At 38.0% G+C, this 144,179-nt stretch overlaps 4 protein-coding genes across 10 annotated transcripts in view; 1 reads left to right on the top strand and 3 right to left on the bottom strand.

Moving 5' to 3' along the window:
* Nucleotides 1-21,420, bottom strand: part of sltm (SAFB-like, transcription modulator) — a 21,916-nt gene extending 496 nt beyond the window's left edge. Inside the window, exons 1-20 of the mRNA XM_067442289.1 lie at nt 21,264-21,420; nt 20,455-20,542; nt 20,318-20,373; nt 12,227-12,254; nt 10,568-11,147; nt 9,904-9,947; nt 8,590-8,696; nt 8,320-8,469; nt 8,075-8,190; nt 7,805-7,962; nt 6,030-6,130; nt 5,880-5,936; nt 3,644-3,786; nt 3,382-3,562; nt 3,165-3,289; nt 2,897-3,070; nt 2,384-2,710; nt 435-570; nt 193-353; nt 1-40 (exon numbers count right to left, since the gene is read on the bottom strand). The exon at nt 1-40 is cut by the window's left edge and continues 496 nt beyond it. Coding sequence (XP_067298390.1) covers nt 1-40; nt 193-353; nt 435-570; nt 2,384-2,710; nt 2,897-3,070; nt 3,165-3,289; nt 3,382-3,562; nt 3,644-3,786; nt 5,880-5,936; nt 6,030-6,130; nt 7,805-7,962; nt 8,075-8,190; nt 8,320-8,469; nt 8,590-8,696; nt 9,904-9,947; nt 10,568-11,147; nt 12,227-12,254; nt 20,318-20,373; nt 20,455-20,542; nt 21,264-21,398 — 2,907 coding nt within the window. The 5' untranslated portion in view covers nt 21,399-21,420. The remainder of the gene's footprint in view (nt 41-192; nt 354-434; nt 571-2,383; nt 2,711-2,896; nt 3,071-3,164; nt 3,290-3,381; nt 3,563-3,643; nt 3,787-5,879; nt 5,937-6,029; nt 6,131-7,804; nt 7,963-8,074; nt 8,191-8,319; nt 8,470-8,589; nt 8,697-9,903; nt 9,948-10,567; nt 11,148-12,226; nt 12,255-20,317; nt 20,374-20,454; nt 20,543-21,263) is intronic.
* A 6,747-nt stretch (nt 21,421-28,167) lies between these two features.
* On the bottom strand, nt 28,168-93,027 carry rnf111 (ring finger protein 111). Of its 4 annotated transcripts, none has more exons than XM_067441781.1 (15): nt 92,554-93,027; nt 72,568-73,553; nt 65,507-65,633; nt 43,188-43,345; nt 40,368-40,580; nt 39,930-40,276; nt 37,673-37,925; nt 36,217-36,583; nt 35,436-35,561; nt 34,259-34,376; nt 33,763-33,843; nt 32,635-32,730; nt 32,206-32,292; nt 31,539-31,642; nt 28,168-29,858 (listed from the first exon to the last, which is right to left on the bottom strand). In XM_067441781.1, the coding sequence occupies exons 2-15, from the start codon at nt 73,469-73,471 to the stop codon at nt 29,741-29,743; spliced, it is 3,099 nt and encodes a 1,032-aa protein (XP_067297882.1). In that variant the 5' UTR covers nt 73,472-73,553; nt 92,554-93,027; the 3' UTR covers nt 28,168-29,740. The 4 variants fall into 4 exon arrangements, with proteins under 4 accessions (XP_067297882.1, XP_067297892.1, XP_067297901.1 ...); XM_067441791.1 differs by having other exon boundaries at nt 37,673-37,922; nt 92,554-93,025; XM_067441800.1 differs by lacking the exon at nt 32,206-32,292 and having other exon boundaries at nt 92,554-93,026.
* Nucleotides 93,028-95,091: 2,064 nt separating this feature from the next.
* On the top strand, nt 95,092-97,447 carry ccnb2 (cyclin B2). 2 transcript variants are annotated; one of them, XM_067441769.1, is made up of 8 exons: nt 95,092-95,251; nt 95,388-95,504; nt 95,585-95,839; nt 95,923-96,081; nt 96,266-96,502; nt 96,618-96,758; nt 96,846-96,956; nt 97,069-97,447. In XM_067441769.1, exons 1-8 carry the CDS (start codon nt 95,234-95,236, stop codon nt 97,177-97,179), a joined length of 1,149 nt encoding a protein of 382 aa, XP_067297870.1. In that variant the 5' UTR covers nt 95,092-95,233; the 3' UTR covers nt 97,180-97,447. The 2 variants fall into 2 exon arrangements, with proteins under 2 accessions (XP_067297870.1, XP_067297862.1); XM_067441761.1 differs by having other exon boundaries at nt 95,582-95,839.
* Nucleotides 97,448-98,130: 683 nt separating this feature from the next.
* myo1ea (myosin IEa) overlaps nt 98,131-144,179 on the bottom strand; it is a 55,692-nt gene continuing 9,643 nt past the window's right edge. Inside the window, exons 2-29 of one of the 3 annotated variants that reach the window (XM_067441731.1) lie at nt 137,305-137,448; nt 135,845-135,934; nt 133,144-133,238; nt 123,841-123,928; nt 120,841-120,930; nt 119,887-120,018; nt 118,574-118,708; nt 118,282-118,414; nt 116,459-116,655; nt 116,292-116,372; nt 115,770-115,856; nt 115,496-115,582; nt 114,410-114,577; nt 113,837-113,922; nt 111,896-111,977; nt 111,654-111,760; nt 110,206-110,304; nt 109,633-109,777; nt 106,490-106,604; nt 104,963-105,132; nt 104,716-104,861; nt 102,498-102,644; nt 101,712-101,869; nt 101,517-101,606; nt 101,219-101,432; nt 101,007-101,039; nt 99,762-99,931; nt 98,131-99,459 (exon numbers count right to left, since the gene is read on the bottom strand). In XM_067441731.1, coding sequence (XP_067297832.1) covers nt 99,383-99,459; nt 99,762-99,931; nt 101,007-101,039; nt 101,219-101,432; nt 101,517-101,606; nt 101,712-101,869; nt 102,498-102,644; nt 104,716-104,861; nt 104,963-105,132; nt 106,490-106,604; nt 109,633-109,777; nt 110,206-110,304; nt 111,654-111,760; nt 111,896-111,977; nt 113,837-113,922; nt 114,410-114,577; nt 115,496-115,582; nt 115,770-115,856; nt 116,292-116,372; nt 116,459-116,655; nt 118,282-118,414; nt 118,574-118,708; nt 119,887-120,018; nt 120,841-120,930; nt 123,841-123,928; nt 133,144-133,238; nt 135,845-135,934; nt 137,305-137,448 — 3,366 coding nt within the window. In that variant the 3' untranslated portion in view covers nt 98,131-99,382. The remainder of the gene's footprint in view (nt 99,460-99,761; nt 99,932-101,006; nt 101,040-101,218; nt 101,433-101,516; nt 101,607-101,711; nt 101,870-102,497; nt 102,645-104,715; nt 104,862-104,962; nt 105,133-106,489; nt 106,605-109,632; nt 109,778-110,205; nt 110,305-111,653; nt 111,761-111,895; nt 111,978-113,836; nt 113,923-114,409; nt 114,578-115,495; nt 115,583-115,769; nt 115,857-116,291; nt 116,373-116,458; nt 116,656-118,281; nt 118,415-118,573; nt 118,709-119,886; nt 120,019-120,840; nt 120,931-123,840; nt 123,929-133,143; nt 133,239-135,844; nt 135,935-137,304; nt 137,449-144,179) is intronic. The other 2 variants (XM_067441740.1, XM_067441749.1) reach the window with 2 other exon arrangements.

Genomic DNA, 144,179 nt, shown 5'->3' with positions numbered 1-144,179 from the left:
AGTGATCTGCACAATTCTGTTTATACCAGTGGAGGAATGACTGCAGAAAGACACATAATCAGTATGTTATTATGCAAAATCAATAACGTCTTCACCTATGTTAGTTAAAAAATAAGGTAGATAGACCTGATATAAAAAATAAAAACACCACCACATAACAGATTGAAATATGGACTCTAGATTGAAACAAACCTGGAGTGTGGTGCCATCATGCCAGGCCGATTGTCTCCCATTCGACGGTTATCTGTGAATCCTCCACTTTGTGAGCCTGCTGCCCCGTGCCAGTCTTTCCTGGGGCCCTGCTCGCGCCCGTGCCGCTCCACTACCACCTGCCTGCCACTGCCAAAGTGTTGCTGTGGTAAGATGAAGATTTAGTCTTAGATTTGCAGACCTGCAGCAGAAGTCATGTGTCAGAGGCATGTTATGTACTTCACCTGCTCTCCCATAACCACAGGTCTGCCTCCGTCTCGGCTGTTGAAGCTGGTTCTGCCACGGCTGGCAGTGGACACCCCTCTCATGGCAGGTCCGGGACCTTCTCTGGTAGGACGCTCTGGACGCATTCGCACAGCTCTGTAATAGTCAGCAGCAATCACTGGTTACCAGCAGCTCAATGAAAGCAAAGCCTGAAATATCAGTCTGTTATGGTGTTCATTCTAAACCAGGGGTGTCCAAAGTCCGGCCCACCACGCATCATTTACAAATCGTGCAGTTTCACAATGTCGACACAACGTGGCAGTAATAGCTTTTAGGCTCGGGAAACATTAACATTCCAAAAGCTGAACGAAACAAGTGCTACTTGTGCGTAATGTGTTTACTTGTGGAGTTTCTCGATCACACGACCAATAAACAGCCAGTGAGAAGTGTTCGAGTTCGGCATAGAGGTCTCTGGTACCACCTGCAAACCTCTCTGAGTTCCTTTAGTTTAAAGCCAGTTGGAACAGCATTGCCTCAATTAACAACACTAATGTGCAAATCAGTAGAAACATTGAGCCAATCCAGTTAGAATACTTTTCAACCAGCAATTCACCATCATGGATTTACTGTGGTAACACTAACGGTAAACCATGGTGTTTTGTCAGAAACGTAGGACATCTAATTAGTCATACAAGTAATTAAACTATTTTGTGTCATAAATTTGCAGTTTTGTGTATTTGTATTTAAAGACTAAATAGCATAAAGCCATTCTAGATAAAAAACAATATTTTAATTTAAGAGTAGGGCTGGGTGATAAAACGATAACTATATGCATCACGATTGACACGTAATTGATATCAATAAAAAAATGTGTTCGATAAGCGTTCTATAATTTGTTTTCTTCGTCAGAAGAAATCAGAGGTTGCGAAGCACATTTGGTTGCATGAACAAAGGCACTCACTGGTATCCTAGCAACGTAGGGAATGACAAGCCAACAGCCAATCATGTAACAGTATCAGTTTGGAGATCAACCCAAAAATGAGTGGAGTAAACAGGAAAACAATTCAGCTCGCAGGATGCCAGTTTTCTGGATTTTATGTGTCATCTGCTAATTCTGCAAGACCACCAAGACTAGTAATACCACAAATTTGTTTAACCACCTTATACTTGTTTATACTTCCGTCTGGCTTTGCAGCAACCAATATGAAACACTTAAATTGTGATATAGTTTTCAGCCATCTTGCACAGCCCTATTGAAGAGCGCACGCTACGTCCTTTTTTTATTTTATTTTTTATTTTTTATGAAAAGACCTGGGGCCAAATTTATTTATGTAAAATGATCCTAAATGTTTGTACAGCAGTTTCCAAAATGTTCCTGTCAATAATTTAGAATTTACATCTATATGCAAAATTGACTTTCCTCAAATAATGTTTTTGAATGACTGGTATATGAGCACGTTTGCATGCATGCTCTTCAGCTGGCATATACAGTGAAATGCAGGATCAAATCCAATATTACATGCTTTTATAAAAAAAGGCTGGTGGCTATATATTATTTCTTTTTCCATGCCTTTGAAAGTGACAAAAAGCTCTAGGGCAAAAATGCCCCATGGTGCATTTTACATGTATTCTAGCAGAGTGAGGATTCTTTTCTGACATTCTGTGCATCATTTATACCTATTTCTGTATTTAATGACAAAGTGTTGTTAAAAGTAACAGTAATAACTGTTTTTGTCTTGAATGACAATAAATAAATAAAGTTATAACTTAAAAACTGTAAGAGGCAAATATTTCCCCTTAATTATAATACATAAAAAAGTACTGTTCTGTCTACATCGTTGGAACTAACCTGATGTTCAATGTTCAACTGCTAATGTAATCAATCGTCATGAAAAACATTTTATTTATTTTTTAACAGGTCCTGAATAAGATGGGAGCAGAGGGAGCACAAATAGAAGCCCATCTGTACCTGACATCTCCTTGTTTCGTGTTCATTCCCCCATCAGTCTTCCAGCCAGTGTGGCTGCCGTCTCTGGGGGTGCGGGAATGAGCAATGGCAGGAGGTGGAGCTCTGCCTCCAGCTGGTCGATCGGGCATGGACACCTGTCTGCGCTCATCACGGTCACGGATCTCTCTGCGATCGCTGTCTCTGAGCTCTGTTCGAGGTGGAGGTGGTGGCTCTGCTCTCCGCACAGTTTCAAAGTTGGGTTTAGGATAGCGTTCAAACCCAGATCCTTCTCGACGTGGAGCAGGGCGACTTTTCTTTGAATCAGGTTCACCTTCAAAGCGGTTGCGTCTGCAAAATAATTAAGATTCATCGGTTGCTGTTAATTTTATTACTGCATTACTTCTATTTTATTCTCCCTTGTTTTCATTTGAATGAAAGCATCTGTAGATAATTGCTTTATACAAGGCAAAAATCAGTCTCTTCTCCTTCCTGTCCTACTGTATTTTAGGAATTGCATTGTTCATGAATGCCTACCTATCAAAGTTGTTGGATTGCCCGGCTGATGTCTGTGGGTATCGGTTCCGGTCTCTGGGGTTGAAATCATTAAAACGATTCTGTTGTCGGCTGTTGTAGTCCCCACCTTGACTGATCCGCCCCTCTGGCTGTGTTTGCATCTTTTTTCCACTATTCCAGTACGGTTCTTCCCTCCTGCACATACAATGATGGAAAACCTGTTAACCATTTTGAACAATAAAGATCACTAGACCCCAAGAATTAATATCTAACAGTATTGTTTGCACACCTCTGGTCAACATCACGTCCCCTCTTCAAGTTGTTTCGTTTCTCCTGCTCGTAACGCAACTGCTCTTGCTGCCGTCTCAGTTCCTCACGTTCACGAGCCAAACGCTCTGCTTCCTTGCGCCGCTCCTGCACACATACATTTTTGGCACATCCACATAAAGACATAAAACAAAAATCCCTGCTTTAAATTTCAATGGGCAGATATATCATGGTTGTACCTGCTCTATACGGATCCGCTCCCGTTCCAGTCTCTCTCTCTCCATGCGCTCGCGTTCGAGTTTCTGCCTTTCCACCTCCAATCTTTGGCGCTCTCTCATTAAGTTCTCCCTCTCTTCGCGCTCACGCATAATACGGATGCGCTCCCTCTCCCGCCGTTCTCGCTCTGCTACCTCGCGCCGTCTGGATGTCACATCAAAATAGCATTATAGAGCGCAGCTCAGGCACTTTGAGCTGTGCGAATGTTAAAGAACGCACACCTACCTGCGCAGTTCCATAGCCCTGCGAACGCGTTCCATCCTGACCATGCGCTCACGCATTCGCTGTTCCTTCATCTTCTCAAATGGCAGGATGTCTTGGTTTCCACCTTTGTTAAGCATGGGGCGTCCTTTCTTCATCATTTCCATCTGCAAGTATGTTACAAATAACAGGTCAAACTAAATAGTAGAGAGAGAGTATAGTCTTACTAATTCAAATCATGCTTAAGGTTGGTTATAGGGATGCCACAATACTCAATTAAATATTTAACCGTTCGGTACAGAATTCACGGTTCAGCAAGCGCTTTTGAATTGCGTTTTTTTCAGTTTTGCATTTAAATAATTATTTCTATCTCTTCGTTTGAAATATTTATCTCCGTTTATTTCGGCTCTGTTTGAGTGTGCCTACGTGCTGATATGAGCAAATATCCAATCTTATGCACTGAAGTTAGGGGGTGTTTAGCAGCGTTTTAGGGGGGGGGTTCTTTAACTTTTTACACTGTTAAAGACTTGGATTCCCATCCTAAACATAGACAAAGTTTCAAAAACTAATGTTGGACGTTTGATGGAGTATTTCTGTGTCAAAAATACTCCTTCCGGTTTCTCACACGTTTCGGAGAGTTTTTTTCGAGTACGAGTCCGCTTGACGTCGGCAGAGCGGAAGGTCCTTGTGTGGGCCGTACTCTTCTCCCGGTAAAGCGCACGCGCGCGTGACTAGACAGAGAGAGGAAATGCACGCCCATAAACACTCCCTCAGGTGCAGATCCAGTTGTCCGTGAACACTTCTGTCACGCCGCGCGCTTCAGCACAGCATTCTGGGAAGGCAGCGCTGCATTTGAACCGATTTGAACGCAGAAATGACGGGAAGCTTCACAACATCGCTTCAGTCGCGTCGCAAAGTGGATTTCCACGGTCACTGCTGTCACAGGACTTCACCAAATCATACCGAAGTGTTTTTGACAGAGCGGTCCCAGCGATAAAGGTTCGGTCCTGCTTTGGAAGCAGCCGGTGAGTTAAACTTCTTCAAATGTCTCTGCTATTGGCTACCATCGCATGAGTAAACATCAGTAAACGACACGATTGCGTGCTTCGTCATTCAAATGCGCTAACGGTTACTCCATTGTTGTTCCATGCATAACGTTAGTCTGACGTGCAAAACCATTTTGCTTGCTACTGCTAAGGTTTAGTCGCATACAATAGTCCATAAACCAAATCATGTCCTCATAAACTGCGAGTAAACAAGCGCAAATGTTGACAGGCCACTAAATACAGTAGACGGACGTCCTGCTGTTGCTGTTTCTCCTGTTCAATTTATTTCAGCCTCCGAATTTGATTCTGGATCATTATCTGTATTAGCTGAGAATCAATAGCCATGGGCTTCTCCACGCTTGAGGACGTCACGCTTTATGCGCATTCATCATTCTTTAGCTCCGCCCACACAATACGCCGCCAGGCGTTGGTTTTTTTCCGGAAAGACTCGGTACAGCCTATATTTCTTTTATAAATATAATAAAACTAAAGACTTTTCGGAGATATGAAGGATGCAATACTACTCTATAGGTACTCAAGATTGACATGAGATTGACTGAAACTGAGTGTTTTATCACCCTTTAAAGCCTTGCCGGTTAAACATTTAATTTGCGTTTAACATGTGCTGAGCGCGCGCCTGTCAAACATGTGATTACTGGACAAAGTAGTCTTACTGCGCTAATACTGTCAAACAAAGCATATATAACCACAGTCGGTTATGTCTAAAGTCAAGGTAAAATTGCGTGTTTGTATGAGATGCGAGCAGACTAGTGATTGTGAACGCTTGTCCTTAAAGGGACAGTTCACCTCTAAAATTATAGAGGTATTAAAATAGACAACGAAAAAAAATAATCACTCACTGCTCTTGAATAAAGTAATATAGTAGCTTTCAATCAATTTATATTGTATATTGAAGACTATGTAGTTTTAATTTTAGCCTACATTTATTCATTCAATTTCATACTTAAATGCTCCTGTACATCTCTGAGCCGACACTGTAAATCTTTATATTTATTTATTTTATTTTATATTTAAAAAATTCACCTGTTTTCTTAACCTCTTTCTGTTCTTGTCGCCTAAGAATACAATAGCAAAAAAACGAACCGAACAACCGTGGTGAAAAACCGAGGTATGTATTGAACCGTGGACTAACTGTATTGTTGCATCCCTAGTTGGTTGTTTTCTTTATTCTTCAGAATAAAGAGTTAACCAACCTCCTCAGGTGGTATGAACCATCTGGGACGTCTGTTCATTATGTTGGGTGGACCAGGCTGCAAAAAAAATAAAAAATGTCAGATAACTTGTAGTTCTTCATTAAAAACCTTTCACAATAATAATCTCATTATGAATTGTATCTGAAGTACCTTCTCAAACCTTCCACCCCTTCTGAAAGGAGGTCGAGATTTATTGAAGTTTTGCTCTCCTTTAGTATGGTTGATAGCCATTGCTTTACCTGGACTCTTTCCTGTGGATAGGAAGTGATGGACACAGAAATTACTATAGAGTCGTCTTAAAGGGGTACTTCAGCACTGGAAAGATGAATCTGTATTTAAACTGGGTCATTACTGTAGTAGAAATTACATTTAACGTCATAAATGAGCTGCTGTGCTCTCGTGATGAGCGGCATTCACAGCGCGTGTTCAGTCTGGCGTGTTTTCAGTTCATGCCTTTGGAAGCTTAACTTTCATAGAAATTAATTTTGAGAAGTTAAAACACATTGCTTAGCATCCATTTAAATGAATGCCTGCAGCTGAGCTCCAAGTGTGATCTCCCATCCCCCGTGTGTGAGTTGAAAACGTGGAAATAGCTCCCTCTGCTGGCTGTAGTCTTAGCCTCTGGTAGAGGTTAGATCGGGCTCAAAAAATCAAGCCCGACCCTACCTGAGCCCGTGCACGTTGTGTCCGAGCCCGGCCTGGCCCGGCCTGACACATTAACTGTAATTATGAGCCCGAGCCCGAGCCCGATTTAAACCGGACCATTCTTCAATACATGGGCGTTTTGACGAGAACGGGCCTGTAATGAGCAAAGTGCAGCGAAGCGGACTGGTGAGGCTCATGATAAAACAAAATTTAGTTTTCTCCACAGCGACTGTACAGCCGAACAACATTTTGTTGCAATATTTTCATGTTTAACACTTTGAAGCTGCTTTGAAACAATCATCATTGTAAAAGCGCTATAGGCTATAAATAAAGTTGACTTGACTTTGCTCAATAATCCGCAGGCGCGCACTCATGATCCGCTCACCGGTAAACTGATGTTTGCTCCAATCCAGCTCAGACATTTATCTGTAGCTTACTTTGTTGTTGCCATTAAACAATGTGTTTTTTCCTTCATATTTATGTTTAAATATTAAATATTATACCTGGATTTAATAAATAAAAAGCAAATAGCAGACTATAATCGCGAGGTGAAGTCGTGGGAGTGATTGCTTTCATTTCATCTCATGAACTGGAGCGCGCGTCTCATAAATAAACCGAAACTCAGCAGGCTATACTTGCCTCACAGACATGACAAATATGCGTATAGAAAGCTTGAAATGACCACTTTTAAACGAAACGATTCGAAGATATTTAATTAAGCAAAGTGCAGTGTTCAGGCGAGCAGCTCTTGACACACAGCGTTTCTGTTTATAATGCTGCGCTCCATCACTGCTCGAGCTGTGAGTTTAACACGCATTTTTACACTAATCCTGACTTGTGCAACTTTGTAGCCTACACATTTGTTTCTTAGTTGTTGTATTAGTTCTTACTTTGCTAAATATACATATAATTTCTGATTATAGCATAGCTTTCTGCCCACCCAATTAGACTAGTAAAGTAGGCTAATGATTAAAAAAAACAAACGCTTGATCACGGGCCCGGCCCTACCCGACCCGAGGATAGTGCAGGGAAATCTCAGCCCGACCCGGCCCGCGGATCGGTTCGGGTCAGGTTCGGAGCGCACAATCATTTGATTATACTCCAGGGTTTCTACTGATAGAAAGCCATATACTAATCGCTGAAGAAACCCTTTAAGTTCTCAGCAAGTGAATGCAGTGGCGTGCACAGTTCTCCACGGGGGCAGGGTCGAAAAGGGCACTTTCACTTGAACTTTCAAAGGGGCAGGGGCTCAAGTGAGTGAATGTAACCAAATAACATACGTCCATGTTTCTTGTCATCTTTCTTTGATGCGTCGGCTCCTGAATTGGAAGGTGCATCAGATTTGTTGCTTTTGGGGTCCTGTTTTTTTGCGTCTTTGCTGTCCTTCTCAGAGGGTTTGTCTGATTTCTTCTCCTCCTTTTTAGATGAAATAGGAGTCCTATTAATAAAAGGAAGGAAGGAGAGAAAGAAAGAAAGTATAACCAGTGCAACGAAACACTCTTCCCCTTAAAAGAATGGAAAGATATTCAAATTGGATTGCAAACTCTTACTTGTTTGAGGTTTTCGCTCCAGTTGGAGTGCGTTTTTCTCCAGAAATTTTACTGGAACTTGTCTTATCTTCTCCCTCTTTCTTTGAGAAGTCCTTTTTGAAAGGGTCAGTTTTCACCTATCAGGATGATACCACAAGATCAGAGATGAAGTATTAAAGTACCATTTGTTTTCACAAAAGCAAACAATCGATAATGTTGAGTAAATAGAGTATCCCACTCTTATAGCACAGTGGTGAAGTTCTTACCCTATCCACAGATATCTGTTGTCCATGAAGTTCTGTGCGGTCCAGGTGAGAAATGCACCTGGCCACTTCTGCACTCGACGACATGGTAACTAGTCCATAACATTTGGCTCCTGGGCTACGAGCATTGGTGACCACTTTGGCACTAAAAACCTATTTAAAAAAAATAAATAAACCCATTTACAAATGTAGTCAACATTACAATCCCTCACAACATTAAAAACACGGCATTTAAAAGCTGGTGCTACTGTAAAACACACAAAGAGTGGTTACCTTTCCATATTTGCCAAAGAGGTTCTTCAGATCAGCTGCTTTGGTATTGGACGACAGGCCACTCACCCACAGATTGCGAGTAGAGCTGGTACTGCTGCTGCCACTTCCTAAAGACAGAATAAGTTTTAGAAGACACGTTGCTACTTTAATGACAACTTGAGCATTAGAGCAGATAAACTTTCCAAATAATTAAACTTCTAATAGTATCATGGAGATTTTTGCTATTCCCTAAAAACGATTTAAAGCCCTATTCGGGTGTTGTTTCTCACAGACACATTGTTAAAAAATACATCTGGAAAATTATGTCCTATTTTTATTTAATTATTTAAATCTCCTGTTTAAAAATAGGAAGCTAGACACTGTTTGAAATGGTTTTCTGTCTTATTTTTTAAATTAATTCCATTATAAAATGTATGGAAATTACTAGATATGTTAAAGCAGCCTCTCTTATTAACATGAGGTACTGCTTGGTTTATGTTTTTTAATGTACATAATTGTATAAAATACATATTTTAAAATTGTATTGCATATATTGCTGCCACAATAACAGTTTTGAACATTGTTTTTCAACATTGTCTTCGCTTCTGAGTTCTTCCAAAAAGATTCAAATGGTATGAATCGATCAATGATTCGGGTCGCCATTGTCACGTGATTTCAGCAGTTCAGATCGTGTCAAACCACCAAACTGCTGAAATCACGTGACATTGGCGACCCACAGCATTGATCGACTCACTGATTCATTAACCATTTGAATCTTTTTGGAGACACACAGAAGAGAGGACAATTCTGAATAAATTCATAGTTTTTGATATTTTTGCACCAATATGTATTTTCGATGCTTCAAGAGATTCTAATCAACCAACTGATGTCACATATGGACTACTTTGATGATGTTTTTATTCCCTTTCTGGACATGGACAGTAAAGTGGACATTGACTGCATATGCTCTGGGACTAAAATATAAAATATCTTAAACTGTGTTCCGATGATGAACAGAGGTCTTACGGGTGAGGAACAACATTAGGGTGAGTCATTAATGACAAATTTCATTTTTGTGTGAACTAACCCTTTAAGGGGGATTTTTATGTGGTTGGTGGAAGAAAAGCACTGACATTCTGAATTCGGGCGGCAATCAAATCAACCAACTACTAGCCCCTGTAAATGTTGAAAATACCTTTCGTCCCCATGAGAAACAATTACCATCCGAATAGGGCTTAATACTCATGTTTCATCATATAGACCAGCTGCTGTATAGATGCTTCTGAAATCAATTTTTTTTTTTTTAAAACAACCCATTTATGAGATAAGTCATACCTTTTTCATCTTTCGTAGTCTTTCCATCTCTGTCCTTCGAAGAGCTAAAATGTGAATATTATGACAGCGACAAGAAGAGAGAAATACTTCAATGAGTACCAGGGCATGAGAGACGACTGAGCACCGAGGTACATCTTCAAATAAACAACAAATATTATACAAATGTTTAATGCATTACAGAAAAAGGAAAAGAACAAAAAAAAAATCCCCATAGGCAAGGCTTGCACTCGGACAAAACTCCAATAAGGCTTCTTTCTCTTGCTTTTCCACAGGAGCAAGGTGGGTCAGGTTTTCTGCCAATTTATTCCCTTGACCAATGACATCCTCAGGAGGGTGTTCAACTTCAGAGAGAATCACTTCACTGGACTGACAAACCCCTCTGACATCACTGGAACTATTGCTCTTTTTTAACCCACAAGTAGGGACTGGAAAAGCAAGTGCTGGAAATGTGTGCGTAACAGACGGGTTTTCAGCTCCTCGTTTAATTCCAATTACCAAACTCGAAAAAATGGTAAACCAAACCAAAAGAGCAAACCAAAGGCAGGGATTAGGTACAATGAACAACTTGTTATGAAAAAAATCTTGCTGCTACCCACAATGCTGAGTTCTTATTGAGCTGGAACTTGGTAGTAGTATCTTAAAGAACTGACATAGAAAGACAAACCTCTTTGCTTGACCTGTTGCCCCAGTTGAAGAGGGGCCTTTCTTCCCAGAATCCTTTTCCTTGTCTCCCGTTTCTCCTTTCTTCAAGGCCTCCCTGCTGTCTTTCTTGGTGGTGTCAGACTTCAGCCCGTCATCTCTCTTACCATCCTTGTGGCCATCTATCGCTTCAGTCAATGAGTCTGTCTCCTGCCCCATCTCAGCAGTGGCCTCAGGCTCTTCACAGCCCTTGTCTCCCTCAGAATCTGGAAGTTTCACATGTTTACCTGTTTCCAGGAGGTCGTCGCCATCCACATCCAGTGTGATGGCATCTTCAGCCTGGATGGTGACAGATATATTGTCATCCTCAACTTCTTTTACGGGTTCAGGAGCAGGTTCGCTCTCCATGGCCTCCATCGCTGGGACTTCAGGTTCAGCTTCTCTCTCTGCCTCAATCTCCACATCAGGATCGGGCTCAGGTTCCACATCTGCCTCAGCCTCAAGATCAGGCTCCACTCCTGGCTCAGCCTCAGGCTCTGCAAGGCCGTCTTCACAGGAGAAGGTTTTAGAATTGTCACGAGTAGCATCATCAGTATCAGTTACATCTGAGGGATTTAACAAGCATAAAACATGGCAAAAAAACACATTGTTTAACATTCACATCTCTGTGCTACGTGACCTAGAAAGTACAACAAAGAGCAAGTTTAGTGTTAGTGGTCATCGAGGGTGAGGAAACCACAGGTATACATAAAAACACATTCCTTAGAGAACAACGAAGAGGTTGAACAATCTTCTCGCTACGATGAATATCAGCGCCAAATGACAATATATCTTGGTCCACATTTTGAAGGTTCCGCAACTGGGTGACATTGACACTTCTCTGCTTGACAGACATGCATTCAGTCTGAGTGAAACTGCATATCTATACCACAACGCAAGTCCTCCCTCCAGATGTCACTAGGCTTCTTGTGGTCACATCGAGGGTCTTCTTTCAAACGTTTCCGCTGACTGTCCATCTCGGTTTACTGCTGATGGAGGCGAATCAAAAACAGAGTGGCAAATCTTCTCTGATCCAGGCTTGTTCACAGCATTCTGTCCAATAACACGGCTAAAAATGGATGTCCACTGAGCTGCATCCAGTCTTGAATGAGTTCAAAGCACAAGATGTTGATGCCCACTTAAGCCATGTCCGCTGTATTGCAGTTAGAAAGAAGTGTCAAGACTTTGGTGAACGGGGATAACATATCATGTTCTGTCCAGTCAAAGGCATGCAGCCTGTTGCAGTCTCCATTTCAGGAGGTAGTCCAGACTCAACAGAAAGAAAGAGGTGGTCTGCTGAACCTTTGGTGGTGTTCTGAACAGAGGAAACTCTCTGAGATTGAGTGGGTGAAAGGCTTCCTCTTGCTGATGAAATGTGGTGGCAGGGTAATGTGCTCTTGAACAAATTAGATGGTGAAATTAGGAGTATCACTGATGTTAACACAAATGGTGAAGCGTTATCTGTCCTTTGATGCAGCACATGGTCCAGATGGAACGTTTTAATGTCTGTGAATTGTTGCAAGACCCTTGGCTAGAACGTTGAGATTGAAAAACAGCAAAAGAAAAAGCAAGCAAGAAAAGTCCGACCTTCTGAAACCTGAAAAACAAGTGTTACATCTCCACCCTAATGAGTGACCAGACATACCTTTTTCGGATTCCTCTTCCTCAGTCTCCTGAAAATAAAACAAGAAACTATATAAGCATTTGCAGAAGTTCTAATTGTGTGTGTGTGTGTGTGTGTGTTATACATCACAAATGGTATTTGCTGAAACACTTAATCGTAGGAGTGTGATGAGATCTCATGCCACAAGATCATGCATTATTAAAATGTGATATGTCTCGTTGAGGTGAAAAGCTGTCTCACAATATCAGCTTGACATAGATGAGTTTGTGGCAAAACCTTTATTGTGCTTGTCTTTTACTTTAAAGCTGTGATTTCCTGTATAATTAAATTAGGGATGGGATGAAATATCGTTTGACAAAATATCGCGATACAAAACGTGACGAAACGCATCGAGGTCGAAAAAAAATGGATCGCGAAATAAAGATAGATGGCACTGCTGCATGATTTGCGTAGTATACAAGTTAAATAATTTAGTGTATTATATGTGTGTGTGTGTGTGTGGGGCAGACATAACAAAACGCAGCACGCATTTTCTGTTTGATCTGAGGCATATAGCCCGTAACGTTAGTTGGAAAAAGTGAGAGCAGTCAGACAAAGGATGTAGCAGCAAACATTAATAGGGAAAGAAAATGGTTGACATTAGCATTAATATTCTAAACCAAAAATGCAGTTATTGCCTACATAAACTACCATATTTTCTGTTTAACTTTTATTAGACTCCAGAAAGAAAAGGGCGTTTTTTCACTGAGCACATTCTCTGCAGTCTGAGCGCGATGCACTGCAGCTCACTCGCTTATGTCTGAGGTAAATCATTAACACCATCACCCTGTTTACAGTACACGTGTTTTATTGAACTAAATACATTACAATCGGCTAAAACGAATGCACAGGTTACTTTCCTGAACAAGCGCGCTTCCGAGTCCTCCGTGTTCTCCACACTGTCCACGTGAATAGCGGCAGTTCGGCGAGCACACGCAAAAAACCGGCAGTTCAATAGGGAATGCGGATCTCTTAAAGGGGCCACACTATATTCCATTCGTGTAATATGGACCTCCTCCAGGTATGGTGTGGTTCTGGTTCGCTCACTGGTACACATTAACAATTTTTCATACAAACTGTGCCCTGCTCTGAATTAAACTGCCAGTGTAAAAACTAAGTGAGAAATCACTACTTACTCATTATTTTTAAGTTTAGGCTTAAGAGACATGAACAATTTCTTAGATAAACATATCTTTGTCCTTTGATATGTCTAGTCTTCATGCTTTTAAGACACATTTACAATTGCTAAAAAGGTGCAATTAAATTGCGATTAATCGCGAGTTAACTCATGACAATCATGCAGTTAATCGCGATTCAATATTTTAATTGATTGACATCTCTACAGTGCCCTCCACAATTATTGGCACCCCTGTTTAAGATGTGGTCGCGGACTTCTAAAAATTCTCCTTTTTTTTAAAAACAACATAGAACCAAAATGCAAAAAAAGAGAAAAATCCTACCTTTCGTTTAAGTACATTACTTGGGTGGAAAAACAAAAACAAAACAAAAACACAGATTTGGAAAGAAAAAAATATATTTTGATATCGTATCGTGACGTATCGTATCGTAACCCTGGCATATCGAGGTGCATCGTATCGTGAGTTTAAGTGTATCGTCCCATCCCTAAATTATATAATAAACTCCATCTCTGCATATGATATTGGTGCCCTGAGTTTGGATCGTTTATAATTTCTCAGAACGCTACATGCACCATTTCTCCAGATTTATAATATAATCAATGACTACGTTTACATGGACAACAATACTCCGATATTAATCTGATTAAGACAATACTCTGATTAAGAGGCTACCATGTAGACAGCGATTTCTAATTACCTTAATCTGATTAAAGTCATAATCTAACTACACATAAATCGGATTAAGACATGTGGAGTATGCCTATTTTAGTCGCATTATCGGAGACATGTACACACCTTAATCTAACTATTAATGTCGTGTCTGAGATTTCGCCGTATTCTGTGACAGGGCACATAACGTTACGCACAACAGGGGAGTGCAGAGGGGAGGCTTTGTGGGTTGGAGCCTCTGCCCTTTTTGAAAATTAATCAAAAGTGCCCCTTTCAACAATCATCGATAATATTGTGGCCAATAAAACAAAATTGGAATTATACTTAATATAACAACGTGTGCAAAACAGTAACAAATGGTGGAAAAGTCGCGTTTATCTTTTACGGATCTGTCAGTCTGAAAAGTCGTTGCCATAAACGTCGTTGCTATGGGCGGTGTGTATTTTACTTGACTGTTCATTGTGAACACTGCGTCCTCGCTCTCTATTTTTATTTTTGTTGTAATTATTATGTTCATTGTAAAAGTAAAATACAATAAGTTTGTATCTGTAATTGCAAACCAGATGGGTTTTAAACCTTTTTCATAATTAATCAAAGCTATTATTCTAAATGTAGGCTGTCAATAAGGAGGAAAGAGGAGCAGTGTCTCTTCAAAAAAAAAAAAAAAGAGGCAATACATAATATTAAAAAAATAAATCAACGTAAATGTAGATATAAAACATTATAAAAACGCATGTTTTGTTATACTTCTTAATGTAAAGTAACACTGTCCAACAGCGACACCCGCAGGTGAAGTTAGCGAGTTTACTGAGCCCATAAAATTAACACACCTGCCAAAGTCACGCTATGATTGGATGTTGGAGAACATAGCGTGGCATGGGGACGTAATGACGTGCCATAATCGATCTATGTTCTATCACATGTAAAACTGGAACATGAACGGAGTAGTCTAAAAGCAACTCATGTAAACACCTTAATCAGAATATTGTCTTATTTAGAATAAGGTCAATAATTAGATTACTGCTGTCCATGTAAACGTAGTCATTGATAAACCTCAGCCAAAACAGGAGAATACATCAATATGCTTCCAAATATGCAAATTGTTATTCATAGCGATTTTAAAATATAAATAAATAAATATATATAGTGAGGAAAAGTATTGGAACACCCTGCTATTTTGCAAGTTCTCTCACTTCGAAACCATGGAGGGGTCTGAAATTGTCATTGTAGGTGCCCAATATGAGAGTAATCTACAAAATAATTTATCAAAAAAAAAAAAAAAATTATATATATGGGGGGGGGTACAGAAGTCCGAAATTACGTTGGTAATACAGAGTACAGATTCACATTACATCAATCTGTGCCAAATTTCAATACCTGAGAACACATCCGGTGATATAAACTAGTGCCTGTGAATATCAAACTGCAAATGTAAATACGAATCTTGCATATTGTGCTTGTCTCTGTGTGAATGAATGGCGCAGATGCATGGTTTCATTTACCACATACTAAAGTACGTGCCGCTTGCACATTTTCAATCTCTGCTGTCTCACTATATTGGGGACATGAATGTATTTTTTATCAAGGACTGCCTGATGGTCTGGGGCCAGCGCGTAAGACATTCGGGCCAGTTGAAGGAACTGTCACTTGGTCAGTCCAGTGTTACATCTTCACAGAATTGCACATTTATGGCTTGCCAATTTAAATATTCAAGTGCACATTATGAGAAAGTGCCCACATCTCTCAGTTTAGTACTGCCGCGGTGCAGCAACACACATTCTAAGCGTGTCTGCAGCGTCGCAATACTCTTTCACATCTTCCTAAGCTTGCACAGATATATTCACACAAAACTGTCAAATTGCCTGTCTTGTCGAGTGTCATCGTAAACATAGTCGGTTATGTCTTAAGTGAACTTAAAAATTTATTTGCCAGTCACCACCAGCGTTCTTGGTCATTTTTAATATTTCATGACCCAAAGAATATTTTATTGTATAAATATCTGAAAATGCAGTCAAAAGAAAGAACAGACCCTCTGCTTTATTCTAGCTTAATGCATTATTTTTTATCAACACTTAAATGTGGTAAATTTCATTTAAAAAAAGCAAAATCAGGCAAAAGGCTGAATTTTTTTTTAAAAATCACGTTTATGTGAAAGACTGCGTCTGGATCAGATTCAGAAGGATGATCAAGGCAGTTTGTCACAGTGTGCTGGGATAAATCAACTGCGTGAGCAGTGTTTGTAATTATTCCTTGTATTAAAAGCAAAAACGGAACAAGCTTTTGGTGTCTGATGCTGCACGCGCATTAATTCTCTCCGAAGCAAAAGCCCAATCTAGCTCAATGCTCATAACGGTATATCAACTCTCTTAAATTATTTGCCGTTTTTACCTTGACTCAATGAACTGTATAAGAATGATGCATCTCTGTTACAAGCACTCTTGACAATAGTGAATTATCTTGCAATTCAATTTTGATGTGTGATGTAGATTGTTTTAAAATAATTAATTGAAAAACTTTTTTTCAATCATATGCACTAGGGATGGGCATGAATAATCAACGATCGATAGTTGATCGTTAAGAATTTCGATCACGGTAATTTGTTATCGATTAATCAAAAGCATTTTTAATTTATTTTTTAATGCAGGTTGTTAGTGCGACTCTTGAAGCAATTAAATGAATTTCACTGTGTGGCAGCACTTTACCACCAAGGTGCAATGTTTGTCACCATACTCGGTTATCAGTGATCTTCCGTTTTGATTTCAATATAATAACGTTACTCATGAAGAGGGGGGACCATTTTGATTTAAAAACCGAAATAGTTCACTGCAAACATTGCGATGCTGTGTATAAGAAGTACAATATGGCCACGACTCAAATGATCTACCACTGAAACAAAGTGCATCCGTCCATGGTTAATGTCGGCTGCGGTGCATCCTGCTGGAAAAGTTAGCGCGGAGGTAACCTGTGCATCCCAGCAATGACAGTCCCCTCAGAGCGGGTGTTTTCGTGGCGTGTCCGTTTTTTATTTTGGTTAACAGGTTAGAGCTTGAACACTGCCTGCATAACGCACGTCTCAGACGCAGCTCAAGTTGCGCAGAGAACGCGTGCATGCTAGAGAACTGATGCCTATTTTTCACGCGACACGCAATCATGTTGGAAGCGTTTCCAGGCAAAAGAGAATAGAAAAATACGAATGCACATTAATAAATGATATTTTGAAAGTCTCTAGGTTAACATAAATGCAGATATAGGCCTAATAGTGAAAAACATATCGATTTTTTAAATATTGCACCTGTTACAGAAAGAAAAATTCGGTAGCATATTTTGCCGTCAATGTCTTTGCTGTATCAGTAGAAGTAGGCTATAGGGCTTCCCTGTTCGTCACCCACCAGCAGCAGCGCCGCGTCAGTTTAGTCTTTTGTGTGCAAAGACATGATGGAAAATGCACGCAACAGAAACTCATATGAACGCCCACATAATATGTTCTGTTTGGCTAACTGAATGTAGATTACTGTCTACATTCAATGTTATTAAAATTTGTAGATCCTAATATTAATTAGATAATACTAGCCTGATAATAATAACAATATTAATAATAATTCAATACATTGAAGAGAGATTGAGCCAAAGGCATCAGCCAGCAGCGATATCGCTGACCAACATCTATATTATTACTGTCTAGCACAACCCTCGTTCATATACATGCAAGTATGAAAAAGACTATGAATTTACTGAACTGTGAATTAAAAGGTTCACACATGTAACAATTTGGAAGCCTGTAAAAATGATCAGCCTAATGTAGGGCTGGGCGATATGGCCAAAATTTCTTATCCCGATATAGCTCATTTGATATCCCGATAACGATATACATAACGATATAGCAATTTTTCTGTTAATTCAGATTAAGAATAGTCTATACAAAATTGCAATGTGGAAATGCAGTTTGAAATGATATACAAAACAAATAAAGGTAGTATGGACTACATTTTTATTTTATTTAGAACCTTTTTTTCCAAGCAAGACTGCTGGTAACGTTAACACCTGCCTAGGGGTGTTAACCGATGACCGTTTGACCGATGGTTGACCGTATCAACGTTAACCGATCAAAGTTGTTGGTTAAAAAAAAAAAAAGTGATCTCTAAATTAGGCTATTATAGACAGTGGACTAAACGCTAAGTACAATTAGCCATCTCATTCCAAAATCTTTTTGTGTGAACATATCCCTCGCACTCATTTTTTCATAACTCGCCTGTTTGTACTTAATAAACCAATAAAAACATTTGGCGCGAGGTCACCACGTTTGGGTTTGCGCGCTCACAAGGTTTGCCAAAAGTAAATAGGCTAAAACACTCGAGGTTAGAGTCAGGGCAGACGACAGTATGAAGCGTGCATTTAGCTTAAGATGAGCTTACATTTGGAAATATATTACATCTACATTTCAGTGGCAACACATAAGGTGTTGATCGTCTTTCTTTATTATTGTTAGCACTACCTCGAACTAAAGCAGCGTCTCTTCGGAGCTGTCATTTTCTTAAATGAGACGCGGCAACAAGCCAATATTATGGCTATATGGTGTGCCATGGGTAAAAGCCCGTTGCAAAGCCCCTGAAGTTTGTTTTGAGCGCCTATGCCACCACTCTGGCATAATTACTCTGAGAATTACCCTGGTCTGAACCGCGTCTACTAGCCTACCGTCTTCCTCCATGTTTGTTTATGTATTGCAGCGTGCATAGGCATGCCGTGGCGTGAGGTGCATCTTGACGTAAAATTCTGCCGTAAATGCCTTATCGTGGCATAAGCGATAGAGCCTTATATAAAACGGTAAGGGGTGCAATGGATCGCAGTTGATCCCTGATCCAAACGCATCACGATCCACGGTTCGGAACGCACGTGACACGCAGATTTTTTTGTTTTGTTTTGCGGATTCATCTTAATTGTTTAGCGATCGCACAGTAAAAGGCCGTTTTATTTGCCGATATTGCTTTTTAAGTAATTTTGTTTCTTTAAACTCGCCGAGTTTCAGGGAAACTACACACAGCAGTCGTTCACGTGAAGGCGATCAGTCAACAATGGCTGGCGGAGGCGCAGAAAAACTTGAAAAGCCTCCCGCATCATTCATATCGCATGTATGAGAGCATTTTGGATTCCCCGTGAAATGATGATGGAAGAAGGGTGGTGGACAAAACTGTAACAGTAGGTAACGTTACTGTGGCAGCATGAGAGAGCCGTGTGAAAGTGGGTTTACATCGAGCATGGCTATCTGAAGCACACCTGCTGATGCCCGTTTCACACACAGCTAGTCTGTTTGCGGTGCGTATTTTTTCCATACTATGTTATCAGATTACAGTTTTCACACTGCACGCAGTGTTGGTCCGTCAGTGCGAAGTGCCGCGATCGTTTCTGCACCGAGTGTGTTTTGCTGTGCTGAACGCGCTGAATTAAAGTGACAGCGCGCTGTCTGTAGCCTATTCAAACAAACACGTGTTGATGCGAAAATCTAGTAATTTCCCCACATATGCATATAATGTAAAGTGTACTCTGTTTCAAAGTCAACATATGGCTTTTTGCCTTGAGTAAAGCAAGAAAAATGGCTTTTAGCTTTAGGTAAACATGTGAAAGAATGGAGAGCACTCTTTTCTGGAGGTGAAAAAAAAAGTTCTTTATGACCTGCAGGATTTCTTTTAAAAATATTTTAAAAAATGAAAAAAAACGAGTTGCTTTTTTTTCTATTGTAAGTTCTAATTTAAAATGTTTATTTTAACATAGTCTAGCCTGTTTCTAAGGTACTAGACTATATAAATATAAAGTAATGCATTGAATAAAACATTGTTTAAATGTAGTGTGTTTAAACATATGCACCGGCCCATTTTCACATCACAGGTTGTATTTCACATGTTACACTTTAACAACTGAGTAAAATGAGATTTATTCAGCTGGTTATTTATATTTGTATAAAACCATAACCATATAGGTTATGCTAACACAAAATGTTCATACAATAAATGGAAAGCAAAAAAAAAAAGAGTCTCCTCCCCCTTTTTTTCTGATCCGAAAAATGATCCGATCCGTGACTAGTGATCCGTTACACCACTAAAAACGATATACATTTTCTATCGTCCAGACAATATATTTCGTTATATCGCCCAGCCCTAGCCTAATGCAATATTTTTTGGGAGATTTTTAAAGTTTTTATAAAACAGTACTCAAAATTCATGCGTTACTGTGCTGTGGAAAAGCATTATTAGCTTCAAAACTTGCTCTATACCTTAGATAAGGATTCCTCTTCCATGGTGGTGTCAGCATCAAGGTCTGTCTTCTTTCCTGAGGATGTGCAATAAAGCAATTTGGTCAATATGTGAGAAACAGACATTATAAATTAAATTTCAGAAAGTGAAAATGTACCTTTAGATTTGCCATATTTTCTCGTGGGTGTGTCAGCTGACACGATGAGCTCAATGTTGTCTGGATCACCACCTTCATCTTCTATCGCCTGCACACAAAAATACATGACCGTTCAATTTCACACATTAGTAAGGGGAATGCCTTTTAAACGAATCTTTATAAAATCATTATTGTGTTCCAGAGTTATATTAAAGTGTTAAGTATAACAGTACAGCTCTTAAACACACTGCATGCAGAAGGTTTGAGCAGCAAAATACATATTTTTGGTTAAATAAATTTGGACTAAACGGCACCGAAACAAAAGATCTGCACAATGAACTATAATAAAACTATGACCATAGCTGTTTGCATCTCACAAGCCTTACTGATTCATACATAGTAACATGTAACGTACATTTACCTATATTGTTACATATTGTCAAATAAAATTATTACATTTGAAACTTTAATCGTAAATTACTTCACATAAAGACTCTAAATGGAGAGGGCGAATCGGTTTAAAGTAGAAGCAACTGATCTGCGCGCATGTAACGTTACGTTAGCTGCATTCGCTAACGTTAATAAAACTGAGCCCGCTTAACAAATCCTTACCTTACAGATACGTTTCTGGAAATGCTATTAAATAGTTCACGCAAAAAGTTTTCATTTAAAACTTAGTGTCCAAACACGGTCATTACATTTGTGTTGTTAATAAATGCATTGCAAAAGTGTTTGTATGAAGACGGCTATGCTAACTGACTAGCCAACAACCAAGCTCGCGAGCGTCTGCACACAGGTCGCCGTGATTAACCCTTTTAAATTAAAATTACCTGCTTCAGTCTTGCGATGAGTGTATTTTTTACCCCAGTAATATCCAAATTCCTTCGTTTGAGTTCTGATTTAAGGTCTACCACGCGTAAATCTGTAATCTTCTTAGTCTCCGCTGAAATGGCCCCCGACGCCATTTTACCCGTGTAACTGAATCTGTGTGTGCGCGAGCTCGACAGCGACACACTCAAACTAACACTCCACTAAACGAGCGCCAGGACATCCAACCATATAGGCTATACCCCTTTTCTATTTTCTATTCATAAAATTACAAGGATACATAGATCGAAGATACATTTTTGGTTACGTTGACATCACAGTGTGCCCCTAAACCAAAGTAATCACTTTAAGTGTAAAGGTTACAATGCAAAACGTGTTAGAATGCAATGCACGATGTATTAGTATTTTCGTCTTGTCATTACAAATATATAACAATTCCTCATTCCAAATACATTTATTTGAGAAGGAAAATTACATAAGAGTCAATTTTTTAAATGGTTTTAAATACAGTAGGCCCCTATGTTCACATTAAGTCACAGTTCTGCAATAAGAGAAGATCTTTCTGAAGATAAAAATCTTGAAATGGTAGGCGTCTTGCAAAAAGCATGAAAACAACTAATTTTGTAAAACTTAATAGAGATTATTAACTAATAGATTTAAGTGATTTAGAGCACAGAACGCAACCACATTTCTGTCAAACGAATGATTGTATTTTTTTTCTTGTGCAGCATGGATGCTTGTTCTGCATGAAAAAAAAAAAACTTTTATTTCAGAAGGCAAAATTCTTCTTTTTATACCATAACAGAAAATGGTCATGTGTAATCTCCATATCTTGCAGAAGTCTTTTTGACACCCAGAGACCCTAAAGGGACCTTCCATCTCACTTCCCAGTATTCTAGCCCAAATCATCACCAGCCACCTTGCTGATGTCAGTCTTTTTGGAATGGAAGTATCCAGAAATCCACCCATCGGGACTCCCCATCCTGCAGCACAGCATTCGTCAGTGAAATAAAAGTATTTAAAAATGAGTCTTCAATTTCTAAACCCAAATTAAACGTTATTCTTTGTGATCTTTGGTTAGGGGTGGCTACAACTGGAGTTCTAGGGACTCTAGGCACACCAGCAGCTCTATATGTTTGCTGCTAAAAGATATAAGAACATATTTTGAAGAATATGGGTAGCCAACCCTCTTTTGTGTTCAGCAGAAGAAATACATTAATACAGGTTTGCAACGACATAGTCAAGTCAAGTTACCTTTATTTATATAGCGCTTTTTACAATGGCGATTGTTTCAATCAATCAATCAATCAATCAATCAATCAATCAATCAATCAATCAATCAATCAACTTTATTTATATAGGGCTTTTACAATGATGATTGTTTCAAAGCAGCTTCACAGTGTTAAACAGGACAATATTGCAACAAAATTTGATTTGGCTAGTTTGATTTGGATAGTTTATAGAATTAAATTCTGCCTTAATTAATACATTTAATTTGTATAGTTGGTTGAATAACTTAATTTTAACATAATTTTAGTGTCCCCAACTGAGCAAACCAAGCCAAAGGCGACAGTGGCAAGTAACCAAAACTCAATCAGGGCATGATGAAGAAAAATAAACTCAGTCGGGGTGCCAGTTCTCCTTTGGCCTATTATTAAACAGTGCATAATTATTATTCTGCCAACCCATAAATCATATATGGAATATTCAAAATTTTAAGGATCACGCAAGAGAGGGGTTCATTAAGTCACATTAGGTTTAAGTTTTCATTAAGTTTCAAAGCAGCTTTACAGTGTTAACAGGAAAATAATGCAACAGAATTGAGGATGCTCTGGTCAAAACGGTGATGTCATCAAGCTAATTTAAATTGTCATATAATGTCAATGCGGGCAGATTAGTAATATATTTAAAATTTTAGTGTCCCCAACTGAGCAAGTCAAAAGCCAATGGCAACAGAGGCAAGGAACCAAAACTCCTTCAGGGCCAGAATGGAGGAAAAAAAAACCTTAGGAGAAACCAGGCTCAGTCGTGGTGCCAGTTCTCCTCTGTCCAACGAACAAATAGTGTATGATTACGATTCCGGCAACATTACAGCCTAGAATTAGCCTGACAAGCCAGACCCACATCAAGATGTTTGGTCTGGAAACTCACCATTGACAGGGCTCAATCCGAGGGGTGGGATATAAACGGTTGTCTTTCAAACTCCCTCTGCACGCGATAGGATAGCGCTACACCAACCAGAGCAACGAAGGTGAAACAGAGCTTGTTGATAGATTAAACATTCACCGTATCTGGTTGGCTAAACTCCGAACACATCTTCCGTTTTTAAGAATGACTGCTGCAGTGCCGTTCTTTGTTCTTTTCTCAGAGAAAATCTTAACTCCAAGTTTTCCAGAATCGCAGTCAAAGCTGATTCGAAAGAACGCCGCCATTCGCCAGTTTCTGTGTTTACTAGACAACAGAAGCACGCAAACGCAACTCGGCCATCGTCATTATGGCCCCGCCCGCCGACTTTATACATGACTTGATTGGCCCGTCCAGATTGTGAGGAATACAGCTCAGAAGGGTATTGAGAGTTCCTAGACGACACTTGCGGGCAGATTAAATTTGCTGCCGCTAGGGTGCGTCTAGATTTCTAGGCTAGCCTAGAATAAGTTAATGACAGAATTTTCATTTTTGTGTGAACTATCCCTTAATCTGACCGTGTTCTTCTGTGTTCTAAATCACTCACAATTTTTGTGATAGTTTTATCATCTCTTTTGAGTTTATTTGTATTTGTATTAACTGTTTCCATTTGCAAGACACTGCCCCATTTCATTCTTTTTGGCTCCATTTACACTGCAGATCTTCATGCACAATTCCGTGTTCCACACATCTTTAAAGGTCAGCAAAACATTTCTCTTCTAAGGCGGAGAAAAAGTGGAGAGCCCTTGACAGGGCTGCCAGGTTTTCACAAAACCCGTCCAATTGCAACTTAAAACTGTATCCCAATTCTGCATGAAAACCACGGACTTGGCAACACTTGGCCCTTGATCGCAGTTTGTGTTCACCTGAGTTGATGTCATTCACCTCCGTCCTTTTTTCAATGACGTACAACTCGCATTTACTGGGGAATATCCAATTTGACAACTTACATGGCAGACGCTAATGCAGCTGTTTTTCCTCTCGGGCTCTCTCTCAGTCCGAGAGCGATACCATGTATGCATACCATGACACTCCTTCAGACTTCATGCTGTAGCTCCCAAGCTGTTATGATATGGAGCAGGCAGCACTTTCTTATGCACAGCAAAAAACATGTTGGGAGATTTATCACCACGGGTGTTAAAATTATCACTTTCCGGGTGAACATACAGGTCCGTCTTTGCTAGTGTTAAAACAACACTGACGAAAGTGTTCGTTATACAAACACTGTGTTAGTGTTTCTTTTTAGTCACTCGAGGTGTTGAGAAATGTATTACTCATAAGTGTACATTTAACACTTTATGGTGATTAATCTCACACACCCAGTGTATTTAATGTAAATACTTAAATACTAAAATGGCACTGAAATTTGAAATTTAAAACAATTTATATATATTATTTTATTTTTTTCCCCCAAAAAAATCAAGTGACTACAAATTTATTTGAATATTTATTGAAATTGTAATATATCAATTCCATTACATATGTATTGGCAGACACTTTTATCCAATGCGACTTACACTGCATTCAATACCATTTTTAATTAAAAAAAAAACATTTTTGTCAGTTCTTGCTTTCGCCGGGAATCGCTACAGTAAAGCCATTGTTGTCACACATACAATTGAATAAAACAATTTCTTGTTATACTCCAATGCTATAATATCTTACCATGATAAATCTCTACTGCGTTTCAAACAAGATTAAACAAAGAAACATTCCTCAAGTAATGTTTTAATTGAAAATACAAAAATTCAACATTGTATATATTAAATCAACCTTAATGTTAAAAAACTGTCTGGTTTGTAATTCATTCTGATAAAAAATACTATTCCTTTATAAATTAATACATTTACATTTGTCAGATGATTTTATCCAAAGCGACTTACATTGCATTCAATGTACGCATTTTTACATTTTGTCAGTTCTTGCTTTCCCAATTCATCGATCCCACGATCTTGGCATTGATAGCGCTCCTCAAAATGATCCAAACACATAGTATCGTTCCTGTTAAAGAGACAAATTTGGTTAAAACAAACACATTAAAAAAAATCTTAAGATATAAAGTTTCAAACATCTTCAATCAACAAGCAGAGATACTTACATAGCCTGTCTTCCTTTCAGGATCGTTTAGGTTTGTAGAGTAAAAATGCCAAGGGCATACAGCATAGATTGTGGCCTTAAGTGGTTTCCTTCTGCAATAATAAACAATATTCCATGAAACCAAAATCCTCCAAAGCAGAAAGCAAACTAAAAGACTCAAAATAATCAGGTCACTTTGCGTTTTACTTCAGGTTATTTTTATACCAACACATAGCAAGAAAACGTTATATTCAAAACATAAGCACTACTGTTACAGATTTATAATGCTACAACTAGAAAAGGCTAGAACTAAGTTGTACAGAAAAAATCGCGCATGGAAGGGCACTAATGCATGTCTGCTCAACTAATACAAAATAAGACGAAAAATGTCAAAAAGTACAAGTGTGCAATGTCGTGGAATGTAACTTATACGCCAAAACTCATTTTGGCGTGCATATGATACGCACTTTATGGCGTATGACACGCTCTCTTGGGTAGGTTTAGGGTAGTGGGGTGGGGGGTATGTATAATACGCCATAAATTGCGTCACATATGCACGCAAAAAACAGCGTATCATTTGCACGCCAAAAGAGTTTTGGCGTAGGCCTATACATTCCACGACATTGCACACTCGTACTCGATCTTGAGTTTCTATATATTGACTGAAGCAGTTCATGAAGAAAAGCGTGTCCTACAATGTTTTCGACATTTTGGAGCGCTGTACAGAATGGTCGGCGTATGTTATCAAAGTACCACGAGAAGATTGCTAGAACACACAGAGCATTTCACTCGCAAAATGTTGCAGGCCGATCAGTATGCGCAGCGCCGACAATGATGGACCGTGCTGTCCGTGGGTGCTCGGCTAGGGATCGAGCCCCGGCGTCACACAAGAAAAAAAAATTAAGAGCAATTAATTCATTCGATTAACGTCTGCTTTCTCATTTGAATGACATTTCAAAACACCAGAAGTAACTCGTAGTTACGGGGTGAAAGATTTAATCACTCTTATAAAGGTTGGAAGTCCTAAAGAAATAACTATCCAAGTCCAGTGAGTTAAAAAATGACACAATGTTAATACTGCTACATTATTACAAAATTAGTACAACGAAATTAAGTCACTTATGTAAATCTCGTCCTCCATTAACGAATTTAGTGTGTTAGTGGGGGTTATTCAGTTATGTTAAACTGAATGGCGGATCAAAAGCGCGCTAAATTTAAACTGAGGTAAAAAAAAAAAAAAAACGCTAACAGAGTTAAGTCACCCACATCGGCTACGTTACTCATTATACAAGCTCATTAATAAATCACAAGTTGATAAGATAATAATACTATACTATACCTTGTCCTTGTAACCGTTGTGTGTGCAGGGAAATCCATAAAGATGGAGAGACCGAAGGATGAGCTGGGAAATTTAAAATGCTCTGCACATGCGCAGATGTTGATTGTTAACACCCAAAGGAAACACTGTGCTTTATCACCCAAAGGAAACACTGTGCTTTATCACTAAACAAGTGATAAAGCATATAATATTTGTAAATTAACACCAGATTTTATCACTAGATGCCCAACACCAGGTTTTTATCCCTCAGTAATTTGCTGTGTGGGTGACCCATGTCCCTGGCATACTGAACAGGGGCGCATACCTTTTGTTGAGGGGGAGCCCACTCTGTGGTGACTGGCACCTCCATCCTCAGTTTGCTGTGGGAGAGATTCGAGATTCCAGACTCCCTTTTTGACACAACTGAGAGTGCTGGGACAAATTCACACTGACACGCACAATGACAAATTTGGCATATCCAATCCACCTAACCTGCATGTCTTTGGACTGTGGGGTAAACAGGAGCAAACCCAAGCTGACACTGGTAGAACATGCAAACTCTCACCGAAAGGCTCCCATGCCACTTCAAAAAGGGCTGGTTATGCATCCTCACTTTGTGTGTGGGTTACTACTTCATGACATGCCATTCATTGCCTTTCCATTTGACTGTCTGACGGCTTTCAGGGCCCTGCTGTGAGTGTATTGGGCAATCAGGGCTGTCCACATTCCCCCCAGATCTCGAACACGAGATGATGAAATAAATAGGTTACCGTTCGCAAACATGGTTCTTTGAAACATAGAGAGATCCACCAAGTGTGTCCCGCTTGCTGCACGAGAAGCAAATATGCTCACTGTCCTGGCATTGGGCGTGCACTTCTGTCACTCACAGCCAGACTTGGTGCAAATGTAATGTATCTGCAGAGGTTGTAGCGTTCCCATAGATAGATCTCTACACTTGTTTCAGAGAATAAGGGTTACGAACACCTACTGTTAGGTTTCCTGCTCAAGGGCACATCAGTCGTGGGTACTGAGGATAGATGAGAGCGCTGTTTATTCACTATCTCGCCTACGTTTTCCTGCTGGTTTTGAGAATCAAGAAAACAAGTCTCTAACCATTAGGCCTAACTGCTGTAAATAAGAGAATCCGAAACAAATTCATACACTATACAAGACATTTGTAATGAGGTAATGACAAGAGTGCCTAATACCAACTTTACTGATTTATTTTAGTAAGAAAAACATAACCACTGTATTGATGGAAACTATAATCCCCATGGTTAAATTCTTCAAAAGGGTGTCGGGTTCAAGGAGGCACAAAAATGGACACATAAAAGAGTTACCTAACTTTATTAATTTCATTATTTTAAAACTAATATAAATCCCATGGAATATCCTCCTGGGGCCATTAAGTCTATGAATGCATGGACGCCTGCCATTAAGTACTGCATTCCAACACTCCATTCAAAATTATTACAGATTTTCCTGAAAATTCAGCAATCAGAGTGGAAATACACGGCCTCAGCACACTCTCATTCTCACAACACTCCTGTCGTCTGTCTCTCATGTGCAAGTATATGCAAGTTAGCTAGTTGAGATTAATATTAGTGTTAGGATTTCACAGCAGCAAAAAGAAAGAAAAAAGAAAAAGAAAGGAAAAACAGTTTGCTGCACAGTTGCAGAACAAATGCATGTTAATGATAATATCTGAGAAAAAAATAATCAGCTAACAAGATTCACTTTCTAGGTTGTTGAGAGAGATAAATGAAGCAGGTTAGGAGACCCTGATGAAATAATAAATAATCTGTTTCCCAGCACTTCACACTTGCGATGGCTGTTTTTTCAGGCCCGTAATCCTCATGGAACCAAGTCAACATATAGAGCTTCTCTGAGAAATGACACTTTCTCCATTGCCCAATAAGAAATCCAACTTCATTATACTATAAAAAAACAACAATCAGAATACAGAGAGGTGACATTCATTTTTTTTCTTTCTCTTCTCTTTGAAAATACATTAGGTGAAGTGCGTTACATGTGACGTCAGATTGAGGTGCTGAGAGGGGGACTGATGGAACACAACTGTGTGAATGGCGGTGAAGTGTGCAGTTGGTTCTCATCAGGGCTGGAGCTGAATTCATTTCAAATCCATCAGTTCAGGATCTAATGTATATAAATTTAAACCTAGATGTACGAGGAGCATTTGTTAAACCAACTTCCTGAATGAAGTTAGCACTGTTAATGAGCTGAAGTGAAATGGAATGGACTCCAGCCCAGGTTCCCGTGTTGAGAGTCAATTGGCATGAGGGTGAACACTGTTACAGCAGCTGATCTCTTAACCATGATCTTGTTTCCTAATTAAGGAATGTCTTGATTCACTTAAAAAAATCTATTTCAGATAGATCACATTGTCTAAAACATAAAACTAATCAATATACTGATCATAAAATTGAGTCCTGCAATGTTTTAAAATGGAGGTTGACATTCTATTCCAGTAAAGCAAGGCATCAGGTATGTAAAAATGCTTCTTTACTAGAGCAGCAATCCTCGCCTGCAAGTTCTCAGGCCTTATGAGGCCTATTTCATTATATGTGCAAAGAAATGCATTGCAAGGAACCATGCAAAAATAAAATACAATGACACTTATGAAAACAAAAGCTACATAAACCCTTTATAAATACAATACAATTCAAAACCCTTAATGAAGATGTTTTTTTCTAGCTGTACTGTAACTACATGATAGCTGGCACGCTAGGCTTGATGCTTTTTTTGTGGATTGTTGTTTTTCTTTTTTTCGCATAGTTGCGCAGGTATTTCATGCCATCTTTGGTTGAATGCATTACTGGCAAAAACGAAAAGGAAAACAACAAATAAATGTCCAACAAAAGGGTTGCAAGAAAAATAGCATCAACTCTCCGAAGATAACTGAGCTTCGATGTCCACTCTGCAGATAGGGCATTTCTTGTTAGTGAGGAGCCATTGGTCTACACACAGTTGATGGAAGAGATGCATACATGGAAGGCGCCTGCAAAGAGAAAAAGAAAAGCTGGCTAAATAACACCATCTGATGACTTTAACAGTCAACATAATATACAATGAAATCAAACTTTTAATATTAACTCAAAGATAGACCACTTTAATAAAGAACAAACACACAGTAATTCACATGTTCAAGCTCCAGAGGGCAGCAGAGAATATAAATAGAGAAAATATTCATGACAACTGCCAAATGGATCAAATTTTGGACAAATTTTAAACGGAACCTCAAGTAGTCACAAATGTAAAAAGAACAAAACTAAACAAATTAAATAAAATGTTTTGTTTATAATTTAGCACCATGACAGCAACCTGTGCTATATCCACAGGGAAAAAAGTGAAAAGGGAGAGGGGGGTAAATGCATGCATATATATATATATATATATATACACTCACTTAAAGGATTATTAGGAACACCTGTTCAATTTTTCATTAATGCAATTATCTAATCAACCAATCACATGGCAGTTGCTTCAATGCATTTAGGGGTGTGGTGCTGGTCAAGACAATCTCCTGAACTCCAAACTGAATGTCAGAATGGAAAGAAAGGTGATTTAAGCAATTTTGAGTGTGACATGGTTGTCGGTGCCAGACGGGCCGGTCTGAGTATTTCACAATCTGCTCAGTTACTGGGATTTTCACGAACAACCATTTCTAGGGTTTACAAAGAATGGTGTGAAAAGGGAAAAACATCCAGTATGCGGCAGTCCTGTGGGCGAAAATGTTGATGCTAGAGGTCAGAGCAGAATGGGCTGACTGATTCAAGCTGATAGAAGAGCAACATTGACTGAAATAACCACTCGTTACAACCGAGGTATGCAGCAAAGCATTTGTGAAACCACAACACACACAACCTAGAGGCGGATGGGCTACAACAGCAGAAGAACCCAACGGGTACCACTCATCTCCAATACAAATAGGAAAAAGAGGCTACAATTTGCACAAGCTCACCAAAATTGGACAGTTAAAGACTGGAAAAATGTTCCCTGATCTGATGAGTCTTGATTTCTGTTGAGATATTCAGATGGTAAGTGTCAGAATTTGGCGTAAACAGAATGAGAACATGGATCCATCATGCCTTGTTACCCCTGTGCAGGCTGCTGGTGGTGGTGTAAGGTTGTGGGGGATGTTTTCTTGGCAGACTTTAGGCCCCTTAGTGCCATTTGGGCATCGTTTTAAATGTCACGGCCTACCTGAGCATGGTTTCTGACCATGTCCATCACTTTATGACCACCATGTACCCAACCTCTGATGGCTACATCCAGCAGGATAATGCACCATGTCACAAAGCTCGAAGCATTTCAAATTGGTTTCTTTAACATGACAATAAGTTTACTGTACAAAAATGGCCCCCACAGTCACCAGATCTCAACCCAATAGAGCATCTTTGGGATGTGGTGGAACGGGAGCTTCATGCCCTGGATGTGCTAAATAAATCTCCACCAACTGCAAGATGCTATCCTATCAATATGGGCCAACATTTCTAAAGAATGCTTTCAGCACCTTGTTGAATCAATGCCACGTAGAATTAAATCAGTTCTGAAGACAAAAGGGGGTCAAACACAGTATTAGTAAGGTGTTCCTAATAATCCTTTAGGTGAGTGTGTGTATATAGAATCATGTGAACCATACTACAATCTCAAATTCACATGTGTTCTAAGTGTTTACCTGACATCCTCCCCTTCCTCCAATATAGACAGACAGATGGTGCATTTCTCTTCCGTGTCTTCCTCTGCCCCCTCCTCTTCCTCTTGCTTACCATGCAGCTTTCTCTGTGCATGAAAAAAAAACAAAAAACATAGCCATTATGAGTATATCACTGCACTCCAATTCTCATGAACTGGTGAGCAACACTAGCACACACATTAGCTCTTTCTTCTTTCCCCCAAAATATATACACATAGGTTATATGATTTTTTTGGATATCTTTTAATAATAAGTGCTGCAGTTGATGCTGGCGATACAAAAAAATGACAACAAAGAGCAGCCTAACATATTACATAAACATATAACAACAGTCTTTTTTTTTGTTATGAACAGTGTGCTGATCATAAACAACAGGTCAAGCAGAAACAAAACCTAAACTTCAGACAATGCACATTATTTATATATATATATATATATATATATATATATATATATATATATATATATATATATATATATATATATATATATATATATTACATATTTATTAAATAAACATAGACACACATTTGTTGTCAATGTGCTCCTCAAATAGGCCATTTTTGACTATTCCTGCCCCTGTTTACATCTACACAATATGTGAGCTAAAACATGTTTTCCCAAACTATTTGTTCACATTTTTTCTCACCGAGTTTGAGGTTGAGTGCATATTTTTCCCAACAGATGCCCATGCTTCAGGTGCTAACTGTTCCTCAGTGTCTCTCTCCACCACCTTCTGTATTAGGGCGGCAGGGTTTTAGATTACTGTTATTCAGAAATGTAATGCATTCTGTCATCTGCATGGAACCTTTTCCTACATATCAGTGACAATTCAAATGTCTACACTATGCAGCTTTTGGCAATAAAAGGACTGGGTGAGGATTTGTGATGCATCTGATGACACAAAAGTTCTGAAATTATGGCTCCTGGTTAAGTTTTTTTTTGTGTGCGTCTCTAACAGGAAGCCCCTATAATATATCCTCCAGTCTTTTTGCAGATTGTCTGTCCATTATCACCAAATGGGACGTTATTTTGACCACCTGACGTAAAACAATAATGTTTGTGGAAGCGTTCTCACCTTTTTGTATTTGTGTGGGTAGGTGCACCTCTCTATGGTTCCCTGAGAGGCCCCTCGGTTCACAGTCCCCAGTCGCTCTTCTAAATGCAGCAGATCCTGTTAAAACACACTACTGGTTACATTACTGCTTTTGAGGAATCCTTGGCCCGTCCATTCATGGTGAGGTTAAAACAACAGAACATTTACATTTATGCATTTAGCAGATGCTTTTATCCAAAGAAACTTACAAAAGCAATTCTTCAAAGATCTGACAATATTCATAATATAAAATGCTAAGTTAATCTAGGAAGCGGCTAGAAAAGAGGAGAAATGTAGAAAATAAAAGTTTGTGTTAACTGATTAAGAAACTAACAATTACCAATTCCCACTAATTCGAAAGCTTGTGAACCTTGTGTGTGGCAGCAGATGGTCTACATATCTAATTAAAGAATCCCACCTTGAGAAGCAAGTTTATTTTAAATGTTATTTATTTTAATTTTTTATCATTTTTTATCGGTGTAGATCAACGGATCTTAAAACAGATCTTAGATCTGTAAATCTGTCTAAATCTGTCAGGCTGTGAAGAGAGGTTGTTATTTAAGGATGGGGGAGTTCAAAATGATTCCAACCTCACAGCCTATGAGTGATCAGAGCCAAAAAAGCGTTCAGAGCCTTTTACATGCAAAGATGGCTTTTCTTCTACAGCAAAGCTACAGCAGTCACACACACGATTGTTTTTATGAAATGTTAGGACATTCCATATGCATAATGGTTTTTATACTGTACAAACTGTATTTTCCATCCCCATACACTGCCCCTAAACCTACCCATCACAGGAAACATTCTGCATTTTTAATTTCTCAAAAAAACCTCATCCTGCATGATTTATAAGCATTTTGAAAAATGTGGACATGGGTAATGTCATATTTCACCCTCTCCTTTTAATACCTATATCATGCACATGGCATTATACAATTTTGTGTCCTGATATTTCACAACACACACACACTTGAAGACCAGTGAGAAACTGGGAAAAAGTCATTCATAACTAAAAGATTTACTAAATATTCATCATTATAACATAAGTGTATATATAAAATGTATATGTTTAATACCACATGCATATGCGATCCATGTTTCAGATCTTACCTCATATGTGCGGCCAAAGGTCATTCTGGAGGAGATGTAACGAATATGTGGATATGTCACCTCAGGCATTGAGCCAGTGTGCTGATGGAAACAAACATGAAATTAGTGATGGCACCTAATGGGAAAACAGACAGAAAGGCTTCTGCAACTATTTTAGTAAAAAAAAACTCTCGTAATTTGGCCACCGATATTTGTGAAAAGGTATTAGAAATTATTTACACGTCTGTGCACGTACATCACTCCATATGATTAAAATATAATTTTAGTCTTTCAGATATATCAAATTCACATTTTGAAATGTCTAATGAGATTCCATTATAACTTGCGATGCATAATTCATGCACCCGTACAAATCACTCTGAAATAACAGATGCTGCGGATACACGGCTTGGGGCTGCCGCCATTAATCTGTGCCATACCTGAGAGCAAATCAGGGCTTTTTTATTCATGCTAATGTACGCATACATTTCAGCTGATGGAGGGAGAAGGGACTCACCATCAGCTGGATGGGGAAATGGTGTAGTCTGGGTGGAGGGTGATAGTGAGGCAGATGCGGGTGCAGGTGTCCTGAAGGGTAGGGAGCTACAGTAACACCAGCCTCGATGCCAAGCTCCCTAAAACAGTAAGATCATCAACAACCGGCATGCTAAAACTGTGAACAATATAATGCTTGAAACCGACTAACAGATCAGGGTTAGGGATGCATGACATTGCTATGTTGTTTCTCTGCAACGTATACACACGATATGAAAAACATTTCACCAGATGACTTAAATATCTCTATTTGAAAAGGATTAATCATTCTAATAATTTTTCTTGATACATTTTGTAGGGGTGTGTATCGGCACAGAAAAATAAAGACAGAGATACAGAATACAACAGAAAAAAAAGATACAAATGAAATAAACAGTGCTTAATATTTTTCAGGTAAATCTAACAGAAATCAGATAATAAAATGTAAAATAACGCTGAACAGTCTTCACTGTAAATGTAATAAATGATGTAATGAATCTTTGTTAAGCTATAAAATTGTATTTTGTTGTTTAATTAACTTTAATGACACTGACAGCAGCAGGAATATTCAGCTGCTGTCGCTTTAAGACCGAATGCATGTGTTCAATATGCTGATATGCACCCCTTTTCTTTTTCAATTGTTTATGTACATGTAGGCCATAAGCGGCTGGGTTTACAAGAATACTCGCTGCTTAGAATCATGCGTGTTTCTAACTGTGGTCCTTGGAATATACGGATCAACTACGATACCAATATTTAATATCGCACATCCTGCAACATGACTATTGTGGATACACACATCGCGATAGCAATGTTTAAGCAATGTAGGCCAATTGTGCAGTCCTAATCATGGTATTACAGAGATGTTCAGCCATGCCAATTTGTAGGCCAACCAGAAAAGCTTATTCACCATTAATTCCCTCAGGAATATCTAATGGGGTTTTAAATAGGCTGTTTTCAGTTATTTTGTTCCACAATATAAGTTCCTCTTTCATATCTCAAACATGAACTAGCAATAAAATGAAAAGGTAAAAGTCTCAAGTAATGTTAACCGCAGACCTTATTTTTGTAATCATAAACTGATACTGTAAAAATAAAATTGAAACTCAAGGGATGTTGCCTATGGCTTCAAATCATTTGAAACATTAATTGCACTCTACCATGTGGTCCTCTGGTCAGCCTGCCGAGGGTGTGATGACATAGTTTGCGGGACGTGAATGTGATGTCCGTGACCGTAGTTAGGATGCATTCTATGGGGATGTGGCGGGGGTCTCTCATGTGCTCGCCTTCAGGAGGGAGAAATACAATTTGTAACACAAAAAGACTAAAACAGGACACCATTAGCACAGCCATTAACATAACGCACCTTATTGAAAGCTTTAAATTATTGCGTTTATGGCATAAAAGCTTTTGAATAAATAAGGCTTTGAGATTAGAGATGGGTGGAATGAAAAAAAAAAACACTAACTGTAACGGTATATACACTAGTGGTATATACATTAAGATTTACATTTTTTTTTTTTTTTTTTTTTTACAATTTTATACAAAAATATTAAGCAGCACATCCGTTTTCAACAATGTTATTAAGAAATGTTTTTAAGCACCAAAGCATACAATAATGATTTCTAAAGGATAATGTGACTGAAGCTGGATTAATGATGCTGAAAATACAGCTTTTCCATCACATGAATAAATTACATTTTAAAATATAGTAAAATAGGGGGAAAAAGTTATTTTAAAATAAAATAATATTTCACAATATTATTGTTTTTGCTGTATTTAAATAAATGCAGCTTAGAGGAGCAAAAGAAAACAATTTCTTACTGACCTCAAATTTTTGAACCATAGCGCATTACAATACAGCTGTATTACGTACCGTGAGTTAAAAACAAGAAGTAAAACAAATATCAGAAAACAAATAGGAATCACACAGTGACTCACGTCGGGTGCTGCATCATTCTGCGTCTCTGAACCTCCATCCTCTGCAGTATATCGTGCTGGTGGAGCCTCTGGACAGGGTTTGGGCCCAGAACGGGCAGGTGTTGCAGTGCCTGATGCTCGGGGGGAAGATGCTGAGACAGAGGGGCACTGGAGCCTGGTAGATGGTGGGCAGGCAGGGAGGGTGGAGGAGCAGGGGGCACTGAGTGGCCTGGGGCATGAGAAGGCAAGGGGGTGTGGAAGGGGAGGACGGGGTGTGGGATGACATAATCACCCTGTGGAGGAGGCTGTTGAGGGGGAGGAGCATTGCCGTGGGAGTGAGGACAAGAGGAGGAGGACTGGTGGTGCAGGGGGCGTGGCAGAGGACCATCTGGTGGAGAAGAAGCATAAACGTTAGTATAAATGGCAGAACTTAATCTCCCTTTCCGGTTCTTTTCATAAATGTTGGTGTTAAAAACTGTATCAAGAACAATTAATGTAACTATTGGGAGGATTGAAAGAGTTTCATATGAACTTCACGATGGCCTGGGTAAGTGCGTTTACCCTGAAGTGAATGAGTTGTACTGTTTGCTAAAGATTTGACAGACAGAAGGGAATGAGGGAGAAATTAAAGAAAAACAAAGAAAAAGAATGACCGCGAGATACAGGAGATAAATATATATAGAGGGAGAGAACAGGAGAATGTGCAAACAGGTGCTCCAGTGAGCTGTGAGTGGCAATTACTCCACTAAATTCAGGCCCACCAGGGAGCCCTGCCACGCTCATTTATATTCCACACAACGCTATTGTGAGCAGAATCGGCAATTAAGTGGGACTGCTGGGCACACTACCTGCAGCACTTAACACATTAAACATCAGGTGTTTCATCTAATTACCATAAAGCACAGGCGCCAGCATCGCAGAATCTTCACATTCTCACTCACACAACAGAACACAAAGGCATCATCTCACATCAAATTTTACTGCCTTCTATTTAGAACATCCAATAAATTTGGGGAGCAATGGTTCGAATTTCCCCAGGTCCAAGTTGTAGCATGGTTCTGCGGTCTCCTTTTGATTTGGTAAATACTTTGGTACATTGGCATTATTGGAGTAACAATACGATTATTTGCAGTTGATACAATCAAAACTTTAACACTGTGATTGGCCATTATTTATGAGACTACTATCATTTTTATTTTTCAAATAAAATTGTAAAACGCATTAAGTAAACCTTTTAAAAGCATTAAGCTGTATGATTCAGCAAAATGCAGCACATTGTTAAATTACATATACATTTTACTGTCCAATAAAATATATAAATTATAACTCAAATGTTTGCTTTCAGAAGAACTGTTATACATGAGATGAACAGCAGAACAAATAAGAACCACACCAGAACCATTTCACCCCCAAATCAGCATTGGAATCTCTTAACATTGGATCGATAGGATTAAAATATTACTGTAAAAGTGCGTACAGGGGGGATGCATGTAGTGCCTGCAGGAAGGGAGCTGAGTAGGTTGGGGCTGCGGCTGGGCCACTATGGTTGAGCTGAATGAGTCGGCCACAGTCTGCTGGCTGGGTCCAGGTGCAGCCTGGGAAACGTAGACAGGAGGCCGGGAGGCGGAGCCTGGACAGCAGGGGTCGAAGGCAGATGTGCCGTGGAACCCTGTGCTGCTGGATCCACTGCTACGCACTGCACTGCTACTGAGATCCACCGGCAGAGTCTGCTGAAACAGAGAGGGAAGATGGAAACCAGCAGTTAATCCAGGAACAACTGTGATACATTAGAAAAAAAAAATCTGTCCCATTAGCTTCTGGCTGATAAGCTGATGCTGATGGAGAAAATAAATGTGTTGCTTTGGGCTTGTTAGGGCATAAAGAACTGATTTTTAATAGAACATGCAAAAAAAATCAAGGAAAGAGATGAATTTCACATCTGAACATGTGGCCAACCTGCTACAGACTTGACATTGTATATTTTATTACAGGATAAAATCGTTAACTATTGTTAATTAATGAAATAAAATTATTGTTAAAAAATTGTTATTATTATTATTATTTTGCTATATATTATGCCATTTCAGTTTCAGGGGCATTGTTTTATCACCACATGAAAACATAAGGATGCGCTGGCAGCTGTCTTTGCAAGACTGAAGGAGACTGATATTTTTCCACAATTTTAGCTGTTCTGATGATAAAATGGCACTAGAGGATACACGATAGCTGGCAAAAACCTGAAATGGTTGCAGTGCGGCATTTGTATCTACATTTACATAAACCAAATCACTGTCTGACACGACAACACAACAATATCGCTACATGTCCACTACATATATAGGAGGCAACAATGTGACTTGTTTTAAAAAAAAAGGATAATATTTAGCTTCATAAGCAGTTGTCAGTTTATCTTGCTCCTGCTGCTTCTCACAACTTTGACAACACTACATTGACATGCTACTGCTCTTCTGCTTCACCTAATTACAACAATGGTACCGAAATATCTTTGTAGGACAGGGTTGTGGAAAAAGTTTGGAATCTCCAGAATGACTAACATCTCTTACAACACCTTTAAAGTATGCAAAGTTAAGATCATTTAGATTTAGTTTCGATCACAAGATGAGTCTCATCATTTTTGCGGCTGATTTGTATTCACAGCAGTCCTCTCTCAACCACTTGCCTGAAGTTTAATACATAGGGTTAAGGGGTTAGTTGAAGAACAAGCAACAGTAATTGCAAGTACCACTAAACATGAGCTGCATCTCTCAAAATAATATCTTCCACATACTTGCACAAAAATCCACAAATCAGGTCCCTATTTTTTTAAAACTGTCACCAGCTAAAAATTACATGTATAATGTTTCCTCTTAAAATGAGGGCATTCACCCCAAATATAATCCTTTACACACTTTGATGTATAAAACATGCCTGACATCACCTCGCTTCCTCAGCGCCTCCTGTCTGTGCATATCTGATGACTAGCTAACGGCGATTACTGCATTGCCCCAATGCAATCAAAGGCCACAGTCTTGCATTTAACATAGAAGCACTTCTTTTCATGCTAAACGTACTGATACAGCCCAACACACGTAGAGATGGCGTCAACTAAAAATGTACATACACAACTTTCTTTCTTTTTTGACACACACAAACTTACTCAAACATACTCATGCACACACAACACTCCTCTATGCTAGTAAATAATAGAATTCAACAGCCAAGACAATTAATTCAGTGTGAATTATTCAACAAGACTGAAAGGATGGCCTCAAACAAACTCCCCTGTGGAAAAGCTTAGCTCCAGATTTTTTTTTTTATAAAGGTGCTTTGGATTTTCCTTTTCATCATCAAAACATGAAAGTTGATTTAGTATTTCATGAAGAAAGAATCTTAAGTAATTCCAAACAAAAGCATATGCTGCAAAATGCAAACCATGTGTAAAATGAAAAAAGAAAAAAAAAAGAAAAGAAAAAAACTTTGACAAAACAACCTCTACAGACATTATGCTTTGCAAAGTCATTGTGTTATTATGACCCCCCCCGATACCCACCCCACATCTAGTTTTTTTCCTCAATTTATGAAGCTAACAGTGTTTAATGCATCTGCACACACACAATTAACTAAGAAGCCAAGAATATAATAACTAGAATAATCGGTTATCAATTGCTACAGAAGCTTTTTCCTAAATTGACATTCAAGGTACTCAAGCAGCTGACATGCAGGTATGAAGGTACCTGGTCGTGGTACTGGTTGCTGCTGCTCACCCCTCCACAGGGTGCAGGCATGGCAGTGGGCCTTTCCAGAGGGCAGCTGGACTCTGGGAAGGCTAAAGAAGAAGGGACTGGGGTGGCATGGTGGTGATGGTGGAAATGGTGCGAGTGACCGTGGGGATGCTGAGTGGCAGACTGCGGGGGGCCGGACTGCTGCGTTGCCCCACCCTGCAGACACCCTGAGTGGGTGTGCCCCAGAGAGAGGTGCCCTGAAGATGGCCCGCTGCAAGGGGAATGCTGGGGGCAACAAGAGGGTAACCTAGGCATCGCCACACCTCCGTTCTCACCCGTCAAGCTTCTTCTGCTGTCATCTGATTGGGGTACAATCATTAAAAATCAATACAAACATATCATTAACCAATGACACTGTCACTTATTATATAGAAGCGTCTTGATATTTACCTTCGGTGGCAGTGTTGTTGGTGGTGCTGGGTCCTGGCATTCCACCATGGCTCTGAGCAGCCAGTGTGCTATCAGGGGCGGCCGCTGAGCAGCTACTGGAGGGACCAGGACCCTCCTGTGGCGATTCTGAGGTACAGGCATTATGGGAAGAGGAAGAAGAACTGACCGGCTGTGGGTGTGTGCTGTCAGAAGTGGTTGGCACGACTGAAAGATCTGAAGATGGAACATCATAAAGACAAACACATTTATTTGTTGGTATTTGTCAGTAATAAAAATGTAATTTTGCATGTTTATTTCCCTTTTTTCTTTTTCTTTTTCAGATGACCTTTGTCATCATCTAAAAATCTTTAAAAACACGTATGATTTAATAATGCTCTTAAATGTCCTCTTTAGCAAATCTCCAAATGTACACCACCCTTTAAAAGTTTAGGGCTGGTAAGATTTTTTTTTAAAGTTTTTTAAAAGTCACAAGCTATTTTATTCCTCTGATGGCAATGTTTAATGGTCTTCTTGATAAATATATCTGAAAGCATTATCTTTGAAGCATTATTTGAAATCTTTTGTAACATTATAAATATCTTTACTGTCACTTTTGACCAATTTAATGTGCCCTTGATGAATACAATTCATTTCTTTCTTAAAATACCCGAAACTGTAGTGTATATGCTTTTTTCATATTGTGTAATAACATGGAGGTACCTGAATTTGCATGTAGTGTTTTTTTTTTTTTAATTATGAAAGAAACTGAATAATCAGTATGCATAAGCCAGAATTGTAAAATCTGTAATTCCAAACTTTTGAACATTTTTCACAGAGATAGTACCCAACAGTCCATAAGTTAAGTACACCTTTAATAATAATTACAAGTTTTTTTAAAGGGTTTTAGAAACTTAAAGGGGTTTGATGGACTTTCTCCAGCTCTAGAACATCTCAGTGTCAGCATATGTGTGCATTTTAACACTTAAAGACTTTATTCACAAAGTGGCCCATGAGAATAGTCACTCATTAACATTCCATTGCGAGTAATCCATCTGCTTTTCCTTTGCAAATTAATTTCTCACTCCATCAAAAGATATGCAAATGCAATCATATCTCGGCCTGCTCTTTTACCACCCTACCAGCTATAGACCCCCAGAGAAAAAGAGACAAACAAAAAGACACTTTGTGACAGTAAATCAAACGAAACAATGCAAACGAATTTTCCTTTTGACAAACCTTGAGATTTGGGAGCATATCACAGATTAATGAGATAACACTACAAAGATTTGATTTCCTTATCCAGAAAGGCAGTTTAATTGGTTCATATAACAGTTCTATCTGAATCTTTGGGACCAATGGCTGATTGCGTAACCGACAGACTTCATTACTGTGCCTGCAAATGAAATTGGAATTAAACCCAATTACACACACAATAAAAGGGATGCTTTTGGTGTCCATCCGTCTGTGGCAGTGAGAAAATGCTGTGCAGCTGCAGAGGCTATTTATGCTGCTATGCATGTAGAAACTACATAGATTAATCATTATGAACGGAGCCTGAACACACAGTTGAGCTGCAATCCACAGCGATGAACAACACGACCCGAAATCTACCAGATTCTTTCCTCCTCCCCCTCACACACAGAGAAACAGCTCAAAGAGAGAGAGGGGGGAGACCGCTCACAGTGAAAGATGAGTAGATTAGATGTGACATCTAATATTTCCCAAACCCACGCAGTGTTGAACTGGATGATCTAACTCTCATTCCCTCCTTTATGTTCTAGACCTGAAGACCATCACTACACCAGCAAGTCAGGAAGATACTCATCAAATACTCATCAGACTGGTTACATTTGAAATAATGCCAGCTCATGTATAACGCGTTTGAATTTCAGCAAGAGAAGAGGTCATGACCAGAACAACATTTAAAAGACCTTTTTATGTTCTGCAATGAGAAGATATTATATTCCTGTTAAGTTCCTGTTGCTTTCTCCTTTCAACTGCCTTTGGTGATAATCTGAATGGATAGTGATTTTCATTGCTGGATGCAGCCATTGATCATGAAAAACACATGGATCCATACACTCTTGCCCCTCCACATCTAAAGTTTTAAACTTTACTGAAGTGGCACAAACTAAGAGAGAGAGAGTGAATGATACAGAGAAGACACAAAGGAGAATAATTAGGAATGGACAATACATTAGTACCATATGGTTATATGCCAACATTAGGTGTTTTTATACTGGATAATTATTCGTCCACTATTTTGACATTTAGTTTATTAAACATGGGCATGAATTAAGTCATGGGAACAAATACTTAAAGGAACTGTATGTAAGAAATGCATTTCAGTTAATCATAAAATGGCCCTGATATGTCACTAGACATTAAGAAATCATGTTCATTTCAAATACTAATATCACTGACAACAGTAGTCCAGCCAGGATATTGTCATTTAAAAGTTGTTGTTGCAGTCCCTCAACTGATGTTGATGTTGACATGTTGTGTTTTGGTCTGAAGCTCCACCCTCCACCTATCTACCAATCACGAAGTCAGTAGTGTTTCAGCATCCGGGTTGCCAGATCTGCTCTAATTACCACAGCTGCAGCTACAAACATTCCTGTTGGATCCTGCAGCATATCTGGCAACCTCGAGTCAGGGGGGAGAGGGAAGGGGATACACTGCTCTAGTAATTTGAAAGTGATTGCAGTATCAGTTTTGGCCACAATCTTACATACACTTCCTTTAATTAGTGGCCAGTGCATGTATTTTTTCTAACTGACTGCATGTCATCGCCGCATGTGAATGAACAGAAATGTGAATAAACAGAAAAGGTCCCTTTACCATCCTCATCCACGGTGAGATCCACCACCTCTCCAGCGCTCTGTCTGAGTGGCTGGATGACAGTGGACAGGCGATGACGACCACGCCCCTCTTGAGCTCGGCTCTGGGAACAGCTGGGCCCCCAGTGCATCCTGCCATGGCTCCCTACCGAACGTGGCCTGCACAACACAAAGAGGACAAATCCACATTAACATAACTGTAAAACTATTTGAAAACAATGGCAAGTAATGTGACTGGTAAATGTGAAGGACTGATTGGGGACAGAGCAAATGTACTGCAGGAGCAGACCTGTGTTTGTGGCTTGGACGTTTGTTGTATCAAGCGAGCTGCAGCAGGGCATTAGAGCAGCAACTTTAGAAGCTACTGGAATGATCGGCTGGAACTTAAATAAGAGCCAGCTGACATTAGAGCTAGAGCTCTTCACAGACACGCACACGCATTATAAATCTATGAGAAGATTCATAACATACCAGAGCATACCATTTCACACATATACATAGAACCATGACTGTTGTCGTCCACAGAATTTTTTTTAAATTTCAGACTATAACCTGAAAAAAATCATGCAAATAACAGATAAACAACAGGGTTAACCAACACCAAACACCCTGACCTGTCAAATGATCTAAGAGCTTTGAAGAGAATGCATCAATAAAAATGTATTTTAAGAGAATAAATTTAGGAAAAAGAGAGAAATTTTGAACATGAGAGCTATTTAGTTTGAGCTAGAATCTAGAAGAGGGCCACTCCTCAAAGCCTGAGCTCCCTGGTGTAAACAGTGTGAAGGGAGGGGAAGAGTTTGTGCATGGTGGAAAGGGGAGGGGCTTGTGTGCAGGAACATATGAAATGCAAGCCCTCCGTCAAGAGCTGATGCCATTACCTTTCAAAATCACATCACAGGTATTTCAACACTTATTTGAAGACCATGACATGCACAAATCAACTGCAAAGATTCTTTCAAATTACTTATTTTTGGTTCTGTTTTAAGACTGCTGAATTTTTCTCTTATGCAGCCTGTAAATCCTGTTCTCGCAAATAAAAAATAGCCGTTTATAACCATATTTGAAACCTTATCTATTAACAGGTGTGATTTTCAATAGAAACAAAATCTAACTAAAATCTAAGAAAAGTGTTCCTAGTGCAATGCTCTACTTTTTGAGCTACAGGAATCTAAGCAGAGGCAGCTTTAAATAATTTTTATTATTATAAGAATCCACCATTTGGGTCACACAGAGCGCACAAAACTGATCAGCTCCAGTCAAAGACCAAAACTGGATCTAAATTATATGGAGGACGACACAAAGCTTATATTGTAACGATACCAGAACCTCCAGAAGAATACTTGAATTGTGACAATTAGTAATGCATAGAGCTGCACGATTCTGGATAAATTTGGAATCACAACTTTGTTTAAAATGGAGTGTGCGAATCTCGCATGATTCTGAAGAAGAAAAAGCAGCGTGTTTTCGCTGCCCATATAGATGAATAAGAACATTGATATTGGAAGCGTGACGGCCAACTCTATCATTCATTAACATGGGCTTTCAGAAAATGATGCACTGCTCACGTTCCGTTGACGCTTGTGACATGGCAGAATTGTTGTAATTTAGAAAATAAGATTGTGGTGGTGTTTGAATAAAGATTGCAATATTTTAAACCAGGGGTCTTCAATGTTTTTCAGGGCAAGGATCCCTTAGGCGATAGAGACATGGAGTGGGGACCCTCGATACAAAATGTGTTAAACAGAACTACATATTAAGTATATAGCCTTCGATATTAATAGAAACAAACTATACTATGATTAAGAATAAGATATATGAAGACAGTAGTTCAGAACTATGCGCATTGTTGTTGACCATGCATCCCTCTGTATATTGCTTGCCATTGTCAAAATGAACAACATGCTATAATAAAAAAATTAAAATTATAATAAAATTAAAATCACAATTTTTTATTTTAATTGATTTGCAGAGTCATATATTTATTTTACTAATCAGATGGAAAATTAAACATTTACCTGAACTTTAGTTTCAAGTTTACTAAAACATTTTAATTTTACTGTGAGATAATTAAGAATCAAATCACTATATTGATATGAATGTTTATTTTTTTTAATCTATGATTCTGTTTACATCACGTAACTATTTTGACATGCCATATTTTGTCCCATGTTAGTTATCACTGTCAATTGCAATCTTGAGAGTGAAACACGCATTTATATGTAGACGTCACTTCCAAAACTTAGCAGTGTGTAATTTGGCGTCGTTCCTCTTAGCAGCATAAACAATACTTTTATTTAATGGATTATAGCTATATAACCTCAAAAGCATGAAAGAACGCTCACTTTACAATCACAATCAAGCTGTCACTTATCTCAGTTTGCGATCTTACAGCATTCCATTCCATCAAAATCAGTAAATTTGTCTACAATAAATAATGAATCTCTTACTTACAGAACTCCCCAGAGCTAGCAGAACTCAGGTCAGGACTGAATAAAAACTCAGCGTTTTCAGGGTATCTGCAGGTTTCACCAAGTCAAATTTAAGACTTTTCAAGACCTTTTTAAGACCATTATGAATAAAATTTAAGACCTATATCGCGCAATAAAAAAACATGCATAGGAAATGCAGAATCACTCAATTAGGCTACTTAAAATTATATTATTTAATTTATTTAAATTGAACAAAGTATTAGTAAACTTATTATTCATAGCTCAATCCCACCAGGATTAGCGCATATATATATATATATATATATATATATATATATATATATATATATATATATATATATAAATTGACAAAAATTTGTTTTTATTTTGTGGTGGTCACTTCCATAGATTTGCAAACATTTTTATTTTTTTAAAATAATTAGGATGCAACATTAACCATATTATTATGTTAGATGCACAATAGTCACACATGGCAATAAAACTGACAAAATGCATGAATCTTGTTTTGTTATTATCAAAAAAGACTGGTCCAGTAGTGCACTATCTATCTTTAATAACACGATCGCTTGGGGTGGGAACCAACATCTTAAAAGTAAACCACAGCAATAATTGCTTAATATAAGTAAAACGTTTTCAAGTGATTACGTAATCAAGTAATCGGTCAGTGATAAAATGTATACTTATAAACAAATGACAATAGGACAAATAAATACAACATATAGATGCATATCTACAAAGAGGAACACACACCGTTTTTAGAAATAGGGTTTATTCAACTTAGACATTTAGATATGTGGGCAAATGCATGGCTCAGTGCATGCATTGTTTTAGTTTAGCAGGGTCGCCGCTAGCTTAGCTTAAAATGCATTTCCCCACATATCTAAATGTAGCAAAGTACCAAAGTTGAATAAGCCCTATTTCTAAAACAGTTGGAGTGTTCCTTTAAGTGTAAGTGCTGTTTCCCCCGTTTGTGTTGTTGTTAAGCTATTAGCTTTCAATTCGAGAGCTTTCTAATGCGCAGATCCAGTACTTACTGACACGTCCCAAACTTTTTAACTCAAATCAGGATATAGACATATGCATAATGTGTATATTTGATCGTTCAAGAGTAACCTTAGAGTAATGAGCCAAGAAATAACACATTCAATACACTCGCGCGAGCGCTGACAGGCAGCAAACACACACAGCCTGACATCGGAGTTCGGAGTTTACATCACTGTTATTAACTCTTTTAGTGCAATCGGGTATATTATACTTTTATTTGGTCATTAAGCAAGATGGTGAGAAAGATTCGCCTTCGCGTTCACGGAACTGCAAGAACCGTCAGACTCAGCTGAAGAATAAAATCCGTTTTATGCGTCTGTGGGGTACGATCAGAAAGAGGATCGTGCCAATAACACGAAAGCTGATTTGCTGCAATACACGTGGCATGCTTGTCTAATTTGTAGTTGTAATAGAGCGAACAATAGTTGTAGTAGGGAGGTTAAGTGACTTTTGACTTCAAGTCATGATGCAAAGGTCCCCTTTGGTATGGAAGTACCTTAGCGTCATACAAATAAATTTATCCTAAGACACAAGTGAGATCACAATTTTTATCAAAAATAAACAGTTTTTTTTTTAAAAAATGGCCGACAATGTGCCGAAAATACTCTAGAGCCCATATCTTTGCTTCTGTTATCGCTATAATGACAAATTTGGTGTCAAAGTGTACATTTTTGGGGTCGGGGAATCCAATAAAATTGGTTTCAGGTTTAAAAAAACAAAATATTTCCCCATACTATGACAACTGGGGGTAAAAATGCACATTTCACATAAAAAATGATGTCATCAGAGTGACTTTTTAATTATATTTTCCTTCAAAAATTTTAATTTTGTATTTAAGCAGTGCAGCTACTTCTGTACATTACATTTGTCCTAAGTAGCATGAGATTTCGACCAGTCAGGAGTAGCCTATAGCAGATCAGTTCCTGCAACAACACATCCCATCTGCACCAGGAGCTGTGACAGCTGTTAAAGGTCAGAGGTGACAGGTTAACACTTTGAGGTTCGAATGACTTTCTTATTAAATAGAAACATGTTTTTAATGTTAGATAACTAATAACTAGCTAGCTAGTAACTAGTTAGCTTCATCATAACTGTATTAATTTTTATTGAAGCAAGCACATAGCCTACTACTCCAGGCGTTTTAGGAAAAAAGGGTGAACAAATTGCAACAGAATCAAACTCAACTGATTTTGTATCCTCAATATGTCCTGAGTAAGAAAGAAAAAAAAAGCCCAGAAGAATCCCATTAGGGGAAATTTCAGAAAAAGACCCAAATATAACATATTCATACGCCTATTCATTATTTTTCTCACATGAATAGGGTAAAACGTTTAACCTTTAGATATCGCCATGAAAATTATTGAATTGATTACTTATATCAAGACAAACAAAAAATGTATTACAAGTTTTTTTAAATTGTTTGTTAACATGGACAAACAGTGCATAATCGTATTAGCACATCCTCTAGTTGCTTTGGGGTCAGTCAGATCAGACCACAACATCAGAAAGTTACTATGTCTAATTTCGAAACAATTGACCGTACAATTTTACAAGAAATGGTACAGCACCTTAAAAAAAATCAACCTGCGCCCTTGACACACTCCCCACTTCTTTTTTCAAAAGTGTGTTTAACTGTTTAGAAGCAGATCTCCTAGAAGTGGTGAACTCCTCACTTCTCTATGGGACTTTTCCAACCGCCCTTAAAACTGCAATAGTTAAGCCTCTTCTGAAGAAGAGAAATCTGGATAACTCCATACTGAGCAACTACAGACCAATCTCAAATCTCCCCTTCATAGGCAAAATCATTGAAAAAGTTGTTTTCAATCAACTAAACAAATTCTTAAACTCAAACGGATTCTTTGACAATTTTCAATCTGGTTTCCATCCACATCACAGTACAGCGACAGCGCTCATAAAGATTATAAATGATATTCGCTTAAATAATGATACAGGCAAAACATCAATTCTGGTACAACTGGACCTCAGTGCTGCATTCGACACTGTTGACCACACCATACTTCTAGACAGGCTGGAAAACTGGGTCGGGCTTTCTGGGATGGTCCTCAAATGGTTCAGATCATACTTAGAAGGGAGAGGTTATTATGTGAGTATAGGTGACCATAAGTCTGAGTGGACGTCCATGACATGCGGAGTCCCACAAGGGTCCATTCTTGCACCACTCCTGTTTATCCTGTATATGCTGCCACTGAGCCAAATAATGAAAAAGAACAATATTGCTTACCACAGCTATGCTGACGACACCCAGCTCTACTTAACACTATCACCTAATGACTACAGCCCCATTGACTCCCTGTGCAAATGCATTGATGAAGTTAACAACTGGATGTGCCAAAACTATCTTCAGTTAAACAAAGACAAAACCGAAATCACTACATTTGGAAACAAAGATGAAATTCTCAAGGTGAGCACATATCTTGAGGCTAAAGGCCTGATAACAAAAAATCAAGTCAGGAATCTTGGAGTGATTTTGGAGTCAGACCTGAGTTTCAGTAGTCATGTCAAAGCAATAACTAAATTAGCATACTATCATCTGAAAAATATTGCAAGGATTAGATGTTTTGTCTCCAGGCAAGACTTAGAGAAACTGGTTCATGCTTTCATCACCAGTAGGGTGGACTATTGTAATGGCCTTCTCACCGGCCTTCCCAAAAAGACCATAAGACAGCCGCAGCTCATCCAGAACACTGCTGCCAGGATTGTGAGCAGAACCAGAAAATATGACCATATCACACCAGTCCTCAGGTCTTTACACTGGCTTCCAGTTACATTTAGGATCGATTTTAAAGTACTATTACTTGTTTATAAATCACTCAATGAGCTAGGACCTCAATACATCGCAGATATGCTGATTAAATACAAACCCAACAGATCACTCAGATCAGCAGGATCAAGTCAGTTAGAAATACCAAGAGTTCACTCAAAGCAAGGAGAGTCTGCCTTTAGCTATTATGCCAGCCGTAGTTGGAACCGGCTTCCTGAACAGATCAGATGTGCTCCAACAGTAGCCACATTCAAATCCAGACTCAAAACACATCTGTTCAGCTGTGCATTTACTGAATGAGCACTGAGCCACTGTATGTCCGACTGATTGCACCCTATCTATGCACCATTTTTTTATTCTTTTATAACTGTTTTAGTTTACCTTTGTTCTTATCTTTGGTTATTGTTATTTTATATATACACTACCCTAAAGGATTATTAGGAACACCTGTTCAATTTATCATTAATGCAATTATCTAATAAGCCAATCACATGGCAGTTGCTTCAATGCATTTAGGGGTGTGGTCCTGGTCAAGACAATCTCCTGAACTTCAAACTGAATGTCAGAATGGGAAAGAAAGGGGATTTAAGCCGTTTTGAGCGTGGCATGGTTGTTGGTGCCAGACGGGCCGGTCTAAGTATTTCACAATCTGCTCAGTTACTGGGATTTTCACACACAACCATTTCTAGGGTTTACAAAGAATGGTGTGAAAAGGGAAGAGCATCCAGTATGCGGCAGTCCTGTGGGAGAAAATGCCTTGTTGATGCTCGAGGTTAGAGGAGAATATGCCAACTGATTCAAGCTGATAGAAGAGCAACTTTGACTGAAATAACCACTCGTTACTATACTAAAATGGCCACCACAGTCACCAGATCTTAACCCAATAGAGCATCTTTGGGATGTGGTGGAACGGGAGATTTGTGCCCTAGATGTGCATCCCACATGCTCTCCTATCAATATGGGCCAACATTTCTAAAGAATGCTTTCAGCAGCTTGTTGATCAAGGCTACGTAGAATTAAGGCAGTTCTGAAGGCGAAAGGGGATCAAACACAGTATTCGTATGGTGTTCTAATAATCCTTTAGGTGAGTGTATATATCATCATTTTATTCTTTTTAATTCTCTTTGCAACTGTATATTTCTATTTCTTATGCATCGGTTGATTATTATTTTTGGTTAGGGCTGTCTAACTGGAAGAGATTGGAAAAGGAGAGCAGTGTGCTTCGCTTTTTTCTGCTTGTGGTAGCAGAGAGTGTAAAGAAGCGGACTCAAGAAAGGGGAGGCCCTGCGGGGCATCGGTAACGTCCCCTACAGGAGGCCATCTTGGACCGACTTGTAAGGTCCAGGAGACATTGTGAACCTGCTCAATCTCTTCCATCTCAGACAGGGGAACCAGAATTTAGGGATGCCTGGAAGGCAGATAGGGATCTGTTTCTCACCATTATATTTTAATTGTATTATTATTATTTTCTCTTTACAACCATATTAATTGTCCTTGTTTTTATTTTATTTTTTTACACATGGTATTCTTATTTCTTATGCATATGTTATCACTATTTTAATTAATTTCTATGGAAAGCACTTTGAATTGCCATTGTGTATGAAATGTGCTATACAAATAAAACTGCCTTGCCTTGTCTACAGATGTGCTAATTTGCATTAATACCCCAACAGATCTAAACATTGGGTACAGCGTTTTTAAAACATTCAGAGATTCAGTCAGTCATTAATTCAAGGTCCACTCAACTGTCAACTTTCGGATGAGATACATTTGATTATTCATTAATAAATCATACCTGGTGATCAACTACAATTTATTGGGAACATCTGGGTGTGTGTTGAGCTGTTTTAAAACTATTTTTGGTGAAATTATGTCAAGTTTAGGATTAGAGAATAGTTTCATTAGATAGCTAACACGGCAATCAGCACCAAATAACTTGTTAGCTGTCTTAAGATATGGATACATGGATTGTTGTAGGAATTACACAGCCATGTAGGCTATTTAATTCAAGTCATTAATCTCAAGTAAGGGATAATGTATAGCGAGGCAGTTGTTATAGCAAATATTAACCCCTTCAGGCTGATTCAAGACCCCTCCATGACTGACTGAATCTCTGAATGTTTTAAAAACACTGTACGCAATGTTTAGATCTGTTGTGGTATTTATTCAAATTAGCACATCTGTAATTAGATTATACACCGTTTGTCCATTTTAACAAAACAAAAAAACTTGTAATACATTTTTTGTTTGTCTTGATATAAGTAATCAATTCAATAATTTTCATGGCGATATCTAAAGGTTAAACGTTTTACCCTATTCATGTGAGAAAAATAATGAATAGACGTATGAATATGTTATATTTGGGTCTTTTTCTGAAATTTCCCCTAATGGGATTCTTCTGGGCTTTTTTTTTTCTTTCTTACTCAGGACATATTGAGGATACAAAATCAGTTGAGTTTGATTCTGTTGCATTTTGTTCACTTTTTTTTTCTAAAACGCCTGGACTAGTAGGCTATGTGCTTGCTTCAATAAAAATTAATACAGTTATGATGAAGCTAACTAGTTACTAGCTAGCTAGTTATTAGTTATCTAACATTAAAAACATGTTTCTATTTAATAAGAAAGTCATTCGAACCTCAAAGTGTTAACCTGTCACCTCTGACCTTTAACAGCTGTCACAGCTCCTGGTGCAGATGGGATGTGTTGTTGCAGGAACTGATCTGCTATAGGCTACTCCTGACTGGTCGAAATCTCATGCTACTTAGGACAAATGTAATGTACAGAAGTAGCTGCACTGCTTAAATACAAAATTAAAATTTTTGAAGGAAAATATAATTAAAAAGTCACTCTGATGACATCATTTTTTATGTGAAATGTGCATTTTTACCCCCAGTTGTCATAGTATGGGGAAATATTTTGTTTTTTTAAACCTGAAACCAATTTTATTGGATTCCCCGACCCCAAAAATGTACACTTTGACACCAAATTTGTCATTATAGCGATAACAGAAGCAAAGATATGGGCTCTAGAGTATTTTCGGCACATTGTCGGCCATTTTTTAAAAAACCTGTTTATTTTTGATAAAAATTGTGATCTCACTTGTGTCTTAGGATAAATTTATTTGTATGACCCTAAGGTACTTCCATACCAAAGGGGACCTTTGCATCATGACTTGAAGTCAAAGGCCTATTTTTTGGGCTTAACCTCCCTACTATTGGTCTAGCGAAAGAAAGAACTACAAACACCACAGAACAAACACACACACACACACACACACACGTGCGCGCGTGCTGCGGGAGGCGAGAGCATTTCAATGAGGTAGCGTTACATGCACGTAGGAAAATTAAGACCTGTTAAACATTATTTAAGACCTAGAACGCAATGCTTCCGCGAATTTAAGACTTTTTAAGGCCTTATATTTTGATTTTGAAATTTAATACTTTTAAGACTTTTTAAGACTCCGCGGGGACCCTGGTTTTGAGCGGTGAGTGGATTCTATCTTAAACACCTCTGATTGGCTATTGCGTTCCAGATAGCATCAAGCATGTCTATGATTAGCTACATTTCTCACCGCTGGAAAACCCACTATGAATAGGAAGGTTTTACCTTCTCCAGAACGCAAAATCAAACGCAAAGGTTTGCCAAATCTGTTTCTCCAATAATATTATACTATTACAGTATCAACGGAGGGTGCTTTGCTTTTGTTTTAGGGTGCTTATTTAGGTTTGCATTTGAATTTAATGTTGTCTCTCCATGTGGTATAAAATTTTTTAATCAAATCATTATTTGTGATAAAACATTAATTGGTGGACCCCCTGCAGACCCCGGGCTGAAGACCCATGTTTTAAACGATTAATTGTGCAGCTCTAGTGATGCAGTATATAACATTACATTTAAAAAATATATATGTTTAGCAGTGTTTCTGACTGATATACACTTGTAGAGTTTAGACATGGCAGTTTTCCAAAATTCCAAAATAAGTAATTCTGGAATTCTGTAATCACTCTTGGAATTCTACCCCTCTGTGAGGATTTGATTCCATAGGAGGGGCACAGTGGCCCTGGCTGCCGTAAAGCAGTGTGTGCCTGGGAATTGAGTTGTTCTCCAGGCTGGGATTTAGCAGCCCCAAGCCCCTGTGTCTGGAGAGTAGGGAAGCCCCCCGCCTCCCAACCCAACACTGGTGAGCCCGTTAACCACAGATTGCATCATTAAAACATCAAAACAAAATGATTACCAACAGGCTTGGAGGGCTGAGGGTTTCTCTTGAGACAAGGGGAGTGACTCCAGAATATTCAGTTTCCTTGAGAACGCCTCAGCCAGTGCATTTACTTGCACAATCTTACATTGATTATGCTTAATAAACTGTCAATATGTAGGTCACATAAGAGTGGTTTTTATATAAGGTTAAGGATATGAGCAGTTTAAGCTAAATCAATTCAGCAGACATAGATTTAGCCCATTACCCCAATTTTCTTCTGCTTGTAAACGCATTTACTGGTGTTCTGGTGGCAGGTGTGCAAATGTGCCTGTCTATTTATTGATTGGAAAACATTTAGGCCTAGTCCACACGTACACGGGTATTTTTATTACCGGAGTTTTTCCTCCTCCGTTTTAAAAAACAATCGCGTCCACACAAGCACGGTTTTAAAAAAAATTCTGTCCACATGAGAACGCAAAACTACGCTATGATTGGCTGCCTGATTTCCACATGGGTCCCATTCATTGCACCGATGCACATTGCACTGACTGAGGGATGCCATGGGCTCAAGTGAAACACTTCCTACAAGTTCCTTTGCTTTGGACTCAGTGACAGGTAACTGTATATACACAGGTACAGGGCCGAAGTGGACTGTAATAGCTTCACACACTTGCTTTACTATTTTGTATTATTGCATTCTGGCGCTTTTGTTCTGCAATACAATGAAATAACTGAACATGTATCTGTAGGATATACATGTGATAAGCGCTGTTAGTGGAGTCCACCGCATAGACTCGACTCACGTAAATCAAAAGGAGATGTGGAAAATCTGATATCAAACAAAGGAGAGAACGGCGCACTTAAATTTAAAAAGCCGAAATCTCCGGTTTCACCATCTACACGACAACGCTGTAACCGGAGTTTCTAAAAATCTTCACCCTGGCCGGAGTTTTCAAAAAAGTCCGGTTTTAGTATCCGGATACAGCGTTTGCGTGTGGACGAACAGCCAAACCGCGTAGAAAAAGCTGCGGTTTTGAAAATACCGGTGTTCGTGTGGACAGGGCCTTAGGGGAGCAGATCAAATTAAACGTTATGTTCCCAACATCAGTATTCAGAGCAAAAACTAATACAGAAAACATCCTAAGGCATCCTCTAGAATATTTATACTCGGAGGACAAATAAAACAAACAAATATCAAATTCTACATTACTATAAACACTTAACACAAAATTTCAGCTTCATTAAAGGGTTACTTCAGCGATTAGCATACGGCTTTGTATCAGAAGAAACCCGGGAGTATATTCTAATGATTGTGCTTTGCCCATCATATTCCCCTTAGAAGAGAGATTTATGTATTTTATTTCTGGAAAAAATTCTGAATTTTGGGAAATCATTGCTGCAGGGATTCATGTAAACAGATTGGCGGAGCAAAGTGAGTGTTTCAAAGTTTCAAATGAATTCCTATGAAAGTTAACGTGCCAGACTGAACCAGCGCTGTGAATGACTGCCGCAGCCGCGCTTACCTCAGCTCTAGTGATGAATGTAATCTGACTCTTGCTGCGTTTGTGCTGTGACTAGGGTTGGGAATCGTGAGAAATTTTCCGGTTCCGGTTCCGATTCCGCCTAACGATTCCGGTTCCGATTCCGGTTCCATTAAAATTATTAAACAAATAGTGGTAAAGGAAAAAGGCACAATATGCAACTTTAAACAATCCTTTTTTGTGTTTATTACTTGCTCTTAAATGAATTTACAGGTTGGCAATGTCAAAAAAAAAAGTCCTGTACTATACATATATTACAGGATTAATCGAGCCAAATGGAATTTATGGAAATTAAAATAAACATGTTCAAATTTACACCTCTGAAATTGTCTTATTACATTTTCTCTCTCTGTTTTAGGGATGTTAACCGATGACCGTTTGACCCATGGTTGACCGTATCAACGTTAACTGATCAAAGTTGTCGGTTAAAAAAAACAAGTGATCTCTAAATTAACTTAGGCTATTATAGACAGTGGACTAAACGCTACTACAGTTAGCCGTCTCATTATAAAATCTTTTTGTGTGAAGTGAACATATCCCTCGCACTCAATTTTTCATAACTCTCCTGTTTGTATTTAATAAACCAATAAAAACATTTGGGGCGAGGTCGCAGCGTTTGCGCGCTCACAAGGTTTGCAAAAAGTAAACAGGCTAAAACACTCGAGGTTAGAGCCAGAGCAGACGACCGTATGAAGCGTCATTCCGCATAAGATGGGCTTACATTTGGAAATATAATATCTACATTTCAGTGGAAACACATAAGGTGTTGATCGTCTTTCTCTATTATTGTTAGCACTAACTTACCTCGAAATAAAGCGGCGTCTCTTCAGAGTTGTTATTTTCTTAAATGAGCCGCGGCAATGTTTCAAATGAGCTCATAACGCTGGACAAATGCTTTTATTTTCAACGCGATCACCTTGTACCCAAACCATTTCGAAACTAATGAGCCATGGTCCTCGGATTACAAACAAGCTCCTCGGCGCCGCGTTTGCGGGACTCGCGCTGTGGGGGATTTTAAAAAATTGACGTGAGGGGAAGGGAGGCGGCAGCGCTAAGACAGTGTGTGTGTGTGTGTGTGTGTGTGTGTGTGTGTGTGTGTGCGCGCGTGAGAGAGAGAGAGAGAGAGAGAGAGAGAGAGAGAGAGAGAGAGCGGGAGTGCGGCTCGCGGCTATGCTCCCAGCGCTTCGCACACACATTGCTCCAGAACCGTTTTCGGAACCGACACTCAGGAATTTCGCGCGGTTCCGGTATTTTTCAAAAATCAGTATCGGTTCTGCAAAAGAACCGGTTCTCGGTTCCCAACCCTAGCTGTGACACTCGCTTGGCTCACACACATTATATTAAAGACACGTTCAGTTTTTAATTGTAGTGTCTGTTCTCTAACTGAACTGATTTTATGAAAATGAAGGCAAGTGATCCAGTAATCCAGTAGCGGTGGCATTGGGAGTGGCCTTGTAGGGCAGCGAAGCAAGTGCATTCTGGGAGTTGTTGTCTTTCATCCCCAAGACAAAAATCTCTTCTCAGTTGAGAAGGCACCAAATTCAAAAATAATTTCACATTTCTACTACATTAATGACCCATCATTGAAGTAACCCTTTAATTCAGTCCAAATGCAATAACAAAAGGTCCATACTTCTTTCTTTTTTTTGCATACACAGATTTGCATACCTCTACACACCCTGCTCGTGCAGACATCACACGTCATCAACCAGTTTCATGAGGCTATGCAGAGTTGTGGACAGACAGTTGCAAACAAACAGCAGCCGCCTTTTACAGTTCGTTTCATTTTCACATAAAATACATTGCACTCAAAAATGACTCGTCCGAAGATTCAGTCTCTCTAAATGCCTCATTTCCACAAGCATGCATTGATTGTTCAAAAAGAAAAGAAAAAGGGGAAAAGAATTGAAAAAATAAAATAAACGAATAAAATAAAATCATGCCTAAAATACCCAAGGCCCCAAGTTCTTGAGGAAGCTTTGAGTGTGTTAAATCAGGCATGGTTACTGGGGAATACCAGAGGCTGTGTGTGACACTGCTCTTTAATTGGCAGGATCACAGACAGAGCCAGAAAAAAAATCACCTGAGACCTGCCTCTAATTACCCAAAAGCAGGTCTGGGATTATTTTGTAAATTACACCAGCGTGGCATTTTGAGTGTATGGTTGAGACGGGCATTGTAAAATGATAGGGTGGTACCCAGCAGGGAGCGGAGGTAGGATTAATTTGGAATTTGAGGAATTTTGAGATCTGTGCACACTTCACAGTACAATGTTTGCAAACGTACTGTTGGAATTATTCTTCCTGTACGTCTTACACTAGCTTATAGTGAGCGGAATCAACACTAGGTTCCTGAAGGTGGCGTAAAGGTCAGATGAGGGGCCCTGTGCAGAATTTGAAAGGGAGCCTTGACATTTCTTCATGGGGCTTTCTTAATAGTCGGCCAGCCATTTCTTTATGCAAAATGTCAGAACAGAAGTCCATGCAAAATGTGTCAAATGCCTCAGGATGCCTGTGTGTGTGGGAAGACGTCTGCCGAGTTTTGCAAGCTTCTGCCGTGATAAGATGGGGGAGGGGGTGAAAGTCATTGGAGCAGCTAACCAACCAAGCAAGTGACCATGCACAACCGTCGGATGGCATCTCGCTTTCCAGGGCCACAGAAACATTTTCAGGCAAGTTGACGATGACAACAAGAACAACAATTAAAATGCAAACACAAATTTCCTATTAAAATACATTATGCAAACATACAAATAGCCACAGCTGCTTGTGCACATTGGGAGCTCCACTAATCCCAACCCCGGAATTAATAGTCTGCCTATCTATAGAATGTCTTCCACTCATACTTCCCCTCGCCAGTCTCCATATGTACTATAAACAAAGGATCTTTGAGTGGAAGAGCATCATTGCTCATCCAGCTGACCTTAGACACCCAGAGCCCCTCCTCCAGCTAAGAAACACACTCAGCATTCTGCTGCAAGTCCAGGCACCTCGGGGAGATGGGAAAGATTAAATGAGACCACTCTCTCTACATAACACACACATCCAGTTCTTGGAAATGCTTTCCATAGGCATGAGTTTAGACTAGAGGAGAGGAAAATAGAACAAGAGGGAGAGCAAAAAAGAGGCACATGGGTGAGTAGGAAAAAAAAGGGTAAGGGAGAGAGAAAAATACTAGAAAGGCAAATGAAGCCTGTTGCCTACACCAGCGGTTCCCAAACTGGCGTGCGCAGACTGACCACCGGGGGCGCGAGAGAGAATGAGAGAATGTCTCTTTTATTTTTACATACCTAACTTAGGTAAACTTCACATGTCAGAGTATTATTGTATTTAGTTATCGCTATTAAAAATGCGATGTTTAACCGAAATACTGTGGTGGGGGTGCTTGACAGGTATTAAACATTAGAAAGGAGTGTGTGCTACTAAATGTTTGGGAACCACTGCCCTACACTAAGCCTGCGTATCAATCAGCTCCCTAGTTTAGTAGTCAGGGCACTGATCAGGACATAAATCAATGGGCTGACACCCTGATCAGTGCCCTGACTACTGAACTAGGGAGCCGATTAAGACGCACCCTAAGACTATCTGAAGATCTCTGAAGTCATAGCTGAACCTTATACAAACATTTGTTTCCAGAGATGGATCTAGTCTAGTCGCCCACCAACCGACTACTCGTTTTGTAAGTTTGACTAGATCATCTAGATCCATCCAGATGTTTGAGTATAACGCCTTTATGAGCAACCCCTACAAATCTAATCATTCCTAATAGATGCCAAATATTACAATTCTGTACTATTTTGTTTAAATACATTTTTAAAAATCAATACTTTTAAAGGTCCCGTTCTTCGCGATTCCATCTTTCAAACTTTAGTTAGTGTGTAATGTTGCTGTTAGAGCATAAAAAAATACCTGTAAAATTATAAAGCTCGGAGTTCAATGCCAAGCAAGATATTTTATTTAACAGAAGTTCCCTTTCAAAGCCTACAGCGAACGGCCGGTTTGGACTACAGCAGGAAGTGCAGGGATGTAATGACGTCACTAGAACCGTTTGTTGACTAACCCTCCGCCCACAAGAACACACAAAATAGGGGGCGTGGTCTTGTTGCTCTCCCACGTGGAGAAGAGCATTCATTCAGCGCTTGCATCTCCCCGTTATGGTAAGAGGCGGGGCCTTTTTCGGGCAACGTGCGCAAAGCTGCTGTCCAATCACAACACAGGAAGCGTTGGCACAATCAGAACTCATTACGTGTTTCTGAAGGAGGGACTTCATAGAACAAGGAAATCATCAGGCCGTTTTTTAGGACAGAGGAAACAGCGCTGTACAGATAAGTAAATTGTGTGGAAAATACTGTGTTTTTTTACACGCGAAACATGAACTCATGTTATATTGCACACTGTAAACATAATCAAAGCTTCGAAAACACGCGAAGAACGGGACCTTTAAACACTAAATTGATTTAGTGTTTACTTTTATTTGATTACATATTAATATAATGTAAATGTATAATAAAAATATAATATATTAGAAAGTTCTAATATAATAATATACTATGTATCCATCCCAGTCTAATTTATTTGTCACTGATCAGTATAATCAGCAGTCCCATAGCACAATCAGAGCCATATGTATGTAAATATGCCATATTTTAAAAATAATTTAATGTAAATAAAAAACTTAAAATAAAAACTCTAAATGATTATGCATTTGATATTTTGCATTAAACTAGGGGTGGGCGATATCTCGATATTTAAAATATATAGAGATATTTTTAAAACTCGATATGGATTTTGACATATCATATATATCGATATATTGTTTATATTTAATTCTGATTCCGTCACTTTGCTTGTTTTGCCTTCTCTGTGCTGTGCTCGCCCCCCACTCGCGCGCCTCCCTCCTCGTTGCTTTTGTTCCCCCTCCCCTCGCGGGTTGTCTCATTGAACGCGCCGGCTTTCGCAACCAGGTGAGGATTATTTATCAAGTTGACAAGCGTGCGCGTTGTTCAATACTCAATTAAGAGACCATGAATTTCGTTCTAACACAACTGCTTGCAAAAACTCATAAAGAAATATTAATGTTCATCATAGTTCAAATCGCAAGTTTCACCCACAGTAAGGTGATTGACACGTGCGAGACGCACTCGCAGTCGCAATCATGTCAGTTTATGATTTGTTTCTAACTAATGATTGCATATTATTTAAAAACATTTAAAAATGATTGCAATATCGTTATTTTTATTTTGTCAGCTTTATCACAGGATTATGATGAATAGGTCTATTCATGTTTTAACCAAGAGGGATATACAAGACATCCCGGGTGTCCTATGAGACACAGTGCTCTTCTGTAAGTTGTACTTTAGCCATCATATTATAGCCTACCTTCTGACATTCATATTTCGTTCTGTAACTGGAAAAGAAGTGAAAATCGACTCATGTAGCCTACATGATCCGCATGATGAGGCGCTCAGTCACGCTTTAGTAAAGAGCGTGACATCTACTGTTTGAATTTTGGTACAAATTCAGGAAGTAGTGTTATGACAAAATCTGTTTATTAATATCTCAGTCATGCCCCCATCTTTCTGCAAAATGCTTACTGTTTAAGTTTAAAAAAGGGTTTTGATTCGTCTTTTGAAAAGCATGAAATGAATGAAAGGATAGCTATATGTATTGTAGGCCTATTATTTATTTTATTTTACAGTTAAATTATTATTATTTATGTAATCAGGGAGGTTTTTTTATGTCACAAAAGCACTTTGTTCCTTCATGAACTGACCTCTTTGCACTTCAATAAAAAAAAAAGAATTTGTGGTATTTGGCATATTTGCTTTTGCTGTAGTTTTTGGGGGGTTATTTTTCTTGTAAAGATAGAGATATATATCGTATATCGAGATATAGCAAAATATATTGAGATATATTTTTTGCTCCATATCGCCCAGCCCTACAATAAACTATATCTCAAAAACCAAGCACCTGTATTTCTCTGGATAACTGTGAATGCAAACTACACATATTCACCCTGCTGAAACGTGCACTCCCAAAAGACCCCCATTTTCCTCTGACCTTGGCCACGTGATGTTTTCCTGAGCCGTAAAGCTTCTCCTCCCCCTTCGCTGAAGTTCAATCCAAACCACAGCGCAGTCCACAGCAGATACACAGCCAGCAGATCAGCATTCAGTCACAAACACACAAGCCCACATTCCTGCACACTATCTGTCTCTCCCATCCTCACTCTCCACACTAAAGCCATATAATGGCAGGACCACATGATTTCAGCTGCATTCCAGAGCCGCTGTTTGATCAGAGATAACGGTCCTCATGACCTTTAGGAAAATAAATGAGCGAGCTGATCTTACTGTGCAAAAAAATGTGCAAGAAAAAGGAAAAAGAAAAAAAATCTGGCCAACATAATACCAAGACAGACGAGTCAGACTTTCTCAAGGTTCTCCGGCAGGATGTGCTTCAACATCCAAACACAAGCACATGGCCGGCAGGCGGGGCATGAAAATCACACACAGCCCTCTTCACCTGTAGGGACAGAGTGAGCATTGGCATCTCTGACATGTGACATAACCAAAGGGAGGCACATGAATCTTACACTTTGGCTATGTTCAGAATAGAATATTTACTGTGTCTGAATATGCCAACTCCCTACTAAAAACAGCTTGTGAAAAGAGTAGTATGTCTAAATTTATAGCAGGTGAAAAGTACCCAGATCAGTCCGTCCAGTTTTCTGCAGTTCCACAATCGATAAATAAAATGCAAAATCGACAGAATATATTTTACAATCCTGCATAATCGTAATTTTACTGCAAAATAATCGCAAAAATGAAAAGGTCTGACAAAAAAATAAATCTAAATGAATTATTCAGGAAGATAAAGGTGTCGTGTGCGTTATGTCAGGCATATTTATTTTTCTTTTGTCAATTGTTTCTTTGTACTTTAATTTCTGACTGTTTACTTTATTCCTTTATTACTTCCGAGCTCTCTACTTATAGGCAATTTTATCTTAAGTTACATTTTGGTCATAAGTGTTGATGTTATTAAAAATAGATAATACATTGTTAGACTTAGCCTAGTTGGCTATCTAATTTCGAAAAATATATTAATATTATTATTTCAGTTTTGTGATGACTGGGTAAGGCTGTGCACCACACTCACCTTTCCAGGTCTGGAAAAAAAGTCCATAAAGGTTGTTTTAAAAGTTTAAATGTAATAGAATTTAGTAATGGACAAAATAATCAAGATTTGTGGATTTTGTTTGTCATTTGGGTCATTTATGACTATTGTGCATCTAACATAATACATTATATGATAAATTTTTCATTTTTATTACTTAGAAATCTTGAAATACTGGTAGGACTACCAGATGACCTACAACTTCATTGAGATTCTAAAATGCACATACTAAGGATAATTTACTATCCCATAAAGCCACGTGAGAGGATCTGTATATGGTGGGAAGCAAAGCAACTCACATTATAGGTCAAATGGGAATGCCAACATGGTGGATTTAGTACGTCCAGATGGCATTCATAATACACACATTTGTACTAAATAGAAAACAGCTTTTTAATGGTCAAAGCATGAAGTACCTACTCAGCAAATAAGCAATTTCTGAGGCAGCCATTGTCTAATTCCAATTGCAAAAAGATGTGCTTGTTTGATTAATGTCTTAATAGTGGGTATATATTTTATTAGATAAAATATTGTTTACTTAAGATTGCAAAATATTATTTAAAAAAAAACATAGTATGGGAAATAGAACACATGATGACTTAAGTCTGGTTCTCACAGAAAGCGTATTTGCTGTTAAAAACGCGAGGTGCAGGTCAGTAGAACAGAAAAAAGCGCACAATCTAGAGAATCGTTTTTTTGAAGTTTAAATTATTTTAACTTAAGCTTGAGTTTTTTACTTAAATGTGCACTATGTAGTATTTTTGCAGTAAAATATCCAAAAACCACTAGGCCAGTGTTATATATTTTGTTCAGTTGAGTACTTACAATATCCCAAATGTTTCCAACTATTTGTAAATTGTGAGAAAATTGCTATTTTAACTCGGACCATCTCAGCATAGCGTTTGAGGGAGTCGCCTGTCAATCGCGTCATATCTGCGTTACCCTCAGTTTTATTTGGCAGAAGTGCTTTTCTCTTAGCAGTGTGAACATGTCAAAGCAGCGCCGAACGAACGCACCGAGTAACATCATAACAATTTTAAACACACTTAAATGTATCTAATATGATAAACAGAGCTGCTTTACCTTATAATCGTGACTGAAAAAGCGGAAATGCGGGCGCCCGGCGACTGTGTCCCATCCCGTCATAATAAAAGGCCCGGTGCTCGCGAGCCGTGTGTTTGTTTAACAGTCACTCCAGCGGCCGTGCTCAACTCCACAACACTCGGTCCTGCTCTGCTTTACACTACAGTAACGTTAGTAACCGCATCCATCAACATGATTTCTGCCCGAGTCCTATTTTCCACCGGCTGTGAGGTGAAGACCACATGTCTCAAGATACTGTGCTCAAACTTGGCTTCATCAAACTACGCATTAGTTTAGAATAGGCGCCCTCTAGTGGATGGAAAGTTGCATAGTGGACCTTTAAGTTTTTAAAATACTGTGACATGCACGACACACTGCAAAAGTTGCGAGATGCGAGCACAATGGTCATACACATCCTTCTAGTGCGTTTACATAGAAAAACATTTGAAAAGTAGCACATTAAAAATTAAAAAACATAGTTTGTGTGAACTAGCACCTTATAACTATGAGATTTAAAAATTCCTTTGGGAAAAAACATTCCTGACCAAAGGCCCTGGAAAAAGTTGGCAAGAGCTGTTGCACTCTATAGTATTAAGTTATTTTGAACATAGCTAGCAAATCCCTGACAGGCCCACCTGCTTTTCAATGACTAGCACATCATGAACTGCCACTAAAAAGGCCAACACACATTATAACTTTACAGCTGGCAACCATAAAATTACTTATCTTTGTGTGCATGTTAAATTGACATCCCTTCAGGCTTGACTTGACTGTGAAAACTTGTGTTTGCTGTCAGTCATTCATGCTTTCACAGAGGTTTATGGGCTTTAGTGAAGACTATGGGATAAAACATGCAAACATGCACCAGTGAATAAACAGCCTGAGGAATTACTCATCCAACTCTAACATCTCAATAATTCAGGTCCTGAAAAAGAAAACACTACCAATGATCAAAACACTCACAAAGCTAAAAGTTCTGTATTTGATGGGCTTGACTGAATGACTTTGCTGGCAGGCGTGTGGTGGCGACCGGCACCATTTCTAGCAGCTGTTAAAAAAAGCAATAGAATCAAGCAATGATTCTCAGCTCGGGAACAGACGCCTCAATAACAATTAGGAGTGATGTGGGACATCAAAACCAAATCAAGCAATGGGAAGAGGAGGCGTAGCTAAGACAAAACCGTATCAGCTGTGATTGAGTTAAGAGCTTCTATCAGATTTCAAAGGGAAGGCCTGCTGAGAACTCCGTCTGACATAGTTTGGGCCAACAAAGTCAAAATACTGGAGGCTTTAGAGTTTATTAAATGGATACGCCACGCAGCAAGCTGAAAATTGAATCTACATGCAAAGTCTCTGCTTTTCTGGCACCTCAATAGAGTTCAGAGAAAAGTACTCAAGCAGAGACAGTGTACTAAACTCTTTTCACAAAAACAGGACATCCTGGATGTCATATGACAATATAATGTAATTTAATGTGTGCGTGCATATATATATATATATATATACATATATATATACACATATACACACATATACATATATATATATATATATATATATATATATATATATATATATATATATATATATATATATATATATATATATATATATATATATATATATATATATATATATATCGTTTATTATATATTATCATATAGGGGAAACCTTGAATGATTTTGGCGCACAAAAAAGGAAAGGGAGAAACGGTGTTCTCTTTGATATGGGGATCATCCTCAAAGCACACAAGAACAGCTGGAAGCTCAGTGGAATGCCTTCATAACACTGGAGAATGCCAGCTTCGTGTCTAAACCCAGATGTGCCCTCTAATCTATACAGGGTACCAACAACTCCTCACTGAGGATTTCAGAGAACTGTAAACAGCCATGAACCTCACAGTGCGGCTCAGATGAGTTTCATATAAAGGCATATGAAGAAGATATTTATATCTGCTTCATTCGAAGTTTAACAGCTGTTCTCTGAAAATATTACAATACTTGCTCAAATCCAGCTACAAAGACATATTGATGAGAAATCTCACCTGAAGGCATCTCCAACAGTTACAATCTCCACTTCACTGTCCGTGGAGGTGACGTTGATCTCCTCGCTGGCAGGCACTGCAGGTGCAGGAGTCGATTCGATCACAACCACGTCCTCATCCAGGACACCTAATGGATAACATGGAAAAGCTCATTAAATGGTAACATTCAAGAAATAGTGCACTGAAATATTTGTATGACTATCACCAGACCAATCTCAACTTAAGTTTGAACAGTGGTCTGGGGAGTATGCTTACTCTGCTCTGTATTTTCTACTGCACAAGAGGAGTGATAAACGAGCATTATTCAAATGACTCTGTATGCAATTGGATCGTCCTTCAAACAATCAGACCATAAGAAGCGTGAGCTTCTCTATCCATCAGTATGCCAGGTGGATAAGCCAGTCTGTGATTGGTTCCTGCACGAGTGTAATAGAAGCAGTAGAAATGAATGTACAGGTTTCCAGACTGAGTTGCAGGGCAAATCAAATCGCTGGCAGATCAGGCTGGGTTTACCCAGTCTACTGAAATCTACTTATACAGAGCAAATACACATGATTCAGAGCACAATTATGTACACTGATACAGGAAGATGAAAAGATTTAACTGAGAAATCATTAAACTACCCATTTTATTTGCATCTAGCCAAGGCAAGTTTCTTTATATAGCACATTTCATGCACAATGGTAATTCAAATTGCTTAATTTAAAATTAAAATAAACTAAACAATTTGATTCAATCAAAGCAAACTACCTACTGCCACATACTAAATCTGATTCACTGTTTGGCATGAAGTTACTATGGTAATACCACCAAACAGAATGTCAAAACTAATAATAGAGTGTTTGAAAACATCAATAATAAAGAATACACTTTTTCATATGAATATTAATCAAGTCATTATGATTAAAGCAGTGGTTCTCAAACTTTTTGACTCCAGGGGCCTATTGCACAAAACTAGGATAAGGGATCAAGCCGGGATATCTTGGTGATCCTGGCTCAATTTATCTGCTAATATACAGTTATCTTTCGTTATTGTTCTTGGTGCGAGTGTGCCTTCAGGGTACGTTTACATGACAACGGTGTACTAAATTTTGCATACAGTTGACAAGCTCACAAATATATCCTGGCTTAACCTCATATCCTAGTTTTGTGCAATAGGCCCCTGGGCCCCTTAATTTTAAGGATTAATGATTTTTAAAAATGTTTTACTCACAATTCTTTGCCGAATGCTGATGAAAGATTTTTGAGCTTGGCTTGAAAATGTATTCATAAAATTTCCATGGCTAAACAAATCTATATAGGAGAAGCAGTTTGGAAAATGGATGGATGGAAATTCCCATAGCATTTTAAGATATCATTAATTTACATGACTTTTTATCGTCTAGAAATCCAACATTTGAGAAGAATTTTAAACATTTTAAGCCATCTTGAGGCACCTTGAAAGTTTGCTGAGGTCCTCTAGTCTAGTGGGTCAGGCCCCCCGGATTTAGAACCACTGATTTAAATCAGATAAGTGGTTAATTAATTTTGTACAAGGCACACAGCCTGTCTAACCTTTGTTGTCCGTTTACAGTCATTTTTGGTCCACCCTCTCCCAAAAAACAAAAATCTACATATTACCAAAGCATAAAGTAATGCCCATATATTATTGCTTGCCATTTGTGGTTACTGAAATTCATCAAACCGCACATATAATGATTTCACAAAAACAGAACTTTTATATAACTTATATTCAGAACTTGAATCAGTGAAGAGCTTCTTTGGTAAAATGTTTATTTTTGAAGTATTACCAAAATACATTTAGCATATTTTGAATAGCTAACAAAATCCCCACAGGTTTTTAATGACACTACCATTAAAAACCTTGATGGTCATATTGCACTTTGATCTGTACTTTCGTATAGTTATCTGAGCTCCCCAAGTCTTCTGAAAGCTACACTAGCCCACTCATTAATCTAGAGCAGAAGCAATATCAGCCTCAGTAGCTACAGCTGTTTAATTGCTGATGGTTTGGTGCAGCAGTGGAGCCAACCAACGCTTCAGGCAGGCGTGCTTATGTGTGCGCCGGGGAAACTAAATGTAGGTCAGTCAGAGATGTGCTTTGCAGTGTGCGGCACCGACTTTTGTAGTACAATCATTTATCTCTCTTCTGATTGGCTCTCCTCCTCAATTTCAACTTCTCATTCCTTCTTTAACTCGAACTCTGCCTGGATTTGGTGTCAAGAGGCCCAGGGTGTGTTCAAAATAAAGCTCACAAGCATAGCTGGTATATGCGACTGACAAACAACTTCCACCCAAGCTCCATTTTTACAGACAATTACATCCAGAAATGGATGCAAGACAAATGTGAAAAACATTGATTTGAATTATTACAGTAGGGATGACATCCCCACAGTTTCAAGTAAAATATAAAAAAATGACTTAATTTAGGGTCGTTACATCAGCAGTCCACCATCATTTTCTTTAAATTCTATTTATTTTAACTTTTCCTTAACACGAGTCAGAATCAAACTTTTGCTTCTCTCATGAGCATTGTGGCACTAGTTAGTATGTGCGTTGATCACACAATATACTGAATAGAATATGTTAAAACAACTCTACTTGGGCATTGTGAGGTTGTTGTGCTGTACTATCTGTGTTAGGCATGTTTGTGCACTGAGGCAGAAGCTCTTGGCTCGGGAGAATCATCATCATTCTCTAGGGTGTGTTGTTAAGGTCGGCTCTCCCACTGAGTGCTGCTGCTTAGCACCTCAGCTCTTACCCTGTTCCCCACGCTGCCCACAAGAAATGATCACCAAACATAACTTTAACTTACAGCAGTAAACATGCAGCCATACATGACGTGTTCAAACGTGCACTGCCATTCACAGTTACAATAAGGGCTGCATGATTAATCGCAGTTAACCCGAAACCGTGCTTAGCGCGATTTGGCTTTGTGTGATTTTGAAAATTTCTAAAGCTGCAATTATTTTTTATGCTCAGCTTGTCAGTGACTAAGTTTACATGGACAACATACTCCGATATTAACCTGATTAAGACAATACTCTGATTAAGAAGCTACCATGTAAACAGCGATTTCTAATTACCTTAATCTGGTTAAAGTCATAATCGAAGTAAATGCAAATCGAATTATGACAAGTGGAGTATGCCTATCTTAGTCGTATTATCAGAGAGCATTCCAGACATGTACACAACTTAATCTAACTATTAATATTGTGTAGGAGTTTTTGCCGCATTGTGTCCTCTTAACAATAATCAATAATATTGGGGCCAATAAAACAGAATTTGAATAATTAGTATAACAACGTGTACAAAACAGTAACAAAGTATTCAAAAGTCGGAAAATTCCCATTTATCTTTTAGGTATCTTTCAGTCTGAAATGTTGTTTCCATAACATGTTGCTATGGGTAGCGTGTCTTGCTGGACTGCTCATTCTGACACTGCCCTCTCTATATTTTTAAATTTTTGTCGTAATTATTTTGCTTATTGTAGAAGTAAAATAGAATAAGTTTGTATCTGAAATCCCATATTAATAATTGTGGCTTTAAATAATGAGACCTTATAGTAATTTGTTACCTGTTGTTCTTTATAGCCTAATTCGTTTGCACATTAATCTGTTTGAAAATTGTACTTTTACAGCTCTGAAAAAAATGTAGAGACCACTTAACATTGATTTCTCGATGTTAAAGGGTTACTTCAGCGATTAGCATATGGCTTTGTATCAGTAGAATCCCTGGAGTATATTCAAATTATTGTGCTTTCCCCCATCATATCTCCCTGAGAGGAGAGATTTATGCATTTTATTTCTGGAAAAATTCCTCCTATGATGCAAATTGACTATTCTTGCATCATAGGAGGAATGTTTGCCCAGAGGCTAAAGACTACAGCCAGCAGAGGGAGCCATTTCCGCACGTTTTGAACCCGCGCATGGGGGATGGAGATTACACTCAGCTTGCAGGGAGAGCTCAGCTTGCAGCTACAGGATCATTTAAACGGAGCTATGGTGAGCAATGTAAGTCTTTTAACTTCTCAAATTCATTTCTATGAAAGTTAAGCTTGTAAAGGCATGAACTGAAACGCGCCAGACTGAACTAAACTCGTTGTGAATTTATGCCGCGAGTGTAGTCGCGATTACCTCAGCTCTCATCACTCCTGCAGTCAGTGCTCAGTGCTGTGATACTCGCGCGGTGACTCACTCATTATATTGAACAGACACGTTCAGTTTTTAATTGTAGTGTCTTCTCTAACTCAGTCACAGTAATCAAGTTGGTGGCTTTGGGAATGGCCTCTCAGGACAGCGAAGCATTCTGGGAATTGTAGTTTTTCATCCCCATGGGACAAAAATACATTTTCTGTCTTTTCTCAGTCTAGAAGACACCAAATTCAAAAATAATTTCACATTTCTACTGCATTGATGACCCAGTTTAAATACAGATTCCTCTTCCCAGCACTGAAGTACCCCTTTAAGTGGTCTCTTAATTTTTTCCAGAGCTGTATATATTTTTGGTGCATTGCATTATTGCAACATGAAAAATTGATATCGGCACATGCCTACTTTTGATATATAAAAGGTCATAGTGATATAAGAATATCCTGTACGTTTCAGAGCTGAAAACTTCTTTCTTAGTCAAAGAAAAGCTTTTATAGACAATGGATTCAATGACTTAAATGACATAAATACTTCACTTGTTTCAATACACAATGAATCAGCGTGTTAAATTAATGATTCATAACTCATTAGAATACATTTTATAAAAATAGAGAGAGAGAGAGAGAGAGAGAGAGAGAGAGAGAGAGAGAGAGAGAGAGAGAGAGAGAGAGAGAGAGAGAGAGAGAGAGAGAGAGAGAGAGAGAGAGAGAGACTAGTTATAACTAGTTATTATGGCATGTCCTCCTCTGATGTATTCTTAGCTGCAGATATTTCACACATTTTAGTGGTTTTATGGGTATGATGTGCGTGTTCAATCGAGTGGTTTAGATCGCTATGAGAGAGGAATGTGCAAGTTTAGCTAATCTTTCTTGATATGCTAGAGAGAGCAGTGGCAGAGTGCTGGGTGAGAACTTGCTATTGCTCAACAGGAAACTCAAACATTCTGCGGCATGTAACGCGCACGGAACAGCTTGTTGATGCACTTTTCCATTTTACCCTCTGTAGCCATCTCTCAAAAACAGAAGTTACCATAATACTTACATTAAAATAGGCACAGTGATGACCAAAAGACCCATGGCTTTAGAATAACTATAAAACACAACTAGCCTTGTAAACAGACAGCAGTATTTCTAGGATAAGAACATTTTAAATGTTTTTAGAATGTGGTTATATTTCCCCATTGTACAAATGCAAAAAAGCTGTAATGTTGTGAAATAGTATTAAAATAAAATAACTGTTTTCTATTTGAATATATTTTAAAATGTCATTTATTCCTGTGATACAAAGCTGAATTTTCAGCACCATTACTCCAGTCTTCAGTGTCACATGAATGATCTTTCAGAAATTATTCTAATATGATTATTTACTGCTCAAGAAACATTTATGACAATTATCAATGTTGAAACAGTTGTTTAAAACATTTTTTTAGGATTCTTTGATGAATAGAAAGTTCAAGAAGAGTATTTATCTAAAAAAAAAAAAGCTTTTGTAAGAGAAAAATAAAACAAAAAACAACATAGCCGCATAGCCTACATATACAAACATACAGCATGTGAGATACAGTATATATATATATATATTAGGGGCGGGACTTTAACGCGTTAATTAAGATTAATTAATTACGTGACTTTAACGCGTTAATTAATTACGCAAAAAAAATTAAAATTTAACCGCATTTATTTTTGCACCGCGGAACGTTTTTCAATGAATCAGTTTCGACGGACCGATTATACTGGAACACCAACTAGCGCTCCGGAGTCAAGACAACAACAAACCTTGGGTGCGTCTCAATCAGCTCCCTAGTTCAGTACTCAGGGCACTGATCAGGGAGTCATCCCATTGACTTATGTCTTGATCAGTGCCCTGACTAGGGAACTATGGAGCTGATTGAGACGCAGGGCATGAGTGAACATGAACGAAGAAGCTGATGAGACCGCTTTGCTTGGCCCCGTGGATTGGAAATTTTGTTTTAAAAAACGAAAGAATGGAAGCGTCGTCAAGAGCATGGTTGTGTGCAAGTTATACAACAAGGAATTTGCATATCACCGCAGTACATCGAGCCTCAAATATCACAAATATGCTTTTGCTACACTTAATGGCAAACATTGCGCTGGTCTGCTGGACTGAAATAAATAAACAATATTTTGTTGATTAAGCTTATGTATTCAGTCATTATTCAATGGTATACTAAAAATACATGTGAAAAATTACTTCTCATTGTTCTCAGGTAAAATATTTATATGCGATTAAAATGCGATTAATTTCGATTAATTAATTACAAAGCCTCTAATTAATTAGATTAATTTTTTTAATCGAGTCCCGGCCCTAATATATATATATATATATATATATATATATATACACAAACACACACACACACATACATACATACATACAGTGAGGAAAATAAGTATATATTAGTAGTGTATATAGTGTATATATTTGTGGTGGACCGTTATCAGAGTAAACGCAGAGATATTATATATATATATATATATATATATATATATATATATATATATATATATATATATATATATATATATATATGGGTTCAGTCATGGATGCTGATTGGTCAACATGGTGTTCTAGCAGTGTTTTACTTCACAATTACAAAAGCAGCTTTTACCTGGTCACCTGCCAAACACCTGTGGTGGATCGATGTTTTTGGTAAATTGCATAAATATGAAAAGTATTTACCTAAAGGTGTTCGAAAGGTTGTTTCTTTAATTCAATACAAAAAAAAATCAGATTCAACAGGAAAAGAAGAAAAGCAATTGTTCTCATTCAAACCAAACCAATCACAATATGAACTAACAGTGAGCTCTGTGTGTCCTTTCTACAACTTCCTTTAAAACAAATGTATGTAAAGACATTAGGTATAAGGTAAAATAATAAAAAGCGATTTACCTGAGGCCACAGCTGCATTGCTGGCTTGGCTGCTACTGCTGCTAACATCCACGTACAGCTCATCCTCTGCCTCAGTGGAGGAAGGGGAGGAGGAGTCAGAGGTCAGCTCCTCACTGGAGCTGCTGGTACTGTGCAAGAGGGCATACTTCTTTCGTGCGATCACCTCTCGCTTTTTCCTCTGCAGCAATAACCGCTCCTTCTGCTTTGGAGTCCGCTGGGCCCCGCCTCCCGCCCCACCCTTCACAAACCGTTTCCTATGCAACGGCCTGCGTGAGCTGAGACATGGACGTTTCACATGATTGCTTTCTGGCTCAAGCCGCGCCCATTTATGCGACCTGCTGGCACGAGTCCGGGCGAGCAGTGGCCTCATGCCTACAGCCGTGCCTGTGCCTCCCACTGCACTGTTGGTGGAGGCTGAACCAGGAGCCTTAAGCTGCTGTCTGACTGTCATCGGCCCGCCGTCCTCCTCTGAGCTTAGAGTGTCCGAATCACCAAACCGAAGGCTGGAGGAGGGCGAAGAGGCACAGTCACTTAATGAGGACTCTGGGTTCCGCTCGTCCTCGCTACGTGTCTCTAGCAGCAAGGGCCTGTGGCGGGGCGGAGTAAGGGCTGCCTCACTTACTGGCCCTTCCTTCAGGGAACAATATGATGGCCCAGGCTGCTGGCTCTTGCGCTTTTTGCGTCCCGACAAGCCTCTGTCACAGTCTCTGCGAACTCCAGCATCTCGTGAAGGCCGGTGCCTGGTCTCTGCACACAGTGGAGAAGAGAAATCGCTTCCTGCCTTTCCAATCACCTCCATCTCAGCAGGGAAGCTCTTAGCTGTCTCCATGGGTTCGGGGTTAGCCAGAGGCCCCTTCAGGGGCTCCTGCTTACGTCGTGCATCAGATGGAATCTCACTCTTCATTGCGACTAACCCACAACGAAGTGCCACCAAGGCTCGATATGCTGAATCCTAAGGTTCCATTGGAGATCCAGCAATCCTACAACTGGAAAACAAAGAAAATATGCACAGAATGAGAATATTGTCCCCCCAAAAAAGACCAAAAATATTAGATTGTTCATTTACAGTTTTTTTTTTTTGTTGTTGGTCATAATGATCACCTGATACCACTCCTGATCATTCAAGCTTTATTTAAGTAATAATTAAGCTCTCTGTTGAATGTCAGAGTTTTTTCTTAATAAGTAATACCACAGATGTTATTTACAGTAATGCTGATTATTTGCACAGCAAAAACTAATTTTACAATGGCCTTTAAAAAAAATGAATAGGCCTTTAAAAACAGGGCCTATGCAAAACATTATCCATATTAGGATACTCTGGCTTATAAAAGAGCCTAAAAAAACATAATGTTATACCCATAAGAAGTAAATAGTGTCCAATATATGACTGAGGACAAAAACAAATAGGCTAGAAAAACTGCAACTCCCCTAAATGAACAAAATGAGTAGTATGATACAATAATGATCAGGAATATTATTCAGCAAGTATTTGTGTCCTTTCTTCCTACATCCTACTGAAGTAGTCTATTCCTCTTTTCATCCCAAAAAATATGCAAAAATATGTACTGAATAGTCGCTCACCATCAACACTCGAGCGCTAAACATCAAGCGCTAGAAATAGAAATACAAAATGTAGAAATAAAATATACAAATACAGTGTATAATCACAAAAATGATTTAGTTAAAGCAATGAGACATTCATTATGACATGAATGGAACATGAATGGAAAGGACGGCAACAGCTTTATCAGCTTGCTTTCACTTTCACAGCAAATGCCGTTTATGATCAATTAAAGGAACTGTAAGCAAATGTATTTCAATTAATCATAAAATGGCCCTAATATGTCACTAGACATTAAGAAATCATGTTCATTTTAAATACTTATATCACTGACAACAGTAGTCCAGCCAGGATATTGTCATTTAAAAGTTGTTGTTGATCAACTGATGTTGATGTTGACATGTGTTTGGGCCTGAAGCTACGCCCTCCACATATCTACCAATCACAAAGTCAGTAGTGTTTCGTCATCTGGGTTGCCAGATCTGCTCTAATTACCACAGCTGCAGCTACAAACGTTCCTGTTGGATCCTGAAGCCTATCTGGCAACCTTGAGTAAGGGGGAAGGGTAGAGGGGATAAAACGCTCTACAGTCGTTAGAAAGTGATTGCAGTACCAGTTTTGGCCACAAAAATATACCTTTTAATAGGGCTGGGTGATATGGCCTAAAAAAAAAAAATCCCAGATTTTTTTCACAAAAAAATACAATTTATCAATTTTTTCCCCTCCTACTTTAAATATATCTGCAGATGACAAAGAATTTGGTCAAAAGCTCTAACTTTATTTTGGTTTGGTAAAATATTTGCAGCTTGGTAGCGCCTACCTGGGGTCCAAAAATTTCAGCATGTAAATAAACCCGGACTATTCCACAATATAAATGGGCATCATATATTTTGCAATATACAGTATACATATCAAAGGTTTATGAATTGATATTAGGGATGTTCATATTGACCGTTCAACCGTTAACCGATAGTAAGAATTTTGACCGATTAACACTATCAGTTAAACAGTTTTGATGTTTGTTTTGTTTGTTTTTTTTACTAACGGGCGCGTCGACACATGCAACGAACCCCACGTGCCGACACAGACATATTACAATACAGCAGTAGTTTGCCTACAAGCTCCTGACTGGTGGAGGAAAGCAAATGAAAGTCGCTTCCCGAAGCTTGCCGCTCTAGCGAGGCGTCTCTGTATTCTTCGGGCATCAGTGCCATCTGAAACCTTGTATAATGCTTTTCGTAGTGTGGTTTTGTCCGACAGCTTATCACAAATCTCGACCCGAGTACAACTAGAGCCTGTGGTCTCTGTATTCTTCGGGCTTCACAACATTGCTTCAGTCGCGTCGCAAAGTGGATTTCCACGGTCACTGCTGTCACAGGACTTCACCAAATCATACCATAGAAGTGTGTTTTTGACGGAGCAGTCCCAACGATAAAGGTTCGGTCCTGCTTTGGAAGCAGTCGGTGCGAAAAACTGCTCTATTCAAAAGAATTCATTCAAACGGCTGATTTATTCAGGAACGAGGCATTTGCTTTCTTTAGTCATTGAATCATAGATTCAATTGATTTGTTCAAAAAGCAGATTCATTTAGTAAGGAAACACTAGTGGCTGTTCCCGCTACTGGTTGCCTAGTCATGTTTGTAAATGACATTCACGAATGCTACTCTATGTTGTAGACAGCAAATCAGTTTTCTTGCCGCTACAAACATACATTGCAGAAGGAAAGGTCTAAATATAATGTATAAATATAATAAATATAATGGAATCAGTACATAAAATGCCTAATATTAAAGATGAATGATGAACGAGAAACAGAAAGTCCTTTTTGCAGTCAAGGGCTATTCATCTGCAACAAAAGGGCAAATGCTGGTCTATCTGGGCTAACGAAACTATTCACACTCGGAGTCAGCACCAAAGTAGCACCGTATGTACAGAGACATATCATAAATTATAGGACAGTTGACTGTTAAAATGAGTTGATTCTTCTTTCCTCGGCACTGAAGAGCGACGGTTCACGTGTGCTCCACTGACTTCATTTGCATAACGTTGAACATATCTCAGCTTTGTCGCGTTGCTGGAGAAGCCCCTTCTGGTCAACAACGGTCATTGGCGCTCGTGTCGTCGGAAACCGGCTGCTCTACATGAAAAATGAACAGGATCTTGTCGCTGGTAGTGTGAAAAGACAGTGAATTTGAATTGAGATTGCAATCTTTTAACTATTAATCGTGGAGCTCTAATTCCCACCCTGACCTAGTTTTTATGGAGCCAGAATGGTGACTTTAAAATTTGGCATCACAAATTAAAATTGTCATTGAAAACAAAAGCAGAACTGAAAAAGGAAACATTGGCATTGAAACATTTGCATTGAAAACAGTTGTATTGGCATTGAAACAAGTATTGGCACTGAAAAAATAAAATTATTAAAATATTACAATCGTATTCTTTTATTGAATTGGGATTTATTTGTATTTTTCAATGACAATCTTCAGATTTTTTCTTCATGTCACTCTTTTTCAATGACAGTTTTTTTTTACAATGTCAGTTTTTTTTCAATGTCACTGATTTTCAGTTTCAACTTTCTGTCACTGTTTTGGCGTGGAGAGGGCGGGGTCTGAGGGGAGGGGTAAGTAGAGCGTAGTTTGCATATCATTGCATATAGGTATACTGAAGCCGTCACCAGCTCTGAAGCTGCATGACAGATGTCCAGTTTACCGGGAACTTCCAAGCCGCAAGTCTGTTTTTTTTAATCTGCCATTTACATGTTTATTCACGTGCAACCTGGCCGGTTTGCTTAACTTTTAACGGCCGTTATGCTGTTTCTCCACTGACATGATAATTAACAGGGCGCCGGCTGTGTAACACTACTGACATCCCCAACCACACACACACACACACACACACACAGGAGAGCCGCTAGTGCTTCTATCTGTATTTAATGGTGCTCATGTGACGGCACTGGATTCTGCTGTGCTGGTGTGATACTGCTGAACGTTTTGCGTTAGCACGTTTATGAGGTCTTGTGCAGCAGCACAACTAAATTAAATACAGATAAAAGCACACTCGCGGCCCTAGGAGTAACGTCTGTCTCCGGTGTGTGTGTGTGTGGTTGGGGATGTCAGTAGTGTAACTTACACAGCCGCATTAACCACAGTTAAGTTAGCCAACACGGCGTTAGTAATTTACATGTTTCAGTTAACGTCGGAAAAAACAAAACAGCATAACGTTAAAAGTTAACCAAGACGGCCAGGTTGCACGAGAAAACATATAAATGGCAGATAAAAAATATTAAAAAAAGACTTAAACTTGCGGCTTGGAAGTTCCCGGTAAACTGGACATTAGTCATGCAGCTTCAGAGCTGGTGACGGCTTCAGTATACCTACATGCAAATGATATGCAAACTACGCTCTACTTACCCCTCCCCTCAGACCCCGCCCCTCTCCACGCCAAAACAGTGACAGAAAGTTGAAACTGAAAATCAGTGACATTGAAAAAAAACTGACATTGTAAAAAAAAAACTGTCACTGAAAAAGAGTGACATGAAGAAAAAATCTGAAGATTGTCATTGAAAAATACAAATAAATCCCAATTCAATAAAAGAATACGATTGTAATATTTTAATAATTTTATTTTTTCAGTGCCAATACTTGTTTCAATGCCAATACAACTGTTTTCAATGCAAATGTTTCAATGCCAATGTTTCCTTTTTCAGTTCTGCTTTTGTTTTCAATGACAATTTTAATTTTTGATGCCAAATTTTAAAGTCACCATTCTGGCTCCATAGTTTTCCCATTAATCTTATGACAATAGCACAGGAAAAGGGCACTCCACATCTCTCACACAATGTGGAGCCTAATAGCAGACAGCTGTTTGTTTTTTTCTGCATAAAATGTTGTTCAATACAGGTGTGTTTGAAGAGCCTCTTCATCTTGATCCTTGATCCTTAATGCAGTTATTTGGGCTGAAGCAATCTAATTAAATCCCTCTCAAATTAGGTTCCTGCTTGCTTGCATAATGGCTATTTATTCATCACTGCCCGTAATTTTCACAATGATTACCAACGTTCACAAAGCCTCTTCCCCCTCTCATTATGAAAATCTAACAATTCAGCCATTTTATTCATTACCTCTTTTATTCTCATCTCACAACCATCTTTCCCTATTTAATCAAAATCTCGCTGTTTCCGATCACTCTTCCATTCACCAGAATCCCATTACGCGCTAACATTTCTTCAGCCATCCCTAATTAACATCTCAGCACCCAGAGTGGCACCAAGCCCCAAACGCCTTATGCTTCACAGCAGCCACAGCAAGGCCCTGAGTTCCCTTACCTGTAAATTATGAAAGTAGCCATCTGTTTCATAAGGCATACAGTCTCTTGTTTTGAGTCAACTTCTCTGTCTGGTAACAGCATCAAAGAGCTACTTTCCTGTAGTGTTGTCACGATACCAAAATTATGACTTCGATACGATACCAGACAAAAATACCTCGATACAAATACTAACTCGATACCACGGTTAAAAAACAACAACAACAATAACAAAAAAACATAACATGAAACATGATTAATATGACAACAGAACTTATTATTCATTGCTTTATTTATTTTTACTAAAAATTCACTTGGCTAGCATGTTCCTGCCCTGGTTTTTGACCATTCCTCCTCTTATTGCTATAATACCAGCCAGTGTGAACATCCTTACAGAGATCACATTATCAATTATCTTATCATTTACTAACCTTTCACTTCTAAATAGGTTGGGATGACCAAAATCTTATTTCATGATACCAATAATTTAATATTTTTTAAGTGTACTTTTATAATTATAATATAGATTTTTAATTGTATTAAAAATTTGTTTTTAAAAACAATCAAAAAATGCAAATTACAAACAATATGACAAAAACAGTTCTTTATTTTTCAGCTATTAGGTCTATTTAACAGTAGCAAGTCAAGAAATAAATATTAAGTTATTTAGCCAACCATGTGGTACTTTTCTATTTTTCTTTGGTGTCGGACATTAATCACACAGAATGTCTGGCTTAAGACCTGCACGAATCTAATTACCTCAGCTGTATACTTTCACTAAAGACATATCTGACTGTGTTTACCTCAATACTCGCCAGACCGTGCATTTTTACACGTTTGACCATTCAAACCCAAATAATAATCTGTGAAAGAACGGAATGGCGATCGCATGTTTGTTGTCTGAAAGGCGTGTGCGCTTTAGGTCAGAGTCCAGTAGCGTGAGCACGTCCCGCACATACAATATGTATGTTATTGAGCTAACATACAAATTAGAAACAAAACGGAGAAAGAAAGGATTGCCCTGCAAAACTTACTGCCTCTCAAAGGGTTAATTCCCCCAAAAATGAAAATTATCCCATGATTTATTCATGAATCTTCTTCCTTGTTCAATTTACAGAAGTGTAGCGCCTATCGCAGTTCAAAATGCTACGATAACTGCGAGAGGCCTGGCGGACACTACACTTTTCCCGTAAGTTGAATAAGGAAGGCGATTTGCCAAAGCTGGATAATTTACTTTATAAAGTTTTAAATGTGGATATTTTTCTCACACAAAACACATCAATTCACTTCAGAAGGCCTTTATTAACCCCCCGGAGCCACACTGTTCCGGAGTGGAAGAGTTTTATGACGACCAAATGCACTTTTATGGACTTCAAAAATTACCCAACAGATACTGGCATTATAACGCTTGGAAGAGCAAGGACATTTTTAATATAACTCCGATTGTGTTTGTCTGAAAGAGGAATGTCATATACACCTAGGATGGCTTGAGGGTAGGCTTACTATGATAGTCAGTGTTCAGACTCAACACCGGTTACATCATTTGCCCACCGTGGCACCGCCCCCAAGGTCGTTTAGATTTTTTTTTATAGAAATAAAATAATTTAGGTCAGTCATAAAACAGACAATACAAATAAAAATTGAATGCATCTGCTTGGTAAAGTGTAATCCGAACGAGTGTCGCAGCACAAACGCAGTAGCAGGAGTCAGATTATATTCATCAGAGAGCGAAGAGCTGACAGACAAGATGATCACGTAGATTTGGTTTCAAAACGAAATGTTTGTCAACGAGTTGTGCTGTGTTGTTGTTTTTTCCATTAAGAATAATAGGCTAATGAACTCACAATTCAAGCAAGTAAATTCAAAACCGAAACTACAATGTGCATGGCAGCACAGAGCGTGCATTTACAGACAAACTGTCATTCACGGTGTCGGTGCAGTTAGTAGGGCTGTGTTGAAAAAAAAAATAGATTCACCAATTCTGAATCGATTTTTATATTAATTTCTAAAGATCGATCGGTAACTCAGAGGATCGATTTAATAATAGGCCTACATTTTCCCCGTGAATTTTAATTTGACGCGTCATTGAATTCACGTATGCGCGTGAGGTGGAAGGACATTAAAACAACGAACATGGCAGCTTTGAAAACTCTAGAACCGCCGCGGACAGAGAATACTAGAGTAGGTAAACAAAGTCAAGCCGAAGCTCTCGTTACCATACCGCAGCCGCCGTGCTGAAGAAGCGCTGCGGACAGATAGAGTTTTCCCTCATTCTTCCTGTTCTCTCGTTACTGCGGCGGAAAGAGAATGCTAGAGTAGGGCTGAGCGATATGGGCCAAAAAAATTATCACGATATAATTTAGCATATCAGTCGATATCGATAAATATCACGATAAATGTAAAATGTTTATTTCTTTAAAGTTTAAAGGCATATTTTTGCTCCTGAGTGAAATATGTAGAGAACAAACAGTTAGCTGTGGTTTTAAACTATCCTTTATTGTCAAAACATGACAAACACTTCCCAAACAAGTGAACAATTTATTTAAACTGAGGTAGATTTATTTATTAAAATCTTAACTGTGGTCAGCATTTTTTTACTCAACACTATATATCAATAATATATCATTATACAGGGCTTGAAATTAAGCATGTTCATGTGCTTGTCCTTGAACAAGTAAATCGTTCAAGCTTGTCCAAGTAAAAAATTAGTGTGTGTGTGTGTGTGTGTCTGTGTGTGTGTGTTAAATATAATTTATTCTGAAGCAATATTCTCACCAGTGTTCAATCAGCTTTGACATATTTAAATCTGCATATTTGTGGTTTTTATTTTTATTGAATCATTTGAAATTTGTGATATTTTCACCTTTTATAAAGGGCATGTTCCCTTAATCTTTTTAAATATAGGCTAAGCTTCATGTTTCATTTTATATTTGTAATTTTGATCAATACATTAAATTAAAATAAAACACTATAAGGGCTGTTACCAATCAAATTAAATAATTTACACTGAAAAATTACAACAGCATTAAATAATGTTTTGAGATTTGTAGAATAGACAAATAAGACATGTTGGAAAGTATGTTTAAAGATCAAATTAAACCACCAGTAGGTGGCAGCAGGTGGCCGTCTTAATGAGCGAGTCATTGAGTCGTTCATTCAAACGATTCATTCAAACAATGAATCGTTCATTTAAACACGTTGTTGTGAGACGCGTTGCGGTTCTGCTGTGAACGATTTTCGCAGCTGAAATAGAACAAAAACGCTCAATATTGTATTATATATATTTAATTGTGTAAGTAAAACACTAAAAAGGCAAACGGTCAAAACAAAGCGTTTTAAGAAACATTTTGAGGCCCCTTCTCTTGCCTCACAGTGGATTGGTCCACCGTGCATCTCACCGACACACACACACACACACACACCTCACCGACAGTTGGCTGGTCGGGAGAGAGAAAAGTTCAGTGTTTGTGGATCTCCAGTAAGGGCTGTCTAGTCTATTTTATTAATTTTAAACACCAGATGACATTATTTCTCTTTTGATACAGGCGATGCGGAGTCATTAATACATCACCAAAGACAAACAATTATGATAGCGATGTACAAGTCCAATGTTTTAGTGATTATAGTTTGGTAACGTTAGGCTGGTGTAAATAAGTCACCCACTACAGCTAACAAGGTAATAAGCCTGTGTGTGAATGTAGTTAATGTAGATTCACCGCTGTGTTGGGCTCAATGTTATATGGAAGGACTTTGAAGAAACACGATAATTTAATAATTAAATTCCGTGTGGTGAACGTGAACCTATGATAAGCAGTCCACGCACGTCGCTCTGTTTTATGTCGGATGGGATCGCTAAAATATCTCCAAACCACTGAAGTTGAGCGAACTAACTTGTCAACGATATCTGTGTCCTCCGAGTTGGCCGTGAGCGCTGCATTTTCTTCACTATTGCTCATTTTTATCGCTCCACTTAACCCCGATCCTCCAAGCCTGTCAGCCACTGACTGTAAACATTACCGTGTGCAGCACCCAGACGCTCGGTCTGCAATGCGCATGCGCAGCATTACGCATAGCGCGTAAGCATTATATCGAGAATTTATCGACCTGTTGTTATCGTTTTATCGAGGAAAATTATATCGTGATAATTATCGTTATCGTTTTATCGCCCAGCCCTATGCTAGAGTAAGGTAGACGAGTAAACTCGGGCTGCTGGATATGTCGAGAACGCGGCTTACGTCACAGCCGTTCTCACAGCAGCGCACACTTACTGGCAAGGAAGTAATGGCTGGCTTGTCATGACAGCACGCGCCCTCTCCACAGCGCACATTTGTTCTTTACAACCATCAATACTCCATTAATTTGCAGTTGAATGTCTATAATAATAGTATCAATATGTTGCATAACTACAGTCCTGTAATATTCAGGTAACAGCTGGAAAAAATGCTCTCTTTAAAAACACTTATCTAAATCTCAAAGATCGGATCGGATCGAATAATGATAATCGATTCAAGATCTTCAGAATCGGAAATCGAATCGATTCTTGAAATTTGAATCGAAACCCAGCCCTAGTAGTTAGTACAATAAATCCATGGTAAATTATGGAGATTTGTAGATCGAAAATCCTTCGACTAGGGCTGCACGACAAATCGCATTTTACATGAAATCATGCTTATCACGATTTGGCTTATCGTGATTATGAAATTGCAAAGTCTGCGATGATCTTTTATGCACAGTTTGTCAGTGTAGGACGGCTCTGGGATCAGTAGTAAATGCTGTTCCATCTGAAAGCACTACAAGTTTGAGTTCCTTATAACATAAATTTAAAAAAAAGCAACATCCGTCAAACATCTTTCCAAACATGAGCAACATTTAGTTATGTTTAATCAAAGCGTTTCAATCGGTTTATTCAGCTCACCGACTGTATGATGTTCATAGCGATTTCCACATGGATTTCCATGAATGACGTGTGCTATCGTACTTCGCCGGCATTTACTTGGAGAACCCCGCCCGTGAGAGCGCCCTATGGCTTGCAGAGTCAGTACTTCAGTACTGATCTCAGCCGTGCTGCTCTGAGAGGCTGCACATAAAATAATTGCAGCCTTTGCCGAATCTTGTGTGGTTTAATTGCAATTTATCGTGCAGCCCTACTTCCGACTGTATCATTGCGCAGTGTTTAGTGTTTGTCAGCGCTGTTTTGTCTGGCTTAAGTAGTTTAAAGAGTGTTTTTCGCTGAATTCACGCTTCTCACTGGATCTCACAGCGCTGTTTAGTTATCGAGACCGATCAGAGTAAATGGACCTGCTCCAGTGAGCTCATGGTACTCTACCGTTTGGACTTTGACCCGAGCGGATAAATGGTCTGTGGCATGATTCAAATGAGTAACTGAATTCTAGGGCTGCAGCTATCGATTCTTTTAGTAATCGATTATTCCATCGATTAATCGGATAATAATTACTTTTTTCTTTATTTAGCAGCAATACTAAATATATATGAGAAAAAAGATGGATATCTTAAAATTAACATAAATTTTTTGAGGGGGGCTGAAATTGCTATTTTTTTATTAGTTGTTGTTTTATTGCTGAAATTGCATACAGTAATAACTGTGAAACTAAACCATTTTAAATGCATTCAATTGCCATGTTATATGATGTAAAAAATATAAAAATCTACTTAAAATTAATTAAAAAAGGTAAACATAGTACAATCTAAAACTCAACCTGCAACCAATAAACCAAAATAGTAATATTAATATATAAAATATAATAATAGTAATATAAACAACAATAATGCCTAAATTATCAAATTTATGTTGTGCAACTTAACTTTCAAGTCTGAAGGCTTTGTGGCTTTTGTAAGAAGCAAAAAATATTGGACAGGAAGGTAACTTGAAATAGGAACAAGAGTAGAGATGGGCGTACTAGAGATGAGTCCACTGTTAAAAACAAACCATCTATCTGCACCAGATAGTCACAAATTCAAATTCTCAGTGTGAAGCGCTATGCTATCGTCACATATTAGCTACACTAAAGTAGGTTGCTATATAATATAATAAAAATCTTCTTTGGCAAAATTACATTGCTTAAAAGCCATCTTTCAATTTAATTTTATAACTTAATTTATACAGAAATATTGTATGAAAATGTAAATTAAAGAAGACATACATATGAATACATATGTTTTACAACACCCACGGGCAGAAATTAAGAAAAAAAGTGCCTGTTCTAAGCTACGCTCCAAAAACCCGCCTTTTCCCAGAGAACGAGTCATATGACGCAATGACAGGCAAACATAGGCGCTGCAGCCCTGGCTCTCAGCGTGGGTTTACGTAGTCTGAGAGGTGGAAACAGAAAATAGAGATTGTCGTCATCATAATTATAGTTATAGTAGGTTTGAGTTGTCACAATAGTGAATCAATAACATATCCTTGTTACAATGACTGTATTTACATGAACAGCATATTCCCGTCCTAGCCGAAAGACTAACTGCTTTCATACACGTACTCCACAGTACATGTGAGCTCATTTACATTATGTCCGTCGGAAATACTAAGAGGTGAGTAGTATAACAGCCGACTAAGCTCGGAATTCCAGCTATCTGGTTATGTTGTTCAGATATACGGCCCAAACGCTTGACATCTGCAGAAGAAGAACATGCAGACAAAAAGCAGTTACTGATTAAACATCAGCTAGCAATTTCTACAAAATTTCACGATAAACTATGTTGTGTTGAAATGCACAGAATGTCTATCCCTATCTGACCGTCACAGATGTAAGCTATAGCCTACATCCTACAACATTCATTTAAAATCTGGGATCTAAATTAACTATTTTAAGACACATTGCTGGCATAGATGGTGACAATCTACATGGATGCTTGAAAAACAACAAAGTCGACAGCAATATTGCTAAATGTGATTTATTAAAGATACTGCAATGTGATAAACATGGAGACAACGTTAGCCACAATTAGCTATACCCTGTGGTCACTCACCAAGACACCTGCCCAATTCTCAACCGATTCTCCTCACAACACAACTCTATCTCTCTCCTATTTCCATTTACCCTTCCCCTAACTCTCCCTGACCCTTCTCTCGCCTAGGCGGCTCGTAATTATACGGCAATAGCCCATCGTAAGAGTTGACATTTATCCCAACTGCAACCTCTTCGCTGTCTGACTCCATTACAAAGAGACGATGTTTACTGGCCATTGCGTCACTTCCGATCAGAGCGTTTTTCACAACGGAAGTAATTTTACTCACAATTTCCTTTAAAAAACTGTTTTAATGCACATTTATGATTAATTTCTTCACGCAAGTCGAGTTCCTATACCATTTATCTACACGTTCATTCACAGTGATCTTCAACTTGAAAGATGGGCTTTAAATAAACGAAACCAGGGTTGACAACCTATACATCACACAGGGAAGTAACCGTTGGAACGTGAGCAAACACAAGGGATGTGTTTATATTCAATTGAGAAAAAGTACACATACGTACAGATTTTGAGCTAACCATTCATTATTGTATCACAGCTTGTTTTATTAAACTGCTGTCCGTAACTTATTTTGTGTTCAAGATTTACAAAAATTACATAATCAGAATGTACAACATGAATCCATTTTCCAAGCCGTGTTTTTGTCTTACCCTTAATCATTATGGTACACTTATAATAAATATTTATATTGGGACTATTTCAGGCCAGATTGGTAGGTACCGCTGCAGAGGAGCACAGTCCCTGCGTGATTCGCCATAGACATAAACAGAGAGAAGTAGCTCCGGCTGCAATGTTCTTCCACAAGATGCATGCAGTTCTGTTTATTATCCACTAGAGTGCAAAAAAATACGGACTGCAGCTTTAAGTTAGCAGCTCTAAATATGATTAAAGTGTGAGATTTAAATTAAACACATATCAATTAAAGCACACAGCTCAAAGAATGAGCGCTCCTCATCACAAACACACGTTACAGCTTGTTCTGATGTTTGTTGCGCCTAGCGTTGAGAATATTTTAATGGTGTTTTACGAAGATATTATCAAGTATGTATAAATTCTCATTAAATATTTCACACACACACACACACACACACACACACACACGATCCATGTGCAAACTTCATTCATGCTGTTCATGTGTTTGGAGTTGCTCGTATCTCCTCAAATGACGCGCAAACTGACACAAATGAAACTTAAATGTTCAGCGTTGCATCCTGAAGCTCAACACACTTTGATCTTGAAATGAGCTGAAAACGTTAAAGTTAAAGAACTATACACATCCATTGTGTTTTACCGTGAAATGAGTTATGCGTCTTCGTTAAAATCAACATTTGATTTAACTCTCATCCACAACATTTTGGAATGTTTACTAGGACTGGGACGGTTACCATTTTACCGCAATACCGCAGTCGTGTGATGCCTACCGCGGGTCTGAGATCGTCACCACCATCACCGCAAAAAAAAAAGGTTTACATTCCAGCCTTCATATTTTTTGCTAGAAAAACTAGCATGTTCACTTTATCGTGATTTTTTTTTTTTTTTTTTATAAAAATACATAATTTACTATAGGCTATTTTGTATTTTATCTGTTTACATAAATATATTTTCTACTTAAGAACTACATTTTGTTATTTTACTAACCTCAATAAGGACTCATCCGCACTAGATTTTCCGTGAAGGGAAACATTTCTTCCTTTCGTTTCCTTTCGTTTTTGTCTATTACACCCGTTCACACATTTTACTGTGGCAAAGTAGAAAAACACTGTAGGACGAAAAATTATTTAACACAGTTTGTTCTTGTTATTAGACTTGAGGCACGTCAAGTTTATTTGAATAGCGCAGTTCACGTGCACCCAGCGGTTTTACTTTCGTTTTCTCTAGCAGTGCATAATTAAACATAGCCTAAATGTCTTGACCCTGTGGAAGATAAAAAATTTTTTTTAGATGTTTTACAACAAGTGTTGCTTTGCAAAATCAGGAGAAAACATGAAGACGAAGATATTCGAGACGGTGATATCCAGCTAGTGTCCCACATTCATCTCAAAGCGCAGACCGGCTTGACGCAACTTTGCGGAGCAATAGGCTATAAAACAATTTTTTTAAACAAATATTTAATTTTCTTATATTCTTAAGATTACCATTATTTACTTATAATCATTTAAATGTTTTACAGGCTGTAGGCTATGTGTTGTTACACTGACGGAAAAAAATAAATACGCATGCTTATGAAATGTGCGGATGTTTGTGTGTTTATTATTGTAAAATGTAGGCTATATATATCTGAAATACAGTATTTAAAATTGCATATATGCATTAGTTATACTCTCAATTTAATTTACAGAACAAACTATAGAAAAAGATCAATGTGTGTGGCACTCACAACAAGATGCGCAATAGGGGGCGCGGCGCCACGCCTGTTGAACGTCTGTTTTTTTCTATTACGGGTTTACATTTGTTGGAATCGTTTTAGTCCTACGCGCTACCTTTTATTGACAATGTCTTTATCATTTGATGATAACGCAAGGTTAGTTTCACTTTCAATATAACTTTCAACAAATGTTTTCCTTCTGGTGTCGAGTTTTCTTTGTCAGTAGCGAGTACTTTGATGTGCAAGCTAAAAGCTGCACGCGGACTGGTTGTGGTCGCGTGATTGGTTATTACATTAATCCATATCCGCCTGTTTCTCCAGTTTCTGTTTGCGTCGTCAAAGCATTTTGGTCGTAATGTTTCGAAAACATTCGGCCGAAAATGGCCCAAAAGTGCATTCTCGGTTTTCGGTCAAACATTTTTGGTGGCCAACTACTTGGTGCATCCCTAGTGTGTATCCACCTCTGTTTTTTTGTCCATTTGTGCTCCATAAATGGAGAAACAGACTTTTACAGCAAACAAGATAGCAAGCTAAAAGCTATCAAACATACACAAGCTTCAAAAAGCAAAATGACAAACAACTTCTGGTTCAAATGCGCAATGAATCATGGGTAAATTCGCTAACCAGTTAAAGGTTGGATAGAGTAAAAATGTCCAGAGCTTATCATTGTTATCGACGTAAATTTTTATCGCGATTCGATATATCGTTTATCGGCCAAACCCTACATTCACTCTCCACCTATCCAGTGGAAATCGCTTGGGTGTGTAAACATAAGCTAAATCTGTGTAAATCACTGAAAGCAGTCAAAGCCAACAATGTATAGAATATTAATATATAGAGTTAATGTAAATTAGAAACTGTTGCTCTATCAGAAATGTGAAAAACAAAACTATTTCAAAAGAAAAACCCCAACAAAACTTCTTCCATAAAAGTAAATAAAGTCCTAGTCCAGTTCCCAGTAACTGCAGTCATAATGTTTTACTGTAACTATGGTAATAGTGTTATTCTACCAAGACCACTAAGTTTTATTATGACCCACTGATATTGAGCAATATCCAATTTCAAAAAACTCTCTCACTTTAGTCTATAATCTCAGAAAACATCGATACCTATAAATTAATTTAAAAAAAGAGGAATATCGAGAAGCCTTTTCGCGTATAAAGTTAAAACACACAAAACTGGTTTTAGAATGTATCCCTGCTGTAAATATTATTATTACTGCAAGACTCAGATGAGAAACCCATACTTGCACCACATAAAAACAGTATAGGCCTAACTGGGATTCTATTGTAAACTGATTTATTCATTATTTAAGCTTCTTAGCACAATTTTCACCTTCACTCCATCAAGAAATAAGACCTCAAACTGTGTTCATCGTTGTCCCTGAGCTAGACTTAGACTGCCCTCCCAGGCTCCTCTGAGGCTGATCCTGTCAACCTGTGATGTACCGTTGTGCCATGCAACAAAGTGCACCACAGCACCTCCATATGAGGCGGCCCCAGAGGGCCCCATTGCGGCAGTGCCTCTTGACGCCAAGGTGGATACAGATTTCAGAAGATAGGGGATTTTAGGGGACTGTTTTAATTCCTTCCCCAGGGATCACTGTGTATGTCTATGTTGAGTAGCTCCGCCACAAGCAATAGCATGACATGCGGCCCAAATGTGGGAGAAAAGAATGACTGTAAACATCACAAAAAATGTACCACACAAATTAAAGTTCATGAAATGTAAACATCAGTAGTTTTTACAAATTAAAAAGCTACTGATGTTTACATTTCATGAACTTTAATTTGTCAACAATAATACAATTTTCCAGCTTAAACAGCATGCTTGCATTTCTTCAGAGATTTCAGAGGGATCCCGGCATATGAACAGTTTATTTTATATAGGGTCCCGGATCGTGTTGGAGGAATATATGTTTGCTTGGAGCATTTTGCTTTGTCAGTGAGAGACATGCAAAGTTTGCAAAGAAACTTTTGTTGAAAGATGAAGCAGCCAACTGTACTGGATCTTACAGCGGCTGCATCACAAAATGTAAGTAAACAATATCATAATGCTTTAACTGTAAATGATGGTTTTATATGGATAATGTAGGGCTGGAACAACGCATCAACATAATCGTATAAGTACTGTTTATATTCATCCCTAATCCCCTGTCATGTTCTACACACGCAAAAAAACAACCTCTAGAGTAGATGCAAATGGCTACACTGTAAAAACAAATTCACGTCTCCAATTGAAAATTTTCAAGTGACTGATCACATTAAATTTTTCAGTTGCCAAATTTAATTTCTGTGAATTGACGCAATTTATTTCACAGAAATTCAATTTGGCTAACTGAAAAATTTAAATGTGATCACACAATAGAAAATTTTCAATTCAAATAGATTTTTTTTTTTACAGCGAGGTATTTTTCAGCATTGTTTTTTACAACCGTGACAACCCCATTCTTTAAGATGAACTCGATGTTATAAACGTCGCTGAGTGTGGTTGCGAGTCCTTAAAGTCCCAGTGAACCGGAAGTAGCAAGAGTTTTCTTCAGTGCTGTGACGTATTTTCAAGCGAAACGGAATATGGAATAGAGGGCAGAGTTTTACCTCAGCGCTCCTCCTCTACATCTCGTGCTCATAGCAGACTAACGGTTGGAGGGGTGTGGTTAAGCATGTTTTACACCTAATCTGCCAAACTCCCGTCATCTGAGAAGGAACGTCGTTTCTTGACCGAAAGTTTTCAGATTTTGATTAAAGATTACTGCGATAAACAAACTGTTTCTGTGTATTAACTTGCACAGATTAATTGTTCACTCTAAAGGGGGTCGCACACCAGAACGCGAAGCTCAGTGCCGTGGGTATCTCACACCAGACACATTATATACACGCAAGCTCAATTTTGAATCGACTTCTGACTGAAGAGCTGCACGATGGGTGTATCTTGTAGCACAGGGTGAAGTCAGTATGTACACTGACGATTTGAGGGAAATATAAATTTAATATTAAACCTTGAAATTGCGCTCTGTTGCATGTCAGGAATGCCAACGTTCCTGACATACATATACACTCATTGAAAAAAATGCGCTCAAATTTTAAAGACGTGGCGCGGCGCTGAGCTTTGCGTCCGGTGTGCAGCCCCCTTTAGACCTTTATTATGTGCTAACAAAGTAAATATGGTCATATAGTTTTGTTTTGTGCGAACCATGACAGGGGATTAGTGATGAACATAAACAGTGTGCAATCTATAGGTGATGAAATTAAATGTTTCTACAATGCATCGCGATAAGGACATGGATGATTCTGCATCAAAACAGTACGTTGTACAATTTTGTTTCAGTACCCTGACATTTTTCGCTACATACTAGCTTGTCTCACTACTATAACATTTCAGAGGAATTCGAAACACAAAAGCGAGTAATAAAAATGCACCCACTATTTTAACATTTACAGCTGGTGTTCCAGCACTAGGATAATGTTTTCCAAACTCTTACTCACGCAGACTAACACTAATAGCGAGTGGGCGTTGATATGGTTTCCTATGCAATTAACATTAGCCAATCATAACAGTGGGCATTTACTGACAAAAGAAAATGTATTGTTTCAGACAGAGGGTTAGATTGATCATTTTACATCATATGCCCTTCTATGTAAAAAAACAACAACTTTATTAACATTATAAATTAACCTTTTAAATTGTATTAAAATATACAAAAAAATGTAAATGACCCACCTCATTAATATAAATAATTCTACAATTTAAGAGAATTAACTAAAAAGTATCATTCAAACCATTTTTCTCCTCAATGTAAGTATAGCTAGGAAATTAATAAATATTAAGGGATCAAGCACATTTGTCAACACATTAACAGGTCTGAGAGAAAAACAGTAGTTCTTTTTACCAGGCATATGACGTCTTGTGTTGGAAAGCTGAAACACGTTATTATTAATTCATACAAATTAATCCTTAATTTGCAGTAAAGAGGCAGATGACATTATATTTTAATGAGCTGTTAAGACAAATAACAGGGATAGCATTTTCATATCTTGATGGAATATTAAGATTACTACACTTGGGAGCAAAAGATGTAACCCTGAATCTAATTTGTGAGGGTCTATTTTTCCAAACAGATGATGGAAGCACAAGAAGATTATTTGAACAAATCACTGAAGAGTAGTTTGAGCCATTGAGACATTAATTATCTTCTTTCTTTTTTTTTTTTTTTTAGATGTCACTGATTTATGAGAGTCAACAGCACATATGTCAAGCTCCCAGAGGGGGCACATTAAAATGTTATTGTAAATGCAAAGACTGGAATCTGATCCAGCTGGCTGTTCAAGAAAACAAGAGCTGCTGACCAATTTCGTCTCAAAATGGCCAGATGAAACGAGCTTTTCCATTTCCAATCAAATAACATCGGTTCAATAACAGTCGAATAAAGCATAACACAAAGGCACCGAAGGTTTGATAAACAACAGAAAAAGAAAGGCAGCGATGGCATGTTGATATTGTTGTTCTCAGTTTATTCAACACACCAGCTGACAGCACTACTGATTATAAAACCCATCCTAAAACATACATCTAAGACACGCTTAAACCAATAGTGACAACAACCAATGTTGTGTATCAGTAGCCCATTGGGCCTGGATGTGCTGGGACAAACGCACTCTACTGAAACTGCTAGCGGCGGGCTATTAGCCTCTCCAGTTAGTCAAACAATAGCTCATACCAATTTAAATTTACAATTAAAACAAATATAAAGAGAGTCACTTACCTCTATACACGTCGGAAATCCACCCCTCTTGGACTTAATCCCTTTTCCAGTGTACAATTTTCGTCGACAGAAGTAGAAAAGTATTGGGGAAGCGAGTGAACGTCAGCGGAGGCTTGTGTGAAACTGACAGTCACACAAACCCGGAGAGGGAGGGAGATAGAGAGAGAGGCCCAGCGCTTTAGCCTCCCCGCTAACTGGCGGATATTTCGACGATTACGCTTTATATATATGAGAACACGCACGCGATTTACAGTATTGAACGTTTAACGTCACGGTGAGCTAATCGTAAGGAGAGGACATTTTATTTAGCGGTCATATGCGTTTCGAATTCCTCCTCGTTTGCCCTCGGGTGCGAGTCCCCATTCCTGCCTATCCGCGGCGTCCATTAGAGCGCTGCTATGTGTGTATGTGAACAGCCCTGCTGCTACGCACACACACGCGCAATCGACGGAGCATTTCGACATTTTACGACATTCTCGCATCCTTGGCGACTCCCCGAGACAACAACATCACATGATACAAAGGCTTGGCGAAAACTACTGCGAATAACCGTTAATGATCATTGTGGTTGACTACCGACTCCTGTGAATCTATTCAGATATTTTAGTGCAGTTTGTGAATACTGACGAATTGACTTACTGTGTTGTATTAGAGAGTTGGTCGCCTAATGCTCTCTAGTGGCAGAATGTGTCAGCGCTTTATGTAGCCTACTTACACTATTACATAAAGTGTAGGTGCAAAATCAGCTTATATTTTTATTATGGGGTTGTCGTTATTTAAGCTCCTCAGATCTGGGAACCTTTTTGGAGATTTCCTCCTGAATTTGGCCTACCCAAATTCAAAAGCTTCCCATACCCACACACAGTGGTCTAAATACATGTGCCATTAAGGTGTAATTTTACAAGAAACCCTTTGAAGTTACAAAAAACACTTCTAAAAGTGATACACATTTAAGTAGGCAATATGTTGTCTAAGCTGCATTCAAAAAATCAGAATATGTATAGGCATTTGATTCAAAATGGAAATAAGTGAAGGAAACGTACGACGAAGAGTCAGAGCATGGAAATGCACAATAATTATTCATTCACTTAGAAGATTTGTTCATGAACTAATTACTATTTCAGTTGTACTGTCTTTCTCTACATCAATGATAGCTTTAATTGTGTTTTATTACACAGGTTGGACACATTTGGAATATTCAAAGACCCAACGGCTTTTCAATTTGTTTGTGATTTATTGTTGTTTTAGCTTATTTTAATGACAATTTTCATCTTAAATTAATTTAAGTAACATTGAGGCCCCCTATGGGCCCTAGACTCCTGGTGAAACCCCACTGTTTGAATACATCTTCCTTGGACCAGGAATATACTTTTTGTTCTCTGTTGTGGAAATTATATTTTAGTTAATTTCTCTGTCAACATACATGCCATAGTTTTAAGTGTGGATGCCCTGTAAAGAGCTTTTCAGAGATACCAAAGGCTTGGAAGCTTCTCAATGACAACTCAGCTTGGACTTAAAAAATGACTGACATTAATTTAGTGATCAAATGTAACACTTATGGAAATATGATAATATTTTGTAATTAATTAAATTAAAATGTTATGGGGTTTAAAATCAAAATACGACTCTCAGTTATAAAACAGGACATTGATGTCATATATGCCCACTGTAGAAGACACCAGGACTTAAATCATGTTTATAAGGCAGGGAGAGACTTAAGTGAATAGGTGAAGAAATCATATTTCAATATTCCTATTAAACATATTACTATTATTAATCATTCCAAATACTACCATTAAACACATATTTTGTCATCACATTATACCTAATAACATAGCTATTAATAAGAAAATTAGATATAATGTATAAATCCATTGTATACAATGCAAAAACCTGCTTATTGCCATTTTATTCACATATTGTGTGAAGCAAAATGATATATCAAATCATTCTGTTACATCTTTTATAACAGTTGAGAATCATCTTTATACATTTTTTAATCCATGGTTTTTGCCTATTAATTTCTTTTTATTTGCCCTGGTGTGAATAGCATACGTGTGATAGAAAAATAATATTTGAATAATATATGATTTTTCAAACATGTTATTTTTCCATTTTGTTCTTATGCTCGAAACAATACAATGACACTTAAAAAATAATTTCACAAAAACTTTTTTCCCCTGGTTCTCTGGACGATAGCATGCTTTATTGGGTGGCAAGCAATGGTTTCATATTCATAATGTTTCATAAAAATGGCCATTCTTTAAAAAATGAAAGGTCTTTGACCAGCAGACACCATTATCAACACTATTATCAACACCAAAATAACTACATAACCACTCAACTACCTAATACTAAGGAATCAGTCAAACGATGAGTTTAAATTAGCTAATTTCAATGTCGTCGTGTTTTACAGCGCTTACATGTGAAAGCTGATATGAAGGATGATTGAGAAGCGTCCCTTCCCTTTTCGACCAATCGATGTCGAGTATTCCATGAGGCAGTGGCCAATCAGACAGCACGGAGCGGTATTTGAATCACCAGAAGGCCTTTGTACTGTACGGTTTGTTTTGAGTTGAGTTGTTGGATAAGGTAGCTTACACTAAGCGAATCTAAACGGCCGGGTTTTAATATTTTTTACGTTTTATTTAAGCAAGACCTCTCGAAAAGCGTATTCGTCATGGAAATGCACGCTTTGGTGAGTATTTGATTCAGAAATATGCGTTTGTGTTTATCTGATAGAAGGCTTGCTAGCATTAAAGCAGCGGTTAGCTTAGCTTGCTAAGATGCATTGAATCGCTTTATTTTAGTTCTTATTACTTTTTCTCATACAGCGCAATGCGAACAACCCTATTTTTATCGGTGGCAAAGGCGGTCCTGTAAACGGTGCAGCGAGGAGGGCCGTCTTTGGCGAACTTTCCAACTTTCCCAACAAGCCAGTTCAGACCAAGGTGAGCGTCTTTTATATACCACCGTCCAACACGTACATTTGAGCAACGACACGCATTCCTCTTTGTTTTCTTTTCAGAAGGTTCAGTCTGTTAAACCGACTGTTCAGCCAGCTGTTGTGCAACCTAAACGTGCCCAGGTACAGCATGACGTTCCTCAGCCTGCCCCAGCATTACCCCCTGCTCAAGCTGACGTGAGCATGAAGGAAGAGGAACTGTGTCAAGCCTTTTCCAACACGCTCTTCCCAGTCGAAGACATCGATGAGGGGGATGCTGACATGCCGCAGCTGTGTCCTGAATATGTAAAGGACATCTATGTGTATCTGCAAAGCCTTGAGGTAACGTTACTTGCAGGCTGTCTATTTGCAAATGTTGTGGTTCACCTTCTGTGCCTTCTACAGCTTCTGTGCTCTTGTTGCAGGGTCAGCAGTCGGTTCGTCCCCGTTATATGCGTGGTTATGATATCAATGGACGAATGCGTGCTCTCCTGGTTGACTGGCTGATCCAGGTGCACTCGAGGTTTCAGCTTCTGCAGGAAACCTTGTATATGACTGTAGCCATTCTTGATCGTTTTCTTCAGGTGAGGGTTACTTTATATAATGTATCCATCTCTCCTTTCTCGCATTACCTGGGTTCCTATGCTATATTACTGGATACTTTCTGGGTGATTACAACGTGGATTTTAACCATTTTAGTTATATATTCTGAAAGCTACAGAACTGAAAGAATGGACCCACCCCATGTTAACTCCTTTTCTTTTTCAGGTTCAGCCTGTGACCCGTAAGAAGCTCCAGCTAGTGGGGGTTACTGCAATGCTGATTGCTTGTAAATATGAGGAAATGTATGTGCCGTTGGTTGGGGACTTTGCCTACATTGCTGATGATGCCTTCACGAAAGCCCAGATCAGAGAGATGGAGATGCTGATTCTCAGCGAGCTGAACTTTGAGCTTGGACGTCCTCTGCCCCTGCACTTTTTGCGACGGGCCTCAAAGGCTGGCAATGTAAGTACAGGTTTTATGATCACTTGTTTAGCTGGTGTCTTTTATTTTTAGAAAGCTTCAAATGTTAAGTCTTTTTTTTTTTTTTTTTTTTTTTTTTTTTTAAACCACTTTCTAGGCTGATGCTGAGAAGCATACACTAGCAAAATATTTCCTTGAATTGACACTACTTGACTACGACATGGTCCACTATAACCCTTCTGAGACTGCTGCTGCTGCTCTGTGCCTCTCTCAACTTGTGCTTGATGGCCACAAATGGGTACTTTTTATTTTTAAAAAATTTCCTTCTGCCATACACCCCTGCTCCCTCTTTGACTTATTTGTATTTGTTTTTCCCCTGCTGCAGTCTCCAACCCAACAACACTACTCCACCTATGATGAGGCCCACCTGAAGCCCATCATGCAGCATATTGCCAAAAATGTGGTTTCAGTCAATGATGGGCTCTCAAAGCATGTGGTGAGTTCTTCTGCCTCTTTACAGATTTACTTTTTCAAAGCAACTTGCAAAAACGAACGAGCATGGGTTTGGTCGTACTGAATGCTAGGCTGACATTGTCAATCTCTTACAGACTGTGAAAAAGAAATACTCTAGCAGTAGGCTCATGAAGATCAGCCTCCTTCCCCAGTTGAAGTCATCACTTGTGAAGGATCTGGCTGCTCCTCTGCTGTCCAGCTCCTGAGGATAGTTTTTTTTTACTTGTGGGAATGACGCTAACACTTGCACTTTATTTTGTGTCAGCCATTTTGAGAGATGGTCTGCTGCTTTTTAAACCAATGTACATACTTTTGGACTGTCTGTATAAATAAATTTTTCTTTTCCTTTTTTAAACCTTACATTTTAAGCCTAGGGTTTTACTGTTTATTATGAACTTGCTGGAGCTGTATTTGCTTTTACCTCTTAGTGGGCAAATTGAGCTGAAATCATTAAAATCCAAAGATTTAATGCCACTTTCTGCCTTGTGTGTTAATGCTGACATGAGTTAGGATTGTTAGGGTAAAGGTTAATCTTAAAGTTGACCATTTTGCCTCAACACAACTGATTCTACAGGCAGAAATATTACACATGTGCTTCTTGGGTAACCTCAAACATTACTTCCTGAAATTGAGTTTAAGGCCTCATTTGTGACTATTACTTCACAGTTTGTGCATTTTAAGGTAATGTGTTGCTCTAACACTTGGATTATGTCATTACATTAATGTTAGTACAAAAGTTCAGCTCCTTTGTTAGTAAATGTTTGGCTGCAGCTTTCTTACACAAATATGTGGTTTATGTAGCATTAGTAATTGCAACCTATTGTCTTTGGTCAAGTTGGCATTTATTAAACCAATAATTACACATTTCATAGCTAAATGTATCTAAAATTGTATCTCGAGACGTAAAATGGCAACGATAGTCAACTTTGTGATACTCATGAAACATTTCCAATTCTTTACTGCCATTTCATTAGTTATGTATATTTTGTATCCCCAATTTATTTTTGTTAAATATAACATCCTTTTAAAGGATTTTTCTGTCACTGTAAAGTTAGGATATCCTACAAGTGCTGAAAATTAAGATGCTTATTTTGATGGGTGATCCCCAAATAAAGTTCCAGATGGAAGTAACATGTCTAATGATTTGTCAGAACCAATTCACTTTGAATGTATTTAATGTAAAAAGATTTACCAATGCAAAATTGAGACTTTGTTGTATTATACAGGCAACCGCATCAGTAGGATATTATACAATCAACCACCAATATCCATCACTTTATTCTTAAAAAAAAAAAAAAAAATGGAAGGTGATCTTGGGAACATCTAAGAATTTATCTTGAGAAAGTTGACTTGCATAGTATGGAGAGAAAAAAAATACTTTGGAAGTCAATATAGGGCCCATTTGGTTACTGATGTTCTTCAAAATATATTGTGTATGTGTGTTCAGCAGAAGAAATAAATTCATACAAGTTTGAAACAACTTGAAGGTGAGTAAACAATTTTCATTTTGGGGCAAAGTATCCCTTTAAGATGATTTTGGTAGATTCATCTCTTCACTAATTAGCACCTTGGCAAATGTTGGTGTGCATGACTTGACCAGTTCATTTGTATGATATTGTACTCATAAAGTGCTTTGCATCTACAGTAACGTGGTGAGTGTAGGTTTTCAAAATAATGCATGGAAATACCACTGCAGTTAAAAAGTAAACTGTTGGAATCTTTTGCACAATGATACATTCAGCATTGTTATGCGATTATGAACTTAAAATCAAAAGCCTAGTACAATCCATGGTTTTCAAGAGCTATAGTGCAGTTTATACATTTGGGGTTCTCACACTACAATATGAAAGGCAATAACATGGTAAAACGTTCCTTAGCAGCAAAACATTTCCCACTAAAAACCATTGATTTGGACATGATTCCAAGAGATTAGAAAAAAAAATTACAAACAGCAGGTGTCTCTAAAGCAAGCACCTTCATTTACATATAAAATCTATCCTTTTTAAAAGCAAAATAAAAAAGCCTGTTCCCACATAAAATGGCTACTTCATCTCTAAGTGAGTTAAGATCACCTTAAATATCAATGACAGATGAACAAACCACATCAGAAATAAACTGTAGAATGCTGTTATATAAATACAATAAATAAGTTTGATCAGTGCTCACAGGGACAGCTCAGTATTCAGTGCCCTGGAGAGAAACTTTCATGTCCGGTCGGCGTCCCCCGCATGGCCTCAAGAGTCCGTGGCAACACAATGCAAAGCTTATGAGGAGCTCAGCCACAGCCATAGCACACCTCCTCGCTCCTTCCTTCATTATCTCCATTTCTCCTCCTTTCCTTGTCCTTGTCCTTGGTCTAACAAGTCTGCTGATGTTCAAGTCTGGTCGCTTCATTTACAGCAGAAGAGGTTAGATCTTAGTCACATAGTTGTTTGGGAAAAGGCCTTGTTTACCTCTCAGTCTCCCTGTCCACCATCCAGAGGCATCTAGACAAACAAATAATGCATAAATATCAAAATGACTGCGTTCTGCCCAAAAAACAAAAACAAAAAAACAAGACCCACAATGTAACTCTAAAAAAGATTCAGATACATGTAAAATGCCAGCAATATTCATTTAAACTTTACAAACAGGGACTGGATTCACATTAAGAGTATAAAAATGTTATAATAACATAAGATTAAGAAAATAATATTTGTAACTGCCATTTTCTAGCTTTAATTATATATAAAAAAACATAAATAAACATATTTATATTACACAAAATAAGCATTTTGTACGCTCTCACCTTCTTTAATGATGTCAATGATGTCATCTGCATTGAAACTGAGCTCATCGGTGTCTTGGGCGTCGTATGCATATAGGGCTTTACATTGAGGCACCTGGGGCTTCGGCTTAGGGGCCGGTTTGGGCCGACCACCTCCTGGAGCAGGCCTGTTTGTGGACTGCCTGTGGGCCCTTGGAGAAAAGCATAGAGGACATGAACTCAGGTAATTGCACTTGACGTTTCTAGCATTGCAGCAACCATGGAAACATGCTTCTACAAGTGAAGGTAAGTGTGAAGTCAACTAGGGTCTTGAAGCACCATTTAGCTGCTGTGAGAGGGTTAGTTGTCTGATTTTGTGTTGTTAGTTCATGTGTTCCCAACTAGGTGGCGACAGAGTCCCATTTATCCATAGTGGCACTGTCAGTCTGAACTAGTCTACATTTCCAAAATAGACTTCATTCAGTTGATCCTCCACCTCTCAGAATATTATTTTTTTCAGCTGTTGCAACAAAGGGCCATTTGTTAGGCCTTCAGCCTTCATGATGTGTCTGAGTTGACCATCATCATGACTACAACAGAGAAAATGTTAGAAAATGCCCAATCCAAAATCCTTAACCTTGCTGAAGTTAAAGAGAAAAAAAAACTCTCTCATATAACTAGCTATTAGTATGCACAATGTAATCTCCATTTGGCAACACACTATTGTTCAAATGTTTGGGTTTTATTTGAACAAAATTAATGCTTTTATTTAGCAAGAATGCATTTAATTAATGAAAAGTTACAGTAAAGTCTCTTACATTGTTACAAAAAAATGCTGTTCTTTTCTCAGGGTTTCCACTAAGAAATGTCACTGTTTTCAGCTTTGATAGATCATGTGACACTGAGGACTGGAGTAATGGCTGCTTCAGCAATGCCATTACATTTTAAAACATATTAAAGCAGAAAAGTGTAGTAATATTTCACAATATTACTATTTGCTTTTTTGTCTTTTTTTGTCTTTTTTGATCAAATAAATGCAGCCTTGGTGAACACAAGTGACTTCTAATCGAAGTCTTACCAACTCCAAACTTTTGAACAGTATTGTAAATGAAACTTTAATCTATAAAATGTGATACTTTATTGTAAGGAACTGGAATTCCAAAACAAGACCGAGAGAGGATGCAAGGATGGATTTGAAGTTGGGCATCTCTGGTGTTGATCTATCACTATTAAAATGAACCACAACCACTGCCACCTAACAGAAACTACACACATGCTCAGACTCACATTCCTCCATTGCCAGATGGTTGATGATTTCTGCTACGGTAAAGAGATACATGCATGTTACATTCAAACACAGCTCGCTATTTTGTTTGCATGGATAATGTCTGGTAGATGAGCTTCAGCTATGTATCTAGCAATAAAACAAATGTTAACCAGCTTCAATAATGAGATTGTTGTTAGCTATATCCTTTGAAATGTGTGCTGTGTCCTCTCACCCTGCAGCCCCTTGGTCTGGTACTTTGAGGAAATCCATGTTGGGTTGCTGGGGTGCCTGTCTGCTGCCTCTCTCCTTGAGCTGACTGACATTAGTAGGCAGGAACGGACGGCCATTGTTTCCTGATGTCGGCCCCCGATTGCTGTGATGTTGCGAGTTCCTCTGATTGGCAATATGATTTGCATTCTTCAGCCCTCCATTTTGGTGAGCAACAGCTGGGAAACACACATGCTTACTGATTAAAACAAATGGAAGATTATGATAGTTCATAATAGTACTTGTTGAATGGGATAATGTACCTGGAGGGCCAGGTGCGACTCGCGTCGGGGTGTGGTGATGCGACCTGGACGTGTTGGGGCGGCTCTGAGTGAAGCCCTTCTTAGTAGGACCTGAATAAGGGTTGAATTTGGGTCTATAAGATCTTGCATGGATAAGAAATAACCTTCAATTAAACAATATTACATTATAAAAACACAGCACGAGTCATCACTCACGTGAGTTTTTGGACAAACCCGGTCCAATGCTGACCTGCAGCATTTTGTTTGAGGGTCGCAGCACAGCTACGTCCCCCTGACCTTGGATGAACTGCACCTGTCTGGATCCTCCAGCATTCCAGGGTCCCCATCCATCTTTCTTCAGTTTCATTTCCAGCCTACAGGTCCAATCACAATCATTTGTTAACATACAGTGGCCGCAAAAGCTTGAATATCATTGCATGCATTAAAACTAAAAAATGAAAATATAAAATATAAAGGAAGTGAAACAAAATATTAAATAATTGCACAAAAGTAAATTTGTTAGGTTTAAAAAAAAAGTTACACTACCATTCAGTAAGATATTTTGAAATATATTTTTTTAATTTTTGTTCAGCAAGGATCAATTAAATTGATCAAATGTGACAAAAAGTGTCAAAAAAGACAAAAGTGGATTTATCATTTAAAAAAATAATTGTTTTAAATTAAATGCTGTTATTTTTGTATTCATAGTAATGGCTGATAAATAAAATCAGCTTTGACATCACAGGAATAAATTACATTTTAAAATGTATATTTTAACTGTATACTTAGATCAAATAATTTGTTGAGTGTAAGAGACTTCTTCCAGAACCATAAAAACATATCTTACTGACCCCAAACTTTTGAACAGTAGTGTATATATTAATAAAAATGTATCAAATAAATTAAATTAAATTATAAAAACAACAGACATTTTAATTAATAATTTGTATTCATTAAAAAGTCATGCCTTTGTTTCGCCATGCCAAACATATTTCAACCTACGTGGTGCTAAATTTGAGAGGTAGTTTTTTTTGCGTTCTCTCTTCGTATCTGCGTGCCAGTAAACTGATGAACTCAGTCTTGAATACACACTCCAGCAGGCTGTCATATTCCTCCTCGTGCAGGATCATGAAGTCATCCTGCATTGGGCTGAGAGACAGGAGAGACAGATGTCTTTTCAAGACCTGAAATATCCACATTTGTTTGATTGTTTAACATGAGCACAGCCTTTCAGTTCAGGTAACACGTGTTAGGGCACTTTTCGGGGTTTCCAAAGACACACAGGTTGTCGGGTCAAAAAACGCAAGTGATACCGGGGCTGTTGTAGTTTCCGTGTCTGGGACACATGCAGAGGTACCCTGCTTCACCCAATAAACTTAAGTCTTTTCTAATGAGTTTTTTACAAGGTATACTCTCCCTTCCCAGCAACACCTGGTTCACATTATTGACAACCCCCCACTCCCAAAACAAAAGTATGCAAGGTTGTGGGGTGCTGGTACTACTTCTTTGGTCCTTATTTGTAAGATCTTTAGGTTTCTTTGACAAAGGTCTGGATGTTTGATCATTTCCAAGGAACTATAAATGTTTTTTAAAAGACTAAAGCTTTGTATATCACAGACCCTCTCGATTCAACATGTGTTAAGTAACACAGGGCAGACGAAGGCTCTAACATCTAGACTGGACCTTTGATGTTTCTACGCCTATAATTCTGCAGATGGTTATTATCCAAGGCATTATGGGACTGCATACAGGGCTCAAAAATACAGGCTCTGTTTTACACATGGGAGGGAAGCTGCAGCTCTTTTGGCTCCTTCACTGTATACATTTTTTTAGAAAATAAGTTACCTGGTTGCCTTAAAGTTTTGAGTTCATTGAAATTAAAATTTTGAGTTAATACAATGAGCATTTTTTGAGATTCGACAACCTTTATTAAAATATTATTAAAAGATTTTGTAAGCATATTGGGTAATTGTGTGTGTTTTATTTCTGATGATGCAGTGGAACATGCTAAAGTGCTATTTTCATGATTTATCAATTTTTTTATGTGGTTCAGATACAATAATATTTTGAGTTTCTATTTATTAAACAAATTTCCTTCATTGTAACAACTCAAATTTTTAATTTCAATAAACTCAAAATTTTAAGGCAACCAGGTTACTTACTTTTTAAGTTAAACCAACAAACAAAACAAAAAATGTTTTTTTAAAGTTTCTCTTCAACTGATTAAAAATGCGCTACGGTTTGTTGTAGCTTGCCATTACATGAATTGAACTAGTGTTAATTTTGTCAGACGAGACAAGACAAAATGGACAACAACTTCACTATACAGGTAAACAGATCCGTAATGAACATTTTGAGATGTTTTGGTAGTAAAAACTATTTGTGCAATAATTATGGTCCATTAATGAGCACTTCAAATATTTGTCTTTTTCTTTTCTAAAATATTTATTATTTATATTACTATAATTGTAGTGATTAAGTTTAAAATAGAGAATTCCAATGCAAAGAGGCAAATTTAGAGTAATTTTGTGGCTGAAAATATAATAATTCATTTGTAATCCCATGGTTTACCCATTTTGTGGCTGTATGGCTCTTTAATAAATAAATATGCATCTAGACTAGATTTCCTTAAATGTGAAATTTAAGTATATATACTTATCTAATGAAATATACTTATATAAGCACACACAAGTGAATTTTAATGAATGCAAATAAATATAATTTAAAGAAAAGTTTAAAAGAGTGCTTAAAAAGGCAAACTTATTTTCCCTTATAATGTACAGTAGGCTATAAATATATATGAATTGATACTGATTGAAATCGATAAATTTAACAAAGTTGCATTTTGCATTCAACAAAAAGCATTCATCAAGTGTGTTTTGTCTGGTAATTATGACATTTAACCAATATTTTAGATGTTTGAAACACTATTTGACTGAAATGGTATTAGAAATAATCTCAGAAATAATTGATGTAAAAAAAGACTAAATTGTTTTAACTAAAACTTGACTAAGAAATATTGAGTTTTCTTTTGACAAAAACTAGACTAAAATGACGAGACTTTTAGTCCACTAAAACTTGACTAACTAAAAAAGATAATTATGTAAATGACTAAATATGACTAAAACTAACAAGGGCATTTAGCACAAGACTAACACTAAATTAAAAATAGGTGACAAATTAACTTAATTCTAACCGACTGACTTATTGTTTGGCGTACCTGAATGAAACAGCCAAAATCTTCTCTACGTCAATTTTGCGTTTTAGGACCTCTTTCACAAGCCCTTTCTCTGGCCCCTGCTTCACCTTTTCTCTTCCAATCAGGTAGACAGATTTAGGGGTAAGGATCAGGTCTCTCTTGATGCTCTGAACAGATAAAAACACCCATACATACATATAAATGCTACATGTCATGTGCTAATAATAGTCACTCGGGCACATCTGTGCGCTAATTTTGGTATGCTTACCTTAAACCGCCTGTCGAATTTGTTGACTTTGTCTGCGAAATCAATCTTCTCCCTCTTGCCCACGAACTGCCGGAGCTCAGGCCGGTCATCCATACCCAGGTAATCACCCACAAAGTTCCTGTTCAAGCTGTGTCTTCTTCTCTCCTTCCTGTTCAGCAGCAGATCAGAGGCTGGAAGAAGATAGAATACATCATCAGTGTTATTCTCAAAGAGCTTTATTTTTTGCGCCATGTCCCGCCACGGACAGAGGATGAGACATCAGTGAAGAGCATGTTTGAGATTAAATAAGAGAGATGTGATGTGTAAAGATCCATACGTGTACTGAATCATTTGCAAACAAGCTTGCGTGATGAAATATCTTATGTGCACCGATGCAGCATTTACTTGATTAAAATACAGTAAAAACAGTAATATTGTGAAATAATGACTATTTCGTACTTTGTACTGTAAAATGACATTTATTCCTGTGATGGAAAGCTACATTTTGAGCATCATTACTCCAGTCTTCAGAGTCACAAGATCCTTCAGAAATGATTCTAATGTGCTGATTTAGTGCTCAAGAAATGTTTTTTAAAATAAAGAAAAATAAAAAAGTATTATTATTACCGATGTTGAAAACAGTTGTGCAGCTTAATATTTTGCAGAAACCTTGAAACATCTTATATCCGGATAATTTGCTGAATTTAAAATTCGAAAGAACAACATTTATTTGAAATAGAAATCTTTTGTAATATTATAAAAGAGTTTTCTGCCACTTTTGAGCAGTTTAATGCATCCTTACTGAATAAAAGTATTGATTTCTTTTAAAAACTCGAACAATAGCTTGTTAATAGCTAAACTACTAGTAAGAGTATAAAAAGTGTTTTAGTAGAATTTTATAGTAGGTGGCCTTAACTACTATGTACTAACAATTTAATTAATCATTTGATACAATGCACTTATTTTGTACATACATGCTTTTGCATTGTACATACGTTTTAAAATGAGTTGCATGTAATTATTACATTCATAATTACACTGTTGACACTTCCCTTACAACTAACACTACCCTTAAACTTACCCATACCACCACACCTGTCCCTAACTTTACCTGTATCCAACCTCAATATCAGCAAAGGTGTTTTGCAATACAATATGAACACAATATTGTACTTATTTTTTGATGTAAGTGCATAGTATTTAATGACACCTAATATAAACTGAGGCTGAATCTTTATACTAAAACTCGGCTAAAAGAGCCTATCGCTGAAGAAACACCTAAACATGAACACTCAGACAGGGTGTGAGGTTTGTTTGTCTTTGTGTGTGTATTATTACTTTTAAACATAATAACAATAATTCAGCAGAAAGCAGCAGTTGAGGTCAGACTCCAAAGATACACAAGGGAAAACCCTAAGTGACATATTAAACCATGTAAAACAACATTGATTTCCCTTTTCTAATAACGTCTTTGTATGCAGGTGCTTGTATATGTGATGTCTAGCACTTCAACTTTTAGACAAATAGTTTGAATGAGGTTAAACTCACCCTCCTCTCTCATTTGAACGTATTTCTTGCGTGCACAATATTTCCTCCAGGCCGTCTGAATGGTTCTGGCATAACCGTCGAATTTGCGATCTCTCGTCTCTTCCAGCAGGAAAAGCTGTAAATAGAATTTTTATGGAGGTTGTTTACATCAATCAAATCAAAAATACTTACAAACTCACAATTTATCCGACTGAATCAGTGTACATTTTTTTTTGCTAAATCCATGCCACTACTGACTTTACATCTAATAGTGCAAATAACAATAGTGAATAGACTGCATCTATTACAGTAATGGTCACTCGTCTTTGGAGCTATTTAAACAGTGCTGGAAAGACATGGCCCATTATGACACATAGTGGGTTCATTCTGTCCTGTCTGTCAAGCAGCAACTTCTCTCTTTCTATTTCATATTTCTCTTTTTCAGTAAGCAGCTGTGCCAAAGTGTCCTGTGGTCATCCCGTAATGCTCTGAGCACAGTGCAGCTCCACTGTGCTTCCTGTAGCTCAGAACACACTGTCAGAGTTCTGCTGTACTGTAGACTAAACATCAGATCCTAACATTATCAAAGAGGCCTGGCGCTCTCTCTCTCTCTCTCTCTCTCTCTCTCTCTCTCTCTCACACACACACACACACACACACACACACACACACACACAAAACAAACAGCTGGCACAGGACGCGATATAAGCAAACACACAATGGAATCCCTTTGTCTTCTGTGCCACACACTAACAAACAAACAGACACAAACCTCCCATTGATAATTATTTTCATGTTATTGCCAATAATTGATAAATGGCAGAATATTGTGTTTTGTTCAAATAAAAATTAAAATAAATGCATAAATATATTGTGCATTCTTACTTGCAATGAAATACTTACAATAGCTTGTCCTGCACATCCATTCTGTTCAAAAGATCTTAAGATATTTAGTTGTTGTTGCTTTTTATTATTAAGCCAAGATTACATTAAGCAGCACAGTTGTTTTTAAATTTGATTTTAATAATGTTTAAATATATATATTTTAGAAACCATTCTAATATGCCAATTAGAATCATGAGACACTCTACAGACTGTAGACTGAAGAATGAAAAAGTTGAGGGGGAAAAAAAATTCTAAAATTAAACAAATTCAGCAATACAGGAATGAATTGTTTTTATAAATAAAAATGTAAATATATGAAAATAAATAACTTTTAATGCAGTACACATTTCACAATATGTTTTCCACAATGTTCAAAAATATTTCAAAAGTCTTACCAACCCGAACATTTAAATGATAATGTATATTTCACAATTTAAATAAATGTTTTTTTTTTTTTGTAGTATTGAGAATGAGATTATTTTTGCATTAGAGGCAAGGTGTTAAAATGTACTTAAATTGCATTTTTTTTTTCAAAACATGATAGTGCAGAAAATAGTCTTTGTTCTAATTATTTGTAAAATATGACTTTTCTTAACAGTTTTTGTGAAATTAATCAGACTATAGGATGCATCACGCAACACTGCAGACTCATCTTCATCAGCTCTCAGTGGGATCAAAGAGTTCATTTTGGCAGAGCGACTACTACTACACACACACACTCTCACTAAAGACATTTCTGTAGTCATGAACTAATTACTCAGTATCAGCACCTTATCTCAGAAGGAGTTTTGTTTTAAGAGGCAGTGCAGTTAAAATCTAGGCCCTCCTATATTTAATATTACACACAGACAGCCACACACACACACACACACACACACACACACACACAGAAAAGGCCACGTTTTAACACCTATATGCCAAAGTAACACATCTCTGGATAATCTGGTGCATTCATGCCGAGCCACAGAGCCTTATACTGTGTCTCTATGTATACGTGTGTACATCTAAATGTCAACAGTGAGATCACAGCACACCCACAAGCAGTGCTTTCATAAGCAAGCCAAAAAAAAGCTGTGGAAAAAGCAAAGCTGTCTTGGACATAACAGAAGCAGCTTTACCACAGCACTGCAGTTGTGTATCAGATCCAGAGTAATGTTGACCTAATGGTGCTGACGTGGGACCGGCCCAGTGTCCCTCCTCCTTCCTTACTGACTGCCCACTATTCATCAACCCACTCTGAGCTGAGCTGTTGTCTGCCAGACAAAGGCTGACTCTTGCACTTCACCTCTCTCCTGCCATTACAGCACAACTCAAATGTTAACTCTTGATCAAAGCAAAAGACAATGTTCAACATGCTGCTGATAGAAAGGCTTGTGTCAAGTATCGCTGGTGCGTCTTGTCACTAATATGATGTTTCATCTTTAAACAGTGAACATTTTCTGTAGAGTACACATTGTAGAGCAGTCCAAAAGTATATGTACACTTAAGCAACATTAAAAAATGTATTAGCGTCATTGCAATAATAATAAAATATATATAAAAAAGTGGCATTTACACTGTTTAAAAAGTTGGGGTCAATAACATGGAGAGAGGACATGACATTGGTGTCAATGAAGGCCTTTCTGAGCCATCAGATTTCAACAAAAATTTCTTCATTTGTGTTCCGAAGATGAAAATGATCGTCTTACCGGTGTGTCGAATGACATTAGGGTAAGTATTTATTGACAGAATTTTCATTTTTGGGTGAACTAAACCTTTAAGATGAACTAAAATGAACAATACTTCTATAGCACTTATTAATCTTAGCTCATGTTAATTTAAAAAAAGTTATTCAAATGAAAAGTTGTATTTGTTAACATTTGTTAATATGCCGTGAACTAACATGAACAATGAAAAGTTGTATTTTTTATAACAAACATTAACCAAGATAATAAATACTGAAACAAATGTATTGCTCATTGTTAGTTAATTAATACATTAACTACTGTTAACAAAGGAGATCTTATTGTAAAGTGTTACCAGTGTTCCGTTCATTTCATTCATTTGTATGAATGAAATGAATGTGGGAGAGCCAGACAAATTTGCATGTGTTTTTCCCACCATCAAAATTCTGTCATGTGAAGTTTTGTAATATAAAAAAAAAGGTGTGTGACTGACAAAGGATCTTAACATTTTAAATGTATTATAATTTGTTAGGATAACTTTTTATTGATTAAAAACAGACACTCCCCTGGGGCATGACATTTTTTTTCCGCTGGTCCAAATGTGTCAGGTCTTACCGATTCAGGGGCTTTGATGAAGATTTTGGAATGTCCTAGCTGATACTGGTCTTGGTCCATGTTTACGGAGCGCAGTAGATGCAGCACACCCTGCTTCTCATCCCCCCGCCATGTTGGCCACGACTCCTTTGTCAGAATAGCATACCTGAAACACAGAGCGAAAAGTTGAGGAAGGATTTCATCCATTGGAGAATCAAATCATATTTTATTAAACTACATATTTTAAATTCATAACAGAACAAAATGCTCAGTAGAGTCTTCTGAAGTGGAGCCCTATGTAAATGGATATATAAGACATTCATATAAATATGTATAAATAAGAGATTTAATATTAACACACCAAAAGATGATTCAGGGTTTTACTTTTTGTAAAGTTAATAATTCAATGAAGCATGGGAAGTAACTGGTGTTACTTCACATGAGGGACCAAAATGTCTCAACACACAAGTACTACACTACCAACTCAAAGATCTCTCTTCCTTCTCCTTGTGAAAATATAGTCAAAAAGAAATTGAAAAGGAAAAAATTGTAATGCCAGATATGACCAGATATTATTTTGAAATCCATCTTTACCTGTTCAAGAACTTGCGGAAGACTCTTCTGTAAGCATAGCCAGCACGCCTTACTCTTATATTCTCTTTCAGACCCAGGTATTCCACCTGGTGCTTCACTCTATAGAGAGAGAGAGAGAGAGAAGGGGGGTTCAAAAAAACCCTTCACAGGAATTCTTCTCAATCTGTTAAAATTTCATAGACAAATAAGGCATTTCTGGTGGTTTCCCCATCAGCCTTTCTTAAGTAAATGCAAATCTCATTGATACACATCTTGAGAATTAAGTGTGTGTGCTAATTATACTGCCTAACATGAACAATGCTCACAAGCCCTCATAACAGGAAGACCATTAGAGCCTGAACAATACAACATGCCGGATAAGAACATTTCATTCCAAAAAAACTAACTAACTAAAAAAACTATGGTCAAAGGGAAAAAAGCCATAAAAAGTACACAAAAAGATGAAAGAACATCAGAACAAAGAATAACCATGCTGAGAAATAAAATCTGAATCCATTTATCATTTTGAGAGAGAGAGAGAGAGAGAGAGAGAGAGAGAGAGAGAGAGAGAGAGAGAGAGAGAGAGAGAGAGAGAGAGAGAGAGAGAGAGAGAGAGAGAGAGAGAGAGAGAGAGAGAAATGAATACCTTTATTCAGCAAGGATTCATTAAGTAGATCAAAAGCGACAGTAAAACCATTTACAATGTTACAAAATCATTTTTAAATGAATGATGTTGAACTGTTTTCAACACTGACAATAAGAAATATCAGCATATTAGAATGATTTCTGAAGCATCATGTGACACTGAAGGTGAGTGATATTCAAGTGCTATTCTTCAAGTGCTATTGGAATTATCATAAATAAATACTACTTTTCTAGTTAAAATAATGGACATGAACATCCCTTAAAGTCAAAATTTGAATGCGATTCAGTGGGAAGTAGGCTACAACATTCTCATAGCATATGAAGGCAGCATAATAATGGCCGCTCAAAATTCAACCTTGCCATCATAGGAACAAATTACAAAAATATATTAAAATAGAAAAGTTATTTTATATTGTAATAATATTTTACAAGTATTATAGTGCAAATATTAATATTTACAAATATTACAGTTTTTTTCTTGGTGCATCAAGACAAAGACATTAAAAAAATCTGACCAACTGTACATTTTTGAATGGTAGTGTAAAAAAAAAAAACCTGGATTTCAAAAATTGTATTTAAGAAAGTTTCTCTGTGATTTTCTGCAGAACCTCATTAAAGGCAGAAGCTACTTATTCAGGATGTTTTCTCTCAAAGTATTGTTTTTTTCCACTAACGTTATAGATAATGTGCACTTTAACGGAAAATATAATAATTTAATAAGAAATCTCCATTATAACCATTATAATATCATTTTCCTATATAATTGTAACACAGCACTGACAACAATTTATGAATGTGGATTGAACTTGACCATAATCGCTCACCTGCTCTCCTCCCAGTCTTTGGGCTTTTTGGTCTCATTGGGTTTGATACAGCGGATGTAGTGAGGTGTACACTTCATCAGGGTGCTCACCAGATCATTGGCTTGTTTCTGCCATTAGAAAGAAACAGTGAGGATGTAAAAAAGCTAAAGTAGCATACAAAAAAACACAATTAAAAAAAAACAGAAAGTATTTAAGGTCTAATAGAGAACCTGCAAAGAGCCTGCAGATGAGACACAACTCACCTTGATTTTACTCCCTGCAGTAGTGGGTCTGCCTTTTTTCTCAGCATTGAGGTTTTCTGGGAACAGGGCACTGATGAAAGGTCTAAACAAGAGAATCAAACCAATCAGGTATGATTTGAAAGAAGAACACAGCATAAAGAAATACAATCTCTAGCAGGAATGTTTTTAATCGCTAGTTTTTTCTCCAGTGCAGACCAGGGTCACTTGAATTCCTGCAGGCCACAGCACACATTGCTTTGGACATCATCATCACTGGGACAGGGTAAGAGTTTGAATACTTGTGGTTTTGAATCTTTAGTGCTCACTATCCTTTAGCCTCACTGCTTACCGAATGAGCTTTTTACTGAGCTTGTCAATTGATTGGTTGGTTGGTGTTTTAACAACATGCCAGCTTCTTTGGCTATTTTCATGGCAAATAACTATTTCTAATATAAAATAGCAATTTATAAAACTATATAATGTTTTTAAAGTTTTAGATAAAAACTCTAAAATGGATTCAGTGTTGCCTTTGTTAAAAATGTATTGGAAATTGAAAAAAACAGAAAAATTAAACAAAATATTTTTAAGAGATACTGGACACTGGCATGTGGAAAATCTGAGCTTATATAACTAAATGCTTTGAATTCTCATGTTTCAATATTTATATAAACCCTATTAGTATTTTAGAAAGTTCCTTGTTTAGCTAAATTGTGCTCTCTGGACAGATTTTGTACCTGATGCCAGCTGCTAGTAAAAAGGGTATCTTGTTGTAATAATAGGGGTATTTTATCAAGTAGTTTTCTGCTTCTTCAGCTAAGGAGGTTTATGGCAGACCAAAAAAAGTTATGAAATTTGGCACATTGATAGAGGAGAGTCTGAACAATAACCACAGCAATGTTGTCTCTTACTCAATCACCAGCACCACCAACTGTACAAAGTTTCACTTACATTTAAGCTTATAACTTTGTTAACACTTTATTTTAGGGTTCAATTCCCACTATTAACTAGTTGCTTATTAGCATGAATATTACTAGGATATTGGCATATTGGCTTATAAAGCACATATTAAAGGTGGGGTAAGTCTTATTTCAAAACTGTTTTAGAAAAGGAAACGGGCCAAATGGAATAACAAACTTGTAGCCAATCAGCAGGTAAGGGGCGTGTCTACTATTGATGGTGAGAAGAGTGCTCGCTCTCGCTCTGTGCAAGTCATTATTCAAAACACACGAGTCACACATGACGGACATTAGCCGACAACTAGCCTAATATATGCTGCTTGACTATGCTCGTGTGTCATGTTCGCTTGTTAGGAGTCTATTGAGGCAAGAGTCGTGGTTAATAGTGATTATGTGTTCCCCATATGAAAGTGTTCCAATAAATTTTGAACCATAAGGGCTAGAAACAATTTTTTTTCCTGATTCCTCTCAGTGGGGGTGGAGCTGTAGGATCACATCTGTGCAGATGGACAGGAAGCCCTGCTTCGTCACTGAATTGACAACTAAGATTTCTCTTTCTTCTGTTTTGTGCATAGAACCTGCTGGCTGGTGCAAAGGAAGTCCCCCTGCAAACTCTGCATGTGTGTGTGGTGTGTATAAATGCACGGCAGCACGTGTCTGAATGCCGTCTGAAAGCAGACCCCCAAAAAGGCTTCACAAAGGGCTGCTGGAGGTTTGCACAGATGGCTTCTATGGCCCAAAAGAGGCCCAGGAGCACACAAGAGTGACGGGCACGCTCTGCAGACCTACTCCCTTGAGAGATAGAAGGGCCTTTTGGACTCAGAAACAATGCTAATCTCCTGCACACTTCTGTTATAGGCCTCAGCTGGCCTGATTATATCCATGATTTACATATATTAAGATGTTCAAATGCTCATAGTAACCGAGGTCTCTCCGAGAGTCTGTTATAAGCAGCTGTTGAGCGATTTGAGACTGGCTGTTGTTATAATGGCAGACTGACACTTACATTTCACTGCTCTGCATCAACTCAATCAGGTCCGTGAACAGCACATCCCTGTTTCTCTCACAGAAACCCTCTGCATCATAAGACACCTAAAGGGACAAATAAAATACTGTTAAATCGTCGTGTGTTCTGGACAGGGTTAAAAAGTCAAACAATTGTATGATTTAGCCAATTAATGTTCAGATCAAAGTCAGTTCAACCTATCAATGACTTACAGTATTTGCATATACAACAGGGTTAAACAATATATATATATATATATTATTTTTAATTCTTTATCATGGGTTTTCCATTGACTGTTAAATGTGCTTATAAATCTAATGGTGCAGGATGTGTACGGGCCTCCCCTCAGAGCACGCCTCATTGAACACGGGGTATGCGAATGGTACCACACATAATGAACTACCTCAAGCCAACAAAGAGTAAACAAGAGACTAAGAGAGAGAAGGAAAGAAACAGCAAGAGACAATGAAATTTAGAAACTTCGGCACAAAAGTAGAAACAGAAAGGAAAACATTTAACAACACTACAGAAGAGGGATAAAGAGATGTTTGAGACACAGCGAGATATAATTACCTTGCCAGCGTAATGGTGGATGATGAAGCCCTGGTTCCAGCTGTTAAAGTGCTCGTGGTTGTTAATCTGCATTCTGAGCTTCTGCAGCATCGTCTGATCTGCACCTTCACCCTTCGCGTGCATAGTAGCGCACACATCGTCCAGTATACTCATGATGCCTAAAGGATTCTGGGAAAGGACACAAACAAATGACAGAGCATTTATATTGTGAAATGCATTCCTATTTTTAAAAATCATTTTGAGATACATCCTTTTAGTCATTTTATTTAATTATTTTTTAATGAAATAGTTTATTTTCTCTTCCTTTTTGTTTAATTTTTTTCTTAGGGTTTTATTTAGGCTCTTCTTGATTGTTGATAGTTGATTGTTTTACGCAGCCTTGATAACAAGCAAAGAGATAGCAGAGCCAAAATATAAATTCATCTTGATCTGCCTTTGTGGAATGCAAATTAAATCTTTCATTAGTAGCAGTAGCAGCAGTAGTATATATAGTATAGTTTCAGTTAATGTATAGCATGTTGCATTGCAGGACGTAAAATTTTATCCACATACTATAGTACACAAACATTTCAATTTACAAACATTCATGCCTAAAATGCATTTTTGTCCACATTCACAGACCTTTCAAGCTTAATCAGACTTTTTCAATTAATTATTGTACATTAATCTTTGGTGAAATCACGCCTGTGAGAAAATTCAGACATCTCTCTATTCACACAGAGTTCAACGAAGGAAAAACAGATGTACATTTCTCACAGTCAAGCATTAGCTTTTAGCAGTGACACAGAAGTGCTTTCTTACATGCTGACAGACATGGATGGTTAAGGTTCTCCCTTGTTGTGAATTTCATGGCTCTTTGTGTCTAGTCTCTCTGTGAGTGGAGCAAATTGAATTTGGAGGCATATCAAGCATTTTGAGGCCATTAGACAAAGTCATGGGAAGAGAAAGGAGGCTTGTGTGGATATGGATCTGAACTTCTTCGCTTTTAATGTAAGTTTTATTGATTTAAGTGCGCTTGTCAAGGACAGATAATATCTAGCTTTTGAAATAGATGGATGCTTGATTTATACAGTTGACGAAACGTACTAGTTTACTCTCAATGAGGTCACAGACGATCTTATTGTTGAAGTACTCAATAGGAGTCCATCGGATCCCTTCCTGTACATACTCCTCCTGAAGAGAGGAAAAAGACAGAAAAGAACAGAAAAATTATGAAAATGCTCCTATACTAGGGTGGAGCAGAAGTACTTCATGTGCTGCTAGAGCTAGACTAAGGTAGAGGTGTGATTTAAAATGACAAGAGTCTTATTCAAGATCCATGTTAATGAAAGAAAAGCACAGGGGACTAATGAAGTGTTACCTGCTCAGCTTTCAGAGTCAGCTCAATAAAAATCTGCTGTAGCTTTTCATTCACAAAGTTGATACAGAACTGTTCAAATCCATTTTTCTTGAAACACAAAAGAAAAGACAGATAGATAAAATACCAGTAGTCAAATGAAAACAAATAAGATGTAAATATCACAAACAATGGTTCAATATTATTATCAATGTCATTTAAAAATACACAGCTGCTGCTAAAGACTTTTGCATTTCGGTGGTTAACTGGAATTGGAGCAACACAGGATCAAATTAAATGGGTTGAAAGCCCTGTTATCCAGCTTTATCCTTCTTATGAAGGCAACACAGGTAGTTATCTTAATGGTCTCAATACCAGATGCTAAACCAAGAGATTATCAGATTAGTCAAGCTCATTAATATGTTATCTGTTTACAAAAAGAGAGGGGAACCAATCCAGACGATTCGAATTCAGTTATCTCATCTCATTAGGTAGACTGCATAGCTAGTAATTAGTGACCAGAAAAAAATATTTAAAAACACTCACCTGAAAAATCTCAAATCCATAGATATCCAGTACTCCAATGTTCAGCTCCTGATGGTCCTTAACCATGGCTTTATTGATTGACTAAAGAAAAACAGGAACTCATTCAGTGCTTATTTCTTTTAGTAACTTCTGTGTTCAAACGGGATGTAATTGCATATGGCCTGTACCTCTACCAGGTAGTCAAAAACACGAGAGTGCAGAGCCTTGGAGAGAGCATCACGTGTGAAACACGCCTGTTCAACGTTCAGCGTTACGTCTATGGACTCTGACTTCCCCCCCCACTTGCCATCCATCTTACGGCTGGTGAGTTTTTCTTTAAGACGATGCTGATCGATACCCAACAGGAAGGAAGGAAATGCCAGAACTAGAAGAAGGAGAGAGCACAGTTTGGTAGTTACATACAGAGTGTTCTTTTATATATATAATATACTAGACTGTTCAAACGTTTGGGGTCAGCAAGATCTAGAGTTTTTTAAATTTTCATAAGGCTTTATTCTTGTGATGGCAAAGCTGAATTCTCAGAAGCCATTACTCAAGTCTTTAGAGTCACATGATCCTTCAGAAATGCTAATTGCTTATTGAAAAAACAATTCTCAAAACAGTTGCTTAATATTTTTGTGGGAAATGTGATACATTTTTCTCAGGATTTATTGATTAATAGAAAGCTTTATAAGAAAATGTATAATTTATTTGACATAGAATGTATGTAACATTTATAAATGTCTGTCATTTTTGATTCATTTAATGCATCCTTGCTGAATAAAAGTATACACATATATATATATATATATATATATATATATATATATATATATATATATATATATATATATATATATATATATATATATATATATATATATATATATATATATATATACATTTTTAAACTGACCCCAACAGTAGCAACAGCATAACATATAACATAACATAAACACATATAACGTAACGTAACATAACATAACATAACGTAACAACATAAAGCATAACACATAACATAACATAACATAACATAACATAACACAAAATAACATATAACATTCCTTTTTCAAAAAAAGTTGAAGAAATACAAAGAATATGTCATAAATATAATATGACTCATGCGCATTTCTTTCTGTGTAGTCACAACAATAGGCACGGGTGAGACACAAGTCACTGACAGTTCTGAGCCTTACTCCATTTCTGAGCAACCCCGCCTCATCACTGACTCACCTCCTTAAAAAAGGAAACTGCCCTCATTCAGCCCTGATAGTGATGCAGTCATGCTGCTTAAGTATGGCTCATTATTCAGATGTACGGGTGTGGTAAAACAGAGCGCACAGAACCCAAAACAACACAACTACAAAAAGATTTAGGCTCTCAACGCTACCATGATGTAAATCAAAGACCTCCATAAAAATCTATGGATTTAAAGTTGAAGATGTTATCTATAGCATTCACTTCCCAGAGCTAATGAGCTCTTAGCATACGGTTTTGTCATAAGCGCGCAGCTGAGCACTTATGCCATGTGTGCTTTTTACATTGGCAAGCCGACACTAAATGTGTGAAAGCTGCTGGCGGCAGACAGGAAGAGGGGTTGGGGGGGCTGGGAACAGGAAAGGCACAGATTAGCTACGTCTGCTCCCACCACAGCATGGCTTTATGCCACAGCAAACAGCCTCTGTCATTCAAGTGCATTTCTCCACCTGAGAGCTTTGAGACACGACGGAAAAAAGAGAGGGGGGGGGGGGGGGAGGAGGAAATAGAGGGGTGGGCTGGAAGTTCAGAGTTTCACAGTGTAATTTTAGTGTGTGATGTAATATGCAGATACCATGCCCATAAACAGAGCTCGATTTTCTAGGGTAATTTGGTGTGGCAAGACAGTTTGGCATGAGCTAATGCAGAAAAAATCTACAGCAGCACATAGTTCAAACGGGGACACCAAAAACAAGGGGCTACGCAAAACTGAGAGAGTTTTATCTGATAAACTTTGAAGAGTCTAGATACATACACTCATCATTTTCTACAGCAGCATAATTCCCTGCTTCTCTAAAATTGATGTTCCCAAGGTGAAGAATTCCAGCCACAATTTGCAGCACCAGGGCGCGGTCCATCCCTGAGATACCAATCACATCCATGGCATGCTGCAGTCGGACAGAGAGAAGATAGAGGAGAGGGAAGTTACAAAAACACTATGGAAAATGGTTGTAATATTTGAACAGGTAAAAATCTTCACAGCTAAGTAAGACTCCAAGGACAACAGAGTCTAACTCAAAATACCAAGCTGTCTAAATCATACTTACCAAGGTTTCTTGGAAGTCATGCTTGTCGTTAATATCGTCAACTTTGTAGGAACCTGACTGGTTGAGGTAAGTGTAGTAATCCAGGTTTGTGATACCCAGACTGCTTTTCTGGTCTCCACTGGCTCCCTCTATTAGCTATGAAGGGAAATTATATATTATTATTATAATTAATTAAGTGTGTTAATTGAACTTCAGAAATGTTATGTCCCAATGATTTAGTTAAAACCAACAGTTTTCAACTTTTTTTTTTAACTTTTCAGGTTTTAAAAAAAAATTATGTGAAGGTCACGGTAGAACTTTTTGCAATGCCCAAGATGAAATATGAGATGTAAGCTGGGAGGAGATTATTGGTTTTATGTATCATTTAAGTTTAAATTTTGTCAATTCATATACTAGCAATCAGAAGTTTGGGTTCAGAAAGGTTTTAAAAAAAGAAAACAGAAGAAATTCATATTTTTTATACAGCAAGAGTGCATTACATTTATCAAAATTTTTACAAAAGTTTTCCATTTCAAATAAATGAACTTCTTATTCATCAAAGATTTCTGAAAAAGACAAGATATTGAGGAGCACAACTGTTTTCAACATTTTTGATCAAATAAAAGCAGTTTTAATGCGCACTTTCAAAAAATAAAAACAAATCTTACTAACCCCAAACTTTTGAATATTAGTGTAAAGTTAATAATGTGTATACATAAAAAGTTCTAGCTAATGCATAGCAAGTCAGCCATTTTAGTCGAAAAGCTATTTAAAATTTAATTTCCAACACTGTCATTTTCACTACAAAAAGCCATTAAACACAAAACAAAATGAGACATGGAGGAAATTACACTTTGGTGGGAATTTATGACTTTCTGGAAAACACATTTGTAATTCTCCTGGACAATGTTAGCAGACAAATAAAATAAAATAAAAAACGAGTGAGAGTGTGAAAAGTGTAAGAGAGCTTATTTTCTAAAAGTGTACAGAGCCAAAATGGTCTATATAATTAGAAACACCAAAAAACCCCAAAAAGTCCTAAATAGCTCAACCATAAGAAAGTCAAGCTCTCCAAACTTGTGAAGAAGAAACTGCAGCGAGGAGACCTCATTATGAGGAGGTCAGACAGAATCTACCTCTTCCAAAGAGCTCAAGTGGTACACACAGAGCAACGTGACCTGCTTTTCAGAGCCAAATGGCTCCATCTTCCCCTTCCTGGATATTACTGTGGTTATTCATTCAATTTTTCCTCATAACGTTGTGTACTTTATACTACTGACGGTCACATTGACATTTTCTGAGGGAAGGAGCCCACGTCATGTCCTAGTTCTTACCTGGTAGAAGATGTGGAAGCTCCTCTCTCCAGGATTCCTCATCACCACTCGCGATTTTTCCAAAAGGAAGTTGGAGATTTTCCCACCATCTGGCTCTCCACCGGAACTGAACTGAATCTCAAAGTATTTCCCCTGTCAGTGAAGATGAATGTTAAAAAGGCACAGGCCTGATATACTGCAGGTGGACGTACATAAGTCCAGAACAGAAAGAAAAGGAGATGGGTGCTTTGACACACACACACAGACACACAGACACAGACACACACACACACACACACACACACACACACACACACACACACACACACACACACACACACACACACACACACACACACACACACACTCTCTCACTCTCTCTCTCTCTCTCTCTCTCTCTCTCTCTCTCTCTCTCTCTCTCTCTCTCTCTCTCTCTCTCTCTCTCTCTTCACTAACATTTATGTGTCTCTCTCTGTCCATTTAAGTGTGCTGTATCTGTCCACAGTTACCAGACTTAAAGCTGTATCGACATTACCAATGAGATCCCTGAACTCATCAAAATGCACTCCTTTTCACTACATAATCCATTAGTATCACTTTTAAATCATTCTTCTTACAACAAAAATACACACGTCCCAAACACAAGACATGTCTGGGCATAATGCAGCAGAACTGCAAGTTAATGTGGCATATATGACATATTTTGTAATGGATGCTATGAGTATTTTTAAGGGAAAGTTTAGGTTAAAGCCTTATGATAACATCATATTTAGCAATGGTTATTATTGCAGAGGCAAAACATTGTTCTTTCCTTCTTTCTGTATTTAAACTGGACGATCACACTGTTTTTGTTGGTTCTAGAGCAACTGTGTTCCTCTCAAATTGATCCTGAGGACAAGATACAGCCCAACACAAGACATCTGTTGTCTGCTCTCTTCCATAAAATACATTTATGGGAAGATGAACGATGCTTACAAATCGACTGGAATTGTTGTTCCTCACTGTCTTAGCATTCCCGAAAGCCTCTAGAAGAGGGTTGGACTGTAGAATGATGTCTTTGACATGCTGTGTAGACAGAAACAGGAAAAAGAGAGCGATTGAGAGTTACATTGACATTTCATCACAAATACAGCACCTATGCTGATCTGACTAGATGAGGTAACATTCAGTTTGTAGGGTGAATTGAGGTAAACCTGTCCATCTCATATGCCAAAAAGTGGCCTAAATGGCTTGCATCTATCCTACACACACATTAATATCGGTACATGTGCATTCCACATTGAATTTGCACAGCATTGTCTAGTTACAGCCAAGAGACAGACAGACAGATGCAGACGTTCTGAGATATCCAAAAACCATCACTGTTTATAATATCAGACGTCTGGAGAATAAAATACCATATCTCATTATATGGCAAACATACATAGTGCACAAACCGCATGTGCACAAGCCGTGCCAATACCTGAAACTCGTTGTTGTGCTCCTCAAACTATCCCTGAACCGGTTTTGCTTTGTGGCAGGGCTCACGTGCCCACCGTTGGTGCTTTCGGCAGTGGACAAGGGTCAACATGGGAACCCTGGCTGGTCAGCAGCTCTATACGCAACAAACTGCGATGCACTGTGTATTCTGACACCTTTCTATCAAAACCAGCATTAACTTCTTGAGCAATTTGAGCTACAGTAGCTCATTTGTTTGATCAGACCACACGGGCCAGCCTTCATTCCCCACAGGAATCAATGAGCATGGTAAGGGGCATAACACACACTCTAAGCGGTTAACCAATCAGAGACTGGGGCAAAAAAATAAAAAAGACACTAAAAAGAGCATTTCAGGTAGAGGATGACCAGAAGTGCAGCAACAATGTACGGTATGAGAAAAAAATGTTTTCTGAACTTTAAATCATGTAATTGGATTCTAGCAGACCCCAAAAATAAAATGATGAACTTGGAGGGGGGGAAAAAGTCAATTTCTGATGTAAACAAATTAGGGCTGAGGGCTTGTTTGCATTTGCAATACCAGGAAAAACACACGTGGATAATTTGCGTGTGAACTAAGAGAAATGTTACCACCTCTTGTATGGATCACAAGAGTAAAAATGGAGATAGACAAAAATAGTGGAAAAAGGAGACAAAAAATAAGAAAGAGGATGATAAGTATCACATCACAGAAATCAAGATGCCATACAACAGTGATGGTCATATGATCATGAGGCACTGTGACATCCGCAGATTCAGACAAAGCAAAGGCTAAACAGACCAGAGGGGCTTTCTGTTATACTACAATACTCTACTTTGTTGAAGATACCAACAAACATACCCATCAAAACACATGACACAGCCTGTTTGTTTTTTTTTCATCAAATCTTTATATTTAATCCACAGGGAATCATTTCACAATGGATATTATGGCTCCCAAAAATTACAGTTGGAAAATTTATAATAAAGAGATTTAGAATTTAATTTAAACAAATATGTTAATTCCATGTTAATAATTACAAACAAAATAAAGCTTCAAAAACGTGTGTGCTGACCCATACATTTTGGAGCACATTTTTATCAATTTTACCTGGATGAATAGACAACGGTACTCATAAAGAATGATTTTTGTGTTTTGATTTGTAAAAGCACTTTTTGTGATGTCTACTGAATGCATCTGTCTGAAACAATAATGTGATGTCTTTGAGTTCTTTATTAAAGGTCCTGTTCTTTGCATGTTTTCGAAGCTTTGATTATGTTTACAGTGTGCAATATAACATGAGTTCATGTTTCGCGTGTAAAAAAACACAGTATTTTTCACACAATTTACTTATCTGTACAGCGCTGTTTCCTCTGTCCTAAAAACGGCCTGATGATTTCCTTGTTCTATGAGGTCCCTCCTTCAGAAACACGTAACGAGTTCTGATTGGGCCAGCGCTTCCCGTGTTGTGATTGGGCCAGCGCTTAGCGCACTTTGCCCGGAAAGGTCCCGCCTCTTACCATAGCGGGGAGATGCAAGCACTGAATGCGCGCTCTTCTCCACGTGGGAGAGCAACAAGACCACGCCCCCTATTTTGCGTGTTCTTGTGGGCGGAGGGTTAGTCAACAAACGGTTCTAGTGACGTCATTACATCCCTGCACTTCCTGCTGTAGTCCAAACCGGCCGTTCACTGTAGGCTTTGAAAGGGAACTTCTGTTAAATAAAATATCTCGCTTGGCATTGAACTTTGAGCTTTATAATTTTACAGGTATTATTTATGCTCTAACAGCAACATTACACACTAACTAAAGTTTGAAAGATGGAATCGCGAAGAACGGGACCTTTAATATGAAATATTTCAGATTCTGTATTATTTCTAGGTCACTAATCAAATAAGCAAATTTGTGACTGATAAATGTACAGAAGTCCACATGTTCTAGCTTCTAGTGAAGCTCAAGTTTCTCTTTGGATCATTCTCGAATCATGCAGGAAAACATGATCATCAGGTTTTAAACAAATGTATGCTGTCATTGACACAAAAAGAGGAAAAAACTATTGAAATTCAAAAATTCATGCTAATTTCTCTCAAAATGTTATGCATAATACATGCATTTTCACTAAGGGTTCTTAGACTTTTGGACTCCATTGTGTATGCTCATCAGCAAAGGGTTAATTCGGTCAGATTAAAGCAATCAACAAGTGTCAGTCTTCTGACTCTGAGCTCACTCACATGAGGGACACAGGATAGATCAGAGGGGGATTGTGGGGGACAGATGGCTGCTGGTGGGATTTAGGGGATAAAAGAGATATCGTAAGAAACGGAGCTATAGAGGAATGATGTCAGATAAGGCCAACTTTTTGTTTAACATTTACTGTCATAAACTGTTTCAGTAAAGTCATCAGGAAAACGAAGCCATCTTATGTTTTTTTTTCTTTCTATTTGATCACACCTCATGCTGATCCTGAGTGTGTCTCTACATCTAAAACAGTTTAATGTTAGTTTGTTCTGTGCAACCCACCTGAACTCTAGGACCTCCACCTGAAACTTTGGAGATGTAGCTCATGATGTACTTTGCTGCTACTGTCTTCCCTGCTCCGCTCTCACCGCTGTGAAGAAAAAAGAAAAAGATAACAACGATAAGTTCATTCAGTAAAATAAATGAATAAATAATAATATAAAGTTATTTTAATTATTCAATATTTTTAGAAAGGAAGTGTATGTAAGATTGTGGCCAACACTGGTACTGCAATCACTATCCCCCTTCCCCCTCCCCCCTGACTCAAGGTTGCCAGATATGCTGCAGGATCCAACAGGAACGTTTGTAGCTGCAGCTTTGGTATCTAGAGCAGATCTGGCAACCTGGATGCCGAAACACTACTGACTTCATGATTGGTAGATATGTGGAGGGTGGAGCCTCAGGCCCAAACACAACATGTCAACATCAACATCAGTTGATTTTTTTTTTTTTATTTAATAATTTATTTGATAGGGACATATACCACCAACATAGATCATTTAAACTAAACAATCTGATGTCTGTATCACAGTGTATATAGCCAAAGGCTAATTTGCAACACTTGTCCCTAGAAGGGCCTTTATACAATCAAATACAATAAATACAAAAAAGTATCTAAAAACTGATTCATACAATAATAAAACTCAAACAATTATACTCTATAACTTCCAAACATACAAAATATAATCATGATATTATAAGTGAGTACAAGTAAAGCTTTGTTTGTTCACGATCAAATATATTAACCAAATTATCCTTGTTGTATGGGAAGAAGTTATAGGTCCATGCACTCAATAACAATAATAAAAATTGTAAAATACAAAGGCCATGAGTGGAGCCCAACAAACCACTCCTGCCCTCGGCAGCCATCTTTCCCGCAATCCAATAACTTTTCAACAACAACTTTTAAATGACAATATTCTGGCCGGACTACTGTTGTCAGTGATATAAGTATTTGAAATTAACATGGTTTCTTAATGTCTAGTGACATATCAGGGCCATTTTATGATTAATTGAAATACATTTCTTACATAAAGTTCCTTTAAGTGGTCTCTTATTTTTTTCAGAGCTGTATATATTTGATTAAATATAAATGCAGCCTTTCTGAACATAACAGAAAACATTATTCCAAAAACATAAAGAAAATCTGAAAATCTTGCTGATCCCAAATTTTTCAATAGTAGTGTGTTAGGATTCTCCTGTGACAGTTTTGTCAGTCTTGTCTTTGTTTAATGTGTTGTTTGTGTTGTGCTTGAACACATGGCTCTGTCTTGGTTTGCCTTTGCTGTTCTTGTCTTGTTTCCAATTACCACACCCTATTGTTTAGTCTTTGTTTAGTCCTTATTTGTCTGAGTGTGCTCACCCTTTCCTCGGCTGACTATGCAATCGTCATACAGTTCACTTGAAGGAGTGAATGAAAACGAGTGCGTGAAGTCGGTCAGCTGTTGTGTGTACATCGGCTGTACACTTGTTATTGCAGTGCAATGTGGGATTGAATGAGTGCACTCGAGCATGTCCACTATGGTTTCGGACACCACAACAAATGGGTTTCCCCAAATAGTGCCCTATTTGAGGATATAGGGAGTGATTTCAGATTCAGCCTGAGTGTGCTCACTCTTTTCCCATGTTCTCTGCTCCTTGTTTGTCTGAGTGTGTTCAACGTGTTCCTCATGTTTTCTGTTCCCTTTATAATGTGTGCTCTCTCCCTCATGTTATTCATTGTACTGTTAGTTTGTTTGCTAGTAGTAGTTGTTTCTCTAGTTACTGCCAAGCATTTGTTACTGCTATCTGCCTTGTCTTGTGTTTGTTGGGTCTGAACATCTCTGGCTGCATCCTTTCTCTGCCAAGCAACAAGACCAGAGCTACGCCTGATCGGGCCCTGTGAGTCTATCCACGTGTGCTGATCCTGTCTGACTCTTGCTGCATTCATCGGCCTGGTGCTTCACTTGACTTCAACCTCAGCACATCAACCTATTCACACCCTGGGCTAGTCTCAGCAGCCATTCCCTCAGCTTGTCTGAAATTTTGCCTTGTCCCTACCTATCGTTGGACTGTTATCATCTCCTCTCCCTCAATCTCTTGCCATGTCTGCTGTTTTGACAATAAACCTGGTAACACTTGAGTCCTCTTTCAGAGATCCTGACATAGTGTGTATATAGTACATATAGGCTTTTATGATCTAGTAGTGACAATGATTGTTATCTAACAGCAGCAACTGTATTTAATGCTTTAACAATCAAAACATTTTATGAATACATAAAAAAATAACATTTTCCCACCTACATCAGTTTAAAAACAAGAACAGGAGGGCATTAACAAGCAAAACTGGCCCCTTGTGTGCCCCACAGCACAATATTAAAATCTGCTCAGCAAGCTTTTAAGAGGGTCAGAGAAGGTTTAGTAGATTCTTATCCTCAATTACTTTAAATCCTCAATACAGATCAAGCAGAACGGTGTGGCGAGAGGGGAATTCCTTTAATTAACTAAATATGTTTTTATATTACTCCACAGTGAGGTATGGTCTGCATTGTGCTGATGGATAATGGGAACACATGCTTATTTACATAATGCGAATGGCTTGTTTGAATAAAGAACTCACAACATAAAACAAAACGTTTATTTATGTAGCCAGTAAATTTCTTACGAGATGATATAATCTTTACAGTGAATGCCAAAAAACAAAGATCACACACACACACACAAACACGAACGCACACGCACACACACACACACACACACGCACAAAAACATGTCCCCACAAGGACAAGGAATTCAGATATTGCCATCTTTGTGGGGACATTTTGTCCCCATACGTAGGGTTTACCAGAATACACACACACGTTGTGTTTTTGTGAATTGTGTGGACTTTCAATAGATGTAATGGATTTTACACTGTACATTCTATCCCCCTACCCTGCCCCTAAACCTATCTGGTGATCTCAGGTTTATATTACATTGTTACATTGTTTTCCCACATTGTAATATAAACAAGTACACACACACACACACACACACACACACACACACACACACAGACACAGACACACACACACACACACACACACACACACACACACACACAGACACACACACACACACACACACACACACACACACACACACACACACACACACACACACACACACACACACACCAAGGCTGCACTAAAGCTTGGAACATACTCTTTCAAGAACAAAGAAATGTGTTTGTTTGTTTTCTCAAGGTGGCAAGAACCAGAACAAAGTTCATTCTGGCCAGTACATACTTCACGAGAAATGCAGGTGCCGATCATCTGCGTTTCTCCGTATTAACCACGCCCTCTTTAAATATATGATCAATCACACAATAGTTCTCGGACACCCTCAAGAAAAAAGTTCTGCTCAGGCGATGTGTCGAGAACAAGCTGCGAGAACTCCTAAACCGGGGCTGCAAGAACAAAATGACGTCAGTTAATTCTCGAAATCGTGGGAGCGAGAACTTTTTTCGCCTGGACTTTATGTCGTGTTTTGTTACACAGTAATACTGTTTCTTATATTTTATATTTAAAAATGTAATTTATTCCTGTGATAGTAAAGCTACATTTTCAGCAGTCACACGATCCTCCAGAAATCATTATAATGCTGATCATTATAATTAAAAAAATATTTCTTATTATTATCAATGTTGAAAACAGGTGTTCTGCTTAATATTTTTATGGAAACCATGATAAGTTATAAATGTCTTCATGTTCTTGCATTAAATAAAATAAAGTTATTTATTTTAAAATAAAAAAAGAACATTTGAATTATATTTTGTACATACACCTATACTGTACTATACATACATCCAACAGGGCAGGAACATTTGCTGATGAAAATGTTATTCATTAATCCTATTTGGAAGAGCTGGCTCTATTTATTTTGCTTCAGTTGCTTTACCCATTACTTGCATCCATCCGCTTGCCCTTTGCTTTTGGCAGAGCTATACGCATTGAGATGTATGCGGTTTGGCGGATGATGACAGAAGGAGCTAGTTTATCTTTCTATATTTCTTCTATTACCAATGTCAGTAATACCCTTTCGAGAAGGCACAGCTGTGGCATATTAAAGGAGGCTTGGGGAAGTGGTAAGAAGTCCATTACATCACACAGCAATGGTACTACACACCTTTCATTTCACCTCGTTCTATCGTGAGAGCCTTGCAATACACGCAGAAAAACTTTTGTGGCGGCTCCAAGAGTTCTTACAAGAGATTTAGTCTGCCATGTGGTTCTCATTCCTTTGTCTTGCGAGTTTATAGGCTCTCCACCTTAAAGGAAATGTCCCTCCTCGGATACAGGCGATGAAAGCTTTGGGAACACACTCTTATTGTACACTGCATTCAGTCCACTTAGATTAATTGTCCGTGACTATTTTTAAACATGTCTTTGGGGGATTTGTAATTTGCATGCTGTAATGTTTTTTTTTAACATCCTTCATACGTTTGCTGACCAAAAATGGACACAGAGAGAAAGAAAGAGAGACACATCAGCCATTCAGTCTCATTCAGTAAGTGATGAGTCATGAGACTGATTATTTAGCAGTAGAAACATCAGCTCAGCAAATACAGCACTGGGTCACACTGATGAGTGGGAATGCTTTTGTATGTAATACTGTACAGGCGACCGCATCTGCAATACTAACAAGAAAATTAAGTGTTACTGAGCTCAGTGAAATTGTCTGTTTATTTGTCCTTTAACACATGCAAAGCCTAATTGGGTAAATAGATGGTTTCCTCTGTTGGGAGAGTGAGACTGTTTTAATACAACAGATTCTGCTACATCCTTCCTCATTGTTTCCACCAAACAATACTGATCTAACATACCATTATGCCATGATACACAATGAAGATCACAACAATCCAAACGAAATACCCAAAACATCCTAGATTGTGGCAATATGCACTATTGTTCAAAAATTTGGGCTAAGTAAGCATTGTTTTTTTTAAAGGTGCCCTAGAATGAGTTGAAACGATATCTACATAGAGGGAATGTAGCTTATTTACGGGCAAAAGTTCACTTTTTACACAGTTTTACAGATTAATTTACAACCCTATTGTCCCTAGGATGTAATGCTCTGTTTTTGCCTTATTAATTTATGAATATTAATGTTGAGCTCTGCTCTGATTGGCTTATTTCAGCAGCTCACACAAGTTCAGTTGTTCAGCGAAGCGGCTCGTGAGTCCTGACCATCCTGACAGAACACAGACCGACTGAATGACACTTTAAGCAGAACATGTCAAATGGAGATTGCTTAAATGCAGCTTACTTGTTTATTGGTGTTTTCAGATCATCCGCGTGAGAGAGAGCTCGCGTATATATGGTTGCCAGATTGCACGTTTAGGTAAAACATATAGTGTTCTTTTCACAGAAAAGCTCTGATTGGGGGATTTAAATTACTGAAATCTTCCCTCAGACAAAACCAAAACCAGTGCTTTTTGTTCAAGTTTTTATTTTTTAAACTACATTTTAGACTCGTCTTTTTTCGTCAACGTATTGCATGTTTATATAACGTTAGTCACAGTGTAGGCTACGCAGTGACTGTGATGTACTCAGAAATACAGGAATGCAAAAATATCATACTTCAGTTAGGTGTCTTGCTCATGGACACCTCGACACTTGGTCAGGTGGAACCGGGGGTTTGGACCACCAACCTTCCGGTTGTAGACAATCTACATGAACCACTGAGCCACTGCCGCCAAATATATATATAAATTTTACAAAATGAATAGCCTTGTCAAATGACTGTCGTTTTAACTTATATGGTGGAGAAGGTGACGTTAGCTAGGCTTGAGTGAGCGATCTGTAAGCAACGTATCTACGGTTGTATTTTGTATATTACCCTTTGTCATTAGACACACTATTTAGTTTTGTAGAGTACTTGGAGTTTCCTATTGTTATTGTACTAGCATCTTGCGTCATCTAGACAATGTGGTCTCTCTGTAAATCACTACTTACTGCTACAAACAATTTTGAATTGAATTGTTGCGGTATCCGATTATAATAAACTTCAACCATGACTGTTGATATTTTTTATCTGTGGGAAGGCTTTAAAAAGTCCTCACGTCCCCTGCACAGCCTGGAACATGACATTTGTGTCCATGATCTGCCATTTTCGCTATTCTCGAGTGTCGCTTGTTTACATGATGATTATGCTGTGCAGTTCCGTCTGAAAATGAATATGTTTGGACATATGCAAATGTTGGGGGCGTACATATTAATGAGCCAAGCGATTGTGTCACAGTTGGCAAGTTCTACGTTGTTACAAAAAACTATTTAAAATGTTGTTTTAGGCAAGCTTCTATTTATCAAAGAAACCTGGAAAAAAGACAGTAGCCTAGTTTCCACAACAAAAATTTAAGCAGCACAATTGTTTTCAACATTGAGTAATAATCAGTATTTTAGAATGGTTTCTAAAGGCACTCTTATGACACTGAAGATTGTAGTAATAATGCTGGAAATTCAATTACATGTTAAAATGAAAATCAGTTAAACAGTTTAAATTGTAGTATGTAAAGGGCTGTTTTTACTGTATTTTTTGATCAAATAAATGCTTGGTGAGCTTCTCACCAAATGCTTCTCAAAACTTCTTAAACAAAACAAAAAAACCCCCAAAACTTTTGAACGGTAACTGCCATGTGAAAAGAACCTTTCCTTGTTGAGTAATGGTCTTTAGAAAAACCTGCGCCTGTCCTAACCAAAATACAGCTTGACCACAGGATGCCTGGGCAGCAATTTCATGGTTTTGTTTACTGATCTGGATCATCACAATTCCACTTCCAGTCTCTTTATGTGGTCTGGCTGAACTGGAAGCAGCTTTCCCGCTATACAAACAAATGGGTGAGAAAAATGCTGAAACTGAAGTCACTTACTATGAAGTAAGCACTACAGTCACCATCCAGCCCACAGGTGACTATGAGATCTTAAAGAAAGAGCCCAGACTCAGCAGTGAAAATCTCGTTCTTTGCAACTTTCCCTCCTTCACCATGTTTACACACATGCCTTAACGCTGCAGGATGCCAGGGTGAATTTAGAGACTTGACATTTACATCCAGAAATAAAATATTTTCTTAAACTAAGGTGGGCTAAAATTCCCAAACTTTTTTAACCTGTACAGCTAGCATCACCACAAAGCGAGAGCAAAGTTACCAGAATGCACACCACATGTTGAGCCAGAAGTTGACATGCTGTACCGCTCAAACAAAGAGAGCAACATTAAAGGCACTACAGAAACACAGTGTTCACTTTTCAGAAGGTAAATATGGATGGCTTACAGTTTTCGGTGTAACTGAGATAGATTGAAGAAGTTAAAAAAGTAGCTTGAAGTGTAATAGGAAATATTGACACTCCTAATGTCATGTGGCTCTGCTTGTTTTGACTCACTGACTAAGTAAGACAAACTTTAGAACTCAATATTACACCCAAGTTTCCTCCCATTTACAGTAGCAGATGGTCCCTCTTAAGGGCCCTACAAGTGCATTTCCTGTGATCTAGCAGGAAGCACAGGTAGCAAAAGCCCTTGTGCTTTGTATCCCCTACATCCTGGAGAAAATATACACAAAATAAAGACCAATGGATATAAAATTAATTTGTCTTGATATATCATCAGAAGAGCAGGAACGTTATACTCAGATTATTGGTAAGTGAAATGTGCATGTTTAAAAGCAACCGCTGAGGATGTTGGGCTTGTTAAATCTGTTCTTTTCAACTGTAATTTAACTGTACACCCTCAATAGTATAACCAAAACAGTGATGACCAAACTATTCACTCAACTGACAGCCAGGTGACTCTCCCACTGCAATGTCTGCATTGACATCATACCAAACCTAATTGTATGTCACACCCTTTCTACATCACACATTAACAGAATGGAGCAACACTTAAAGTCTGCATGTATAAAAAGTAAAACAGCCAGTTTAACATGTTAATTTAAATAAAAAAATTATATAAAGAAAAACACATTAGTCAGAGCTGATAGCACTCTGACATATAGTGCAACCAGTGGAGGCATTAACCAAATATTTTCTGTCACTGACTGATTTTTTTATAGCAAATCTAAAGGCCATTTGTTATTTTGACATATTACAATGAGGGTGATCTATTGTAACCTCTAACTGTAAATCCCACCCTGTCCAGTTGGTGGTGAACAGCTATGATCTAGTATTGTCTTGTTGATCTCAGTGTATGGGGTCTTTTTCTAGTCTAAATACAGTTGCAAAAATGTCACGGCAACTGAGTATAAAAAGTTTCTTTAAGCGGCCAAATATTTGTGCAGTTGTTAATCAAATATGCAAAAAGACTGATGCGGATGCAGTGGAGGATGAATAGCAAACAATAGACAATGTCCATGCTATATCCTTTGGCTTTATCAGTCAATGCTGACCAATAGGAAGGTTTCAGTTCAAGAAGAAACAGAGAGCTCAGTTCATTTTTATGCATTTTGTTGATATTTTAATCGTAATTGTATTTTGCAATATTGCGTTGTTCATATTTGCTTGTTCCGGTACAAAAGGTTGTGTTTTAATTGTCTCCGCTGTCACTGCATAAAAAAACATTAATCTGCTTGTGTGTGGGGTTGAACATGAAAAGTAACACGATTTCTGTTCATCTGTTCTCTTTATAAATAAATGAAGGCATAATCTAGCCTATGAACTGGTCCTATGCGTTCATAATTAAAAATTAAAATGTGGATAAAAACAAAAGCTATTTAATGTCTTATTACCATTGAAATATGAAAATTAAAATAACAGGTAATAATAGATTATAAGTTATTAACAGGTAATAATAGATTAATCATATACAATTTGTACGACCAAATGAGAAACAATAAGAAAGTCTAATGTAACCACTGAGCACAACTGCGCCCGGTGACCTGTGTTTAACTCCCGGCTCAAGGTCCTTTTCCGATCCCGCTCCTCTCTCTCCGCCCTATGTTTTCCTGTCTGTTCTCTACACTGTCCAATCCAATAAAGCCATAAAAAATAATAACACATTAGAAAACAAATGCATTTAATTATGCCTCCTGAAATGTGTGCACAGTGTGTTGGCACGGTGAGTTTTCCAGATATTATGCGACCAAACGTGTACATAGGCCAGAATTCAAATAGAATGAATAGAATCAAACAATAGAAGAAACAGACAAATACAACTAAAACTGAAATATATATATATTTGTGAATTAATCAGATAAAAAAAAAAAAAGATTCCTTATAAAATCTACTGTAGCTAAAACCACAGAGTTTGATGTTTAGAGATATGTTCAGAGTTCAAGTAAAAAAGTTCTCTCACCTGATAATAACACACTGGTTCTCACGATCAATCATCATGTTTCTATACATGTTATCGGCTAGCGCATAGATATGAGGAGGGTTCTCATACTGAGCCTGAGAGAAAGGGAGAAATGGAGAAAAGCACATTCATTTCATAAATGCTACATCAGAGACCATTGAATACGTTTTGACTCGTACACCACATTGTACCTCCACTGTCCCTTTTTTTTCTGAGTGAACATGCACACTAACCACTAACCTGAGTATAACTTTCCCCTTCTTTTTATGATATATCAATACACAAAGTAATTTTATATCCTTTAGTCTTTATTTTGTGTATATTTTCTCCAGGATGTAGGGGACACAACGCACGCTTTTGTTACCTGTGCCTCCTGCTAGATCACAGGAAATGCACTTGTAGGGCCCTTAAGGGGCCATCTCCTACTGTAAATGAGAGGAAACTTCACTGAACAGCCAGTTGCGATAGGTGTAATATGTGGTATACGAGTCAAAACACATTCAATGGTTTTTGCTGTAGCCTCCACAAGCTAATGATTATTGACAGGATCCAGAAGCTTGATGAGGAGCCAAGACCCCTGGGCAAGCGCGGTTGAGAACATAGACCCGTACATGCTGTTCCATGGAGGTATAGCCAGGTGGCTTCAATGGTTAAGGCAGGCCTGTGCAACTACTTGTCTGACTAAGAATGCAGCTGTTAAAAGCTGTACCACGCCTACACAATCCTCCTTCTATTAAAATCATTACTGAAACAATTCTAGTTTACAGAAACCTCTAGGTATCAAACTACATAAATAACTTTTTTAGGACAGTTTCGATACAACAAAAATGTACCTAATTTGTAGAATGTGTAATGAATCAAAGTACCATAACACTTAAGGAAAACTAAAGTGAGATTTCTAATAGCTAGATCTTTTACAACAAAACTGTTTCTTGGACATCACAGCAGTGTTATTTTAGTATTACTTATATACTATTATAATATTTATTAATATTTTAAATTAGCTTTTATTTGTATATTTTAATTTTAGTTAGTTTTTTTTAGTACTGATTTATAATTTTTATAATTTTTTTCAAAATATTTGTATTTATCTTGCATTTATTTTTTCAGGTTTAATTTTACTACCTCAACTTATTTTATTTTAGTTAGTTGTCAAGACAATACTTCTATATTTAATTTATTTCTAATATCTATATGTTTTTTTAGATTTATTTTTGAAAATGAAAGGATACAACATTTTCATTCATTTTTCATTCATTTTGTACAAACACGATTCCAAAAAAGTTGGGACAAATTGTAAATAAAAACAACGTGCAATGATGTGGACATTTCGACTGAACTGAGGAGACAAGTTGCTCAAGTTTAAGAATAGGAATGTTGTCCCATTCTTGTCTAATACAGGCTTATAGTTCCTCAACTGTTTTAGGTCTTTGTCGCATTTTCCTCTTTATGGTGCGCCAAATGTTTTCTATGGATAAAATATCTGGACTGCAGGCTGGCCATTTCAGTACCCTGATCCTTCTTCACAGCCATGATGCTGTAATTGATGCAGTATGTGTTCTGGCATTGTCATGTTGGAAAATGCAAGGTCTTCCCTGGAAGAGACGATGTCTGGATTGATGGTGCCTTTCCGGATGTGTAAGCTGCCCATGCCACACACACTCATGCAATCCCATACCATCAGAGATGCTTCTGAACTGTGCGCTGATAACAATGTGGGTTGTCCTTGTCCTCTTTAGTCAGGATGATATGAAGTCCCAGTTTTCCCAAAATAACTTCAAATTTTGATTTGTCTGACTACAGAACAGTTTTCCACCTTGCCAAAGTCCATTTTAAATAGGGCTTGACCCAGAGAAAACAGCTGCGCTGGATCATGTTTAGATATGGCTTCTTTTTTGACCTATAGAGTTTTAGCCAGCAACGGCGAATGACACGGTGGATTGTGTTCACCGACAATGATTTCTTGAAGTATTCCTGAGCCCATGTTGTGATTTCCATTACAATAGCATTCCTGTATGTCTTGCAGTGCTGTCTAAGGGCCTGAAGATCACAGGCATATGCTTTTCTGGCCTTGACCCTTACGCACAGAGATTGTTCCAGATTCTCTGAATCTTTGGATGATATTATGCACTGTAGATGATGATAACTTCAAACTCTTTGAGAAACTCCTTTCTGATATTGCTCCACTATTTTTCGCCGCAGCATTAGGGGAATTGGTGATCCTCTGCCCATCTTGACTTCTGAGAGGCACTGCCACTCTGAGAGGCTCTTTTTATACCCAATCATGTTGCCAATTGACCCAATAAGTTGCAAATTGGTCATCCAGCTGTTCCTTATATGTAAATGTAACTTTTCCGGCCTCTTATTGCTGTCCCACCGTTTTTGGAATGTTTAGCTCTCATAAAAACCAAAATGAGCCAATATTTGGCATGACATTTCAAAATGTCTCATTTTCAGCATTTGATATGTTATCTAAATTCTATTGTGAATAAAATATAAGTTAATGAGATGTATAAATTATTGCATTTCTTTTTTACTCACAGTTTGTACAGTGTCCCAACTTTTTTGGAATCGAGTTTGAATAAATATACATTTTAATATCATTTTAATAGTTACAGTTATTAATAACAACACTGCACCACAGTTAACAGTCTATCCTGGACCAGGACTAAACTTCAGAAAACCATAAAAGACTACTTACTGCGCCCTGGTACATCTCTATTTCTTTGTCCCCAAAGTAAGGCATTTGTTTGAAAGGGTTTATTGAGATGAGTACAGGACCAATGTATGTCTGCAGGTAAAGGTCAAGGGTCAAGAGATAAAGTAAAGGGACAGTTTACTTCAAAAATTAAAACTGAGCCCTGATGTTATTCTATCCAGTTGAACACAGATACACAAAGATATTTTAAAAAAAGCTATTTTTGTCTATACAATGGGACCCGATGTTGATTTGGTTCCAAGTGACTTCCATTATGTGGACACATTTTTTTGTTGTTGAAATGTTAATTATCTTCTTTTGTCTTTCAAATCAGTCAAGTCATACAGTTTTGGAGTGTCGTGATCGTGAGTCAATGATGACAGAATTTTCATTTGTGGATGAACTATCCATTTAACCATTTCTATACAAAATAGATGTATCTCTCTCTCTCGCTCTGTGAAACTATTAGATTGAAAACGCTCTCTCTGAAAACTATTAGATGTTTAGCGTTCACAATTGCGGAAAACCTCATGGACCATTTTACTCATTGTGGTTGTTAATACTCAGAGTGTATTCATAAAACTTGGCTGGACTGGAAGATGAAAATGGTCAGAATATGAATAATGGTCTGGTGAAATCAGTAAAGAGTTATATGTGGCTGCAGTGAAGATTTTGTTTATTGGGTCAGAGCCTTACTAGGATGCTGTTGCTCTCCTCTGAATGCAATGGGAAGGGAAAAGCAGGCAGTGAGTGATTGGAGCGATTTGGCCGTCTGGCCCTAAGTTGCTCACTGCAAATAAAGGAAGTATTGAGGCTGGCGTGCTGTGACCTCAGTTCCATATGCTGCTGACTGGAACACTTTAGTGTTGTTGCTATTTTCTGACCACAATCACAGGACTGATTTGAGACCAAAATGGCCAGAGTCTGCTAAGACTCCATAAACCTAATAAGGGCAGAAAATAGAAGTGCACTGCTAGTGAGGTTTTTGTAAAGAAATTCTGTGATTTATCAAGAAGGTAATTTTTACTGCCAGTAATGTGTGCTGAATTAGACATGACCCTGCCAAGTACATTGGGTTTATATAGAAGAGAGGTAAACCAGCATTCTTTGGCTGCCTTCAACAATCTTAGGTCTCAGCGTCGCACATAGGGCTTTGATCAAAAACAGTCCCTGCTACTGTGGGAAAATAGGACAACATGGATTTGGAACTTGTACCAGAGTTTAAGGACAACTTTCGTCATCATTAAATGTCAGTGTTTAGTGAAGCTTTAGTCACAATAAACCCAATCAAGTTTTAATCTTCACTCAAGTAGGTGGAGTCCAAGATAAGTTTTTTTAGTAAGCCAAAGGAAAACATTCATCTGCAAAAACTCTGATAGAAGAGCTTCCTATTTAGGACCATTTTCATATCAGATTAAGATATAAGCAAGTTAGATAGAGAGACCAAAGCTGGAGAAGGATACAAAAATAAAGTCATCCATGTATCTCTTCTTGAGGTTTTCTACGATGGCATCCTCATTGATCTTGGAGAGCAGCACCATGTCATCCACTCCACTCTGCTTGACATTGTGGCTTTGCCAGTGGTACCGGAAGTGTCCCCGGCTCCCCTGTGATAGAAAACACAAACAAGAAACTCTCGTTAGACTGTATACACACCCATAGCTTTTGTGTAGCAGACTGGCTGGCAATACAAGACATTCCATGACTGGATTTCTCTTTAAAGATAGCCTCATATTTTTAATGTTGAAGTACTTTCTCTCATCCCAAATTGAACGAACAGACACAGCTATAAGCAAGGCATTCATAGGTTGACTTCCCTAAAGAATGTAAACACTGGAGCCCTGTTGAACTTTTAAAACATTACTCTGTTTGTTCAACTTTTCTCAATTAAAGATATGAGTTTTGGCCAGTAGTGCAGCATCGTATACTGGTGGTATAGCAAGCCATGTGGTACCTAAGCAACAACAATTAGCCCGTCACTGAAAATGTATCCAAAAAGTACTTAAACAAGCCTAAGCTTTATTTTTTTAGTCTTTGCTGGTTTAAGCTGGCCTCCGAGCTAGGGCAAGCTGGTGATTAACTAGGTAGCCACCTGAAAATCGCTCTAAAACCAGCCAGCAGACAACCTAAACAGTGTTGTTATAGTTATCTAAAACTAAAACTTTGTACAACATTTTTCGGTAAATTAAATAAGGCTGAAATAAAACATACCTATTTAATGAAAAACTTAAACTTCAAGAAATTTTAATTAGAAATGCTGCCTTTAATAAGGTTGAACTAATACTAAAATTACAAAAACAATTAATTAAATTCATTTTAAATAATACAAATTTAATACAAATAATTAAATTCATTAACTTAGTGAAAATAAGACGAGTTTAAGATGTTTTTATCAGCAGGCTATGAATGAATTTCGATTTGATATTGTGATGATATCATATTATTAGAAGAATTTAGCTGTAAATGTGATCCACACTCAAAATTCGAAATCTTTTATTATTCCCCTGTGAAAAATATAAAGTGACTAAAATGATATTCTTGAAGTAATTAAATAGATTTACACAACAAAACAGGATACAAATTATGAGACGAGAGAGCGCTGTGTAAACAACTTTGTGAAACATGTCGTTGGCACCACACATTACTGGATTATTAATATAATCATAAACACCCGAACCAAGTGACCGAACCACTTTTTCGGCTGAGTTAGTAAGTTGTTGATAAACCTGTTTAGAAACAATATTTTGCAATTGTGTTTAATGCAGCCAGAGACAGAGACATTACACACTTTACTCCCATTCTGAATCTCATTCAGTCATGAACACTGATAAACAGTACACTGCTGACAACAGTTAATGTGAGAAAACCATCCACTCAGCGGAATGACCACGTCCAATTCCCCGCCTGCAGCACTTTGAACACAGCTCGTTCTTTTTCACCGCAGCAGATGTTGATTTTGTTTTTCTAAACCGACGAAAAGCGCATGGTCAGGAGTCTCCCTAAAGCTCCCGGAGCACTGCAAACACTTCTTTTGATCTTCTTCTGATGTTCTCACTATTCCTCCTCTTTTCACTTGTCCCCCTTTTTACCTCCCTTTCCATTTCGTTCTCCTTCTGCTTCCGCTCTAGTAATGTTTTTGCAGAGGGTGTGTCTCCGGAGAGCTCGGGTCATTCATCATGGGACGTGAGTCAACAGCTTCTGGCTACCGTGAGACGGTCACAATGGCCCTGTGAGGAACCAGCCCCTTACGCAGAACGACACAAAGCCTCAAGTGCATTTGACAGGACATCAAAAGAGATGCGTAATAGGAGTGTGGCTCAAGAAAGGAGGTCAGATACAGAAAAAGAGCCAGACAGACACAGACAGTGAGTGTACCGATTTGGAGAGCACATGATCCAAACCCATTGCGGTTTTAAACATTTTCCTCTGTTATGTTCAGTCATTATTAGTCTGATTTGAAGGCCACATTTGTCTATTCTTTTCTTACAGCAATTTTCCCAAGCTGAAGAATGCCATGACAATGATATGAGGTAAACTGGAAAGTCATTTAACGTTCTCAAAATCGTACATTCCACAGGCTGAAAAACTCTCAATCTAGTGCCGTAGGAAAGCAGAAGCAGACCAAGTATGGCAGATTTTTTTCCCTCCCTTGAAGGACTAATTAACTTGCCATCGTAAACGTGCACAGTACAAGTTCGAAGTAAATTACAGGAAAATAAAGCAACACATTAACCGCTGAACACCATGACAACAATAAGGTACTTCACCTGAACATTATTAGCAGTGGAACTGCCTCAAAAACAATTAAGGAGGAAAGCAACATTTTAAGCAGAACAGTAAACACTACTTTCAGGTCTTTAGAGACTGTTTTGTTTAGTGTATTCTTGCATATATTATAGAGAGAGTGCATTGTCCTGTGGCTGTTTCTTTTACAATGTTTGAGTTCCATCACCATCACACCACATGACACATAAACACCTGGAAAGAAGATGAACGTCCCAGCACATGTTCCTTATAAACCGTGAGCCAAAGTAAAGGAGTGCAAAACAGGATGTTATGTGAACACACAATGACTTAAATGGGACTTAAGTAATAATAATCATCATCATCATCATCATCATCATCATCATAATATGAAGACATCACTGGTTGGCTTATCTCATGAATAATAGCATTACTGATTTAGCAGGATCTTTTACTGTTTGCTCAATTGTGACATATAGTGACATGATGATTCCTACATCTCCCTCATGCATTGAACTATTCTAATTGGTAAACAATTAACTTAATTTAACCCCAGAAAATTAATCAAAAACACAATTACAATGGACTAGACAAAGCACATCAACGTAATGTCACTCTCTTCCTTCTGAAGGACCACACCTACTGTCCAAAACTCAAAGTTATAGACCACACAAAGTCAAGCAAAAGAAAGAAAACAGCATCTCTGCATTTAAAGAGCTATAGTTGGCCCCAGTAGGCTTATTTAGGGATGAAAATGTTCAGTTTTGTAAAGGAACACCGGAAACCAGGGAGGCTAAAGTTCACTATGCTTGTGCTGTGGTTCACCCAGGAACAGCAGGCCTTATTTACACCATTACAAACATGATACGCATCTGTACCATGCAAGGTCAAAACCCCAAACTCCCTGGGAAGGCATAAATCAGGATTTAAAATAACTTAGCATAAAATATTTCAACCCCAACTACTTTACATTAATGCTCACTCACTATTAGAAACGGGGGAAGATAACCGCTTCGTAAATATAAGTTGTTTTCATATGGAAATAAGATAATGAGAGTCCGAAAACAATATGTAAGTCCTCCTGGGACCTACAAAGTATAACTAGAAAAATTATGAATAGAGAATGTGCATCAAGTGTGTTTTTGCTTAATTGTTAAATATTCTATAGTAAATAATTTTAAAATACTATTGTATTTTGTACAAAACATACATTTCAACAAATGTATCTTTATCTACAAACACAGAAGCATCCATGTTCGTTCAACTTGTAAATATGATCTTTCTGACATGACTTGAATGGCCAGTGTTATCCCACTTTGCCACTGTACCACTTTGTGGAATTGACCAAGCAAGTAATCCAAATGGCTGCATAATAAATTAGGAAATTCATTGTACTAATTGATGATGGAGCAGCTGTGTAGTCAGTGTAATATGACTCCATACGGTTGAATGGCACATCTGGAGAGTATATATTATATACTACTAATGAGGGAGACTACAATAACATCATGCTTCCTACTGAGTCTCGCTGGCGTCACATACGAACGCAGATGAAGATATGCCCTTCACTTATATGTGTGGCAGTTTTAGAAAGCGTACAATTCTACAGAAATTTTACCGAAAGAAAAAAAAATGCTTCATTCATAAAAAAGAGGAGAAAAAAATCCATTGTTCTCCTTCAAAAACCCTGGCAGAAAATACCGTAACATCATTTCCCCACTGTAATCCTACAGCAGTTGAAAAACGTCAGCAGCACCAGTCTTAGATCCATAGTGACATAGCAGGCCGTTCCCTCATGCAAATACCATTGCCTTATATGGAGAGTGTGGAGCACAGCGCAGACTCAGGCACAGGAAATGGCTGGGTTTGATTCCATAAGGCGGCAAATTTTTTACCTCCTCCAACTATCCTCTCCTTACAACCATCTGGATTTTACACAAAGGACCTGCATTTATACACGGATGGCAGAGCTGAAGTGGGATCAGTTTAGCCTTTTACTCTGAAGTGACTGAAAGCTGAAATCACTAAGTAATATGCATATAATCAAAAGGCAGTTAAAGATATACAAAACAGTCTGTTTCTTTGTTTAATGCATTTAGCATATGGCCCAGAGTATTGTGGTTTGGATGAGAATCCGACTCTGACCTGGCAGTGCTAATTGCAGATTAAGGTAGGAATGCGTAATGAAGTTTGAGAGTTATTTCAGGAATCCTTTTCAACGTAATGTATTACAGATACACATTTCTGATTAAGTCACTTTGGTCTAAAGAAAGAAACATTCTAGTGTAATTACAATTTTTTAAGAAATAAATATAAAATCATGTGAAGTGCCAGTGCCAACCACAAAGCACATAATTTGAGAAGCGGTGCATGAACCCATTTGGACTCAACTCAGAATTCTCCATTACAAAGCTCTATGCAGTAACACAAAGCAAAAGGGAAGCTGACGAAGAGCATCGACTGAGCAAAAAAAAAAAAAAAAAAACAAACAAAAAAAAAACATTGTTTTCCTGGTTATATTGTTGCCAAACACTTGATTAACACCTTGTTTAGACTAAGGTAAAATATTTTAAAAGAGGGTGAACCAAGTTGGGACTCCATAACAGATATGGATATACCTTCATCAGTCTCTTAAAGAGATAGTTCACTTAAAAAATAAAATCTGTCATCATTTAAGACGGACTCAGACTACAGGAGCTTTTAAATCCTGTTTACATCACGCACATATAATCTTTACAGATTTTCTTCTCTCAGATCTCAAATATGCATACACTACACAAATTTTAAAGGCAGTTGTGTTGTTTCCACACAAGCTGTTCCTCCATCTCAGCTGTTCAACGGACCCATACGGATAATCTGGACCGAACATCGTAATCGACCAAGGTCCTGGACAAGATTCTCACTCATTTTTTGATCGTCGGGAGGGATAAATCAGCTTAAAACTCCCATACTCTTGTCATTGCAAACCTATACATTAGTTAATCTTTGAAACACAAAATTAACATATTGTTAATGAAACTATGAAAGTCTATTTATCATATAAAGTGATTGTATCTCCTTACAAGACATCATATTGATTCAATTTACTTTATGACAGGTTTTGGTCAATGGAGGTACAGAAACCTATTAGGTTTCTTAAAAAATATCTTAATTTCTGTTTTACTTAGATTAACCAAAGCATTATGGGTTTGGAATGACATGAGGGAAAGTAAAAAATGACAGAATTTTAATTTTTGGGTGAACTATCCCTTTAAATATTTACAGCCAACTCTGAAGGAATTTCTGAAGGAAAACATAAAAATAATTAATGAAGCCGGTCACTGACTGTAATTTGCCCTTATGAAAATGTTTTATTTCATTTTGCAAGAATATTAGCGAGTCTTGCAGTCTGCAACTCAATTCTCCATTAATAATCTTCATGTTAACAACATAAAACATGTCCTTTCTGACCCCTGGGTCATTACCAGTACAATAAATACAATCAATTCCTCAAAAGACAACTCTTGGCAATCTGATGCATTATAATTGAATTTTGGTGTGATAATGAAAGAAATACATAAAGCATAAAGGCCATTACATACTCCGCAAGAACAGAGAAAAAAATGTCTCGTTTCCAAGGCTGCAAGAACAAAATGACATTATTTTGGTCTTGCAGCCCCGGTTTGGGAGTTCTTGTTCTCGACACATCGCCTGAGCAGAACTTTTTTCTTGTGGGTGTCCGAGAACTATTGTGTGATTGGTCAGAAATTTGGTAACCCTTTAGTATGGGGAACACATATGCCCTATTACCTATGCCTTTTGCCTCAATAAACTCCTAATTTACTGCTTTTTAATAGTTAGTTGGCAGTTTTTGTAGCATTTAAGTTAAGGTATTGGGTAGGGTTAAGGGATGTATAATATGGTCATGCAGAATAAAGCATTAATATGTGCTTTATAAGTACTAATAAACAGCCAATATCCTAGTCATATGCATGCTAATAAGCAACTAGTTAATAGTTAATAACTGAACCTTAAATTAAAGTGTTACCAGAAATTTTAAGCTGGTTAATGCAGAGAAACGGCAATATTCGGCACCTGCTTTTCTCGTGAGGTATGGAACCGAATGAACTTTGTTCTTGTTCTTGCCACCTCGAGAAAACAAACTAATTTCTTTGTTCTAGCAGAGTATGTCTCAAGCTTAAGTGTGACTTTTAAGCCCTCTGAATGTGACTCCAATGGTGATTTTCAACAATGTCAGAAGGGAATCAATAGTGATGAGTATCCCAGTGTATAAGTGTATAATGGTGTTTTCTTTAGACACTTCACACAGCCCTTACAGTCTTAAGTGGTCCTAGAACATGTCTGACAGAAATAATTGTAGCCTGGACTATGTTCAAGGTAGTAGACCTTTATTCTGAGTGGTAGTAAACCCTGGACACAGACACAACAAGCTAGTAAATTCACCACTGCGATGTGCTGAAGAGAAACAGGCCCATCCATACTGAAAACACTCAGGACATGAATAGTCTCAACTGCTGAAAAAACTCAATGCCGTAACACTCCAGCGAGCTTTCAAACAAAAGTACCAAGCCCAGCGATTAGATTAATCATATAC

Source organism: Pseudorasbora parva, chromosome 1 (genome assembly GCF_024679245.1).
Source record: "Pseudorasbora parva isolate DD20220531a chromosome 1, ASM2467924v1, whole genome shotgun sequence".
Taxonomy (NCBI): domain Eukaryota; kingdom Metazoa; phylum Chordata; class Actinopteri; order Cypriniformes; family Gobionidae; genus Pseudorasbora; species Pseudorasbora parva.
The sequence above is the reverse complement of the archived record's forward strand: the minus strand, read 5'-3'. Positions and strand labels throughout refer to the sequence as shown.

Coding starts and splice junctions, on each gene's coding strand:
- rnf111 (XM_067441781.1), bottom strand. CDS start 73,471: ATGAAGAGTGAGATTCCATCTGATGCACGACGTAAGCAGGAGCCCCTG. Junction 40,277..40,367: donor CAACAACACTGCCACCGAAG/GTAAATATCAAG, acceptor TACCCCAATCAG/ATGACAGCAGAAGAAGCTTG. Junction 33,844..34,258: donor ATTTCCCCATCCAGCTGATG/GTGAGTCCCTTC, acceptor TGTTTCCATCAG/CACACTGGCTCAATGCCTGA.
- ccnb2 (XM_067441761.1), top strand. Junction 95,505..95,581: donor ACAAGCCAGTTCAGACCAAG/GTGAGCGTCTTT, acceptor TTTTCTTTTCAG/AAGGTTCAGTCTGTTAAACC. Junction 96,957..97,068: donor ATGGGCTCTCAAAGCATGTG/GTGAGTTCTTCT, acceptor AATCTCTTACAG/ACTGTGAAAAAGAAATACTC.